We start from the raw sequence: 144,179 nt of genomic DNA, 5'->3' as shown, positions 1-144,179 counted from the left end.
GCAGCCAAAAACAAATAAATAAATTTATTTTTAAAAAAGGAATTTTGATTGTCTGTGTTCACTCTGAGTGTAAAACGTTATCATCAGCAAAGGCATTAACGAATCTCCAGGCTTTTCTACCATATTTGATTTCTGAAATATTTATAGTGATAACGGTTTACCTAGACATATTTAACCTAGGCTAGGCTGTGTGCACTTTCTACTTTGAAAAATATTCCTATGCAACTCTTACTATTGTAACACGTCAAACAAACGTAACCAAATTATTTCTAGCATCTCTCTTTTCATAAAATAAAAGCACAAACCTTTGTGCTTTTCCAGAGGCCCTCTAGGAAATCTCAAAGATGGCTTTATTATAAAAGATAGTCTGAAATTTTTAAAAAAATTCTATATAAAAAATGTCAAAGGAAATTGGGGGACTTGATTAAGATAGGATAATGGGTGCCTGAGAAACTATTTAATCGAAGTGACAGTAAAACACTTAAAAATAAGCATAGATGGGACTTCCCAGGAAGTCCAGTGGTTAGGACTTGGCACTTCCACTGCAGGGGGCATGGGTTTAATCCCTGGTTGGGGAACTAAAATCCCACATGCCACATGGTGTGGCTGAAAAAAACAAAAATAAAAATAAGCATAGAAAATAAATGTCCATCTATGAACCAGGAAGTGGTCCCTCACCAAACACAGAATCTGCCAGCACTCTGAACATGGGCTTCAGATCCAAGTCCCCAGAACTGTGAGAAATAAATTTCCATGGTTTATTAAATAATTAATTTTTTAAAAGCATAGAAATAGCATTATTGTACAGAACTTAGCTCTTTCATAAGCGAGGATCTTTGCTTTTCTTTTTCTTGAATAATCAAGTTCATAATACAGTCAATATAAAATGAAGAAAATTATTTAAGACACAGACTCTCTGCTTTGTAGGCAGATTACACATCAGGTAAACAATAAACTTTGATATCATAGGTGAAGGCAATAATTGGTGAACCAAGGAAGACAGCCCATCAGAATTGAGAAAATTTTGTTATAATTTTTAACATTTCATAGCTTTTATTGAGACTCAGGTATAATAAATCAAAGCAGATAAATTCAGTTTCAGAGTATTGGGCTTAATTATGCTCTTTCATATTCTGGAACAAACTGACGTTTTAGGACAGTAATTTCTTAGCGTATGATGTCAAAATAATACTAATATTAATACTAGGATGACATTAACATAAATATGCAGTGTGTTCATTATTCCTATCTTCAAAGCATTCAAATAACTTTTCAGTTTTTCAATTTCCAAAACATTAAGTCTTGATATTTATAACTCACAGACAAAAGTTCTTTAGGATACTCAACAAGTCCTAAAAGTATAAAGTAACTCAGAGACTAAAAAGCCTAAAGGTTGTTGCTTCAGAACAAAACTAGTCTTCCTTGAAAAGTGAAAGAACAGTGGTATTTCTCTGTCACTCTTTTTCTTGGTATAGTTTCAACCTCTTGTTTATAACCTTTAATGAAAGTGATGAGCTTCTATCTCACAGAGGAAAGCAGGGAGTGGACAGTTGAGAACTATCAGACACAAGCCTTTTTTAACAGACTAGCAGCACTCATGAATGCACATAACTTTCTGCAGCTGTATTATTATGGGCTGAATGGTTGTGTCCCGCCACCCCAATCCACATATTGAAATCCTAACCCCCAATGTGATGATGTTAGGAGATGGTACCTTTGGGAGGTGATTAGGTCATGAGGGTGGAGCCCTCATGAATGGGATTAGTGCCCTTATAAAAGAGATCCCAGAGAGCTGTCTCACCCCATCACCCATGTGAAGACATGTCACTCATGTGAGGACACAGAGGGAAAATGCCCATCTATGAGCCAGGAAGCAGGCGCTCTCCAGACACCAAATCTGCCAGCACCTTGATCCTAGGCTTCCTAGTCTCCAAAACTGTGAGAAATAAATGTTGTGTAACCCATCTAGTCCATGGTATTTTTGTTACATCAGCCTGAACAGGCTAAGACACACATACATCTCTTACATGGCCTTAAAATGGCAACAACAAAAAAAAGAATACATTGATTAATATGACCCAAAGCTATAGCTTCTCTGTAGCACAGAAAAATAAAAAGGCAAAGTATATAATGATCATCTGTTATTTATAACTCAATTTAATGTCAACCCAAGGCTGAATGGGAAACGTGAGCTGGAGGAAGACCGGTGGATAAGACGTAACAATCAAAGACAGCTTGGAGGTTCTGAATTTGGGTGGCTCCAGGGGCAGGAATGCGATGGAGAGAGATAAAGATCTCGGGGTGGTAAGCACCTTTCTCTGAAAGAGACGATTTCTGTTCGAGATGAAATGAGTTTGAGATGCCAAAACAATCAGAGGGAGATGAGCACCAAGCATTTGGCCCTGCATCCCTGGATTCACAAGATGTGTCAGGGCATTCGTTTGCGCTGGGTCTTCAGGGTAACAGATTTGTGAATTGTCCTTATTGAGGTCATGCAAATAGACGAAACAGCCAAAGAGAAATTTGTTTCAGAATTTAATTGTTACTCTGTGCATAAGCATTACTTGTTTTGTTCCTGAAATAGTGTCGCTTATAACTGTTTTGAAAGTGCAAAAGCCAAAAGAGGTTACACCATAGCACGTTCAGGCTTGAGGTCACCAACACAATTTAAAAAAAAAAAGGTTTGATGAACGCTTCAAGGAGGCTCAGAGAATTATGCCAGTCTCACCTTCCTTTTCCCTACTTGGAACTTCCTTCTGCATTGGTTTCCCTTTAGTTTGTGACTTACTTGAATTTTTAGCTCATTAATCTCTTGCTGTGCCTGACTTGACTTTTGCAATACTATTCTGGTTTACCTTGATGCCACCTTGGAAATCTAATGGGATTCTGCTTTCGCGGCTAGCTCATGGTTTTTATTCAGGAGATGATACGCCCACCTTGCCTAGGTGCCCAGAGCACAACTGCCTGGTTTTCAACTCACGGTAAATCTAGTACAGCTTGTGGCTCGGTCACCACTATCTTTTCAAAACGTTTCAGGAAATTTATAAACATTACAAAGTTATATTATGAAAACCAGTTGTATTTCTACCTTTTGCAATATACACATCAGTATTGAGGACAGTGCGTGGCACACAATAGGTGCTCAATAAATAAATGTTGAATAAATGGGTGGGATAGGTAGTTAAGTAAGTTTGAGTTATTTACTGTTAAATGGGTGGGATAGGTAGTTAGGTAAGTTTGAGTTATTTACGGAGGTGGTTCTCATCCCCGTAAGTTGCACTGTGAAATCTGAACTACTCATTATGCTGGGGGTAGAGATGGAACCATAAAATGCATGGCATTTGACCTCGAAGATAAGCCCTTGAAACACACATGAGAAAATATTCTTGGAACTCTAGACTTTTCACCTTCAGAGCTGGGTTTTGGAAAGATGATAGTGTTTTGAGTTTCAAACATATGGAGATTTAAAATTTAAGAATAATAAATGGGAGAGGGAGAGAATAGGTAAAGAGCCAAGGTATGCTTGTCCCCATCTTCAACTCGACCAAGTTTGCCCAAAGTGTGGAAGGAGTGGCTTTGGGTTGGGGGAGGAGGAGGGTCTGGTTGGAGGGAACTCTAAGGTTCTTTATGCCTCCTCGTAACTGGTCCCAGAGGAGGTTAGAAACGGTACAGTTCTGGGCTTGAACATCCGGGAGTAGAAAGGACCTACGTGTCCTGCTTCCCAAGAAAGCCCAAGGATGTGGCAAGTCCATGAAAGAAGAATCTCCACCCAGCAAAGTTCAGTGGCAGTCAAGGAGGAGTGGTGTCGTGGCATCTCTGGATAGAGAAGGTCCAGGGTGGCTGCCTAAGTCTTACTTGACTCTGACGTAGCCCAGGGGGCGTAGACTAAAATTTTCCATTCTCATTGACGGTCATCAAAATGGCAAAGGGAAGAAAGGTCGTGGAGCTGTTTGGGATGAAGATAACATGGGATGAACTTCATGAACTTGAAGTCCGTAAGTGATGGACCAGACTACGTGATGAGGTGATAGCAGGGGTACAGCCCAAATCAATGACCTGAATTGACAAGTTGCCTCTCTGTAGAGGCCAGTGGAAGAGAGAGGGTGAGAGCAGACCCGACCTCTTCCCCTGCTGTAGGAGCCCCGCTAGCCTGCCACATCATTGTACCCTGAGCCCTGAATCTGTGCTGGTGGGAAGATGCCACGTCCTGAAGGGACTGACGGTGTTAAACCTGAATGCAGGGATAAACGACTGAAGTCTTTGACTTTATTTAGCATGTATTAGATTGCCTTCTCAGCCAGCAGACAAAATGGGGACTCTATAGGGATTAAGTATTCAGAAAAATAAATTATCATTACAAACACCTGCGTTTGGGGCGCTCTCCCCTGTGCTCTTCCTAATATGTGTATTTCTTTAAGAGTGAGCCCATGTACCTACTTGGTTACCAGACGACTTACAACTCAGTAACAGAGTAGCAAGACATATTCTTAAATCTTATAAGGGTAAAACATAAAATGGTTTTGAGGTATGTGCATTTATCACTTAGAGATGCAAATACTTATAAATTGTTTCTGAATGTGCTCCTCTAGAAAGACTCGAGGAGGTTAGGAGCAAAGACAACCGATCCACAAGAGCACGAGTTGTGTTTTTAGTGTCCGGCTGAAGTGTTTGTAATACTAATGAAAGTCGAATTTCGGAAGGGACCACCTCCAACTGAAGGACAGGGAACAGGAAAGAGCTTTCTTCAGTAGCAGAAGGTCAGACGCGTTTTTATTTCCACTGAAGCTTGAAATTCAACTGTGTTTAGAAAATTTCAGCATCCCAATGTTGGAAATAAGGCAAAGCATAAAGTGTTAGATGCAAAACAAAAAAATAAGTGTTTCTGTGTTCCACTCAGCAGCCCCATCTGAGAGGAACATAAATTAGATTTACATACTGTAAATTTAAATAGTCCAATAAGGGAATACATCAGATAGAGAAGCAGTTCTCCCTTATTTTCCTATCTGCAACATGTATACATGGGCAAAATGAGGAACAAAATGCCCCATTTGGGCTTATCAAAAAGGATAGACCAAATAATAATAATATCCCAAGTTATTTACATAAGATTTCATTATAAAATTCTTTAATGACTCTTATTAAGGTAGTTGGTGGGCTTCCTAGATAATACACATTTAGCTCTTCTGTCTTTGTTTACCCTACATTTACATATTCGTTGACTTTGAAAGAAGATTGTTATATTATCAGCAGTAATATATGCTTATTGTAGAAGATTTGAAAAGAATCGGCATGATCTTGCTACCCAGACATAATGACTTCTAATATTTTGCTATATTTTCCTTAAGGGTTTTCTCTATGCACCTACACACTTATTTTCATAGTTGATATCATAGTACCTAAATAATTCTTCATCCTGTACTTTGTAAAACAAGTATTTTCTATGGTTAGGAGAAAAACTTTAACCCTTTCATTGATTGATTAATTTTCTGTCTTATGTTGTATCACAACATACTCAACTATTAATATTTTTTGAACGGTGTGTTTGTTTTCCTAGTCTAACATTATAAACAATACAAGGACTGATTTTCAGTTTTCATATAGGGCTACATTCCAGTTACCGTTCCCTGATCCACACCCTCACCTCACACGCAGTATAGGCTGCTGGAGTAACTCTAACCCCACTGGACTATGGCTTTATAAGAAAAGAAAGTGAGAGAAATCTTTCTCTCTCTCCACCACATGTGCACATAGGGAGAGGGCAGCTGTCTGCAGGCCAAGAAGAGAGCTCTTACCAGAAACGGACCTGCTGTACCTTGATCTTGGACTTCTAGTCTCTGGACCGTGAAATATAAGTTTCTGTTGTTTAAGTCACCCAGACTATGGTATTTTGTTATGGCAGGCTGAGCAGACTAACACATTTTAAAAGTTATTGATACATACTGATAAATTACTTTCCAGAAAGTTGTTGCCAATATACATTTCTCCAGCAGTATGTAAGGAGTCCTATTGCCCTGTACTCTCACTAGCACATTCAAAACATTTTTAAATTTTATTCTTTCAAGATGTATCTATGTATCAATCATCTATCTCTCTATCTATTCTTTCAAAGATTTTTTTTTTTTTTTTTTTGGCCACGCCTCAGGTCTTAAGGGATCTTATTTTCCCAACCAGGGATCAAACCCGTGCCCTTGGCAGTGAAAGAGCAGAGTCCAAACCACTGGACCTCCAGGGAATTCCCTCTTTTAAAGTTTTTTGAAGCTTGTTCTTTTAAAGTTTCATTTCATCCAAATAGACTTAGCTTCTAAGGCATTGCCCCATGGAGGTACCACTATATTTTGAAGTTCTCAGTGTTAGTAGTATTTCATAGAGGTAAAAATGGCCACTCAGGAATCCTAAAGCAAACACATACGGAAAAAAAGAAAAAAACTTTTTTAAAATTTCCATTATTTCATCATCTCCATTTTATATTCATGGAAAGGAAAAGCTAAGAACTAGGAACCTGAGATGGTTTCAAGGCAATTTGTTAATAGGATTCACAATCAAAGACCTGGGATATAGGCTTTCTTCAATATGAAGCCCTCATCTATCTTGCAATGAAAGATGTCATTTTTTTTTTTCTTTTTGGCCTTGCCGTGGGGCATGTGCGATCTTAGTTCCCCGGCCAAGAGATCAAACCCTTGCCCCTGCAGTGGAAGCACGGATTCCTAACCACTGGACCACCAGGGAAGTCCCCAAAGACGTCATTTTTGTTAGAAAACAGTAATGTAGAAAAATTGTCACATGCACAGAAACCATACTCTCCCTCAGTAACTTTTTATCATGCTCTTAAATAAAGCCCTGGCTAGCAGAGCATTCTCCTTTCCTCACTTTGCACCCTAGACTGTTTATGTTTCCTGAACGATAATTTTCTTTCCTTCGGCTTGCAATAGACATCAGTAACTTAAGAGACAGCTTGGATCTGAGAACTAAATTCCACTTTTCGTCTACTTTTATACTAAGAACATCATACCGTGCTCTGTGCAGAATGCAGATGTTCATAGCATAAATTAGTTTACTATTAAACAGTAACAGAAATTTGCCAGTTATTGCCACTGACAGTTTATCTTGAGGATAGATTCACAATGGTGTGACTTGTGTCTCAGTCACTTTTCCATTCTCCATTCTTAACTCACCTGTTCCATACAGTATTACTTTACAGTACACTGTGCACTGTTCTCCTAACTTTGCCCTGAGCTGGCAAAAGTGAGTGGAGATGAAAATATCTTTCACGTCAGTCTGTCTTGCCTCATAACATTCTCAAGCTGTTTTCCCCATTGTAGCGTTTCAAGGACAGTTCTGCCCTACTGGGTCCTCTTACAGCAGTTTGGATTTCCATGGAAGGGTTGCCTGCAGAGTTGATAATGGCACAGAGAAGAGAGAAAATTAAATTCACCTGGGTTGACCAAGTGGGCAAAAGAGAGCAATCCAAGGTCAAACAAAGGATATTTCAAGAGTCAATCTTAAGGGAATTTCATTTTATGGAAACCCCAGCCAGAAATGCCCTCAGCTCAGAAAGTTTTTCTTATGAGGTTTGAGTTTGCATCTTAATGTTATTTTTACAGCATCAGTACTGGTTTTCATTTACCATAAATAGAAACAACAATAACAACAAGCCACTGAGTTGAGGAATTGAAATGATAATTTGAGCAGAGTGATGAATGGGTAGGGTATGGAGTAAAAATGCCAGTGCTTCATATAGAAAAATGTTCTATTTCAGGAAAAAAAAAAAAAACCAAACTCTTGTGGTTCTTTAAAAAAGCCACTTCAGTGACGCTTGTTTTCTTCAATTTAGAAGTGCAGGTACAGCAATTCTAATTTCTTAACTGTCGAATGCTCTTTAAATTGAACAGAAAAAGATGTAATTAAGTGTGTAATGTACTTGGAATGAAATTAGGCTCAAATCTAATTCTTCTTCTGTGCCCACTGTAGTGTGGGAGTTGCCAGTTTTTTAACAGCCATATAGAAAAAGATGACTTTTTAATATTAGGATCTAATATAATTGAATACATGCTGGAGAATAATACTCACATAGTTTCAATGGAGACTTTTAGAAAAGACTTGTGTCTAATTCAAAGAACATTTTGATTTTTGCAGAAAGTCAGGTGGCGTTTCTCCTCTTTCTGTTGACATGCATGCCTCTGAGAGATGGGGTAACCAGGAGAGCTCAGCAATTCCACATCACGACAGTTCAGTTAAGATCCAGAGTTTTAAGTGTATTGGTGTTCCCCCAGAAAAGGGAACTTTCTCTCATAATATACAAACATGCCATAAAATAGTAACTCACGGCTTTGTCAAGACTGCCCCAAAATGGTATGTGGTCCCACACAAATTTTAGACAAATTAGAAGTTATCAAGCCCTGATCTCAAAGAAAAAGAATAACCGTGTAGTGTGGTTACTCTGTATGCTAAGTGTGTCACTTGTATTATATCATGTAATTCTCGTAACAGCCCTCTGAAATAGTTCCTATTATTATTTCCAAGTAACACATGAAGAAACTGAGACTGAGACATGTCAAACTTAATCCCCCAAAGATCCCACAGACAGTACGTGCTGGACCTGTGACCAGAATCTACATTTTGAAAAAAGCTACTTTACTCTGTTGTTCCTGATCCTACACAAAGTCTTCTTTTTAATTAATTAATTAATTAATTAATTTTTGGCTGCGTTGGGTCTTCGTTGCTGCGTGCCCGCTTTCTCTAGTTGTGGCGAGCGGGGGCTACTCTTCATTGTGGTGCGCGGGCTTCTTGCTGCAGTGGCTTCTCTTGTTGCGCAGCACGGGCTCTAGGCGCGCGGGCTTCAGTAGTTGCAGCACGTGGCTTCAGTAGTTGTGGCTCACGGGCTCTAGAGCACAGGCTCAGTAGTTGTGGTGCACGGGCTTAGTTGCTCCGCGGCATGTGGGATCTTCCCGGACCAGGGCTTGAACCCGTGTCCCCTGCATTGGCAGGTGGATTCTTAACCACTGCGCCACCAGGGAAGCCCCTGATCCTACATAAAGTCTTGTGGGCCACAGGCGGTATGCTTGGGATGGAGGATTTGGAATAAAATGTTTCTGCAACTACCATATCCTTAAAATGTTATGATAGTTTATGAACAAACTGGCTACAAATACATTTTTAGCATTGCCTGTAAAGCAGCACAGAGTACACGTTTGACATTTTGAAACCAGTACCTGCTTAAGATTTCACAATACTTGATTTTTTAACTGGTAAGTGGTCTCATTTTCCCAAATGTAGCCCTGAATGGAAGGGCCCAGGGCCTCTCATTGTCTTTGAGCTAGTTTACAACTCAGAGCTGGAGTAATGCAGATGAATTTTGTGCAGAGGAATACAAAGGATCGTCGCCCTGTAGATACCGCCCAATTTTGCCTCCATGAGTAAATTTACTTCGGCATTCCTAATTGTGTGTGTGAGACTGTGTGTGTGTGTGTCTGAATTCTTCCTTGAACCAGCTGTAACGTCTGACTTCCCCCATAATTTAATGAGTTAAATAAAATCTTTGACGTACGTTCACGTCGTATTTGTATATGACTCATGACTTCACCATTACATTTTTTTTCTTTTTTTCTTTTTTTTTTTTTTTTTGCGGTACGCGGGCCTCTCACTGTTGTGGCCTCTCCCGTTGCGGAGCACAGGCTCCGGACGCGCAGGCTCAGCGGCCATGGCTCACGCGCCCAGCCGCTCCGCGGCACGTGGGATCTTCCCGGACCGGGGCACGAACCCGTGTCCCCTGCATCGGCAGGCGGACTCTCAACCCCTGCGCCACCAGGGAAGCCCTAAATTTTTTTTTCCTTTTTTCTTTATTTCTTCCTTCTATTTGAGCATCTATTACAGGGGCCAAATCTAACCCCAATCCTGTTTTTGTATAGCCTACTAGCCAAGAATGATGTTCACGTTTTTAGCAATTTAAAAAAGAAAAAAGAAAAGTGATATTTAGGGGCATGGGAAGATTGTACAAAATTCAAATTTTAGCATCCATAAATAAAGTTTGATTGGAGCACAGCCACGCTCATTAGTTTATATATTGTCTATGGCTGCCTTCCTGCTACAACGGTTGCTCAGTTGCTACAGAGACCTGATCTAACCTTCTTGCCCTCTACCACCTTCCTTCTCGTTGCTGTATCTCGTCGCGGCTCGTTCCTGGCCGCCACCCCCGCCCCTCCCCAACCAGACTCCGAGTGACTGGAGGGATTCCGACGCCACCTTAGTTCCCTGAGTACCGTGGAGCCCTTGAGAGCCCCTTTCGGGCTGCGGGTGTGGACGAGGCTCCCAGCATCCGCTGCTGTCTGTTGCGTTCCCTTGCTCTCTCCTCCCCCAAAGAACTGTCTCTGCTTCACTGATCCTCTGCTGGCCAAACCGTTGCTGCCTGCCCGCTGCTGCCTCCTAATCCAGCCTGTAGTATTACTAAAACATTGTATTCAATTAGAATTCTTATATTTTGAACTCCATCAATTAAAAAATTGTGAAAATTTGTTTTCTCCCTGTTATAGAAGAGTTGATATTATATCCTAGATTTTGCCTTTTGGCCTGCAAAGCCTAAAATACATATCTCTAGCCCTTTAAAGAGAAAGTTTGCCTATCCCTGTTCTTTAATTGACAGGTACTATTCTAGCGCCTGGGGATACTGCGGGGACCAAGAAAGAAGTAGTTCCTGCCTCTGCAGGGCTCATATTCTTAGAAGAAAGACTGAAAGTCAGCAAATTAATATGTATGTATGTACAGGAGACTATCCTTGTTCTAGGTAATACACACCATACTTAGGGGTAAAGCGGTTTGATGTACGCAACTTGCTCTCAGATGGTTTGGATAATAACAACAATGTGTGTATCTACAGAGTTTTGAGGGGGAAAGAGCGTTACCCAAGAATTCTGTGCCCAGCTAAATTATGATTCATGTGTTAAGGCAACAATAAGCATCAAACTTGTTAAGAGACTAGATCTTAATTATTCTCACCAGAAAAAAAGAAATGATAATTATGGGATGGGACGTGACGTGAAAGAGGTGCTCGCTAAGGCTGCAATGGCAATTATGCTGCAATGTATAAATGTGCCAAATCAACATGCTACACACCTTAGACTTACACAGTAGGTGAAATATATTTCGATTTAAAAACCAGGTTTTTGGATGACCATGATGCCAAGTTAGATTTAGTATCTACTGACATCATACTCTGTTTTACAGTTGGTTCTGTGCATGGATTTCTCCTTCACTATAATTAAGTTTCTTGAGGGCAGGAACTATGCCTTGCTATAGTAGAGTACCTTGCACATGTCAGAGTAAGAACTCAATGACCATTTGTAGAATTAAATTGAATTAACGGCTGAAATCTCTTGCCAGGTGTAAGCATCTCATTGTACCTTCTTTCCTATGCTGTAGCACTATACATACATACATATATGTGTTACCTTATGGCTTTGATGGGGTTGTGGTTATTATAAATACTCATATTTAAGTTAATAGTATATAAGTTCACTTTTCTCCTAGCTAGGTACAAGAATTGCGTGTAAGAGCACCACCTGAAAACACACACACACACACACACACACACACACACACACTAAAAGAAGATATAATGGAGTTGTTGAAAGCCCTAGGAATTGGTGGTGATACTTTTAAGCTTCAAAAACCTGGACCAGGAAAGGCAAATATGTGTTCCTCATATTACTTCTTCTCATTTCCAGTGCCTTTTAGCAGACGGCTGATAGATGAGGGTCCTCTTTCTTCCCTAAGAGGATTGGTTTTAGACTCCTTAACCTGGTGTCCTATTCAGCCACTACTGAGCCATGTGAGTCAGCATGTGAATGAAAAACTGGTTGTCCATTCTTGAAACAGAGGAGAAGGTAATCGAATCTAATTTTATAAATATCATTTCTTAATTCCCTTTAGTCCTTTCTTGCCTTCTGTTTGAGTGATTTTTTCTTTCCCTTTTCCTCCCTTCTTTATTTATGAGTTAGATGTTTATCTCTACTTCTTAGTGGTATGTCAGTGGGGAATTATTGTGATGCAATGGTAGCTTCCGAGGCCACTACCAAGGGGTTAACTTGGAAAGGCTCACAGAACAAATGAAGATGCTGAAATCACACGGTTTGTTGACCCTATGTAAAGCCAATAGCAAGAGGCCAGGGAAAAGAGAGGGAGTAAGGTTAATCGTGTTCTTAGGAAAGGCTGCAATTGAGACGGAAGGACCAAGTTACCTGAATCCTGTAGAGGCAAACGTTTGTGTGTCCCGACCCCATTTTTCTGCACCAGCCTTCCCCTCTGACGTTATGCTGTGAGGACCAGCATTGAGGGTGAGCAGATAGAAGGTGTCTGGAGCCAGTTCATACTTTCTCTACCAGACTCAGGGACTGGGGTGCCTGGCTAGAGTTGTAACTCAACCCTGATAACTTGCTGAGCGTCCGTGTATTTTATCTGACTGGCTTGAGCAGAGGGCAGACGGGGCCACAGTAAATCCTCACGAATTTTTGGTGTCTTGTATGTCCCATGAATGTGCTAACCTGGTCCTCCCATCCCTTTCTGTCTGTATGTTCAGTATCAATATAGTCTATTTTCTTTACCTATAGCAACATATCTGTGTATCTGTTCATTGTTTTCTTTCTTTCATTTTCTATTACAGAATTGAATGTTCTTAAATGTTGCAACAAACACACGACAGGTGATTACAAATTTCTAACATGCATACTTGATTTTATGCTGTCCGAAATTAATCAATGATTGATGGTAGCCTCCTCTCAGAAAAACCGTAATTTAGGAACACAAAATGTTTCAACTGTAACCTCTCCTTCTTTCATGTTAGGATGTTTTAATTTTCTTGGTTAGAATGCCTTATTATTACAACCAGTACTCATTTAGTTTCCCCCAACATGTAAAATTGCACTCTCACAGACTAGGACTTTGAATTTCCATGGGAACCATTACCTTCCCTACTCAGCTGAGACTGCTGAGCAGAGGATAAGCTTGGCAACTTCCTGAGCCTTCAGAAAGTGAAAATCTCTTCAGGGTCCTAATTTGCACAGGTATTTCAGTTCAGCTTCTCATTAAGTGGCCCTAGGGCCACTTCTTCATTGGGTTAAGACCTCAGTTCCTGGGTCTTACTACTGTGATTTGAATTTCACCTTTATTTCTGCCATCTGAAGCTTTTGCTTTCTCTATTTTGAGATCAGTTTTATATTTTAACATAGTTACACTGTACCTGTCATTTCTATAAATTTGGAGTCTCATGCCACGACCGTCATTTCTAGGTAGAAAGACGATTTGGTTCCACAGGTCTTGCTAAACGAACTTCGTCCAATTTATTCAAGAGACTATCACGAAGAATCATCATCTCCCTTCTGATTCTTAGAGTTTTGGGCAACAACGTATGGATATTATTCAAATCAACTCAATAAATAATATGGTGCTAAATACTTCAGGAAACATAAAGATGACTAAGATAGTCTCTGCACTCAAGAGGCAAACATTATACAGTACAGAGATGAAGAAATGTTCATAAATAATCATAAGGCAGAAAATCTTTACGTGCTAGAGAGATGCATATCGCTTTGCAATAATGCATGCTACATTTATTATTAAACAAAATAGTAAGCTCGTTAAAAGAAGGAAAAGGGAATGGAAAGAAAGCATTTTCTTGCAGTAGTAACCGGAAGAGTTTCATGGGGGAGGTGCTAGTTGAAAAGTGTCTTGAATAATGAGTGGGATTTCTAAAAGTATCAATAATAATGGAGGGGGAAGTATTGGAAGAGAGGAAGTGAGTCTTCCAGGTTGAGAGGAAAGCATCCGTTTAGATAAGGAGATGGGAGAGTGGAGGGCATAAATAAGGAACAGCAAGTAGTGCCAGTTGCCAGGTTAGGTTGTTAGAAGACAGTATTATTAGAATGTCAAAATAAAAGAAATGAAAGTAAAGCTTGGGTCAGGATGAGGTGGGACAAGATGGGCACTAATTTTATTTAATTTAAAATTTCTTACCGTCCTATTTATCTAAAAGGAAAGGAAGATGTTGGTTTTACCTTTTAAGGATAAACTTAAGAACCAGGATCACTTAAAATTTAGTTTCAGTGTTTTCCTCTTCGCAATGTCCTGATAGCTTAGTTTCACTAGTTTCCGAGGTAAACTGAATCAGCATTTTTGTCTCTCGGGCACACAAGCTCCATCTAGTGGCCAAAGAATGTAAGCACTGGAATGAAAATCGATATAGAAAACATTTATTTTTCACTTGTTGTTTATATAATGATTAGCTAATAAAAGTGGGCCACACTCTAACTGGACAGGGAAATCAAGTTGTCTCAAACAACTTTTGTCATTTATTTAAGAGAATATTGGATCAGGTAAAAATGGATTATAGACCAAGGACTTCTTAAACATGAGACCTTTGAAAATTTCACATCAGGGACTTAACATCAAGTTGTATTTTGGAATGAACCTTAAAGCAGGACCTAGTTGAGTTTCTAGAGAGAGTCAAGAAAAGGCAAGTCCACGTAAATGAGGAAGAGGCTGAAATACTGGAGGTAACGGTATTCGACCAGAATATTCTCTTCTTCCCCGTGCCTAACTCCTACTTTGCCTTCAGATCTTAATTGAGATGTGACTTCCTCTGGACAGTGTTCCTTGACTTCTCAGGTCTGGATTAGACGAATCACTTAATGTCCTCCTAGCGACCGCCATCTCCACGATGCCGGGACCACACTGCACTGTCACTTCCCGTTTTCGTCTATAGACCTCATTACAGTTTAAACTCCTCAACAGCTGGTACCATGCTATTGGTGTTTACTTTTCTATCCGTAATGCTTAGGGTAGTACCTGCCATCTAACAGGCACCCCACACATATTATTTACAAAATCAAGGGACAGATAAATGAAGAGAATAACTGTGATAGAAATGTCCAAGGAACACATATTGAAAGTTAGTGTCGGTAAAGCTTAAACGAAAAAAGAAAATATTTTCAGGAAAATTACTAGTAGAAGAAAAACACTTTTCTTCATTGTATGTTGATTCTGCACATGAAGTCCACTTACTTATAATCTCTGGTGCTTTATCATTTTCAGAGTCCTTAGCTACTCTCTACCTTGGTGGGGGAAAAATAGTTTTTAAGATACTACTTGAAATAGTAAATACTTAAGTATTTTAAAAGTAGTTAAGCACTAAATATTTTTAAACAGGGGAAAATAGCTCATGGTGTTACTGTGGAGATTAAACAAGAGGCTGCATATGAAGCCTGGGGACCAGTGTGTAGCGCATCATATGAAGCCTGGGGACCAGTGAGTAGCGCATCATGTGTGTTTAACAGCCGGCACTTGTATTCTTTCACCACCTCATCTCATAAACTCCTTGAAGCCACCCAGAGAGTCAGAGGAGGCAGGTATTTCAAAAGTCTTTCTTTAATTTTTATTTATTTTGCGGTACGCGGGCCTCTCACTGTTGTGGCCTCTCCCGTGGCGGAGCACAGGCTCCGGACGCGCAGGCTCAGCGGCCATGGCTCACGGGCCCAGCTGCTCCGCGGCATGCGGGATCTTCCCGGATCGGGGCACGAACCCGTGTCCCCTACATCGGCAGGCGGACTCTCAACCACTGCGCCACCAGGGAAGCCCCCTCAAAAGTCTTTTTTACAAATGAGAAAACTCCTGATTATAGAGGCTATAACCATATTACGGACTTACATCAGTTATTACGTTTTTGAATCCACACTAAGTAATATTCATCGTCCCTTCTTTGTCACCATGTTGCTTACCTAGAGGGAGAGAAGAAAATAAAGGACCTTTGGATGCTACGTAATCACAGGGCCACCTTGCAGAGGATGAAACTAACTTGTAAGGGGCATATTATTTTTTTATTGCTGCTCTAACAAATTGCACAAACTTAGTGACTTAGAACAATACAAATGTATTAGCTTAGAGTCCTTGTCGGTCAGCAGTCCAACACAAAGTTCACTCTGGGATAAAACCACGGTGTTGGCAACAGGCTGCGATCCCTTCCGGAGGCTCTGGGGGAGAATCAGCGTCCTGACCTCTTCCATTCCTTCCTGCTGCTCCACAGCCAGCAGTGGTGGGCAGACCTCAGGGCACAGCCTGCTGACGACACCTTCGCCCTCCTCTTCTACTTTTAAGGGTCCTTGGGCTTACTCTGGGCCCACCCGGATGACCCGGGAGAATCTCCCTGTCTTAAGGCCAGCTGGTTAGCAAACGTAATCCTCTTTTTCCGTGTAAAGTAACATGTTCACAGGTTCCGGGGATCAGGGTGTGGATATCTTTGGGTGCACGGTGGCATTATCCTGCCTATTCCGGAGGAACAGTGAATTCTAAGGGGAATCCTGGCAAAGGGATCCCCGAAGGAAAGCAAGGAGTAGGTGATTGTGGGCATAGTGTCTTCAGATGGAAGGGTTAGAAGTATGACTGTCAGCTGCCTGAGTGGACCTAGTAACTCCTATAGATCTGGGCAGACACTACACGCTCCGCGTGCTGTTTACATGGGTACCGCTAGGACCTATAGCCTATTTTGTATTTCTGCAGTTTTCTTTCCAACTTGAACAAATGTGGGGGTTGTTATATATGTCTGTTAAATTGTATCTTTTAGGTTTTAGAGTTCAAATTGTTAAAATGAATTTTGTTTCCTGGTTCTGTCTTCAGTCATATTTCCTATGCTATGTAGGTTTTGTTTCATACTCTGATTTGACCAGAAAATGATTTCTGTATCCTAACCTATGTTACTTATGAAAGATTATCAACAAAAACTTGGCTACAGTTACCCAGCTTTGAGTCTACCTAATTATTATTATGTCAAGTCTCATCCACAAACATCATAAAGGGCCAGATTAAATGCTTTGCTGAAATTAATTTCTATCGTGACTATATAATTCCCATTTTTAATTCAAAGATTAAAAAAGAACTATAGTATATAGCATGACATCCTTAGTTTAGTGATTCTGGTTCTTAGTGACCACCAACCTCTCTTCTAAACGTTCATAAAATATATTGAATGATGGACTCTGGAGTTTTACTTTCCTGTTCTAAAGTTTTCAGTGTCTTTTAAACCTTTTTTTTTTTTTTAAAGCAGGTGATCTATTACCTTTTTCATTTTTTACAGTTTCTCTGAACTTACCAGCAATGCAGTAGGTCTTAGATTACCTATAAACAGCTGTGGGATGTCGTTTGTGCCCAGAAACATGAACTTATTTGAAACAGATAGGTGTTTGCGTACAGTCTCCTCAGCCATCTCGAGTTTCAGCTCTCTTCCTATGTTGTTTTGCCTTTACTACTTTCAAGTTCGTGTTCCTTAGTGAAGAAGGAAAGGACGCACAGATTAAGTCGTCTCTTTTTTAACCTATCTATTATTCTTTTAGGTAAATTGATAATCCTGTGCTTATAAAAAGCCATGCAGGCTTGTTTCTCTGTGCTCTCTGATACATTCTCCACTCTGGTTAAAGCATCCTCCTCCCTGTCTTTCCCTCTTGACGGTACCTGGTAACTCTAGACCTCAATGAATTCTCTGTGGTACTTTATAGTTTAACAGTGGAACGGGTATTATCTTCCATTAGATGCTCTTTAATTATTATTTTGTGATCTTAGAATAATTGTTGATTTCTTGACCTTTTTTTGGTTCCCCTGAACAGTGGGGCTTCTTGCTAAGTAAGACTACTAGGAACTCCATAGACATTTGTTGGTTGGTTGAGTTTTTAAGTATCAAATTTGGCTAGACATTCTTCAAATATTAATCTCCTTGAGTCATTTTTCCATTTGGGGAAACACAAAGAAAGAATATAATACTTGAAGTTCTTTTTAGGGTAATGAAAACAGTAGTAATAATTAGTAGTAGTAGCAGTACTAAACACCCAACAAACTAAAAGTACCTTTGGAAGTCATTCCCTTCTCCAACCTTCCACCAATTGTTAATCATTTCCCTAAGCCATTTATTAACAATCTCAGCCACATTTGAGACGGTAGTTTGGAAATCTGTTGTTAAAGACATGAGATTCTCTTTCAGCCTTGTCAGTCAAGGCTGTGTTTCTGGATTTGTCCTGCCTTATTCTAGAAAAAGGTACCAATCTGAACTTCTTTGAAGTTATACCTCATTTACACACTAAATTTAGAAAGCACATCACTCTCTTGGCACATTTTTTTAGCTTGTAGAAATGGTAAATGCTTAAAAACAATAATAAATAGTGTTTAATAGTTATAGATTTTAAAATGGTTTATGTAGTTTTCAGTGTATTGATAATCATGCAAAATAATGTACTAATTTGGCTGCAGAAAAACCATGCCCTAACAACTTAGCAATTTTGCTCTCAATTTTGGATAAAATAGCATCAGAAAGCCATGAAGTAAGGCTTTGGTCTCTAGGAAGTAAAAAAGCAACACAAATAGATTCCATTGTTTGCCAGCAGGAGGTTAGGATGTAGGTTGGCGTTTAGAGTAGCAAGCAAGAAAAATTCTCTTTTTCTACGTTAAATACTGTGAAAATTCTGGTGCGTCCTCGTTTATTTTGTTCAACTAGGCAACTTGTTACATCTCAATCTACGACCTGTATGGTCTGTGTATTCCCATGTGGTTTATTTGTCTAGAACTCTATTAATTGGTTATGGGGATTTGGGTTGCCACCATGACAACCAAGCAGTATAGCTCGTTTGCTTTTTCCTAGATACAGAAGCTTGGAAAGGAACATCTTTGCTGCAGCTGCTTATTTAGTACCAGGACCTGGTAACTATGGAAATTTAGATCGAGATTATGTGGCTAAATTGTTCACAAGGTACATGCAGTCTGCTAAGTAGCTGGCTCAAAGATACAGTAAAACATGTCATGGCCAGTTCATCCCTTTGCAGCAGTCTTTTTATTAAAAAGGTCTTATTTAGCATTCTCTCTGTTTTAGGATTCCACAAACCATATTTTCATAACTTTGTCATCCATCCATAAGAAGAATTTAATATCTTTCTTTTATTAGGTAGATTTTGTTCAGTGCATGGTGACCTTTTGGGGGGATAATAATGACAGTGTTTACATACTGTTGTACATGTGTTTTCTCATCAGCAGTGTTATCCACAGCATTTACTGTACACCATTATGATGCACAAGACCTGGAAGTTTAAATTGGTATAAGAAAAAGCTCTTAATCTCAGACTACTTACAATATGACTGAAGAGAGTATATAAGTAAAACCACGTGAACAAGATGGTAGCATGTGTGCGGTTGAGAGGAAAGTGAGATCATTTTGTCTGGGGTGATGAGGTTTTTTTTGGTTTTGGTCACGTTATACTGAAGCAAGAGCAGAAGTATAGGCAGGCTGAATGACAGAGAACATTGCAAGGATAAGAAACTCAGGAAACAAATGTCTAGAATAGTGGTAGAAATGATGCACAGACTTCTGAAGTTAAAGCAGTTGAGGCAACTAGTGAGAAGTACAATCGGAGAATTGGGGTGAATGTATATTTCAGTAACACATTTTCTCAAGTAGATTTATTTTTGACCTCCATTTATTTACATGCCCACAAATCCTAGGCCATTAATAATGCATTCTTCTGAACTTGTAACTAAAATGTCTTAGATATTCCAAAAGAGAAAAGAATACATCATGTATAGTTTTCACTACTTGCCTTCTTCAGTTTTCTGATGTAATTCCTGGAACATTCTGTCTCCCTTCCCCTGACTCTCACTGCCAGATTTTTAATCATAATGGATTCCGCTAAAGCTCTTTGAATTTCCTGTTTAATCCATATTCAGTAGGAGAAATAACACATTTCCTTGTTTTTCTGTTTTTTGTTTATTTTGGTAGAACTTAGAGTGACTGTTGGAGAGATTTGGTTTAAATTTAAGGAGCAGAAAAACTACGATAAGTAAAACAACAACAACAACAACAAAACACAATGTATACAGGATCAACGGAATTTTTAAGATCTTAAAATAGTTAAATGCCCCAAAAGTAAAAAAACTGTGCAAAGAAATGTGACCATACAGAAATCTGGAGAGTAAAAATCTGTTGTGAGCTTTTCTTCCTTTGCAATAACTCTGACCACCATTTAGGTCAATTTGGGCAATAAAACTCAAAACACCAGTTTACATTTTTAGCAAATGTAAGTGCAGTATAGAATCTCCCACAGATGCGGTATGTCTCAGGCCATTTGGAAGATTCAGGATCTGCCACATCCCAGACTCTCAGGAGGACACTTCGGAATCTGAAGCATCTTTTAATGTCCACATGTCCTAGGTCAGGGTCTGATGGCACGAAGACACTGCACCCCACACAGGGCGGCGGGAAGGAGAAGGGGCTGCGGAATGCAGACCTGGGAGGGGACCGCTTAAAAGCCGAGAGGCAGAGAAGAAAGGATTCTTAGTGGGTATGACGCAGGAGGCAGATGAGGATGGGGCGGCGGACCAAGGTCACACGCCAGGATACTGCAGACTTTGGACTCAAATCGGAGTCCCTGACTTCAAGCCCGTTGTTTCTGCCAGTGTCCCGGGGGGAGCTGGGCGAGGTCTCCACGAAGGAGGCAGATCTGAGGCGCCGGGGGCCCCGGGGACTGAGCCACGAGGCCGCGCTGCAGAGACGGGCGTCCAGGTGGACCCAGGGGTCCCGGGCCTTGGAGCGCCCGCTCGCCCCGCCCCTCGCAGCCCCGCCCTCGCAGCCCCGCCCCCTCGAGGCCCCGCCCCCAGGGTCGCTCTCCGCGCCTGCGCCGGGATGCGCCGGGCCGAGCGGCGGGAGCGCGCCCGTCTGCTGGCTGCGTCCTCGGGGTGCCCCGCCCTCAGGTGCGTCCTGCGCGGGGCGGAGCGCGGCTTCCGGCACCGCGCCCTCCCCTCTCCGCCCCTGCCCTCTCCGTCCTGCAGCGTCGGGGGCGCGCGCGCGCGGCCGCCCTCTCGGACACTGTTCCGAGCTGAGGTCCCCGCGGACTCCGCGTGTCCCGGCCGGTCGGCGCTCGGCCCGGCCCTGAGGTGACGCGGTCGCCCAGGGCTGCGGGGTGTGAGGCCCGCCGGGGTGGCTGTCACCCCTGGGAGGGGGTGAGGGGTCGAGGAGGGGCGGCCGGCGGGGGAGGGGCGGTGGGTGCGGCCGGGGGGTCTGGGGCTTGGAGTGCAGCGGCGCTCGGAGGGGGCCGAGCCGGCAGCTGGGGGCAGAAGGGTCCCCGAGGTCGGGGAAAGCGCGGTTGCGGCGTGTCCTGTGGAGGAGGATGCTGTTCGCCCCCCGGGGTGTCGGGGTGCGGATGCCGGGGTCGCCGCGGGACCCCTGCCTTGGGCTGGCCGGGGTGGTCTCCATCCTCAGGGCGCCGTTGCGGAGGGCGGAGATGTTGGGAAGGGAATTCCCTCTGAACACCTGGCCGCGAGCGCGGGTTCCCTTGGGAGCTTCGGGCTGCTCCTCGCTCTGCGCTAGGAGGAGTTCGGGAGAGATGCGCAGAGCTTGGGGCACGGTTTTGGGGGAAGTGCCCTGGTTCCCGAAACGCAAGGCTCCAGGCGTGGAAGTATTGATACTACAGCAGACGCGAAAGCTCGGGAGGCTGCCGGCGCTAATAGCTGCAGGAGGGTTGCTCCTGGGCTCCCAAGGCTTGGACAGACGTTTCTAAATAAGTCTGAAAGAATAAAGGCAGTCACGTTTACTTTCCATCGAGGACGTTGTGCAGGAACGGAAGGGGAGAAAAGGAGTGTATGTTGGACTCCCAGCCGTGAGGCAGGTTCAGTATTATCTCGTTCAGTCTTGCCAGCATCCTTTGGAGGTCGGAGGGGTCTTATTCTATTGGGCAGATGTGGAAAACGCTTCCCAAAAAAGTTAAGTCACTTATTTCGGTCCCAACTAGCCAAAAGGGCTGAGCTTCCAACCCAGGGATGCCAGACTCTAAATTCTCGTCCTTGATGCCCTATATTTTGCTTCTATCCAGAGAGCGATGTTACATATTTTTAGGGAAGACTCCGTACAAGAGAACATTATTAGGGCAGTTAGGGCTCTTGGGGGTATTTGGGTTAAAAGCTAACTAGTAAGGCATTAATCCTGGAATATGTGCTGTTTAAGTGTATTTTCCTTCAAACAGGATTCAGTATAGGGAAATCTTGCATTCAGGGTCAAAGCAAGTTTATTAATACATTAATACATTAATACATTATTAATACATTACAGGTTTATCTGAGTGTCTTTTATATTCTAGATGCTAAGCTATGTGCCAAGAATGCCAAGATGAATACGATTTGTAATCTCTGCCCTTGAGCTTGAGGAGATGATTGCATAAAAGAATTTTGTAGTATTCTCATAAATTGGAATCTTTGCTAGTGTGTGAATTAATCGTCCTAGAATAGTTGTAAGCACAAGTTTTTAGGAACCTGTTATATATAAGAAAAGGTATTGGATAACTTGTCATGTGGGTACCATTGCATTATTTTCCCATTCAGCAAGAAATACTGTCATAAAATTTAGGTTAAATCATATTGACAATTATTATTTTCTTTTATTATTATACTACCTTCAGTAAATTTTAGAACACTAGAGAAGAAGAGAACATTTATAATTTATTCCCTGTTAAGTTAAAAGGCTTGGTTTCTTTTTTGGACTGTGCTTCGCTGCTGGTGAGATCTTAGTTCCCCGACCAGGGATTGAACCTGGCCCTCAGCAGTGAGAGTGCCGAGTCCTAACCACTGGACCACCATGGAATTCCTGTAAAAGGCTTGATTTTAATAGTGCCTTTTTTTTTTTTAATTTATTTCTGGTTGTGCCAGGTCTTAGTTGAGGTAGGCGGGCTCCTTAGTTGCAGCTCACCAGCTCCTTTAGTTGGGGCACACATGCTCCTTAGTTGTGACATGCGAACTCTTAGTTGTGGTGTGCATGTGGGATCTAGTTCCCTGACCAGGGATTAAACCCGCATCCCCTGCATTGGGAGGTGGATTCTTAACCACTGTGCCACCAGGGAAGTCCCGACAGTGCTTTTGTTTTATTAGTTGAGAAGCCAGTGATGTGTGTAGCTGGGCAGGAACTTCTTTCAAGTCATCTGCCAAAGATGTTCTTAACCTCTTCTTCTAAAAAATAAATCTTAAATTAAAGGTCTCATTGATACCAGATTCCATTTAGCTTTTATCTCTCAGAGTTCTAGTGGAAACAAAATCTTCAGTTTAGACCGAAATGGCACCTTGTTGAAATGTATAACATTACCTCTGATGCGGCTGTAGGTAGGTGGATAGAAGGGGTAGTGGAACGTTTCGGAAATTTCTCCTGATGGCTTCAGTTTCTCAGTGAAGTGGGGATCAAGGTCATCATTTGAGGGCGATGCTGTGGGTGGAAGCTTTGGGGATTAGGAAAGTGAAAGGACTAGTGAAATATGGGATTGCCAGGCAATTAAACAATTATTCTTAGGTATGAAAAGTGCAGTCAAGGAAGTACGGGTACACAAAATAAAGATATCTAGTCTAATTTTGCATATAAGGTATTTGACAACCTGTTTCCAGGGCCTGTCCTAATAGTGTCATCTAGAGGGTACACCTGCCCTTTTTGCCCCAATTCACTTTGCCCGAGCCTCTGCCTCATTGCAGGTTTCCCTGTTCTTTACACAAGTCAAGCCCCTTTGGGGAGTCTAGTTCTTCCATTCTTTTTCCCTGCCTGGAATTTGCATTCCACTCTTTCCCAGACTCTTTCCCCCAGTTGCACTTACCACATTATATTAAATTTTATCTATCTGCAAAGTCAGTGACAGTGTCTAACTCCGTTTTGTATTTTTTTTAAAAAGTTTGGTGCATAAATCCCTCAGTAAATGTTTAATGACTATGCCGCTTTTCTTCTTTCTTCCTCCTTTTGTCTGTAAGGGTGGTCAGCAAGCTTTTTCTGTGAAGAGCCGCACAGTAAATGTTTTAGATTTTGTGGACCACATGGTCTCTGTCTTGATTACTGAACTCTGCCGTTGTAGCACAAAGCAGTCACAGGCGGCACAGAAACAGCTGAGCATGGCTCTGCTCCAATAACACTTTATTTCTAGACTCGAGATTTGAGTTTCCTATAATTTTTACATGTCACAAAATACCGTTATTCTTTGATTTTTCCCCCCCATTTAAAAATGTGAAAACCATTCCTAACTACTGGGCTGTACAAAACAGCCTGTGGGCTGGATTTAACCCCCTCGGGCTCCGTTACAGACCTTTGATCTATAGACTCTCAGCAAATCTGGATAAAGGAACTTGCGGTAAGATGATACTGGTTTTAGTATTACCATGGGTGGTAGAGAAGCAAAGAAGGCCGTCTTTTTGTCACGGATTTCATGGTCAAGTTCAAGATTAAGATGTAAACAGATCATGATGACACAGTATGGTAACCGCAATTACAGTTTATTTATTGGAACAAAGGAGTAATAATCAGCTCTGCTTGGGTGGATGAGAAGTCACCTCTAATAGTCGTCTGTTGGGGATACTTTCAGCTTAGATCGTTTCCAGGAATCTTTTCAAACTTGCTAAGGTGACTGACTGACCACATCTTTTGCCAGGATGGCTGTGAACATTCGGATGGCTCAATTCCTTTTTTATAGGATATAATCTTAATTTGTTCCTCTCAGAACTAAAATTAATACATTCTAGATAATTTTTTCTGACAGTTATTTCTAAAGGTCATGCACATTTTTACTGCTTTGAGAAAGGTGAAATATATTTCATAGCACATATAGTAATCAATGTTTCTTTAATACAGTAGTGAATTTCTGATACTGAATTTTGGGTTATGTAAATTCAGTCTTTAAGTCAACTATTAATGCATTAGAAAAGGAAGATGGGCTTTAGTGGGCTTTCCGTTTTCTTGCAACTTATTAGATTTAATGTGAATTATTTTTATCTAGGAAAAGTATGGATATATGGCTGTTAGCATTACTGACGCCATCCTGGGCTCTTACAGTTTATCCTGTCCTTTCACCCACCCTACCCAGGACTGAACTGTGCAGTAAGTCACTTCTCTGTTGTCAAAGCTTTGCAGTTAATAGAAACTGTTTTAATAATCGTTAGGATCAGGTGGCCTCCATGCTCTGTCAGTCCCCAAACAACGATGATGTATATTCCCGGTGCCCACGAGACTAGGTACCCAGTCATGAATTTTGACTTAGGGGTACACGTCCCGTTTCCAAGCACCTGCCTCCATACGCTAGGTTAACTCTAAAGTCGTCCCAGTGGCCCCCGCCGGTGAGGAGGGGAGTGCAGCTGCAGGTCATTTTTCCCCGATCTGGAGCCCACCCTGTGAGTAAGTTACCCTGTAATAAACGGATCCATTGATTGCGTGCAGCTGCCTGCCTCGTTTTGTTTTTCGGTCTCAAGGTGCTTTCTCAGTTCAGTGAGCACTTTTCGTTCCCTCCTTCCTCCAGCAGAAAGTTAAATGTTTAATTAAACCTTTAGTGATACTAGGTGCATAAAACTAATTATTATTTAAAGCTCTATAACAAACTTAACACATTCCCCAGATACGCTGTGGAGCGATGGAAAGACACTTTAAATATTCTTAAAAATAATTTTGTACCCATATTTCTATGTCTTTGTCATAGTTCTCGAGCAGTTAAGAATTGGCTTTGTTTAAGAGTTTTAAAGGTACTGCCTTGGTAAGACTTTGGAACTGTGTCAAGTATTGTAAGTTTTCCAAAAAGTACAATTTGTTAAACTATGCCATTAGAAGTTTTATTGCTCTTAAGTTGTGAACTTGTGCTGTCAAGGGTCATCTTCTAATAGACGTTGCAAAAGAGGTCTTACATGTGTTGTCTACTCAAAAACCTGCTTTTTTACGGTTGTCTGGTCGTCTCTATTTACAATGCCCTGGGCTTGTGTGAACTCTGTTACTTGTGAGTAAACTCCTCCTGGATGTTGACTGTATGATTCTCTTCCCACTTAACAGCCAATGTTAAATGCGGGGCAGGCCAAGCATCCTTCACTGCCTTTTGCTTTTGTCCTTTTGAATCTCACCACATAAGGCTATAACGTTTGGGATAATTCAGGGGAATTATAGTGTAGAAAGAGGAAATTTAGAGCTTCATGCTAAATATGGGTTTTCTTTTGGTCCAGGAAAAGGCACAGGACGAGTTAAACTTTTTACAGATGTCCCCTTGCTGGCCGTGCCTCGTTCCTAACTTTGCAGCCCCGCTTTCAGCTGTGCACTGGAGTCAGAAGAGCCACTTTCATGTCACCTCTGCGGGGTGGATTTCCACCTTTCTTTCAGGAAACCTCAGTGCCCTGCCCATAGGGCTTGGTTTCAGCTCAGACACCGTCTCTTTATCTTCGGCAGAGGTCTTCAGTATAGAAAACACTGCCTTCCCATATCCTTCCTCCATCCCAAATCCCCCCTCCCTACCCTGCAAAGCAGTGTGGGGCGGGGGGAGCAGAGGGGACTTTACGATCACCCCACCAGTGGGAGGTGCAGGCTTCCCTCTTTTCGTTTTCCTTCAGTCTTCTCCCAAAGGACAAACATTAATTCGCAGAGACACCGTGGTCTCAGCACTTGAAGAAGCAGCACAATGTTTCCCTCAGCACCTGTGGTTTGCAAGGAGCCTTTTACAGTAGTTAGTGCTTCACATCATGATGCAGAGCCATCCTCGCCTGATTTATTCCCCACGGCCCTTTTCAAATTGCACCTGCTTAAACTCCGTGGGTTGTGGGTGCCCAGGTGGGCAAATAGGTTCATTGTTGTCAGTTTATAAAAACCTGTCTACAGCTTTGAAGTTACTGGTTAGGTGAACATTAAACTAAAAGTTAATGAAGAATCAATGTTAAGAATGTTTCGTTTTAGTTTTCAAACACCCAAACCAGGTGTTTACTTTCTTGAAGAAAACAATAAGTCCATTGATTTTTCTTCTTGAAGATGTTTTGTTTTAATAATTTGAGTAGATGGAAGTTCAAGGTTATTGAAATTTAACATTTTTCACATGATTAGACTGGAGCTTATGAATATAAAAAACATCGGTTTGTTCAGGTGAGTCATAGCACTGATTCGTCTGGATACTTCATAACAGAGTTCATGCTTCCTGGTCAGCATTTTCTTCCCTCTGTCCTCTGGCCATCGATTCTGGGGGAATTACCTTGACTCAGTCCATTCTAACTCACTGATTTGGCACTAGCCCCAGCTAGCAAGAATTTTATTTCTATCTGTCTGTTCCATTTCCAAATTCTCTAGTAGCTTTCTCTGAATTGCTTTGTCCTTGTTTCATGAGTATGATATCCCTTGAGGATATTAGTTATACTACTTTTATAGACAGTAGTGATCAACATGTGTAATTATTTGCCATGTTCCAGGCACCATTTTCAGCTTTATGTGTATTTATTCTTTTGGTCATTCTGACAGGGACAGAGTAGGGAGACAAAGTAGGTAATTAAATAGTTAATCCCACTAGGGGATCATAAATAAAAAAGTATGGGAGACCCTGTAAGTTAACGATCACTCAAGAAAGCAGGTTTGCTTGACAACAGAACCAAGCAGCAGAAGCACGAGACATGCCCCCAAACAATGAAACGATGGTGGCGTGAGACCCACATCCTGCCCAGTGAAGTCGGCAAGTTGATGATCCTTGAGAAGGGGCTTACATGTCTGCATGCACTAAGAGCAGAGATATCGGGGAAAGGTGACATTATACCAAAACCTGAAATAATTTACAATATCATAGTATGTGTAACAGGACCGCCGTTTTGCTCATTTCCATAGCGCCATGACAATCCCAGTTGGGCCATATGGGGTCAAAAACTCCCCCGCCCACCATGTAGGAGCAGTTAATAGTGGAAGACTTGAAGAATGAAAAAGAAGGTGGTCTTTTCCCCCCTCCCCACTTTTCCTTTGCTTATAAAAATGTAGCCCGCCGAGTTCTCAGGACGGCACTCCCTTGCCTGTGGGCTTGTATCTCTCACAAGCGTCCTGTACTAACAAACTCTTCCTTCCCTCTCACTCTGCCTCTCCCAGAATTCTTTCTGCGCTGAGACAGAAGACATTCTGGCTGAGGAAAAACGATGAGGAAGAAAAATTAGAGCTCAGGGGCAAAAGGAAAACAGCATGAAAACACCTTTTGCTGCAGAAGGGATTTTGTGCTTTGGAAGAAAGGACAAAACTGAGGCTGAATGGACACTGAAGTGACTCCTTTGATTAGTCATTGTGCGTCATCGTCTGCAGAGACATTTATCTCCCTGTTACTATTACTTTAAAGCTACTTTAAAAACTACATCAGTGGTTCTCCGCTTTTTATCGGGCCCTGCACGCTCACTCCCGTTAGCGTCAGTGGAACTGGACACTTAGTAGGCAGGGAGGCACGTGGGTCTTTAAGATTTCCCTTTGTTCCTGACACACTTCACTTTGAAAACCGCTGTTTTCGGAGTTTTCTAACCATGGAGTTAAGAACACATTATACTGTAACACTGGCTGAGTCCTTTGATGTGAGAAATAGAAACTGATCTGGCCAGCTTAAGTGAAAATAAAATATACTGGGTAGATAATAGGGCATTTCACATAGTCCAAGGAAGAAGAATCAGGTTTGGGGCACAGTAGGTATCAAACCTTAGGGGAAAGCTTAGTTCCGAGAATGTATGAACTTTCTTAAATGCTTCTATTAATCTAACTGTTTCCATGAGTCCCAGTCTCTGGGTCTCTTAGTTAAAAATTCCACTCTGCCTGGAGAAAACTTAAATGCTACCGCTCAGAGGTGGCCGTGGTGATGGTAGTCGTGGTGTGTCTGGTGGGATGGCGGGGTGTGTGCACAGGTTCATGGGCTTCAGGCAAGGCTGTTAAAGACTCAACCCTGAGTTCAGGGAGCAGTTCTCAAAGGAAGGAAGAATACTGTGAGTCCATCAGCTGCTTCAGGAGGGGCCTGTTTTCTAAAAATGAGGCATCGAGCTTGCAGCGTTCGGTTGGAATGAATAATTCAGTGGCTCCCACTAAATCGATGTGTTTTGGCAGATAGCTTGAGAATGTTCTTGCTGTTAAGTTGGTTAGTGTTTCTATGTTTTGTAGTAAATCATCCTCGAATGAGTGTGATCCGTCTGTCTTTCTCTACCTTCCACCCTCCCTCCTTCCCTCCTTCCTTTCATCGGCCTAGAGGTGATCACCAGCTCATTGCAGGATCTGATATAACAGGAATGAGGCTGTTGGGAGCATTTATTTTGAGTGTATCCTCCTTTCTTGGCTGCTGCAATTTTGCTCTTTTTAATTTACTCATTTAATATTTTTACAGTATATCTAATTGTGTAATTACTTTTTTCCCCACCATATAAGGAACACATATTGATGGAAAAATTGAGAAAATAGAAAACAGCACAGAGGGAATGAAAGTTGTCTAAATCTCATCGTTAAATTTAAGAAAAAGCTCTCTCCTGCACATATAAAGAGGATGTTTATTTGCTCCAAACTTCAATTATGTATATTGCCTTTTGGGGGGTAAGACAAGCTGCCTCTAAAAAGTTGCCTGCTTTTTTATCCAGGTGGAGACGGTCAGCCAGCTTGGAACAGACTGTTCTTGTGGTAGAGGGGGTCACACCAGTGGCTGCCATCAAATAGGTTTATATAAAACAAGGAACAAATATCTCTCTGAAGAAGGCTTAGCAGGACTTTTTCGGTGTCTCCTCCAAGCTGCCCTCTCGATACCTTTCTAGATGACGGGGCTGAGCCAACTGAAGTAGGGACCACAGAGAGTGCACTCGGGAGCCCGGCCAGGCTGGCTTCTGCTTGCATATAACCTCTTTGAAGACCTGCGATGTGGCTGCAACAGAGGTCCACTCGCAGAAGGGGCCCCAGGGGCCTCCAGAGGGTCATCTTAGCCTGGAAGAGGGCTACTGGGCCTGTGATGCAGTGATTTAGGTCATACAGCTCAAAAAGTATACTGAGGTGAAATTTGTTTCCGTCACTCCAAAGTGAAACCCTGTACTCATTAAGCACTTTCTCCCCTTCTCTGGCAACTACCAGTCTGCGTTCCATTTCTGTGGATTTATGTGTTCTGGAAATTTCACATAAATGGAATCCGATTTGACCTTTTGTGTCTGGCTTCTTTCACGTAACGTAATGTTTTGGAGGTTCATCCACGTTGTAGCACGTATCAGTACTGCATTCCTCTTTATGGTAAATAGTAAATCATTGCGTGTATACACCACAATTTGTTTTTCCCTTCGTCTGTTGGTAGACATTTGGGCTGTTTCTGCCTCTTGGCAGTTATGACCCTGCGTGAACGTGCACTTGTTTGAGTCCCCATGGAGTAGTGGGATGACGTAGGAACTCTGTTTAACAGTTATGACCCTGCGTGAACGTGCACTTGTTTGAGTCCCCATGGAGTAGTGGGATCATGTAGGAACTCTGTTTCACTTTTGGAGAGCTGCCAAACTTTTCCTCAGCAGCTAAACCCCTTTGCAGTCCCGCCAGCAGTGTATGAGTACCCAGTTTAGCCACGGAGTTTCTTATGAGAAATTTGCTCTCGTTCAAAGCAGTATTCCTGTAGGTGATGCAGTGGTTATCCTCTGGCTGCTTTCAAGATTTTTCACTGTCTTTCATTTTTAGCAGTTTAATCACGATGTGTTTGAATGTGGATTTCCTTCTATTTATCCTGTTTCGGTTTCATCAAGCGTCTTGAAACTCTTAGGTGTTTCATCTCTGGCCAAATCTGGGAAGTTTTCAGCCAGTAATTCTGTAAATATGTTTTGCAGCGTTAACACACTTCTCTCTTTCTGGGTCTCTGATCGTTTGAATGTTAGACCGTTTGTTATTGTCTCACAGTTCTCTGAGGTACTGGTAATTGTTAAAACAACAACAACAAAACCCCTTTTCTCTCTTTTGTTCCGATTGAGTAGCTTCTCTTGATCTATCCAGTTGACTGACTGTTTTTCTGTTGTCTCCATTCTGCTTTTGAGCCCATTCTGTGGATCTTGTGTATTCGTTGCTGTGTTTTTCTGTTCTAGGATGACTACTTGGTGCTGCTTGATATCTTGTTTCTTTGCTGACACTTTCATTGTTTTCAAGAATGACTGTTTTCTTGCCACTGTTTGCTGGAGCACTTTTTAAGTAGCTGCCTTAAAGTCTTCGTCAGATAATTTCAAAATCTGTGTCACCTTGGCAGTGGCACCTGTGGGTAGAGTGACATTTTTCACATGCTTCATTACCGGAGTCATTTTGGGTTGTGTGAGACTGCGGGTTTTGTTTTCATCCCGTAGAGAGCATTGATGTCTTCTTTTAGCGTGCTGTCCACCTGGTTAGGTTCAGGTCTTCAGTTTCTGCCCACGTTCTCTCAACTGTGGTTCTAATTTCGGTTTAGTTTTCAGAAGCCTTTGCAGTGCAGTTTGAATCTGTCCGTGTGTGCCGCCCAGTGACCCATCCGGATCTGAGCGGTGGGTCTGTCTGTGAATTCAGTTCCTCAAGTGTTTGGTGCACAGAGTAGGATAAGATGCATGTTTACCCAGATGGGGTGTGTTAGTCCAGGAGCTAATGAACAACTTCATTGCGTTGCTTCCCTGAACTCCTCTTTTCATTTGCTCTCCCTGCTACTTTTTGATTCCCTGTGGCTTCTCTTTTCCATCTTCCAGCCGCCAAGCTAGGGTTTTCCTGCCCCACTGGGCCACGCACTTCGGCGACTGCACGTGCCGCATTCAGGGCCCTGTGTCTGGAAGGCGGCAGAGCAGAAAGCGGCGGGCTTTGTCTCCCGACCCTTGTGGAAGAAGCTCCACTCAGAAGAGTTTCGCTGGGCTCAGCTTTCATCACTGCAGTCTGACACTGCTGTAAACGGGGTTGCTTGGGGACAAGGGCACAGGAGAATGTAGAAAAGAATAAAAGACTGGGTGTTTCCCCGTTCTCCGTGAGCAGAAGACTTCCGTTTCCTACCGAGCCAGAACTAGAGAGCTTCCTCCGGAGCTTTCTCTGTGTCCCAGTGCCCACTTGCAGTGCGTTCAGTTTAGAGGACACTGGAAGAGAAAAAGTGGAATTCCGGTTCCCCCTTGCTTCACATGCTGCTATTTACTTTTCAGGATCTTCACATTGCCGTTCCGTGCATTCTGTCCGGGTAGGAGAGACAGTGTGGAGTATGCTTAACTGTCTAGCCTGAGGCTGAAACATCTGTCTGTCTTTGACATTAGAAATGGCATATACTTGACTGTGTGGTTCCAATTTCTTTTTTTCCAATCTCCTTTCTTTAGTAAACTAATCCAGAAAACATGGCTACTGCAATTCGGGAAGTTGGAGTTTGGAGACAGACCAGAACACTCCTACTGAAGAATTACCTCATTAAATGCAGGACTAAAAAAAGTAGCGTTCAGGTAAGTTAAGTGACCATTATGTCTTATTGCAGTTTATTTTGCATTAGTATGTTCCATCTTTAAAAGATGATTTGTTTTGCTGGATACATTTTTATTATAATTTTATATGCTTAGGTCCCTTTAATTTGCTTGTAAAAACTTGTTGTGTTGGCCTCAGAAAAATACCTAAATTATCCCATGTTTTCTGAATGTCAAAAATTTTAATAATGATGTCTAAATTTAGTTAATTTATAATATCAGTGCTTGATTTTGAACCTTGAGGCATGCATTTCCCGTTTCATGGAATGAAAAATAGATTCTGCAGATAACTTCATGGAACATTATTCCATAGTTTATTCCTTATCGCCGGCCATCTTTTGGACTCTGGATTGAATTGCCCATAATTACTAAAATTATATCACATATTTGTTCCCACAAGCATACATTATTATTTATTTATTTAGCATACATTACTTTAAAAGGTGAAAGAAAGAACGAACTCTGGCTAACCAGTTACTAGTGATTTTAAAGGATGGAATGGTATTGTTGATCTTCTCCTGAAGCCAGCAGAACAATTAAACAGCAAGATGAAACAATAATGAGTTCACCCCTGTTAAAGTTGACTACTGAATATAATTGAGTATAGTTTTAGTAGTAGAAACTTAGCTGTAGTTAAAGCATGAGTTTTAATTCAGACTTGAATAAAGACATTTTTATGGTGATCCCTATTACAGATGTTTGGTAAGTTACTTTGAATAAAGTCGTGTATGAGTAAATTTATTATTATAGTTTATATTAGTAATCTAAGATGTTTAAATGCTAGCTTTTATGTCATTGAAATGTATTATGGTGACGTGAATTTTAAAATATTTTAGTAAAATTGAATGTAAAGGAAAAATTCATGTGCTGTTGGGTTAGGTTCAGCACAGTAGTTCTTTTAGGATGGAATTGCGTTTATTTTTTGTACTAAAGGGAGGAGACCCAAGTTCCTCATGTTTTTTGTTAGTATTAGTTATATTCATAGAAATCTTGATGATCTTTGCTGCCATTGTTATACTTTGTAATCATTTTGTTTGTTTCCTTTGTTATAGGAAATTCTTTTTCCACTATTTTTTTTATTTTGGTTAGTATTAATAAGCATGATGCATCCGAATAAGATCTATGAAGAAGTGCCTGACATGGAACTTAACCCCATGGACAAATCTGTCCTCTCTAACCTAGTTCTTGGATTTACACCAGTGACTAATATTACAAGAGACATCATGCACAAGGTTTCTACCGATCACCTTCCTAACGGTATTGTGAGTTTACATGTGTATTCTGTCTCTTGCAGAAAGCCTCTTCAGTATTTTGCCATTTGCTTTATTGAGTAAATACCATTCTTAACATTTAGATATATGTCCTTTCACCAAAACATAGTTTTATAGAAATACTAACATCATGTAATTCTGCTGCCTTATGATTCTTGTGAAACTTTAATTTGTAGTCTTGGTAATAGGAAGCATATTTTATGTTTTAATATTTTATATTTAATTCATAGACCATTTATAAAATAGCATATTTGTATAGTATAAAAGATTTGAAGGAATATTTCATTTTGATTCTGACTCACGTAACTATTAAGAAACTAGGAATACATAAAGACAGTAATGCTGATGCCAGGATGATTGATTTAATGAAATGCTGAATTGTAGAAAATAAGAAAATAACCTGTTATCTTCCATCATATAGGACTGTTAGTTGTAATTGACTTTAGTGTGTGTCACGCATTATTGGATAATGTGGCACTAAACAGAAGATGTTGATACAACCACGAGGCAAATAGCTTTCTCCCCAGTGGTTTCTCTCTGGTGTATTACTGTTTAATATTTTCATCTTACTAGTATAGAATACATTTGTTGGTTTATCATATTAAGCATAAGCAGCATGATAGCCATAAGAATTTAGCATGTCAGCTAAGAAGAACTCATCAGAAATGTTGAGAATGAAATTCATTGGTAATTCTGAGTAGGACAAAAGTATATATGCTAAAGAAATCCAAGTCAGTGTGTATTAACTTAGATGCCAGAATAGTAGAAATGTATGTAGATTTTTTTTTTTTAAGTTCTGTCTTTTTAATGGCAGAACTCTGAACGTGAGACTGTACATACATACATGGTAACTTAACTGGTAGGATGTTGAATTAACACCCTCTTTCTTCAGATCAATCCTGGAGTTCCATGTACACCTTCAAGGTCTGGAAAATCATGAGAATTAACATTTAAGTAATACTTTATAATTTACAAAGCATTTTCATGTCTGTAACTACATTCGATATTAACAACCCCTTGTGATCAGCTAGGTACCGTGGGTGAGGATACTAAAGTTCAGGGAACTAAATTGCTTACCTGTTCTCACACAGCTAATAAGTAGTAAAGTTAAGTACTGATCCTACGTGTTTTTTCCCATTTCATGACATGTTCTGAGCCTCCTGTAGTGAAGACTGCTTGATTGTAAATAAGACTTCAAGAAAATGTTGAAAAATTAAGATTATGGTATGAAAAGAGCTTAATGATGATTACAGTATTTTTTCATGTATCTTCTAGGAAAGGAACAAGCAGTATTGGGTTTAAATGGCAATTTTTATTCAAAGACGAGTGTGTCATAGTTACTAACATACACATTTAGTTTCTGAGGAAGGATTACGGAATTTTCTTCGTAAGAAGGAATATTTGAAAATCAAATATCCACTCATTTATCAAGGAGTCGTTTGTATGGTTTTACTTTGACGTAGATAAGTGGCCTACATATATTGCATATAAAGCATATGATCTATTTTATTACGTTAATAACTTATGTGTTACATGACACATACATAATTTATGTCATCAAATGACAGCTAAGAAATAGTGTCTGTAAAATTGCACTATTTTAATATTCATTTTTTAGTTTCTTTTTAGAAGAGCTGTATTCATTTTCTAAGAAGTTAGAGCATCAGACAAGTGCTTATGAAATATTACATTCATCAAATATAATGTTAAACTTGGTGTATTGTATTACAATAAACTATTCAAATTTGTGAGCTAACTAAATTGTTATAATATTTTATAGTCATAATTACCGAAGAATATACAAGTGAAAAAGAATTGCTAGCATCCAGTCTTTCTAAGCCCAGCAACTTTGTAGGTGTGGTTTTCAAAGACTTCATGTCCTATGAACTCCGTTTTTTTCCTGATATGATTCCAGTGTCTTCTGTTTATATGGATTCAAGAGGTAAATGGCCCTAAAAAATCAATGAAAATGAATTAAATTCCCATTTTTGCTGCTCCTATAGTTCATATGCAAAATTTGATGGTGTCCACCATTGGCATTTTAAATAATAGTTATTCAGGTAAGAAGACTGTCAACTGTAGCATAAAAATATATGTGTATTTATCTGTCTACATCTATATACATAATATGAAGTATAATTTATGTAACATCCACCTTAATTTTAATACATTTATATTGTTTACAGTAACAAAACAGAATTTTATCTTGAATTGTATGACATTCTAAGTCTGTTCTTTTCTCCATGTAATTGTTTTCATATGTGGTATGGCGCGTACCTTTAAAATCTCAGGGTCTTCCACCAATAAACCTTATTAGTTTTATGTTGGAAACATGGAAAACAGCCTTCAATGCCTAAACCTCTGAAAAGATAATTATCAACCACAAACATTTCTTGACTAATATTAAAGTCACTGTTAAGTACTGTGTTTGTGACTTGATTCCGCAAAGCCCTTACAGAATTTTTCTTTTTTTCTGTGCTGTTCACCTGAACTTGCCATTGCGTCTGGAAGATCTTTAAAGCTGATAAGTCATTGTAGAATGGCTTGCCTTAAAACAGAAAACTGATTTATTTTAAATAACTGTGTTTACCGTTAATTTCTTTCTTTCCATTTGTATTCATTTACGATTCAGTATCCTAACACATGTAACTCTTCAATTTCAAAACTTTGAAGTAAACAATAAGGAACGTGATAGATTTTGTTTGCCTTTGGAGGGCCATTGCTTATTTTCTTTGGTCCTGTAGAGATTGATTAATTATATTACTTTGGTAACCCCATGTGTGCTGCTTTTAAAGAAAACACTTGTATATTGCAGAATCTTACGTCTCACCTTTTTTTCTCCGTAGCTGGCTGTTCAAAATCATGTGAGGCTGTTCAGTACTGGTCCTCAGGGTTCACAGTTTTACAGGCCTCGATAGATACTGCCATTATACAGGTAAATACGAAAAAGGAAGAAAATAGAGTCAAACTGTGTTTTACCAATCATCCCTGAAGTCTTTACCACAGGATTTCATTTGACTGCTGTCAAATGTACAAAATACATAACTTAATACAACTCCTTTATGGAAAGAGATAAGGGAGAAGTCATACTCTCTGACTTAATTTTTTTGAAACCCACCTTATTTGATGGTTTCTAAGCATGTGATTCAGCATTCTGTATACCAGTATTATCATATCTGTGTTGACTGTAGATAATATTTATGAAAGGTCTACATTTGCAGACCTTTTCCCTTGAATAAGAATAACTTAGTTTAAAGAAGGTGAGTATCTTTATCTTAATCACAGTGGTAGCTTTTATTTCTTATTTAACAAACATTTATCACTTGTTTGCCAAACATTATTTCCAAAAAGTTATGTACTAAGACCAACCCGTTTAATCTTTAACACCCCTATGTTAAAGGGTGCTGTTATTGTCTGCATTTTGTATGTGCACCTGAAGCACAGGAAGGTTATAAGTGACTTTCCAAAACTCAGTTAATTAGTGGCAAAGCTAATTCAGACTATCGCCTTTGGGCCCCCAGTTCTGTATTTTAATACTGTACTGCCACTAAGATTGTGTATAAATGTTGTTGCATTTACATTCTAAAGACATGCTTAGGCCTGATCCAGTGTTTCACATTTTAGCAGAAATGAACAGGAGACCTTGAACAGGAGACCTGTCTCTGTTAGTTGTTAGACTGCTATGTAGTAAAATGACTACAAAAATAATGCTTTACTTGACTGCGTTGTTGTTAGGACCATATGAGATGATGTATATAGAATTATCTTATAAACTCTCACAACATGGTATAAATGTACTGTAGATACAGTATTCAGTAACACAGAAGATTAAGGTAATGACAGTGAAATATAGGGCATATCACATTGACAGTGTTAAAAGTACTTACTTGTGTTTTGGCTAAAGACCTTAGCTGTCCACAACCCAGACCATACTAGATGAACAGGTAGAGCAGATCTCATTTTAGCCATTCATTTGAATGTTAAGTAGAAGTGTATCAGATGGCATAACTAGTTTTATTGTTCTCTCTATATGCGTGCTGCATATATAGATTTTAAAACACTAGAAGGACTTACTATCTAAAAGAACATTTTAAAAAGAGTCATTCTTTCATCGTACTAGTGATCATTCCTTAATTCCTCAGTTTTATAAATGCATGTTTTTATTAAGATGCATATAATTGTCAGCTAAAGATGACAATGTACAGTTTTATTTTCTTTGACAAATTATTTAATAAAAATTTATATACTTCCGAACTTCAGACTTTAAACTTTATGACATGCCTCCAGAATGAGTAAAAGCAGTTTTCTATAGGTATCATGATGCAGGGGTCAATCACTTTATTTCTGGTGTGTAGCTTTTTGAGGATGGTGTTTGTACGAGGTTATTGATTAAATTTGCGGGTATAACTGTCACATTATTTTAGGGGCTACTATCAGAACTAAATTAATTGAATGTATTTACATTTTCTAATTACAGCTGAAGACCAATGTTTCTTTTTGGAAGAAGCTGGAGCCAACTAAGGCTGTCCTTATGGGGGAAACTGCTGTTGTGGAAATAGATACCTTTCCCCGAGGAGTAATTTTAATATACCTAGTTATAGCATTTTCACCTTTCGGATACTTTTTGGCAATTCATATCGTAGCGGAAAAAGAGAAGAAGTTAAAAGAGTTTTTAAAGATAATGGGACTGCATGACACTGCCTTTTGGTATGTTATTAAAACTTTGTTATTCAGTGTGATTAATAATTGTGTAAGTATACAAATCTTCAGAATTGTAATTTTGTTGTTCACCTGACTTGATGAGGTGCTGATGCTGTTTTCTCACAGTTATTGCCTTTGTCTTGGAGTTTTTTGAGACCAATCAAAATGCTTCAGCAATTGATTGGCTTGTTTTAACATAAAGGAGGTGAGCTTTGGAAAGCTCATGTGGATATTATATATTTAAATTTTATTTAATATTTTGTTTGAGTTGATGAGGTGTGCTCCATGTATTTCAGTGTATATTTCAGGGTATAGAAAATAGGAGATTTGGGGAAGTTAGACATGAATTGCCTGTTACAGTCCTCCTCAGGTATCATAGCATATACATGTTATTAAAAGGTAATCAAAATGACAGAAGTTTGTGTATGTAGTATATGGGCTTTCTTTCCCCTGGAGAAAGTTATTTTTGTGAACTTTTTAAGATTATAATATGCAAGTAATTTCTAGAGAAACAAGTTCACAAATGAGCACATTAGCATTTTTATACAATGATAATTTTATAGAGGCATGCATTTTTATAAATAATTCTAGGTGTATTTTTCGTACTTTTTCCACTATGTAATAACAACATTATTTTGACCTCTTTTTTGGGGGGGAAGTTAATACTGTTGCATGTGAGTTATTATTGTAGACCATTTTATTCCATTTAGCTCAATGCAACAGTTAACTAAAACACTTTATGTAATGGGGTCATTCTGCATGACATAGCATCTTTGCGCAGTTTTTTTCTCCTGTCGTTTTACTAGTGATTGGTTTTTGAGATGCATTGGTTATTAAAGTATTCTGTGAGGAAACAGTAGCTGGAAGAATGTAGGCAAATCAGTTTCTCAGTGCCTCAGTTTTGCCTCTGTAAAATAATGGTTTTAGTTTTGGTAGTTCAGATCTTTTAGCCCTATTTTGGTGATTTTATGATAGCATACATTAAATTATCTGCTAACTTGAAAAATGAAAATAAAATGAAACTAAATGCTGTGGTGATTTCACTGAGCTCTGATTTTGAGGAGAAATGTTGAGTCCTGTAGTGAATCCGTTGTTGATCTTCCTGATCTCACATTGTGTTCCTGTAGTAATTATGTTGTCGATTAGCAAGGCAACCTCTACTGTCTAAAGTACCGAAAGCCATCAGTTTGTTGCATGTACCATAAAGAAAATTGTCAGTCATTAAACTCTTTCGTATTTTAAGAAAATCAGAAGTATTGTGCATTGTTGAACTTTTGAGGGTTTTAGATTTAAATTAATCATGAATTGCTATAAATCTGTACAGTTGTTTTTTGGACTCTTGGAAAGATAGTCACCATTTTATCTCTGTGTCAGATGATACTTTTACTGACAACTTAACCAATGCAGTTGTGTTTTTAATTACATAGGAGAGCTTTAATTTTCAATAGATGAGCATACAAAGAAATGAAGAGATTGGCTTAATTTTAAGAATAAAATGGCTAAAATAAAGCTGAAGTTTTGTTTAAAATGTTTCTGTTTTTTTTTTTAATTGTTAAAGCCTATATCTTTAGCCATAAATGTATCTGTGTTCCCATTGCAGGCTCTCCTGGGTCCTTCTGTATACAAGTTTGATTTTTCTCATGTCCCTTCTCATGGCAGTCATTGCAACAGCTTCTTCTTTATTTCCTCAAAGTAGCTGCTTTGTGATATTTCTACTTTTTTTCCTGTATGGCTTATCATCTGTAAGTACTTTCATTTGAAATGGGAATAAAGAACTGTCAAAATATTTGATTAATAAAGTCTTACTGTTTGGTTTACTTACAGTCGATTTCCCATGAAAGACAAGATTGTTACTAGGCTACTGATACATGAGTTGTATCATTGTGCCTCCATATTTTTAGAAAAGTTACAGAATATTCTCAAGTTTTAATTTAACTTGTTTTCATATGAGGTATTCCACATACAGTTCCTTTGTGTCTGTCTTTCACTCTCTTCATTTAATTGTGCTTATTATACACCATTAAGATTGTCTGGTACTAGACATTTTATTCCTTTGTTTTTATGAGATCCTGACTGTTTCAAGTTAATTTATGTTACAGGATGATGTCGTGTAAAGATATATCTTTGTAAATGTAGCTCTTTGACAGTGTTGATTTCCATTGGGTAGTTTGGTTAAATGTGGGATGTCCATGACAAGCTTTTGTTTTAAGTGGTCCCAGTTTCCATTCTGATTGGCTTATGTGCCCATGCTGTATCCGTTGTTAAATATTTTGACTATCACCCCTGCTCTTTTTTTTTTAACATTTATTTATTTATTTATTTTTGGCTGCGTTGGGTCTTCGTTGCTGCACACGGGCTTTCTCTAGTTGTGGTGAGCGGGGGCTACTCTTTGTTGCGGTACGCGGGCTTCTCATTGCGGTGGCTTCTCTTGTTGCGGAGCACGGGCCCTAGGTGTGCGGGCCTCAGTAGCTGTGGTGTGTGGGCTCTGGAGCGTAGGCTCAGTAGTTGTGGCGCATGGGCTTAGCTGCTCCGCAGCATGTGGGATCTTCCCGGACCAGGGCTCGACCCCGTGTCCCTTGCATTGGCAGGGGGACTCCTAACCATTGCGCCACCAGGGAAGTCCCATTCCTGCTGTTTAACATGATAATTTACAAATAACTGATATGCTCCTCTATATAATTGTCTGGTTTTTAACTGGCTCTGTTTCTTGTCAACACGTGAAGTTGAAAAGGTGGGCTCTGTGTAAAAGCTTGTTGACATACTGTTTTGTTCATATTTGTCCGTATCTAACTGCGGAAACACACGGTGGTTTATGGTTTCTACAGTGCTGAGATGATCATGTTTGCCTATTACATAGATATACTGCAGTTTTTAATATTTGTTGGTTTAAATTTTTAATGTAGAGCACTATTTGTATGAAAATTAAATATCTCACCATGGCCTTTAGAAATTAATTGTATTTTAATGAATGTATTTTCTAATGAAAATAACTTGTTCTTTCACAAGGAAAATTTAATTTTGTTTTCATACCAGTGTATATGAACAATGCTTTAACCTTAATATTTATATCTTACAGGTATTTTTTGCTTTAATGCTGACGCCTCTTTTTAAAAAATCAAAACATGTGGGAATAGTTGAATTTTTAGTCACTGTGGCTCTTGGATTTGTTGGCCTTTTGATAGTCCTCGTGGAAAGTTTTCCCAAATCTTTAGTGTGGCTTCTAAGTCCCTTCTGTCAGTGTACTTTTTTGATTGGTATTGCACAGGTAGGTAATATACATATCTTGCTTTCACTAAATATTTTCTTTTCTCTCCACTGCCATGCGGCATATTATACTACCATGCATACTGCCCTTAGTTTGCAAAAAAAATTATTTAAAATTTTCAACATGAAAAAGGAATGATATTTGAATATTGGAGTACATTTTATATTGGTTTCATTTATATTTTCTCCATTTTTAAAGTTTTTTATTTATATGACCTGTTTATAAATAAGTTCTCCACTTCTCACTTTAGTGTATCTCAATAATCTGTTTCACCGCAGTAACTCAGTTTGTTAGAAGTCATGGGTTTATGAGTCAGGCAATCTAGATTGCTCTGTGGCCTGGATTTATCGCTCCCTGTTGTAAATTTATCTCAATGTGCACCTGGGAGAAAATTGTGTGTGAAGCAGAACAAATTTTTCCTGACTGTAGTAGTGAAAGTAGTACCTTGTGGATTTTATAGGTCCAACATTCATGAGATTATCTTTCCCTAAATAGTACTTAGATTTATAAATTTGATTTTTATTTGTCTTTACGGGGCACTCAGGTTCTAAGGGGAAAATTCTTATAAGAAACTGCTTTATGTATTAGAACACAAATTTGGTTAATGTGTAAAGAAAAAATGTAATTACTTAATACAAGAGATTATTCATGTTGGCTGGATAGACTTCTTATTTGTGAGACTTTGCTTGTTTATGAATATTGAGTTAAACGAATTTTAATTATTTGAGACCTAAGAGCTGTTATTACATGTTTTGAGAGTCCACTGAGTCCCCTTAGGAAGGGAGAATTATAGATTCATAGGTTTTTGTTGAGTGGGAGGGACTTTGAATGTCATTTAATTCACCTTCATTTCACAGATGAGGAGAGTGAAGTCCAGAATAGCATAATTAAAATTTATTTACTTAATGGCAGGGCTGAGACCTAAACGAGGCCTCAGTCTCTATTGCTTTCCTTCTGCTCTATCACCTATATCTACTATGAATAATTTAATAGCTGTGTTAATTAATTATAGCACCTTCTCCCTTTTCAGTGTTGAAAGGTGCTGACCATAAGTTTATCCTCTAATACTTAATTTGTCTGACTTCTCTGTGGACCATAACCCTTTTGTTTGCATTAGTTTTTATTTTATTTGATAATCATAGCATTAGAATTACTGCACATGCCCCAAGAATAGGTGTATACTGGTTTTAGAAGCACAGCATTGAAAACATGGTTGAAAGGGGTTGCTGTAGTAAGCTCACGGTTTGGTCAAGTTTGTTGTTTTCTTTATAAACTCATGTTACCAGTTTGGTGGAGACTGTTTAATCTGTTCAAAGGCCCAGTTTACTGACTCTGGATATTATGAGAAGCTCTAAATAGTGTTAGCTATTTTATAAAATGATAAAATATGTTATCATTTTTACATAATAAAGTTGGTGTTTCTGTTTTTCAGGTCATGCATTTAGAAGATTTTAATGAAGGTGCTCTATTTTCTAATTTGACTGAAGGGCCGTATCCTCTGATTATTACTATTATCATGCTGGCCCTTAACAGCATATTCTATGTCCTTCTGGCTGTCTATCTTGATCAAGTCATTCCAGGTATGCAGGTAGTTATTGGATTTTACGGTAAAGATATTTAGGTTTCTTTGCCCACATAAGGTTAACTTAATTAAAAAATTTTTCTTCTAAGTCCTATTCACTGTTACAGCTTTTAATTTAATTTTAAATAAGTATATTTCGTACCTTATTCATTAACTGCTAGTGAATGTATAAGGAGATTGTGGGTGAAAAGAGATCCGTTTGTTTTGAAAACCTTCAGTCCCTAATTGAACTCCTTAACTCAGTCCTTCCCCACGTCCATCGTTTCGGCTACAGTGTTTTGTTATTTCACCCGATAAGCTCCGACACCAGGAGCAACCTGGTGACCCCTCCCATTCCCCACATCCCTCATCCTGTACCGATAGCAAACTTGTGCGGATTCAAAACATTACCAAATATCCAACACCCCCTTTCCTTTTCCCCCTGAGTTCCTCATTCATTTTGTCTGTGTGCCAGACCTGCAGTCCTATATGGAAAGACAGGTGTGGCTTTTAAAACTTGAGTTACTTCGAATCAAATAAGCTAACAGTTCCTTCTCGGTAGCGCAGGCCACAGGCCAGGTGCTCGGTAGCCACGCCTGGCTGTTAGTCACCACACTGCAGAGCTCAGATGAGGACGTTTCTGTAGTTGCAGGAAGGCATGGTGGGCTCTGCTAGTCTAGACCGCCGTGGCAGCTCCCATCTAACTGCCTACCTCACGTCTGTCTAAGAACCTCACCGTTCCCTCTAATCAAGCTAATCTCCTGCTCAGACACCTTGCAGGGTGGGCACAGCCTGGTGAATCAAGTGGAAACTTGTTATATGTTAATTTCCTCCACGCTGCTTTTATGTATTTAGTCACTTCTTAGCCACTGTGCCCCTCTGTTGTATTTTACATCCATCCACACGGTCCTGTTTATCTATTTAAACACATCTGCAGTGTATCCGTTACATTATTTTTAGCTACCCATAACAGAGAACCTCTTTAGTTGTCTTAAACAAGAAGGAAATCAAGCGTTTTATTTAAAGTCCAAAGATAGGATGGACCCCAGGTCAGTTGACGTGCTCAGCTGTGTCATCAGGGACCCACTTTCTCCGAGTTCCTGCCTCTTGGTCTCAATCTGGCAGGTTTGCTCTCCTCCTGGCTGCACGGGGTTGTGCTTCTTTGTTCCCGTCCAGAGGGAGAGGGAGAGGTTGCCTTTCCCCCAGTAAACCCTTCGCTCCTGTCTGGTTGGCACCTGCTTGTGGCTGCAGTGGTAGCAGCCACCAGAGCCTGCCAGGGGCTCATTAGGTCCACTGGCATCTCTCTGTAGTTGGGATCAGAGCCCTTTGAAACATGCGCTCGTCTAGAGGAGGGGTGGACGTTAGAAAGGACGGGAAGGGTCGCTTCCTTGGGGAGAAAGGGAGAAAATACGTACATGCTGTGTGGGCAGTCAGAGCTAAGTCTCCTGTGTCGGTCCTGGTGGCTGTGTTTTTCTCCTAGTTCTAAAAAGTCTTCTTTATGAACAATATCAACTTTTCTGAATACCGTCTGTTTTCAAACACTAAGCTGATACTCATTCAAGCCTTCAGGCTATCCAGATGTAAACTTTTCCTCTTCTGAACTCTTATTAGCACTGTGCGTGGCACGCCTCATGCTGTACGTTGTGTTTCAGCCGTTTAGTATGTACATGTAGTCATAACGATGTAAGTTTCTGTAGGGCAGAAAATGTACTTTGCTTACATTTACGTTCCCTAGACTCTCAGCAACTCTGAAACTATTTCTGGACAAGAGTTATTGGTCAGTAAAACTTTTATTTTTCACACACTATCTATTTAGTATTTTATGTCTAAACTTTAGATCTAGGTTGTCTTAGGTTTCACAGACTGCCTTTATGATTTAATAACTAGTTTTCAGAAATAACTTGTTAGGATAACTCAGGTTTGTTTTTTTATTTCAGGAGAATTTGGTTTACGGAGATCATCGTTTTATTTTTTGAAGCCATCATATTGGTCAAAGAGCAGAAGAAATTATAAGGAGTTATCGGAGGGCAATGTTAGTGGGAGTATTAGTTTTAGTGAAACTGTTGAGCCTGTTTCTTCAGAATTTATAGGAAAAGAAGCCATAAGGTATGATTTAATCTTTGGCAGTTTAGGTCTAAGAACTGCTCATGGAACATGCCACATTTAAATCCTATCTTTTACATAATGCATGTAAGTATGGTATCTTTGAAGATTTGGTGCACATTCCATGCTTTTTTAAGAACCAGTATTAAGGGCTAATTCTCTTTTAAGTTTTTATTTTCTTTGCGGCCATTTAGAATAAGGTTGCTGCTAGGTTTGAAATTTTATGTTTGAATAGAAATTTTTAAAAGTAATAAAACCTAGTATTTATAAAATTAAGCTATTTTAAAGTTTCCTCATTATGTAGATTAAAACAGAATAAACATTAACTTTCTATTTTTATTCAGGCTACATTGTCTGAGATATACACCACACTAAACTGTGCTCTGTTGATTTCATAGACCCTTAGAAATTGTGACATAATTAACTTGTCACATCAACTTAATTTCTGAGGATGAAGGAAATTCATTACTGTTCCTTCTAGTTCAGTCAAAACCAAATTAAAAAAATAATGAGACCGAGAAAAGAAATAAAAGTGCAAGAAAAATTGGAGTATAATTTGTGTTTTTTAAATTTAAGAAAAATGTCTAAAAGCAAGGGAGAGTTAGATATTTAAGATGCAGTCAGTGGGCTGGCGGTCTGCCTTCGTAAGAGTAAAATTTAAACTGGTGAATAAGACCATTCATTCCTTCAAAAATTATGTAAAACATTTAAAGTGGAAGGAGAGAATCACTTCACATTTATAGACAAGTGCTGATGTGAAATAGCACTCGGTTTTTAATCTCCCTTAACTGATAAACAAGTATTGATTAATTACAAACAGAAAAGAATCCAATGTGAAATAAGAAATCTATAAATTGCTTGAGTCAAATGTTTCAGTTTCTTTTTAGAAGTTGGCTTATCATGAAAACTGAATGAATAACACTTAAAATGGAGAGGAATACTATACTTTTCTCTTGTAGTTTCTTTCAAATACTTTTATTATTATTGTCAGATTTCCTTGGTTTATTGTTTTAGTAGGAAGATACTTTATTATTATTCCCGTTAAATATGACAGCTTTGATTAAAAATATTATACATGGAAACACGTACTTATAGATTGCTTTAAATCCTTATAAAGTAGAAAATGGTGTTTTTCAGAATCAGTGGTATTCAGAAGACATACAGAAAGAAAGGTGAAAATGTGGAGGCTTTGAGAAGTAAGTAGCTTTCCTAGCGTTCAGTCCATAGCATTAAAGTACAAATGGAAAAACAACGTACGTAGCTTGTGGGAAATTTAAATTCTTTACCACAATTTTCTCTCTTTCCTTTAGGGATACTTCCATTTATTTATGTGACTAACGGTCATAATAAAACTTAGCATCAAAGTAGTAAAAGAAAAAAGTAATATCTATCGAGATGAAAAATAGTCAACTCCTTGAACAAATCTGTGTCCTTTTTCATTTTATTATTAGCATGTGTATACATGTTAGTTCCTTTTTTTTTTTTTTCCTTTTGTCCTAACACAGGGTTTCTCAGCCTTGGCACTATTGACGTTTTGGGTCTGATAGTTCTTTGTCACGGGGAGCTGTCCTGACAGTTGTGGCGTGTTTAGCAATGTGTCCGTCAGGGTTCTTCAGAATCGTTAGAATATATATACACACATATACACAGAGAGTGAGAGCACTGTGGGGAGGGGCGGGCGGGAAGGGGGGAAGATGATTTTTGAGGAATTGGTCCACACGACTGGGGCTTGACAAGTCTGAAATCTGTAGGGCGGGGCTGGCAGGCTGGGCACTCAGGCAGGAGTTGAAGCTGCGTCTGGCCTGCAGGTCTTGGGATGCTGTCAGCGTGAGATCACCTTCATCAGATCGGGGGTTACAGTTATTTGAAGCTGGGTTTTCAGCCCCCTTTCTGCTGTCTCCTTTCAGACACTGACACATCCATTTGGTGATATTCATTCTACTTTACTCCTGTTTAAATTGAACTTTTAAAGCATTTACTTAGCCTTTTCCAAGCTATTGGTTAATTTCTGGTTTTTTGCCAGTAGATTTAACATGCCTCTAAGTACCCTTGGGAACAAATTTTTGTTTGTCCTTTTGTTTTAATTCCCTTGGAAGTTCCCCAAAGCGGGTACACAGAAATCCCTCCCCCCGCCATGTTTTGTGCCCCCTCTAAATCGGTTAGTGTAATAAAAAAAGAAAAAGCTTATTTTGTATCATTTTTCTTATTGTTCATACCATTGACTATAACAAAGAATTATTATTGTGTTATAATATTAAATATTATGTTATTAAATATGCCGGTAACTTTAAATCTGTCTTTAAATTTATTGACTTCTTTCAAGGTTGCTCAAGTATTGTGTATTGTCTTACATGGCTCAACAGAAATAAGAATCACATTTGAGACTTCTCCTTTTTCCCTGAACTAGATTTATCCTTTGACATATTTGAGGGTCAGATTACTGCGTTACTTGGCCACAGTGGAACAGGAAAGAGTACATTGATGAATATTCTTTGTGGACTGTGCCCACCTTCGGATGGTGAGTTTTTTGACTTAAAGAGAAAAATCCCTTACTTTGTTTTATTAGGGTTATTAGCTAAGGTACCATGGTAATTATTTATCCTTGTGATATGTACCAATTGATTTTTGTCACTGATTTGGGATCAACTTCTGTGTCTGTAAAGATATTTTTCTTTTTTTTTTGATTACACACATCTGTTTTCTCTTCAATGGAAAATAAAAGTGACTCAGTCATATTTAATAAGGAGGATCTACTTTTGTGCCTGTTTTAGCAGATATTTTACTTGTGTTTTTGTTTACTGTTCATTTTCAAGGAAGGATAAATCAGTAATTAATTGGAAATTAAATGAGGCCCATAGACATTTTGGTTGAGAAAATAAAGACTTCTAAGTATCCAACAGTAGTTCAAAAGGAAAGAATGACGAGTGTCAGTACAATCTCCTAAAATAGATTTGTAAGAGCAATCCTCAAACGTATAATTGTTACATGTGACTGCCCTGTAGGTGAGAATTCAGTACAGCAGCTCCATTTTTCCACAGTAACCAAATAGAGTGGCAGAACAATAAATATTTTAACTTCCGTGTACTGATTCTGCATCTTTTTTTTTTTTTTTTTTTTTTTGCGGTACGCGGGCCTCTCACTGCTATGGCCTTTCCCGTCGCGGAGCACAGGCTCCGGACGCGCAGGCTCAGCGGCCATGGCTCACGGGCCCAGCCGCTCTGCGGCTTGTGGGATCTTCCCGGACCGGGGCACGAACCCGTGTCTCCTGCATCGGCAGGCAGACTCTCAACCACTGCGCCACCAGGGAAGCCCTGATTCTGCATCTTTTTAGATGTAGTTTCACTTCTAAAATTAGTTTGATTTTGTTGCTTATCTCTGTGTCACTCTTTGAGGGTAATTATAATACCTTTCATCATATAAGGATTTATTATTTCTGTTACAATTCTCCGTACATTAGCACACTGGTTTAATAGTTCTTCAGTAAAGGGGGATATATTAGCGTTCAGTTAATAGAAGGAAAAAGCTTGGATTTAGATTAAGTGATTTCTCAAGGCCACACAGCTGGTTAGGGGTAAATTTTAAGTTCTTTGTTCTCTTTACTGTTGCATAATGCCTGGAAATGAGGGAAAATTGTTCCTGGAGTATTAGTTAATGCACCGATAGATAATTTTGTTTAGTATTAAACTTATGGTTCTTTGCTCTTTCCACTCTGTAATATGCCCTGAAAATGAAGGAAAATGAGATTGGAATATACGTGGCAGCAAATCACCAGTATGATGGTGATTTCCACCAGTATGGAAATGAGGGTGCGTTGTGTCCTCCAAATTTATATTGACTCTTATTTTATGTCTGTTACATACAAATAACTAAATTATTAGTATATACTAAAACATATATACTTTTTGATTCTTAATATATTTAACGTAAATACATATCTTTTGCTTTTAGGGTTTGCATCTGTATATGGACACAGAGTCTCAGAAATAGATGAAATGTTTGAAGCAAGAAAAATGATTGGCATTTGTCCACAGTTAGATATACACTTTGATGTTTTGACAGTAGAAGAAAATTTATCCATTTTGGCTTCAATCAAAGGAGTACCAGCCAATAATATAATACAAGAAGTATGTTATTTATATAGAAATCTTTACTTTTATTTGCTGTAAATTAGTAACCTTGTGCAATAACTTCTGTAATAAAAATATGCTTGAAAATCTAAATATAAAACCTGTTCTGAGCCAGTAAACAGAAAGTCATTATAAAGAATTAGAACTTGGAGCAAAAGTTTTAGCACATAGAAAATAGTCCTTGTTTCATCTGGAGGATTCTAGTCACTCAATATAGATGTTTCTTTTCTTTTCTTTTCGCCTCCACCCCCTTCCCCTGCCACACAGACACACACGGAGCCTTTGCACTGATCCTCTCCCACCACCCAGGGGTCACAAAAGTACAGCAGACCTTCCCATCAGGAATCCTTTTAGCTATTATTTCAAAATTATACATGGATATATGTCAAAATTTAGTTCTGGACTAAAAGAACATTTTAAAAGTTGACATTAAAATTAGAACACTTAAAAACTCATATTGATAATTATGTAAATGATGTGATTTTAAAAACGTTTATTGACACTTTACTTTCATAGGTGCAGAAGGTTTTACTGGATTTAGACATGCAGGCTATCAAAGATAATCAGGCCAGAAAGTTAAGTGGTGGCCAGAAAAGAAAACTGTCTGTAGGAATCGCTGTTCTTGGGGATCCAAAGGTAAGCAGATATAGTGTCATTGATGAGATCATTTTAAACTATGTTGAATTAAAAAGTGGTTGTAGAAAGATACACATACACACATTGTATAAATTTTAAACATACATAAAATACTATATGTTATTATGGATGTAATTATAGTAATAAGATTTTAAAACTGAAGTCAGAAAGATATGCAGCATCTTTAATTTAGTGGCCATCTCTCGGAAGGGGAATGGATAGGACTGACTTTCTTTATACCTGCAGAGTTTTATTTCTCTGAGAGAAGATCTGAAGTAAAATAACATTTGTTGAAGTTCAGTGGTGGCTATAAAAGTATTGTTATGTTTATTATTCTCTTCAGTTTTCTATACATTTGTAATGGTTATAATAAAAATTTAAAAGTAAGAACAAAATCAAATGAGCAGTTCTGTTTTTCACTGTTCTGTTGATTTGATTTTTTGGTCTGTTTTGTGCTCTTCCCTGTCTGGCAGAAGCAGAGAACCAGCTGGTCACTGCTTTGCACAGTGTTAGAAAGCTGCCAGGTGCACACCTGTGGCCGGGAGCCCCCTGGGTGCCCACCATCCTGCCACATGCCCTGCTGCTGTAGCTTGTGGAGGACTGTGGTTCAGGCTTTGTGTCAATTTATCTTCCTCCCAATCCCCACCACCATATTTTCAAAATTAAAAATAGTCTTAAAATAAATTTCTTTCCCTGAACTAATACAGAGCATAATTCTCTAACGAGCAGTTGTTACATCTACAAAACTTAATTGTTCAGGTAAAAGCGAAATACTCAGTGTTTTGTTTTTTAGTTTGTCTATCTGATTGTTATTATACTTATGTCTTATACATTACAGACATTTGTATTTTAAAATTAAACCAAAGAAGGTATTCATATGCCAAACCGATAGTTTTTTAAATTTATGCTAACTCATATATGAGTGGAAAACTCAGACCTAATACATTTCTGATTGGATAGAGTAACTTTAAGTGGGGAAGGTTTGCAGGGTCTGCATGAATTTTATATATTTTAGTTTTCCTGAGGATTCCCTGCCTTGCCCACCCGTTTGCACACAGGTACTGTTGCTGGATGAACCGACAGCTGGAATGGACCCTTGTTCGCGTCATATTGTTTGGAATCTTCTTAAATACAGAAAAGCTAATCGGGTGACAGTGTTTAGTACTCATTTCATGGATGAAGCTGACATTCTTGCTGGTGAGATTTTTACTTTATTTTTAAAGGTTAAGGTCATGGGGCCAAATGGGAGATTAGACATAGAAATGCTAAATTCTGAGGAATAAATAAAGAAGCTGTGCGTTCTTTGTTTCTGTTGCTTTCTTGTCGTTTGTACATTTGGCTATCAAGGAAGTTGTGAAAGCACTTCTGTTAGTAACCTTATAGGAAGAGTTCGAGACATTTGGAGCATGTTAGGAAAGTAGACTGTAGACTTACGCTGCCTGGGTGGAACCCCTGGCTTTGTCACTTAATAGCCACGTGAAACGTGGGCAAACTGTACATGTTCTTATTGCCTTCCTGTTCTCATCGAAAAAGCAGGTGATGATAATCTATACCTTCCTCATAAGGCTGTTGTGATAATTTAATGAGCTCATACACTGGTGTCTCATAGGTTAATCCAGAAAATATAAATGCCAATTATTAATGCTGTTACTAACTCTGAAATTGAAACGCAAATCTCTTTTTGCAGATCGGAAAGCTGTCATATCACAAGGAATGTTAAAATGTGTTGGTTCTTCAATTTTTCTCAAAAGTAAATGGGGGATTGGCTACCGCCTGAGGTATCATTCATTCTTTACTGCCTTGTTCCTTATTATATTCTTGAGCTATTGTTACTGTGTTTAAGCTTTGCCATGATGTGCTTCGGCCATTTTTGTATGGCACTAACTTTAACTTAAAGCATTCAGAATTTACTTCTGGCTGTTGACTGAGTAATCATAAAAAATTATCGTTTTTGGTTTTCTCTAGCATGTATATTGACAGATGCTGTGCCACGGAATCTCTTTCTTCTCTGGTTAAACAACATATACCTGCAGCTACTTTATTACAACAGAGTGACCAGCAGCTTGTGTATAGCTTGCCTTTCAAGGACATGGACAAATTTTCGGGTATTCCTTACTTTCAGTTTCTTGACTGCTGAACCAGGTTCTTGCATTGGGGATGAGTTTTCTTAATTTACTTGGTTTATTTTTCTATATAATATTTACGTGCTCACAGGTCGCCAGAGTTAATATTCCGTTTCTGCTTTATTTTGCTTTTGAAAATCAGAAATGCTGTAAGCTAACATTTCTTTTTTTTAAAAACGGCATGCAAGAAACTCCAACTAGTGTGTTAACTTACGTAAATAATTGTTTTATTGTCAAGAAAGAAAGAAATTGTTCCCTTTTTTTGTTCTGGGAATAAGAATATAAATATACATATACACAAATATATACATACGTACACACACAAATGTGTATACACACACACACACACACACAGTTGTTTGTATAAGTCCTAAGCTCTTTTCCAGTTTCATGATTTCATAATGAATTACATTATTATACGGTAAACCCTTGAATTATTTGTGACATTTAGTTTTCTACTTTTTGATGAGGAACTCAAACTCAGTGTCCTTTATCTGTTGACAGATGACTTAATAAACAAAAGGATATTTCTTACTCTTGAAGAAACGTTATGCAGAATTCCCATAGCATTCCTATAATTAGATAGAAATTTTCTATGCGGTTTTCTATGGTTTCCTTTTGAGAATAAGGAATCATTAATTAACTGAATTGAAGTACATGTGTCAACGTAATGTACTCTGCCCATCACTCTGTCTATAAAATATTTCTTAGTTTTAATTTATATTATGATGCATGTCTAATAGATATATATTTCCCTGAACAAACATTCCTTGGGGTCCTTAGCAATTTCTAAGAATGTTGACGGGGTCCTGAGACCAAACAGTTTGAGAACACTGTGCCGGCCCAGTAAATTCAGTCATATGCTATTTTAAAACGACATTTTAGAAGAACTCATGGTAGTGTGCTTAATGACACAACGCTCTTTCATTTTTCTCCTTTAGGTTTATTTGCTGTTCTAGACACTCATTCAGATTTGGGTGTTATTTCTTATGGTGTTTCCATGACGACTTTGGAAGATGTATTCTTAAAGCTAGAAGTTGAAGCGGAAATTGACCAAGCAGGTAAAAACAAAGCTAACGGCACATTTTAGGCAGTGAGCCAGACAGATAGTGATCAAGACAAATAATTGTAGAAGCATGTGGAATTTGTATTTTGGGGAAGCAAGGGTAGAAATAAACAGGTAAATAGATATTTACAGAGAGTGATAGGAGTCATGAAGGGATTAGTGGGGCGGTCTCAGGAGGCAGATAGCTTAGATGGCATCTCAGGGGGGACTGGGGATATTTAAAGTGAGGCCTGAACGGCAAGAAAAGTGAGATTTCATCGCAGAGCCTTCCAGGTGAAGGGACTCGCTACTGCACAGGTGTTGGTTGAGGGATGGGTTGGATGTTTCTGATGACGAAGAAAGGCCGCCGTGGAGAGCCAAGGAGAGGGTAGCATGTAGTGGGCTCAGAGCTGGAGGTCAGGGGCCACATCATATTTAGTCTTTGAACATGTTTAGTCTGGAAAAACATTTTGTTTGTTTTCTTAGTGTGATATGAAGCTACCAGACAGTTTGAAAGCAAAGGGATAGCGTGATCTGATTTGCATTTTTAAAAACTGCGTTCCGGTTGTTGAATGATGAGTGGATTTAAGGGAAGTGTGGAAGCAGAAGAGCAGCTAGGAAGCTATTGCAGTTCGTCTTAGTTTGAACTAGGATGGTTGTGACAATAGGGAAACATGCGCAGCGCGGGCTTCTCCCAGAGGCGCTGCTGGTGACTTGCAGATGATGGCTTAGCGCTAGGGGTTGAGGAACGGGAGGTCAAGAACAGTGTCCAAGTTTTTGGCTTGAGAACTGGAAATGGAATTGCCCTTTCCTGAGAAACGGGGAGCAGCAGGTTTGTGGAATGAAGGACTCCAGGTGTGAATTTTGGTTATACTGTTGAGAGGTTTAGTAGACATCCCAGTGGAGATGATGCCTGTGGGCTGTTTGATTCACACACTTGGAGCTAAAGGAGGGCGTTGGGCTCAAGATACAAACGCTGGATCCGCCTGTGTACCGATGGCCCTGTGGGACTGGATGAGGTGATTCGGTGGCGAGCGCAGACGCAGTGGAGGGAAGCCCCGAGGGTGAGCAGTGAAGGGCCAGGGAGGGCTGACCAGGAAGGCACCAGTAGCGCCCTTTCTGTCTTCACGAAAGAAGATGCAGGAGCTGGGGCAGCATGGTGTTTGAGGCAAGAGCGAGTGGGCAGTTCTCTGCTGACTGCTGTGAAGAGGAAGATGGCGGCACAGAAGGGGGGTTTGGTAGCTTAGCAGAAGGGGAATGTGGAAGGGTGGGAGCCGGTCTTGACCTTGACGCGAGTGATTTCAGTGGTGCGGTCGAGATCCGTGAGGTTTAAGCTGAGAATGGGTTGAAGGGTAGCGAGACTGGTGTGGTGCTGGGTCCTGAGAGTGAAGGAAAAAGGATGTTTCTCTCAAACGTGGAGGAAGAAAGGTGAGCTTACGATGAGGACGTAGGGGCGGATTGCAGCTAGAGAAGGAAAGTTCACGTGAAAATGTTGGAGCAGTTGGAGCGATAGCAAGATCTTAAATTTGGGCATCCGTCAGTTTGATGAAACTGAGTGGAGATAAAGGTATGGGAATGGAAGGAATGAAGGGAGCTAGAGGTCAGGATGTGGAATGCGTTAACAGTGCATATGTCCGTAATACTGAGGATGGCGGAGGGAGCTAGATGGAGAAGGTGCTTGTGTGTGTGTTGCTCAGTACTTTGAGGCGTACGAAGTAGTTTCTAGAAACATCTGGGAAGTGGGAATGAAAATCAGAAGGGTGAGCTCTGTTCAGGTATTATTCACTTTTCCCTATAGTACCTTTAAGCCCATTATGCAAAATAAATTTACCTCTAACATCAGCTTGCTTTCAGTTTGGTCGATTTTAATTGTTTTATTTTTTAAAGATTAGTATATATCAAATTCTGTAGAAGGCCAGTTGGAGCTCACTGAGTACTATGATTGTGATATGCAGTATTTCAGGACCTGCTTTTAGTTTGATTAGTCGCTGTGTCAGGGGAAGACAGGGACTGGACTTGTCCATCTACTGAGTCATCCGTTCAGACTGTTGAGTTGGTAAGATGCCAAGACAGCCAGCTTGTACCTAAATATTATTTTATACATTATTCTGCTCCACTCTTAAAATTTTTAATGTTTACTCATTTCTTAAACTTAGCCTAAGTCCTTCTTCATACCGAAACCAGTTTTCATCTCTTTTTATTATTTTTCATCTCTTTTAAGTCAAATCACTGTTGTGAAAATAACGTATCTTGATTTCTATCCCCATCCAGTAGTTTTGTCAGGTTTTGGTCTAATGGAATCAATCATATAGCATGTCTCTTTTGCTTATATTTATTCTGGTTTCTTTGACTTAATGTAATGTTTGTAAGATCAAGCGACTATGGTTATACAATAGTTTGTTCACGTTCATTGTTTTACGCTATTCTGTTACAGGAATATTTCATGACTTATTCTTTCACCTGTTGATAGAGCATGTGGTTCTTTCCAGCATGTGGCTATTGCACAGGGTACTAGCTAAGGATATTCTTGTACATGTGTTTCAGTGAGCCTCTGTACATAATTCTGTTGGATTTATACCTGAGAGAGAATGTCCTGGGTCATAAACTGTGCACATGTTCAGTTTCGATAACATTGCCAAAGTATACGACTGTCCCCTTTGTCCTGTATCACTGCCAGGTGTGTGCTGCTTTGACATTTACATGCTTCAGAAAGGTTTTCATCTTTTTAAGGAAGATAACGTAAGTTTCTATCGTTTTGTTTTGGCAAATAGATTATAGTGTATTTACTCAGCGGCCACCAGAGGAAGAAGTGCATTCAAAACCCTTTGATGAAATGGAGCAGAGCTTGCTTATTCTTTCTGAAACCAAGGCTTCTCTGGTGAGCACCATGAGTGTTTGGAAACAGCAGGTGTTTAAAATTGCAAAGTTTCACTTCCTTACCTTGAAACGTGAGAGCAAATCAGTGAGATCAGTGTAAGTATAACCGCTCTTCCGTCTGATGAGTTTTCTTAAGGATACAAACTAGATTTACCATCTTAGTCTTTAAAATGTAGACATATGTAAATAATCTGTGTAGTTTTGAGAGATTAAAATGGTAATTTCACAATGTCAGAGAAAAAAATTACACCTCTGGTGATTTCATTGGATATCATTAGAGCCTTAACTCTTTTTTAAAACTAGCATTTTTTTGGTCTCATCTATAAAATGAGGGAGTGACAAATAATTTTCTCTAATTGTGTAATTTTTGAATTACTGTCATTGCATTTAAATTTTATTTTGCATTTACATTTTTCACAATTGTTTTGCCTCTGTTACTAATATTTATGACCATTTTTTGGTAAACAGCAGGATAAAACCTTTATCAAGGTGAAGAAACGAAAATGTAAAGAAGGGCTTATAGCGGGTAGAACTGGGATCAAAATGACGTCTCTTCCACTTAGCCGTGTCTCTGTCAGTTAGGTTCCCATGGGCTGCTAGACGCTGAATTATTTAGAAGTAACGTTAAGTACTTTTATACACCACGCTGTCTTGTTAGATCCAGAATGGCGGTAGAAATAAAACTTAATAATCAAGAATAAGAGGGGCTTCCCTGGTGGCGCAGTGGTTGAGAGTCCGCCTGCCGATGCAGGGGACACGGGTTTGTGCCCCGGTCTGGGAAGATCCCACATGCTGCGGAGCGGCTGGGCCCGTGAGCCATGGCCGCTGGGCCTGCGCGTCCGAAGCCTGTGCTCCGCAGCGGGAGAGGCCACAACAGTGAGAGGCCCGCGTTCCAAAAAAAAAAAAAAAAAAATATATATATATATATATATATAAAGAATAAGAGTTTTGTTATATGTTTGAAATATGCTGAATTCATTTGCTTTTTGCCCAGACTTATTCAATATCAAAGAAATGTCAATCATATATCTGATTTATTCCTGTGTCAGCATTAGTGAGAGAAAAACCTTTGTTTAAATCAGCATGTGTCCGTTTATTTAATTGAATACTACTCTCATAAAATACTCCCTGAAAAGCAATAAAAGAATCTCGGCTCCGGCTGCCATAACAACAGCAGAAGTTTATCTTCTGGCTTGAGCAGCAGAAGTTTATTTTCCCACAGTTCCCGAGACTGGGAGTGAGGTCAGGGTCCACATGGTCGGGTCCTGTTGAGGACTTCTCCTGGCTTGCAGCTGGGCAACCCCCCCCCCCCGCCCCCTCGCTGTGTGTGCACACAGAGAAAGAGCCACCAGAGAGCAAGCTCTCTGGTGCCTCTTCTTCTCAGGGCACCAATCCCGTCATGAGGCCATGCCCTCGTGACCCCATCTGACCCTGATGACCTCCCGGAGGACTCATCTTCAGATGCCATCGCTTTGGGGCGTAGGGCTTCTGTGTATAAATTTGGGAGGAGGGCGACAGACATTCAGCCTGCTACAAGAAGTGTTCCGTGGTCAAATCTGTATTGACCATGCATGTAGAAAATATTATAACTTACATTTCCTCTCTTAAAGATTTGTCCATTAGCATATAAAAACACATGAGCCGTTCTATGCTAAAGAAATTATTTCAACTTTGTTTAACTTGGAGTTTCCAAATATTTTTTAATCATGAATTTTGTTTTTAACCTAAAACACCCACTAACTTATTATGGAACTAGAGTTCAACGCGGTATGCTTCTGGCAGTGCTGATATAGGTCTACTTACAACAATTTAAGAATGACTTAAAATTATAGGGTTTCTGAAAATTATAAAATGCTGATGTGTGATAACCTAAGCTCTCTCTACCCACTGTTGTGACACCTGCCACACACACTGCAGAGATTTTTTGCAGGCTGAGATGAAAAGTTACCTGTCTCTGGTCTTCCCTGGTGGTGCAGTGGTTGAGAGTCTGCCTGCCGATGCAGGGGACGCGGGTTCATGCCCCGGTCCGGGAAGATCCCACGTGCCGTGGAGCGGCTGGGCCCGTGAGCCATGGCCGCTGAGCCTGCGTGTCTGGAGCCTGTGCTCTGCAACGGGAGAGGCCACAACAGTGAGAGGCCCGCGTACCGCAAAAAAAAAAAAAAAAAAAAGTTACCTGTCTCTCAGGTGGAAGGGCATTTTGAGTGGTTTATAGTAGAATTATGTGCTGGGCCAGCTGCACATTATGGTCCTTATAACTCACTGTAGAGGAGAAATGGAAATTGATGTGGTTAGGATGACATTTCAAAGATACCAGTCATCTGAAGTTTTCACTGTATTTTTATTTTCTTCACTGTATCTAAAATATTTTTGTATCATATATTTTCTAAAATATTTGGAGAGTACATAGGATAGAGGTAGGGCAGGAAATAGTTCCTTCAGGAGAATAAAGATATAAATGTGACATAATGTGTATTTTTTTTTCAAGTTATAACTACAGGTTTACATGCCCTATAAAAATGTCAGGGTGGCTCTGATCTAAAATATACTTTTATAACTTTTAATTTTATTATTGAATATTGGCTTTCTTTCCAATATTGTCATGAGACCATTTTGGAGAGTCGAATTTCTACTCCCAAGTGGGAATTTTTCAAGTTTTTTTTTTTTCCTTTTCTTTTCTTTCTTTTTTTTTTTTTTCTTTTTTAAATGAGTACCTTTTAACTGTCATGTGAAGGAAGATTGTTTTGTAGATTTATATATTAATGTGCCTTGAACTGTGTATTTTTTTTCCTTTCAGGTTGCTTCTGCTTTTAATTTTTTTCGCAGTTCAGATTTTTATGTTTCTGGTGCATCACTCTTTTAAAAATGCTGTTGTTCCTATCAAACTTGTTCCAGACTTATACTTCCTAAAGCCTGGAGATAAACCTCATAAATACAGAACAAGTCTGCTTCTTCAAAATTCTACCGGTGAGAGTATGTGCAGGTTTGTGAATGTGTGTTGGTGGGGCCTGGGGTGAGAGGTAGGTACAGGCCAGAGATTTGGATTTTAGAAATATATATATGTTAAAGGCGTGGTCTGTGCGCAGGAACCTAAATTACGTAAAACTCCTCACTGATGCTGAGTAATATGTTACAGGAATGAAATTTTGGTTTAAGTGTAGATGACAGTTTTTAAAATATTCTGATTTATACTGTATATAATCATAAAATTTCCATTTTTAAGAGTAGCGACATTATCCTCAGAGCAGCGTGTTTCATCTCAAAGTTTATGATGCGCAAAATAAACTTCAGAAGTTGAAAAACCCTCTTTAGAAAGAGTTACGGCATGTAATATTTATGCAGTTATATATCTAAATAGAAGTGTTTAAACAATTTTTAAGGACTATCTGAAAAACTAGAACTAAGGACAATTGTCTTAGAAATCTCTATGATCAAATACATTAAATCTGTAATGGATATTTTCGGACTTGCTATTGATTCTTTTTATTACATAATTAAATCCAATATGAAAGAAATTTTAAAACATATGGCTTTGCGCAAACCTCAGAATAAATTTTTAAAAACCTGATATAGGACTTCGATTTTCAAAACATTAACACCTAATTCAGAATTTGACGTGAATTCGATGTTTCTACACCGTCTCCCATCTGTGTGGATAGTTTATCGTCCCGAGGTTCTTGAAGAGGAAAGTGAGCTGCTCTGTAGTTTACAGTAAAGCAGACGCAGCTTCCTTTGCTTATCTTGCTGAACTGTGTTGGAAAGTTGCATTTCGTACACCCTTTCTACACGCACAAATTCTTTGGAGTTTAACATTTCCCAACACTTCACCTGTATTCTAGTATCTTTCCTTTTTGATTCACTATTAACTGAAAAGCTTTGCCCGGTGTTAAAATAATAGTGATAGTTAGGGACAGTTACAGATGGCCGTTACAATCATCGCTCTTCAATTCTAGCTCTCTGTTTTTATTCTTTTGGAGGAAGAAGGTATTTAGTGATAGAAAACACTCTTGAATAGAAAACGTTATGTTTCTCAATTTATTGCTCCCAGTAGAATTCTTATTTTGGTTTTAATGCACGTTTCACATTGCTGAAAGATAGTACTACATGGAGCCTTACACTCTGATATTGTGACTTTTTTTGTGTGTTTGGGGAATTGTACATTATCTCAAGTATTTCTGCTTGGTGTTCACTCTCACTGATCTGCAGAAATTATAGTATTTTCAAAGTTTTGTCCCATCTGTTAATTTTAAGTATTTCTAGTGTTGCTTACATCCGTCTGTCTTTCTATCTGTCTATCTCACATTTTCCTAGACCTTGTTGTTGGTCCTAAAGGCACATTTCCTTTAGTGTTCAGTGGTCTCTGTGTGTATGTATTGGGTGGTCTCTTATCCTCCTGGCAAAGCTTTCTGTTATCACAGGTGATACAGTTCCTTCAGTTATAATAGAGCCCTCTTCTCGCGAGGACAGAGCCTCTCTGGCATCTGGAAATGAGAGATCACTTAAGGCACTAGGTTGGGAGTAGATGTCCTATCACTAGAAGCACCCTTCTTTCTGACACTCAGGTTTGTTGCTGAGTCTGAGCCACTGGCCGTGCTGCTCAGTTACTGCTAGTGTTTTCCTTTGTTTGGTTTTGATTTCTCTCCAAGCCACACTTGTCCGTCCTTGAATCCTGGCTTTTGTGATGGACAGAGAAGTGTTTCCACTCATCAGGCATGTTGGTATAGATTTAGACCTCGGACAGGATTCCGACTCTCCCCCTTAGCTCCAGGCTATTTAGAGAATATAGATGGAGACCTGGTTATGGGTTTTACTATTTTAAAGTAGTAACGCAGTTGACATTTATACTGTTTGTCTGTTCAAATCATGCAGCAATCCTCCAGGGAGTGATGCCACGTAACTCCACACCCTGGCTCCCACCTCTCTGAGCGTGGCACGTTACCTTGTTATATAAAATTGCCAGATAGATTTGTATTCTTACTGTTTGACCAGATCTCACATATTATAGGTACACTCTGAATGCGAGTAATATCAGTAGCAGCGGCAGCAGCTGAAATTGGCGCAGTAGCTGTGTGTCAGGCTCTGTTCTGAGGTCTGCGTGTCTGGACCTGGATTTGAATTCATGCTGACTGGTCCCAGAGCCAATGTTCTTAATCGTGTCTTAGCTAATGGAGAGAAAATACTTCTTCAAAAAGAGAGCTCTGGGCTTCCCTGGTGGCGCAGTGGTTGAGAGCCCGCCTGCCGATGCAGGGGACACGGGTTCGTGCCCCGGTCCGGGAGGATCCCATGTGCGGCGGAACGGCTGGGCCCGTGAGCCATGGCCACTGAGCCTGTGCGTCTGGAGCCTGTGCTCCGCAACGGGAGAGGCCGCAACAGTGAGAGGCCCGCGTACCGCAAAAAAAAAAAAAAAAAAAAAGAGAGCTCTAAATGTTACTAAAAGCCTGTGTCTGTTTCTCATTTAAACTGATTCTTTGTTATTTGCTTATCTTCTAATACCAGACTCAGATATCAGTGATCTTCTTAGGTTTTTCACCACCCAGAACATAATGGTGACAATGTTTAATGACAGTGACTACGTGTCTGCCGCTCCGCACAGCGCAGCTTTAAATGTGATGCAGTCAGAAAAGGTAAGAGTCGTGTGTGGGATTAAGCGATTTCCTCTAAAATCAGTTGTTTGCTGATTTGACCTTATTAGTTGGAAATTAAAATTTACTTTTGGAAATAGCTGGCTGTGTTTACTTAGAATATATTTTATGCCCCGATGGAGGACCAATAAATAAAGCTCTGAAGAATTTAATTATTTTTATGTCATTTTTTTGTTTAAAATATCAAAATATCTAGATTCCAAACCAGGTTATTTTTATCTATCATTGAGTATTATTTCTATGATTTGTTGAACCCGTTTTCAGTACAGTTAGTGAGAGTTAACTTAGCTGGTGAGAGAAGCTTGGTACATAGCCATCGTATAGTCATTTATATTTCTGTATACTGTATAATAACTCTATTTTTTTGAATTGTAGGACTATGTTTTTACTGCTGTTTTCAACGGTACTATGGTTTATTCTTTACCTGTATTGATGAATATCATTAGCAACTACTATCTTTATCATTCAAATGTGACAGAAAGCATCCAGATCTGGAATACCCCATTCGTTCAAGTAAGCAAACCTAAAAATAGGTGTGCGTGTGTGCGTGTGTGCATAAAACAACTATTAAGAGCCAAGTGATAATAACCGATGAAATCTGTAGAAGTTCATCTTGTGACATCTCCTAGTCTTAAAACTTGAGCTGGGGATGGTTCACATCCTGGGTTTAGGAGTCTGTGGTATGAGTTCGCTTCATGGTCAAGGAGATTCTGTCTTGGTACTGATATTTTTGTAAAGCATGAGTAGTTTTTATATTAGAGAAGAAAAATTTAGACAATTAAAAATGAATATTGTTCATCGGAAATCTACATGCTGGGTATTGAACCTTGAGAAGTCACCCAGTCATTTTTCCTCTAGGACAGACTGTTGGATTATAGATACGAAAAGCCACTTAAGTCTCCAGGAAAACAGTCAACATTTTTCTCTGAATACTAGTATTGTTTTCCATATGCTGAAAAATAAATGGACAGATATCTTTCGGTAATAGCATTTTCTGCTTTCTGTTGCCATACTGCTTTTCAAAAGCTTTACTGAGATGTACTTCAAACACCATCTGATTCACCCATATGAATGTACAATTCAGTGGTTTTTATTATGTTCATAGAGTTTTGCAACTCTATGTTAAAAGACGTGACATACTCTATCACTCTTGCTTTTGTGAGGCATCGTATTTCTTACATTTTGGGGGTAAAGCGGTACATAGTAGTATCAGTCACCAATTTTGAGAATATAGGCAGAAGAGAGATTTTGGCTTCGTTTTGGTGGAATGGAGATATTGATTTCAGCTTTGAGCCTGTGGAGAGATTGGTTATCCTGGTGGCATTTGAAGGTATGAATCTGGAGAGATTTCTGGGCAGGAAATAAATATTTGTGATAAATATTTATTGTGATAAATAAATATTGTGTCAGCATTGCGTAGGTGATATAGAAATCATCATCGAAGTTGTAGATCATCCCTTGTGATTTTTGTTTCTGTTGTTGTGAAATATTTCAATCCTACAGAAAGTAAACAACTGTGTATATAGTACCCACATATTTCAAATGTTAGTATCTTGTTTTTCTTATTTATTAAAACGTTAAAGACACAGGTGAAACCTCCAGTGCGTCCCTCCCCAGTCTTCTTTCCTCCACAGTTCAAAATGTTTAATTCCTGTGCACATCTTTATGGTGTTACCACATTTGTGTGTATCTGTAACTATTACAAAAGATCTTGCTTCTTAACATTTTCCATCAAACACTGACATACAACCATACCGTTGTTTAAAACCAGAGGGAAAGAGTGAGACTTTTTAAAGTTCCCTATTCACAGATATAATCTTGTTCATGTTCCACACTTTTTCCCCTTCAATGATGAGATCTGTGTAATTGAGTCCAGCTGTCATCTCATTCATCTCCACTTCTTGTGCTACTCAGCTTAGACATTTGTTGGTTCTGTCTGGGTCTTCCACTGTAAGGTACCAGAGTTTGGGACAAATTCGACAACGTCATATGGCATGAATTAAGGAACTGGCTTTATTGCTAGAAACTCGGGAGGCCGGGGCCGACAGAATGCAGCCTCTTTCCACATCATCCCGTGGCATGGAGAGTGGTTCTGGGTAGTTTGCATTTGGGGCACCAGCTGTTTACTAGGTTGTCTGGGAGCATTTTCTGTCCGCACCTGGATCCACAGGCCTATTGGAGTTACGGTCCCCCCTGCTGGGAATAAGCAGCTCCTGGCTCCGTAGGAAGCTGAGCTCGGGTATGACTTTTCCCAGTGGAGAAAAGGGGGGTTCCTAGATCCCAGCTGGCTTGTAGTCCAGTCCAGGTACCGGTGAAGGCATCAGGGTCATTCTGAGAGAGCCACGTTCGTTGCCTGCGTAGAACCACTGGGAGACAGGTTAACTGTGCTTCACGGACAGTATAATTTTTAACTAAATGGTGAACCTTAATTAATATGCTGTATTATTCTGTGTACTTCCGTAAGAAAATGGAAGGACAGTAATTTGCTCAGGATCCTATAGCTACTTAATATGTCAAACTGGTACCATAGCCCGCTGACTCTGCCACCTGTTGCTTCATGTCGACTGCTGTCTAGGGTAGGTATCCTAACATGTTTCTTCGGGGGTTTTGATAGTCTTTCAGAAAGTAGTAACATGATATAAAGTGATTCCCAGTTCTATTTCTTATTCTGTGGTTGTCTTTCAGGGAATTACAGACATAGTTTTTAAAATCGAGCTGTATTTTCAAGCAGCTTTACTTGGGGTTATTGTTACCGCGATGCCACCTTACTTTGCCATGGAGAATGCAGAGAATCATAAGGTAATGACTCAGTTAAAAAATTACAGGTGCAGTTGACTAATAAGAAATCTTAGACAAAAAGTTAGCCTACCTTGTGTGAGTGCAAGACTTCTGTGCAATTATTATTTCAAGAAGTAAATGGAGTATAAATACGTTTATTACGGTAATAGTAGTAACTCTCACTTATTATTTGAGGACCCGTCATGTGCTGGGTCGTATTCCGTGGTGTGGATCTGGATTGTTTCCAGTTTTAACTATTATGAATTAAGATCCTATGGGCATTTGCTCTAGCTTTTTGTGTGAATGTAAGTTTTCATTTCTCCGGGATAAATGCCCGAGAGTATACTTGCTGTGTCGTATGGTGATTGCATGTTTAGTTTTATAAGAAATTGTTGAGCTGCTCTTCAGGGTGGATGAGCCATCTTGCATTCCTACCAGCAATGTGTGAATGACAAAAGCATGGATTATCCAAAATCATCACGTTTGACGTGGTCTATGTTTTTATACTTATATTGAAATTTATATTTTCCCTCTTCTAATTCATTGAACACGAAAATTGTCCATTTTTTAAATCATTTCTCTTCTTTGTCTTAACTAATATTTATAGCCCACTCTTCTCTTACCTCCTCTATGGCTAGCTCTTTCTTATAACACATTTAATTATTATGAACAGATGTTTCATAGATGACAAAAATCAACTGAATAAGATTGTTAGGTGTTTGGATTTATGAAAGATTCTTAAAATTTCAAATTAAATAACGAGAGGGTTAGGAAAACAATGATCATTTAAGTTTACTGTTTGTACACTTGCAAATGCTATTCTCTTGTGGTGATAAGAAACAGCTAACATTTTTTTATACACAGGAGTGTGTAAAAGGCTTTCCAATGCATCACAAGTACTTAAGCTGAAAGCCCTGTGTAAATCAGCAGGTACTTGGCCATTTATTAGTGTTTTCATGAAAGGTCAATATTTAACAGTGAGAAACCTGTTTTTCTCTCTATTTCCACAGAATTTCCAAAGCAGTTATGTTTTGGCCGCTTACTGTTTGCACAGCTATAACCCCCATGACACCTTTTACTTTATTTTAGTTTTGTGTTTCTTAGCAGCACTGCTGTATCCTGATGCTGAAAAAGTTTGTTGAAATGTTTACACCTCAGAAACAATGAGCCAGATTACAGGCTAGATAGAATTTCTATTTAGCTGTAGGAGGGCTTTTATTACCTGTAGACAGAATGTGACCTTTTTTGTTGATGTAAAATTAAAAGTTCTACGATCATTTGCTAGAGTTTTTCGTTTGCAAGATGTTTAAAATGACAATCAGTTTTTGCCTTTTTCTTTTTTTAGATCAAAGCTTACACTCAACTTAAACTTTCGGGTCTTCTGCCTTCTGCATACTGGATTGGACAGGCTCTTGTTGACGTCCCCTTATTCACTGTGGTTCTTACTTTGATGTTAGGCAGTTTATTTTCATTTCATCATGGATTATATTTTTATGCTGTCAAGTTCCTTTCTGTGGTAAGTTAACATCAGTTGTATTCGTGCTATTTATAAATAAAATGTTATTTTAAAAAGCTAGATCTTTATAAATGTGATAATTGTCTGATTGAGTAATGGTGACGTTCCAGAAAACAGAACCGACATCTGTTTAATTCTTGTGTACGATACCTATCATCAATGCAGTTTATATTGCCCTGAGTGGTTTTTAAAAACAATAACTTTACCATTATGAACTAATTCCTTGAAACTGAGGTGGTCTTTCATGTACACTGCCTACTTGTATGTAATCAGGAATACTTAAACAGTCCTTCCTTTAAACGTCTTCTTGTCTCTGTGCCCAAAAATAATTTCACAGAGAAGAAGCTCTTTTATTCCATAATTTAAAGTATGGCTTCAAATACTAAGGAAGAGTGTGATTTGTATTCATATTCATATTCGTATGTCAATGACTGACACTAGATCCTTTCCTATGAATTATATTAGAAAAAAGCGAAAACAGAGCTTGGTAGGTTGGGGTTGCTGAAAGTCCGCTTAGGAGCTTTGCCAGAGGCCATCCTGACCTTACAGATTAATTTCCACCTTATAACTTAATAAACGTCTTTCTTAAAAATTTACAAAGTGCATTAAATGCTGTACAGTAAAAGGAAGCTAATAGTTGATGGAGATGATACAGCCGTAACCAGCTATGCTTGCTTTTCATAATAACATGGTAAGAGACAGTATTTTACTTGGCATAAAAAAAGAGCTACAAATAGTATTTAGTTTAAATGGCTTATTCAAGATTGTGTTAGCAGTTAAAAACATGAGCTTTATTGATTTAGGAGAAACTCCTCAAGGAACTACAGTTTCCGTTTTTTTGGAGCAATTTGCTGAGCAATAAAACTTGAAGAGTAATTATTCCCTAACGATTTAGTGTGACTGGTATTTTACATCATATGTACGGTTAGCTACTCATATTTTTAAATAAAAATACCCATTTCTGTCTTCCAGGTTTTTTGCCTTATTGGTTATGTTCCATCAGTTATTCTGTTTACCTATATTACTTCTTTCACTTTTAAAAACATTGTAAATACCAAAGAATTTTGGTCATTTATCTATTCTGTGGTAAGTCACATTTTATATTATTTTGTCTCAGCTTTTCCTAGCGCGTTATTTGAAAGTCATGAACTCTTTTCACGGTTGTACTGAAAGGATTACTGTGTCTTTTCTAAGTGCAGAGCTTAGCTAGCTAGCAGCGTCTGTCAGTGTGTATATTCATCTTCAGCCCCGTCCACTCCATGAAGGGATGATATTTTGTTGCATTTAACAGCTAGCATGACAAGGATGCCAGCTACAAAAAACTGGTATTAGCGCTCTGACACTTTCTGGCTAAGTATCTGCTGGGGTTCCAGGTTTTATTAGAAGATTAAAGACATAGTTAATGCTGAGGCACCCAGTAAGTTTGTTTGAAATTGCTAAACATCTTTTCACTTGTTTTCTCATTTTTTTCTTTAGACAGCATTGGTTTGCATTGCAGTCACCGAAATAACTTATTTTATGGGATATACAGTTGCAGTTATTCTTCATTATGCTTTGTGCATAGCCGTTCCAATCTATCCGCTCCTAGGTTGCCTGATTTGTTTCATAAAGGTAGGTCTGTTAGGTGTTCTAGTATTTTTTAAAAAGGGTAAATAATTACTGCCTAATCTTTGGGATCTTAGCTCTTGTACTGAAGTAGTAAAAAAAAAAAATGTTGACTGCTAGTACTTGATTTAAATATTATTAATGTAGCAGTAAATGTAAAATTACTGTGGAATCGTTTCAAGCATGTTTCTAAACTGCAGATTCTCAAAGGAGAAGGACTGTGTTCATTACATGGTCTTTCATGCCCAAAACAATGTACATAAATTAGAAGTATTATCTGACTGCAGTCCATATGTGTTGGACTGGGGAGTTTGGGGGGAGTTTTTCAAGTGTACTGTACTGTACAGGGATGAGGAGCGATTTTTTTTCAAGAAAAAAATAGAGGAACAAATTAATTTTATTAAGCCTGGTTAATTGAAAACAATTTCTGTGGTTAGAAAAAAAATTAAGTGATGAATTAATTTAGGACGATTGCTGATTAATTCTACTGACACACCTCCTTACCTCTCTCCCTTCCCTTTTTTTGGCTTAAGTTTATAATTTATACCTGCTCTGATAGGCATATTTTGGGGTGAGGAAGATTTTAATCTAACTACAAAACATGGCTATAAATATTAACAGGTAGCTAATTTATAAAGAAGACGTGTTTGCTGTTAAATACATGTTTTTCGTTTTAATTGAACGTTTCTACACGTCGCAGCTAAAAGAAAATTGGTTCCTCTGCGCACAGCGCTTCTGACACCAAACGTGTGGGTTTTCCCTGACATTCAGCAGTTCTGACACTGACCAGAGTTAGCGCAGACCCCACGGGTTCAGGGCTCAGTCCTGCAGGCAGCCCCCCGCTTCAGATTCCAGTCACGGGTCGTGGGTCCCCAGGCCACCCACGTTCTGTCTGACTTGGACCCCTTGCAGGGGGTCAGTACTTTGCTCTAGAATTGGCTGGCAGGGCCCAGAAAGGTCCCAAGGGCAGAGCTCCTGTCCCTGTGCAGTTTGGAGAGAGTCGTCCTCCCAGCATGTTAGAGGCTTTGTGGAGGTCCCATGACCTGGGCAGGATGAACTAATCAGTCTCCACGCTCTTCTCCCCTCCCTGGTGGTGGCACCTGGGGCCGGAAGTTCCAGCCCTCTAGTCTGGCTGGTCCTCTGTCAGTCAGCCTCCATCCTCCTCTGAGAGTCCCCTCATTAGCATAGACTCAGCTGAGGTTGAGAGGGGCTTGTTTTATACAATGAGAGACACTCCTGTCCCCTCTGTCACTCAGGAAATTCCAAGGGTTTTAGAAGTTCTGTGCCAGGAACTGTGGTCAAACACCACATTTCATTATATCACAGTATCACAACCACATATAAATTTTCAAAACGTTTTGTCTTAGATTTCTTGGAAGAATATGCAAAAAAAAGAGGACACCTACAACCCATGGGATCGTCTTTTGGTGGCTGTTATATCGGTAAGAAATAGCTGTGTTAGCATGTTACCTTATGAGTGGTTTGGTCATATGGTTTTAACTCTCTTTTTAGTTTTTATTCCATTGCATAAAAATGAAGGTGCATAAGAAGTCAAGTGTGTTAGTTAATGCTAGCTAATATGCATTTCACTTACTGAATACATCCACTTTAATGTACTTGTTTTTTTCACGTCGTTAATTCTATTTAATGATAATTCTGGCTTCCATAGAAGCAAAAACAAAGCTTGTTTAAAATTATAATTTATGAAGCTGACAACAGATGAACTTTACAGAGGTAGAAAAGTATGTGAAGGGTCATTTTACTAAAAATCAACCTTGGTTTGTATTAACATTTATTCTTTTTTTTTTAACATCTTTATTGGAGTATAATTGCTTTACAGTGTCAAGTTAGTGTCTGCTGTATAACAGAATGAATCAGCTATATGTACACGTATATCCCCATATCTCCTCCTCCCTCTTGCATCTCCCTCCCTCCCTCCCTATCCCACCCCTCTAGGTGGTCACAAAGCACCGAGCTGATCTCCCTGTGCCATGCGGCTGCTTCCCACTAGCTATCTAGTTTACGTTTGGTAGTGTATGTATGTCCATCCATTAACATTTATTCTTAACTCATTGTATGACATGCAAAAAAAAATTGTGATGAGGTTTTTCAGTGATGGAAAGGAACCTGATGTATGTGGTTTTGGTTCTGTTGGTACACGGGGAAAAAAAAAAACCCAAAATAATTCAGTCACGAGCTGTAACCTGTTTTCCTTTTAGCCTTACCTGCAGTGTGTGCTGTGGATTTTCCTCTTACAGTACTACGAGAAAAAATATGGAGGCAGATCATTAAGGAAGGATCCCTTTTTCAGGTCAGTTTTTTAAATTTCAGGTTTAATTTTTTAAAATTCTAATTTTTCTTTTTTACTGTATTGACAGAGTTGTGCAGCCATCACCATAATCTGATTGCAGGTCGTTTCCATCACCCCCAAAAAGAAACCTTGTGTCTGCTGGGCACGTCCTTCCCCCGCTCAGCTGGCCCCCAGCCCTGTGTAACCACTGACCTACCTTCTGTCTCCATAGATCTGCGTACCTTACACATTCCTTTAAATGGAATTATGCAAGGTGGGGTCTTTTCTTGTCTGGCTTCTTTTACTTGGGCATAACGTTCTGGAAGTTCATCCACGTTGTAGCATGTGGCAGTACCTCATTACCTTTTTGTTTGTTTTTGCTGAGTAATATTACATTGTAAGGATATACCACACTTGATCTATTCATCGGTTGGTTGGCATTTGAGCTGTTGCCACTTTTTGGCTACCGTGAGTCATGCTACGATGCACATTTGGGTGCAAGTATTTGTGTGGACGTATCTTTTCATTTCTCTGGGGAGGATACCTAGGAGTGGAGTTGATGGGTCATTGTGGTAGCTTTATGTTTAACCTCTTCAAGAACTGCCAGACTGTTTTCCACAGTGACTGCACCATTTTACTCCTAGGAACGGATGAGGGTTCTGTTTTCTTCACGTTGTTGCCCATACGTGTTATTGTCGTTTTGATGTTAGCTGTTCTCGTGGGTGCACATTAGTGTCTCATTATGGTTTTTATTTGCACTTCCCTGATGATTCATGATGTGGAGTGTCTTTTCATGTGCTTATTGTTCATTTTTGTATCTACTTCGGAGACATGTCAATCTGAATCCTTTGCCCATTTAAAAAATTGGGTTGTCTTTATATTATTGAATTTTGAGTTTTTTTTAATATATTCTGGTTACAATCTCTTATCAGATATATTTTAAAATATTTTCTCCAAGTCTGTGCATTTTTTTTCAAAGGATGTTTTAAATTTGTAGAAGAGTTATTTCTTGAAATATGGCCATTGGCACCAAATTGGTTCTGAATTCCTTTTTTATATTTCTCACGTATTTGTTTATTTGCTGAATATTCACATTCTGGAGAAAACTGGAAAGTATTGGAAAACGTATAGTGGTTATTCACTAGCCACTGGACCCGCCCCTCATCCATTGAGGCAGAGTGTCTGGCTCTCCTTCTGTGTCTTTGCCTTTATTCCTGCTCTCGTTTTGGGGGAGATTTCAGCATCCACACAGGTAACCCTTCCAACATCGTGACCCCTCAGTTTCTGATTTTCTCCAAGCCAGTGACTTTTGTCTCTGTTCCCCTTCACCCTCTGTTTGCATCAGAGCCATTGATGATGCTACATACTCATCCCGTAGAAACTCAGCTCTGTTTTAACGCTGTTTGGCAGCCCTATGCCTTTACCTACTCAGCAGCTTCCTATCTTTTTCTTTTTCTTTTTTTATTTACTTATTTATTTTTTGGCTGAGTTGGGTCTTCGTTGCTGTGTGTGGGTTTTCCCTAGTGTGGCGAGCAGGGGCTACTCTTTGTTGTGGTGCGCGGGCTTCTTATTGTGGTGGCTTCTCTTTGTTGCGGAGCATGGGCTCTAGGCACACGGGCTGCAGTAGTTGTGACTCGCGGGCTCTAGAGCACAGGCTCAGTAATTGTGGCACACGGGCTTAGTTGCTCCGCGGCATGTGGGATCTTCCCGGACCAAGGCTCGAACCCATGTTCCCTGCATTGGCAGGCGGATTCTTAACCACTGCGCCACCAGGGAAGTCCCCTCCTATGTTTTTCTTTTCCATAGTTCTCGCAGGCCTTCTTTGTATCCCTCAGATTCTCAGAGTCGCCTCAGCTCACCTCACTTCTTACTTCTCAGTGGGTGATCGTGCCATCTGTCTCAGGAAACAGAAGCACCGGATTATAAATTATAAAATGTGTACACACTTGTCCACATCTTTCGTCACTTTTGCTTTTTCCCAGCCCCAGAGGAAGGTGTCCCCCTTGTTATCCAAGTCTTCCTGTGTTCTGTCTGCTTAAGGATGTTGCTCAGTCAGCTCTCTCTTTCTGTGTCTTTCCCTTTTGGATCTTATTAGGGTATATTTCCCTTTGGGAGGGGGTCGCCTTCCTCCCATATAAAACAAAGTACTCATCAATCGCATTGAAACCTGAGTCCCTCTCTAGCTCTTATCCCCTCTTTCCTTTTTTCTTTTTGATCATATGTATATTTTTTATTTTTTTAGCGTTTTTATTGGAGTATAATTGCTTTACAGTGGTGTGTTAGTTTCTGCTGTATAACAGCGTGAATCAGTTATACATATACATATATCCCCATATCTCTTCCCTCTTGTATCTCCCTCCCTCCCACCCTCCCTATCCCACCCTTCTAACTGGTCACAAAGCACTGAGCTGATCTCCCTGTGCTATGTGACTGCTTCCCACTAGCTATCTGTTTTACATTTGGTAGTGTGTATATGTCTGTGCCACTCTCTCACTTCGTCCCAGCTTACCCTTCCCCCTCCCTGTGTCCTCAAGTCCATTCTCTAGTAGGTCTGCGTCATTATTCCTGTCCTGCCCCTAGGTTCTTCATGACATTTCTTTTCTTTCTTTCTTAGATTCCATATATATGTGTTAGCATACGGTATTTGTTTTTCTCTTTCTGACTTACTTCACTCTGTATGACAGACTCTAGATCCATCCACCTCTCTACAAATAACTCAATTTCGTTTCTTTTTATGGCTGAGTAATATTCCATTGTATATACATGCCACATCTTCTTTATCCATTCATCTGTCGATGGACACTTATGTTGCTTCCATGTCCTGGCTATTGTAAATAGAGCTGCAATGAACATTGTGGTACATGACTCCCTTTGAATTATGGTTTTCTCAGGATATATGCCCAGTAGTGGGATTGCTGGGTCATATGGTAGTTCTATTTTTAGTTTTTTAAGGAACCTCCATACTGTTCTCCATAGTGGCTGTATCAATTTACATTCCCACCAACAGTGTATGAGAGTTCCCTTTTCTCCACACTCTCTCCAGCATTTGTTGTTTGCAGATTTTTTGATGATGGCCATTCTGACCGGTGTGAGATGATATCGCATTGTAGTTTTGATTTGCACATTTCTCTGATGATTAATGATGTTCAGCATTCTTTTATGTGTTTGTTGGCAATCTGTATATCTTTTTTGGAGAAATGTCTGTTTAGGTCTTCTGCCCATTTTTGGATTGGGTTGTTTGTTTTTTTGATATTGAGCTGCATGAGCTGCTTGTAAATTTTGGAGATTAATCGTTTGTCAGTTGCTTCATGCAAATAATTTCTCCCATTCTGAGGGCTGTCTTTTCGTCTTGTTTATGGTTTCCTTTGCTGTGCAAATGCTTTGAAGTTTCATTAGGTCCCATTTGTTTATTTCTGTTTTTATTTCCCTTTCTCTAGGAGGTGGGTCAAAAAGGATCTTGCTGTGATTTATGTCATGGAGTGTTCTGCCTATATTTTCCTCTAAGACTTTGATAGTGTCTGGCCTTACATTTAGGTCTTTAATCCATTTTGAGTTTATTTTTGTGTATGATGTTAGGGAGTGTTCTAATTTCATTCTTTTACATGTAGCTGTCCAGTTTTCCCAGCACCACTTATTGAAGAGGCTGTCTTTTCTCCATTGTATATGGGCAGAACACTCCCAAACTCGTTCTACGAGGCCACCATCACCCTGATACCAAAACCAGACAAAGATGTCACAAAAAAAGAAAACTACAGGCCAATATCACTGATGAACATAGAGGCAAAATCCTCAGCAAAATACTAGCAAACAGAATCTGACAGCACATTAAAAGGATCATACACCATGATCAAGTGGGGTTTATCCCAGGAATGCAAGGATTTTCAATATATGCAAATCAATCAATGTGATACACCGTATTAACAAATTGAAGGAGAAAAACCATATGATCATCTCAATAGATACAGAGAAAGCTTTTGACAAAATTCAACACCCATTTATGATAAAAAAAACCCTCCAGAAAGTAGGCATAGAGGGAACTTACCTCAACATGATAAAGGCCATATATGACAAACCCACAGCCAACATTGTCCTCAATGGTGAAAAACTGAAACCGTTTCCACTAAGATCAGGAACCAGACAAGGCTGCCCACTTTCACCACTATTATTCAACGTAGTTTTGGAAGTTTTAGCCACAGCAATCAGAGAAGAAAAAGAAATAAAAGGAATCCAAATCAGAAAAGAAGAAGTTAAGCTGTCACTCTTTGCAGATGACATGATACTATACATAGAGAATCCTAAAGACACTACCAGAAAACTACTAGAGCTAATCAATGAATTTGGTAAAGTAGCAGGATACAAAATTAATGCACAGAAGTCTCTTGCATTCCTATACACTAATGATGAAAAATCTGAAAATGAAATTAAGAAAACACTCCCGTTTACCACTGCAACAAAAAGAATAAAGTATCTAGGGCTTCCCTGGTGGCGCAGTGGTTGAGAGTCCGCCTGCCGATGCAGGGGACACGGGTTCGTGCCCCGGTCTGGGAAGATCCCACATGCTGCAGAGCGGCTGGGCCTGTGAGCCATGGCCGCTGAGCCTGCGTGTCCGGAGCCTGTGCTCCGCAACGGGAGAGGCCACAACAGTGAGAGGCCCGCGTACCACAAAAAAAAAAAAAAAAAGAATAAAGTACCTAGGAATAAACCTGCCTAAGGAGACAAAAGACCTGTATGCAGAAAATTATAAGACACTGATGAAAGAAATTAAAGATGATACAGACAGATGGAGAGATATACCATGTTCTTGGATTGGAAGAATCAACATTGTGAAAATGACTATACTACCCAAAGCAATCTACAGATTCAGTGCAATCCCTATCAAACTACCACTGGCATCTTTCACAGAGCTAGAACAAAAAATTTCACAATTTGTATGGACACACAAAAGACCCCGAATAGCCAAAGCAATCTTGAGAAAGAAAAACAGAGCTGGAGGAGTCAGTCTCCCAGACTTCAGACTATACTACAAAGCTACAGTAATCAAGACAGTATGGTACTGGCACAAAAACAGAAATATAGATCAATGGAACAGGATAGAAAGCCCAGAGATAAACCCACATACATATGGTCACCTTATCTTTGATAAAGGAGGCAAGAATATACAATGGAGAAAAGACAGTCTCTTTCCTTTTATAGCCAGAAAGCTTCCACCTCCGGTTTGTCACCTCCTTTCTCATGTCCCATTCACTCCCTAACTCCTGCCATCTGGCTCCTGCCCTCACCTCTTGGCTGCTCCTGTTTGTGGTAAGGTAAACTAACGGCTCCTCTCTGTCTGGTAAAGTAGGCTCACCCTCTTTAACTGATCTACAGCCTTAAATGTGACTGACTTCTTCCCTTAAACTTTTCTCCTCTTTCTTTCTTTTTTTTTTCCCATAATGTCAACTTCTATTTGCCTCTTTACCTCTCTTAATAGTACTTCAGAATTTCCTTTGGAAGCGCTCTTTCCTCTGCCCACCTTTATGGTGTTGCTGCGGATGCTGACTTCAGCCTCTCTGTCCACGCTGCCTGGGTCATCTCATGTACACCCAAGACGTAAATTCTTTGAGAGCAGGGTCTGTGTTGGGTTTTTTTAAATCTTTTTTATCTTTCTGTGAACTAGTGCTTGACACATACTGGTTATAAATAATTGTTGAATAAATGAATGAATTTAGATAATATCATCCAAATGATGTCAGTGAGTGAAAAATAGCTCTGTAATTTCTACCTTTAAGAGATAACTGATCTCCGACAACAGATCTCATGTTGCTATATTTTTTTCAGTCTTTTCTCTATGTAGTGCTTCAATTTCTTACCATTTTAATTATTTGAAAATCTATTTATACTTTCAGGACCCTTACAACAAAGTCCAAAAGTAAGAAGTTTCCAGAACCACCAAACAATGAGGATGAAGATGAAGATGTCAGAGCTGAAAGGGTGAAGGTCAAAGAATTGCTGAGCTGCCAGCGCCACGAGGAGGTAACTCAGTCTCTCGTGCTGAGCCGCGTGCGGTGAGCAGTGAGCAGCCCCTCTGCACAGGGTTAGCCTCGAAAATTGTCCCCTTATATGAATCGATTGCCAGGAAGTTTGTCTTTGAAAAAATATGTTTGTCCACTTTCTTTTGAACAAGCCATTATTCCCGTCATAGATGGATAGTTATCTAGGCAGTGCCCCTTATTAGCAAATATAGTTCTTACGACACGGCCATGAGCTGTGTACGGCCTGTCATTGAATGATGGATATCTGAGTTATAACTCTTTTTCAAATCCTATTTCCCTTATTAGAAGCCAGCCATTATGGTCAACAATTTGCATAAAGAATATGAAGACAAGAAAGATTTTCTTCCTACAAGAAAAATAAAGAAAGTGGCAAATAAATATGTCTCCTTCTGTGTGAAAAAAGGCTGGTATTTAATTATTTTTTCTTGAATAACTTTTCTGGAAGAGTAATTTTCATTCTTTAGTTTGATTTACATATGACAATTTTTCTTTTAATTCCTTTAGGAGAGATCTTGGGACTATTGGGTCCAAATGGTGCAGGCAAAAGTACGATTATTAATATTGTGGTTGGTGATATAGAACCAACTTCAGGCCAGGTATGGTATAATGGTGTGGGATATATTGAATATGATTTATATTTTTAATTAAAATAAATTTCTTAGTGACAAATGGGATTTTTATGCTCAGATTTCATGTTTTTAATATTAACTTTTTAGGATAGCTTAATCAAATTATGATCTTTTTGGTTATCTGTGAGAATAATGTACATAGTCAAATTTGCATGCACACATGCAGAACACACACATGTACAGTATTTCTGCTTTTATGCTGATTACAAGCATGGGTGATTTGTCCACTGACTTAATAGAAGCCCGTTGTATTAACTTCAGGAAATAGAGGAGCTAACCTTGACCTTGCTGTCAGCTAGCCTTCGATCACACCAGCCACGCTGGCTCATTCTTTGCTGGAAAATGCCGGGCACACTTCACTCTTCTTTTACCTTAGGTTTTCCTTATGTTGGCTATTCCTTACCCCACAGAAAACCAGATGAGCAAATTCACATGTTCCCTTGGCTCAGAAAACGCCTTTCCGTGGGGCCCCCTGATCCTCCTGGTTAAAACGGGCCTTGCCTTCCCACCCAACCCTGCATCCCCGGCCACCTTTCCTAGCCATGTCACTCATCTCTGACGCAGCCATGTGTGTCGCTTCTTCATCAGAAAAGGGTGAGAATCTGACCTGCTGTGACCCTGACTTTAGGAAGTCAGGAGTTTGGAAGGAGTTTGAATTAACCCACTTGCCACTTCCTTTACCATGTAAGTTAAGCAAAAATAGTCATTACACTTGGTTTATATTTCTGCAGGTATTTCTAAGAGACTATTCTTCAGACCCAGCTGGAGATGATGATTCCGTACAGTGTATGGGCTACTGTCCTCAGATAAACCCACTGTGGCCGGAGATTACATTACAGGAACATTTTGAAATTTATGGAGCTGTGAAAGGAATGAGTGCCAGTGACATGAAAGAGGTCATAATTCGGTAAAATAATTGTCTTTAGAGCCCTTTTGTTACCTGGAGAAAGGTTCACATGCCACGGCTTTAAAATTTCATAACAGGCATTTCCGTGGATCATAATTTTCATAGAAGAAGGTCATTAATTTTTCATATATTCTTTACCAAATTATGACAGCCATGAAAATGAAAAGGAAACATTTTTATTTATAAATACAGAATGAATGTACCTATAAATGTCATGAAACCTATTTTAAAGTGAACCTTTTAATCAAGATATTAATTTATTTAAAGTGAGCTTCAACAGAGTAATTGTTCTAGGAAAAAAACAGTGTCCGTGATCACTTTATATTTGTATTTATGTGCATCATGGTACACTCATTTTGTATTGTGTATTTTGCAGAATAACAAATGCACTTGATCTAAAAGAACATCTCCAGAAAACGGTAAAGAAACTACCTGCAGGAATCAAGCGAAAGGTACTTTTATTAAACGACAAGCGTGTGTACAGTCTGGTGCCTGGTAGACTTTCTTTTTTCTTTTCTTTTCTTCTTTCACATTCTATTTTTTTTTAACATCTGGATTGGAGTATAATTGCTTTACATTGTTGTGTTAGTTGCGGCTGTATAACAAAGTGAATCAGCTATTCGTATATATATATCCCCATATCCCCTCCCTCTTGCGTCTCCCTCCCACCTTCCCTATCCCACCCCTCTAGGTGGTCACAAAGCACCGAGCTGATCTCCCTGTGCTATGCGGCTGCTTCCCACTAGCTATCTATTTTACATTTGGTAGTGTATATATGTCCATGCCACTCTCTCACTTTGTCCCAGCTTACCCTTCCCCCTCCCCTTGTCCTCAAGTCCATTGTCTACGTCTGCATCTTTATTCCTGTCCTGCGCCTACGTTCTTCAGAACATTTTTTTTTTTTTGATTCCATATATATGTGTTAGCATACGGTATTTGTTTTTCTTTCTGACTTACTTCACTCTGTATGACAGACTCTAGGTCCACCTGATAGAGTTTCTTATAGCCTCCCCACGCTCCGTTTTCTTTCCGTCCAGCTGTGTTTTGCTCTGAGTATGCTGGGGAACCCTCCCGTTACTCTGCTAGACGAGCCATCCACAGGTATGGACCCTAAAGCCAAACAGCACATGTGGTAAGTATGACGTCAGGGACGCTTGAGACCCATTGTGCTGTGGCATCATCACGGGTGGTTTTGTGTTAGTCACATACATGTATCGATTAAAAATCCTGCACAAAAGGAGAAATCGTAATTAAAAATTTCTCGAGATCCCCTTAAACTTTTTAAACCTGATCATATTTTTCATCAGCTGTTAACAGTATATTATGTGTGCCAGGACAAAAATGAGAGTACTGTTGTCTGAATAGTTTTTTAAAGGCTTTTTTTCCTGTATAAAGTAACATATGTAAGTAAACATCTCATAACAGTATTGTCCTAAATGTCCATTGGAACTCTCTTTCTAGGCACTCATCATTGTTTGAGCAACTCTTTGAGCCTAGGTTTCCATGTCTATAAAATGTGAGGTTTGGTTCAGACGCATGTTAAGTTTTCTTTATGACTCTGTGGCTATTTTTGTTATAACGTGAAAAGCCATCGGTTTCTGTAATCGGTTGGTTAGCATACTTTTAACCCATAGAAACGCTTGAAATCGTGAACTTTCTTTCCATTTGACAAGCTTTCAAAAATAAGGTAAAATGAGTTGGGATAGAAGAATCACAGTTGGGCAGAATATACTAATTATAGCAATGATATTTGATAAATTTAAATTAACCAAATAGTTGGATTTTTAAAACTCAGGTATTTTCATGAACTTTTCAGGTGCCACCTTCCCTTCTTTTCGTTTTATTTATATTTTGTAGGAGAGCAATTAGAGCTGCGTTTAAGAACAAAACGCGGGCAGCTATCCTGGCCACTCATTGCATGGAGGAGGTGGAGGCTGTCTGTGACCGAGTGGCTATCCTGGTGTCTGGGCAGCTAAGGTGGCTGTTTGCCGCGGAGGGGGGAGGCGCGCAGGGCGGAGCACGCGTCTGGATTTGGAACGCCGTCATTTCAGAAACTTATAATAATACACATTAGCTTAAATGTTAAAAAATGCTCCCTTGTTTTATCAGCTTTCTGTAGAATCACTTGGAAGTATGTTACTTTCTTCCAAAACTTGGCCAGCCACTCTGCGTTTGGAATTGGCTTAATTATTCAACAACTGAGAGTGTTATTTTCAGGCATGATATTTGCTATTTTTAAAAATTGGTAGGCATTGTATGGGATTGTAACCCAGCGTATAAAATAAATATACGAGTTCATACTCATATAGGTAAGCGATGGAGTAAGTAAATAAATGTGGGAGTAGAGACACATCTCTTTACAGAAAGATGCCAGATTGTGTAGTATCTCCCAAGTATCGCCTGGACTTAAAGCCAGTCTGTATTCTAAAGTATGGGAAGGGGTGGATAGTAACTTTACAGCAGAGAAATGGGACAAATACCACCCTAAGCAGGCAGGGCCACGTGGTCATCACATGCCCCCTGGGACGTGATGAGAAAGTACTTCAGCTCTGTGTTCTTTGCTCCAAAAACCCACACCTCAGTCTAATCATGAGAAAAACATCAGACTACCCCAAATTGAGGGACATCCTACAAAAACAGTTCTCAAAACTGTCCAAGTCATGACCAAGACCAAGAAGGATAGAATAAGAAAGTGTCCCCGAGCAGTGGAGACTGAGGAGGTGTGGCCACACAGCACAGTGGGATCCTGGGTGGACTCTGGGGCAGAAGGAGGACATTAGTGGAGAAACCGGTGAAGTCCAAGTAAAGGCAGTAAACTCAGTAATAATATACCAGCGTTGGTTTCTCAATTTTGACAAATGTGTCACGGTAATACAAGATGACAGTATTAGGGAAACTGAAGTTGGGGGAGGGGTATATGAAAACTCTGTATTATCTCTTATATTTTCACCTTTTATATAAATTGACAAGTATTCTAATGTGGGAATTTTATTTAAATCATTCTTAAGTGAGAAATTATCTTCAAAACTGTCAGGTTATCTTATATCTGTACTTCCTTTTAAAAATTACTACAGATGTATTGGGACAGTCCAACATCTAAAGAGTAAATTTGGAAAAGGATACTTTTTGGAAATCAAATTAAAGGACTGGATAGAAAACGTAGAAGTAGACCGTCTTCAAAGAGAAATTCAGCATATTTTCCCAAATGCAAGCCGTCAGGAAAGGTAAAGATTTAAAAAATTTAGTTACATTTCTTTGTACAGCAATAATCATAAAAATTGGTTATTGTATTAAGGATTAATGAAAAAATATAGTATAACCAATATTGGACTAATGTAGTTTGACGAATGGAGTTTTATGAAGCTGACTCATTTTTAATGTTAGATCTTTCAACATGTAATAGTATTTAAAGTTTTTAAAGTTCTTATCCGGGAGTAATGAGAGAGTTATTTTATTGTGCATGGAAATATTTTAAGATTTCAAATAATTTTTGTCTAAATAAGTATCAAAATAAGTTATTGGAGTTTTATTTTGAACTTTCAAAGCTTCAGAATGCATAGTAGTTATTTTGAATTTACCTGTATTTTATCTTTGCTTTCAGTTTTTCTTCTATTTTGGCTTATAAAATTCCTAAGGAAGATGTTCAATCCCTTTCACAATCTTTTTCTAAGCTGGAAGAAGGTAAGTAATATTTGAAAAACATTGTGAGGTAGCTTTCGAATTATTAAAGAATTTTATTAAAAAGTTTAGAAGTTGGGACTCAAGTTTACTGTAGAAACTATGGTAAGTAAGAAGATGACCTTTTACTAATTTAATCTAAGCTGTAGGTAAATACTCACACGCTAGGGATTTTGTAGATTAACTGTATTGTAGCGTAAACCTTTCACTCTGGACATCACCGCGGTTTTTCACGTTGCATCTCTGAGAAAGTTCGTCTTAATTAGCCCTCACCAGTTCAGTCCAGAAGTGGGAGCACTGAATTTCGTGAATCCTTACTTCGTATTAGACCAGAGAGGTAGCAATGGTAGCAAGACACCAGTGGCAGGCAGAGAAGGGAGAGGAAAATTCATAGTGCAAGAGGGTAGGCATTCCTAAATCTAAACTTTAAAGAAGTTTATTGGATCTTGGCATTTAAGAAATAAATGTTAGGTGGGATAAAGATACCTCACCAGCAGAGAGAGGCAGTCTCCTGGGTGGGGCACGTATTCACGTACAGGTTATTTTACGGCATTTGTAAACTACGAAACTTCCTGGTGCTTTCTTTTTAAAAGAAAAAAAAAAAGTGTTACTTCATTAAATATACGTTTTTTGGTTTATTGGCTGCGCCTCGCGGCTTGTGGGATCTTAGTTCCCCGACCAGGGATTGAACCCGTGCCCTCCACAGTGAGAGCACAGAGTCCTAACCACTGGACCACCAGGGAAGTCCCTCCTACTGTTTTCTTTATGATTAAAGAGAACATTTGAAGTAATTAGGGAGAATTAAAGGAATGAATAGAAAACCAGAAATTTGATATTGGGCCAGAATGCAAACGGACCTAAAATAAGTACAGAAAAGCATGTGGACACATGACCCATGAGATCCAGAACCTAGTGTAAGAAGTCCAGAGTGGACTGGACTGGGACTGGGGGATGGGAGAGACAGAGCAGGAGCGGAAGACACGTGAAAACAGGAGGAATGAGGGAGAAGAGGAAAGGAGGGGCAAGAGGGGCTGCTTGGAAAAGGAGAGTAAGGCAAGTCCGTCCTGTGAAATATGTTGCACTTAGGGCCGCAGAGAATTGGGCGGCTGGGAGAGAAAGGAAGCAGATAGAGGAAAGTGACCTGTGTTGGCAGCTTTAAATCGAAATGAGTTGATTATAGAGATTAAAACAACAACAACAACAAAACCAGATTGTTAGCCACTCAGTAGTTATTGCCATTTTATTACTTGAAAATATGAATAAGTGAAATATTATTTTTATATTTTAACAGCTAAACATACTTTTGCCATTGAAGAATACAGCTTTTCTCAAGCGACATTGGAACAGGTACTATAAAGTTAAATTTTAAAAGTTCTTCTGTAGAAGAAAGTGTCCAGTATCTAATTGTTTAGGTATATATTGGACAGGGAAGGAGATTGTGAGCCGGAGACCAATCGCTATAGAATATTCCTAAACTTTGTAAATAACAACTTGAACTTCTCCACCTGCTTATTTTGAATAGCTCAGTATTTTTTCTTCAGTTGGAAGAAAATGAGTCATGATGGGGGTATTTCATATTAGCACATCTGAAATTACATTGCTTAAATATTTATAAATATTTTTATGATGCTACTTTAATATATTAATCAAAAAATAAATAATCTATTAATCCTCTAAAGTAACATTCATCTTTTTGTGGGATTAGTGGAGATTATTCTGTTTAAATATATTAATGGCAGTATATCTCTTGATACTTGAATTGTTAATGTAATTAGGTATTGCCTTATGCTATTGCTGATTTAGTTAAAATTTTTGTAAGATAATTGCACAGCAGCATATTGTATTCATTAATTTATTTTCATTTAGGTTTTTATAGAACTCACTAAAGAACAAGAGGAAGAAGATAACACTTGTGGTACTTCGAACAGCACACTTTGGTGGGAAAGGACACAGGAAGACAGAGTAGTATTTTGAATTTGTGTTGCTCAGTCTGCTTACTGCATTTGTTTCTTTTTCACTTTATTTTAACTTTGGTTTAAACGTTTATTGCTTGAACGGTAATTGGAGAACCATGAAAGCACGTGGGATTTTCCTGACTTCGTTAATTGAAATGCTGTTGGTTGTGTGTTTTGCTTTTCTTCAAATAAAACTTGTGTATAATGCATTGAAACTGCACGTTTGTATCCGAAGTATACTGCACTGTAGTCTGTATGTGAAGTTGAACATGTACTTTTTCACTTTTCAGAAGCAGTGCTTGTGATTTTATGATTTGAAGAAATAGTGATAGAATCATCTTATTTTGAACAGTTATCTTTTAAGTTTATACCATCTTGTTACATAAGTATGTAATACCCCAATCTAAATAAAAAACGAATACATAAATAACACATAGAACAGAGACATAAAGCAAAAGTTTGCTTCTCCTTTTTAATTTCTAAAAGAAACTGAATGGAAGTTGGCGTCCTAAAAGCCTGAACACTGGACAGTCTCAGTGCACATAGAGGTCTGCAGGAAGTGACATTCACTGGGTGGCATCATCAGCCAGAATAACTGGAAGGAGACCTCGTTCTGTTAGTGATTTTAGACACAAGTAACTCAGGTACGGTGCTCTCGTCACAGTTCTTTTGCTTACGGTAAAATTCAGAGGTGTTTCCATTATTGTGGAAGACTATGTGTAGAATCTTACTATGTAATAGTCTGATTCTTTGACTGCTTGTGGCTAGAATGACAGACATCTATAAAGCTACCAGAATTAAGCCATACCTCCACCCCTCGTGGAAGATAGAAATTTTTTTGTCATCTTCCTTCCAAAGGACACATTTTCTTTTATTCTAGAAATAAACTGTATTATTTGAATCTCTCTCTCCTTTATAGAGTTTTAACTGTATCACCGTGTAGATTTATTTAGTAACTCATCTCATATTCACTTTGGAACGTGGTGGACTGTAAATAAGCTTTTGGGCCTTAAAGTAAGGATAAGTAAACTATACATAATTCTCTTTAATAAGAAGCCAGAATTTCACTCTCTGACAGAGTTGAAGTAAGATTATGGTTAAGACAGTCTTAGAAATATTTCCTTGTAGAGCCCACGTGTGGACTATAGATATAATATAAATCCGACTAGTGGACATTATATTTCAACCAGATGAGTGAAAGTTATTAACCTTGTGAAAACAAATGTATTAGGGGTGAAGGGTCTGAAAGCACAGCAGCCACAGCAGAAGGATTTGGTGCTGAGCTCCTGTAAAGATCCAAACCCTTTAGTGAAGCTATTAACTAACGTAGGTGAAACTCAAGTTTTTGCGTCCCGTGTAATAAGACAGCTGTGCTTTTAGGCTCTAGCAGCTGATGTACAATAGTGTACCTTTCTCAGCCTCGGTACAAGGTACATGACTGGTACCCTCCTCTGTTGCTTTGGCCACATTGCTAACAGTGCAGGTACGTTAAGTGCCGTCTCAGAGGTCTGTCTTCTAACTAATCTAAATGAGCTGTTTTACACAGCCTCTGGTCGGATTCCACAGCCTGCAGCGAAGTTACCTCTCCTCGTAGGATTCAGTGGCCTAGTGCGTTTAATCTTTTATTATCAGGGCACTTGCCTCAGGATACCTACCTTTTGGTTCTTCACCTGAGAATCTCGCTTTTCCATCTTTAGTAAAAGTTGTAACTTTTACACTACAGTACTACACGATGAAGACAAGTAGGAAACCTTGGAAAGAAAATCTTTACCTTTGTAGATAAATTAGTAAATAGCACATTGTATTTTCTAAGCAAGTCATTGCTAACCAGTGCCGTAAAGAGATATCTTTTAGTGTCTGATATTCATGTAAATACCCAGGGTTTCTTTTTTTTTGGGGGGGGGGGTGTTTTTGTAGCTCTGCTGACCAATCATAATCACGTTTCCTATCTATTAAGTTCATTCAGTTACTTCACTATTATTGTGCTCTTGTAAGCATTTTTTTAAAAAGACTTTTTTTTAAAGTTTTTACATACTTAGAGTGAATATATTTTGGTCATGAATTAAATTATTTTAATTTAATTAAAATTAAAATGTAGGAGTGTTCTGTTCCCATTTTTTCACAGTAAGAGAATTTTTTCTATTCAGAAGTATAATTTAACTACTACTTAGGAAAACAAGGGTAAGTGGGGTGGGAAGAAAAGGACACAGCAGGTCAAATATGAAATTTATCTTTATTGACAGTGTACAGTTCAAAATGTCTTAAATTATAATCTCAAAACGTTTTTTCTGTACCAGTACAAATAAATATAAATACATATATTAGGAAAAATTAGAAAAAGCCACATCACCTGCCTTATATTTTCCATCCACGATCAAATCTTAAAAGTGAACACCCGGACTTCACAGAGCGACTGTGGTTCGTGACTAATAATGCAAACATCTGTCTGCAGCGTCAGGAATGAGGCCTGAAAAACACAATGATGCGCGTCCTTTACATTTCTCTTTGTGAGCTCTTAATCTTTCTTCCAGTTTGTTCTCAGTAAAAGGCCGGGGGTTTTCTTTAAAGCCTTTTTTTCCTTTAAATTGGCCCAAACTATCTAAAACCAATATTTTTATCATTAAAATGTTTTTAGAGTAATTTTATTCAACAGACATCTTAGTGATCAAGTTTCAAGCAATGGGTTCTTTGGATAGGACAATAACTATCCCCTTTGGCCATGTAAGATCTTACAGTCTAGTAGAAAGAGGTTAGATACTTTGTACTTATATAATATGACAGATGCTTTGCTAGTGGTAATAACGATATTTTATTGGGGCACAATTCTGTTTAGGGTAAGTGTTGTCATGCTTTTATTGTTCTGTTGGTCACACAACATTTTCTCCTAAATGTGCTCTGAATTTGAGGAAAAATCATGCTGTATTTTTATGTAACATAAATACACATTAATTTTTTTTAATAGAAATGCTTACCCCTCATGTACTTTTAATATTCCTAACATTGATTTTTCATTTTCTTTCCTGAAAGAACATGGTACATAAAATGAAAGAATCTATTCTCAGGTGAATAATTTTTATATCAGCTATTCTTATAAGGTAAAAGTTTACTTATTTTTCATTCATAATGTGTTATATGTAAGTAATTATGCTGCCATTTAAGAAAAATAAATATGATTATGTTATTAGTAATAAGCTTTAAGAACTGAAAACTTAAGACAACCCTTCATTTTGTATGAAATGGATTCTTTGTTATTTAGCGTCGATAAACGAATAATGAGTGTCTCATATTAAAAATGAAGAAAAAACCTGGCACTAGAATTGTTAGTAATTTATTTTTAGTATCTGTGGGGTTTTTACAAGAATGTTCAAGGGGGAACATTGACAGTTACTTGTGTTTAAATTCATATTCATATTTTAATCTTAAACTAGATATGCTTTAGATCTTTGTATCTCAAATCTATTTTGTGAAAATATAAAGCAATCATTTTTACTTACATTTTATTACATTTAACAAATTAAATTTTTCCCAAATATTTAATACATATTTATCATTTTCCTTAGAATGTTTGAATAAATTGATTCTCTTAACACTTAGGTAAGATTTTAAATTTAACGAACCAATTTTTCTCAAGTACCTAAAGCAGCTCTTGCAAATCTAATTCATCAGATTAAGCAAATTAATAATTTTAAGCACCTTAAAAATAGCATACTCAAAACTACATGATTAGAAAGCTTGCTACCACACTTGCATAAATACAGAATTCCAAAAAAAATCAGTAATTTAAAGTAATATTTTTTATTGGAATATAATTGCTTTACAATGTTGTGTTAGTTTCTGCTGTACAACCATATGAATCAGCTATATGTATACATATGTCCCCTCCCTCTGGGACCTCCCTCCCCCCTCCCCCCTTCCCACCCATCTAGGTCATCACAGAGCACCAAGCTGAGCCCCCTGTGCTCTACAGCAGGTTCCCACCAGCTATCTGTTTTACACATGGTAGTGTATATATGTCAATCCCAATCTCCCAATTCATCCCATGTCTACACACAGACCTTCCCAGGGTCACAACAGTTGCCAATAAAAGGGCCATCTCAGGTCACCGAAGTTCACCTCTTGATAACTTGAGACTAAGAGGTGGGTGATGCTGTGAGGTTGCCCAGGTAAAGACTGGAACTGCTCAAGGGCGTAATTACAGTAAATGCTAACATAAGCATAAAACCCGCATCTACCCTCGAAGAGTCAGCTGGCAACTGTTCAGGTGACTGCTTTTTTATGAGCTTCTGGCTGTGACTTAACAGTTTCAGGTTTTTGCAACCCAGTGCTTTTTCCTAAGACAGGATATCACTTAAGTTTTATTGTCAGGTTGCATCTAAATTCGTGGTAATAGGATTTTCCAAGTTCTGTGTTGTAACTATAGTGTAACCTCCTTAGTTGAAGACTGGCTAAATGAATCCCTCACTTGGGTTGCAATTTTATTTCCCTTTTATTTGTAATTCTTCTATGTCTCATTAACCACAATACTGTAGTCATTTTATTAACAGTGTGATATCATTATTGTTCTGCATCACATTATCTAATTCTTATTGTAGGAAAAGGTATTGAATGCTAATTCTCTTGTTTATGTATTGGCTCGTAATTTCTTTGGCCACATTATACTGTAGACATTATTAAGTAATTATTATGTAATTGATACTTGTTTTCCATTGACTACATCCAAACACGTCAAAAGTATGTGAAATCAAGTCTGTGACTGAATGAGATCAAAAGTGTTCTCGGTCCAGCTTTATAAATTGATAAACCTTTAATTCTAATGTCAACTATATTCCTTAATTTTTAAAGGCATTTTTGCTTTAATTTTTTTTGTTTATAAATTTATTTATTTTTGGCTGTGTTGGGTCTCCGTTGCTGTGCACAGGCTTTCTGTAGTTGCGGCGAGCGGGGGCTACTGTTTGTTGCAGTGCGCGGGCTTCTCATTGCAGTGGCTTCTCTTGTTGCAGAGCACGGGCTCTAGGTGCACGGGCTTCAGTAGTCGTGGCACGTAGGCTCAGTAGTTGTGGCTACTGGCTCAGTAGTCGTGGCACGTAGGCTCAGTAGTTGTGGCTCCTGGCTCAGTAGTTGTGGTGCATGGGCTTAGTTGCTCCGCGGCATGTGGGATCTTCCCGGACCAGGGCTCAAACCTGTGTCCCCTGCATCGGCAGACAGATTCTTAACCACTGCGCCACCAGGGAAGTCCCTGCTTTAATTTTTAATGAATAGACAATATACACAACATGATTCAAAATTTAAAAGTAAAAAGTAAAGACTAAAAAAGTAAGACATCCTTGCTCTTCTGCTCTTTAAGGAAAGAATAAATCTTCCTACAAACTAAAAAATGGAAGTTCTGGTCTTCAAATATATGCAAGTCTAGGTTTTATCTGGCTGGTTAAAGAAATACAACTTTAAAAGGGTGGTTGTAACCACTAAGTATGCATGCTTCAGAATTTACCTTCCCCAAACCAAGGCATGAGGCAGTCCTTGAGAACTGTGACGGTGCCCAAAATCTTTAAGGTTTAAACGAAGATTGCTTTTCCTGTATCATTCGTGTGTTCACAAATATTTTATTGCATGCCTCTTTTGAATCAGCACTTAAAAACACTGGGGATACGTAGCTGAAATAAAAAATCTCTGCCCTCACTGAACTTTCAATATAGCAGAATGAGACAAACTACTAAAAAATATGTATGTGTATAATGCATTAGATGCTGAGAAAAGAAGATAAGGAATGTTGGAGTGGAGTGGATGTTGCAGGTGAGTGATGGTAACACCACACTGAGACGGCGAGCTGGGGAGTGAGCAGTGTAGACAGAGGGACGGCAAGTGCCAAGGCCCCGAGGCAGAGTGTGTGGCTTGTTTGAGAGCAACAGGACTTGTGAGGCTTGAGTGGACCGATCAAGCTGGGGGCACTAGTAAAAGATGGGCTCAGAGAGAGACCCCAAGGGGCTGTGATGGACATTGTGTGGACTTCGTGTGCGACCAGAAGTCATGGGAGGGCTTTGAGTAGAGGAGGGACATCATCTGATATATTTGAACAGGAGCAACTTAGCTGCTGTGTTGAACGTAAAAGGGATGCAGTGGTGGGGAGGGGAAGGGGGAGAAAGAAAGACCTGGTAGGAGGCAACTGCATCTGATTAGGCAAGAGGTTAAGATGAGTTGAATCAGGAAGTGGTGAGAAATGGTTGGATTCTCAACGTTTTGAAGGTAGAGCTAGGATGGCGCAGTGGGAAAGAGAGTCACCGGCCCCAAGTTTTCTTTTGTCTGAGTTACTGGAAGGGTGGAATTGTCCTCAGTTATTATCTCTTTGACCTCATCTTCTATTAACGTCAGATGGGATGAAGAGCATGAAAGTTCAGGTTTAAGGATGTGGGGGAAAGATTGGGAATAAGTTTTCAAGTTTGAGATGCTCATTAGACGTCCGAGTGGAGAGGTCCAGTAGGTAAAGGAAATGAACATCTGAAGCAGTGTTGGTTTCGGCACCAGCTCCTAAGCTGAGAATCACAGTGGCGTAAAAAGTGCAGAATGTCTTAGCAGTAGTAAAATGGGTAACGTTCAGGTACGACGCCGGAAGTCAAGGATCCCATCCAGAGAAAGGCAATTCTGAGAACACATTTGAGACCCAGTGTTCTCATGTCTGCAATGTTCTGGGCTTTCTGTCTGCAGTCCCTGAATTTATGATCAGAATAGACACACTTGGGAGTTGGCATAACCTGCTTTGTCAGATGTCCCCTCGGGAGAAAATATCCCTCTTTGAGAACACCGATTTAATGCATAGATTTGAGTTGAAAATAGATTCATTCACCCAAAGGTTTCCGTGGAAAAGTTATCTTTAACACATTTCTGTGGTTTTTAGCACACACAGGTAGTGTTCCATATTCTGCTCAAGGGCGGTGGTTCTGGTTCTGGTCCACTTGGATTGAGGTAGAAGACACATCTCTTAAATTCTGATTTTTAAAATATAGATGTTGTATCAGAGTTCGATAGAATCCGTCTGCAAACTTATTCTGAAGGTCTTTGTGTACATATTGGAAGGCTTCTCTTAGTGCTGTTTTGAGTTCATCTTGGATTATCTTTTGGTTATTTTGTGACCTACCTTCTTCTTACATGTCAAGTTATTTTTCTGCTCCTCTTAAGCCCTTTCTTAATGAGGTTCCCAATTGGGGACTGTTCGTTTGGGGGCGGGGGTCACTATTTAGAAGCCTTCATTATGAATATTAGAAATGTGTGCCCGAGATAAACATAACCGTCTATACAGAACCACACGTCTGTATATCTTTGCTTACATCTTGAAGTTCAAGGTAAGAACCTTAAAAAAGTCCTACTGGCTCTATTTGACTTACAGTCATTTAAATCAACACATGTATTGTTACTGCAAGATGCAAACCCCAGGATCTTGTCTTGGGCTTCCTGGATATTCTCGTGCAGTAGGAGACACAAGGCCTATCCAGCAGACTACTGAGCAAATAAAATTGAGGACTGAATTGTATTAAAAAGCCACTGCAAGTTTCTCGGTCATTTTAGCGTAATTGAAAGTCAAAAGAAATTAGAATAACAGCTTACAGTTTAAATTCAAAGCTGGAGGAGAATGAATCTCACACTGGAAATGTGGCAATGCCAGGGAGTTTTTTATTCAAAAACGTTTTATCTCAGACTTCATAATTAAGGTCCAGTCTCCCCCCGCCCCCCGACCACCACCGCAGAGATATTTAGACGCACAGTTTCCAATCCTGCCAGATGTGAACGCAACACAGTACAGGCTGCAAGTGCCTCGTGAAGACACGGCAAAATGGGAAGCCTCTGGCCACCAGATGGCAGCAGAGGGCTGTGCTGCAGGGGCCCCGTCCCCATCCAGAAAGGGGTGGATGGAGGCAGCGCAAGCCGTGGCCCAAGAGCCCAAGCTGGAGCCAGCAAGTCAGCCTGGGAAGCCGGAGCCTAAACCCCACGGAGCAGAAGGGTCATCCTTGTGCTAGTTCATTTGGGAAATAGGAGACAGCAAGGTTCAGAATGTCAGAACAAAGAACACGTGATGAGCGAGCCAGAGAAGTCCCCGCAGGACAGCCAGAGGTTAGAAAGGACCGGAGCTGTGTGCAGCAAGCGCTTGAGCCTGGGCTTTAAACCATCAGTGTTAAATGTCTCCTTTGGTCCCTTTAAGGAGCCACAAAAAGTAAACCTTTCAGGGACTCTCGAAAAGACAGGCAAGGAATCCTGTTATCTCTCATCCCGAAAGTCGATGTTATTGGCAGCCGGGATGATGGGGAGACGGATGGGCAGAGACGGGACCACAAAACCTCCAGGAAACAGGTTCTCCGGGAGCCACTGGCAATAAAGATACAATCACAGTCTGAGTTTTACTGCTCCCCCTAATAGGAAGACTAGTGATACCCACACATGTGAGAAAACTCAGTTTATCTTCTTCCCGTATCAATGAGGACTTAAGAATGTCCATGATCATGTTCAGGCGGGAGAAAGCATCAAGATGAGTCAAAAGTGCCATTTTATTGGACTATTTTAAAAGCAGACTCGATGTATAACAACTAAGATTTAGAAAGAGTGATTGCTGACATTTATCAAGGGCTCACTCTGTGCAGGGCATTGTTCCATTGTTCTATGCACTTCTGTAGGCTCGTGCTTCCCTGCCAGACGCATCAGAATCAGCTGGGGATTTGTTAGACGTGTGAATGCTCAGATCCTCCCCAGATCTACGGGATCAGAGACCCCAGGAGTGGGATCCAGCCATCTGTGTTTTAACAAACCGTCCTGGTGATTCTGATGCGGCTCAAGTCTGAGAACCACTGGTGTTGACTATCGCCTTTAATCCTTACCTCAACCCCGAGAAAGAAGGACGTTTATTTTCACCTTCCACTCTACAGCTGGAAACTCTGAGGCCAGAGAAGTGAAGTGATTTACCCAGTGACCCTGAGTTCCTAAGTGGCTGAGCTGGGATTTGAACCCAGGCAGTGTAACATCAGGGCTTATATTCTCCATCCCTTCCTGCCATAAAGTGACACTTAGCCCTGTCATGGCATCTGGCTTCTGTCTTGCGATACTTGCAGAATACTGAATTCACTAGTGGGAGCCCCATGCGTGACAGGCAGACCTCTCAGGGGTGTTCACGCGCTCCCACACACAGGTGGGGTGCACGTCGCCAAAGGTGGCCAGTGGTGGCTGAAGTCCCACCATGTGTCTTGTCTTCCTGCCAAGTCAGCTGAGGATCATCAGTCAGCAGTGGTGGGTTGTGAAATGCACAGTAAAACGAGAGTCAGCACTAGCTACAGCGGCGATTTTCAGGCTTGAATGTACCCAAATTGCCTGCTTCGAGAAGATCCTGATTCAGGGGAAACCAGAGGGATCTGGACAAAAGTTGTCAAAGGCCTGAAGAAGGAAACCGTTCTCTGGAGGTTTTAGCAACTTCCCCTGGGAGGCTCCTGAAAATTAATTCTACCTGACTTAGATGCCGTTCGCTCACTTCAGTAAGCCACATTTGTGAAGAATCCGTAATCAGAAGATTCTTTTACCAAGTTAAAGAAATCTTACATCGCTCTGAGGTGTTGGAGTGCCTGGGGCCGCCCAGGCTGGACTGAAATTCAGTCACAAGCTTTGTAGTGGGTCAGTCTGTCAATGATTAAATTCATTTTCTTTTGTTCTTAAATTGCTACATTGGGCCAGACACTAGCTTAGGAGCTGGGGAAACGGAGGCTAACGATACGGAGTCTTGACTTTACAGGGCTTAGAGTGTTTGGGGGAGTTACACAGAAGTAACTGGTGTATTCCTTATCCATTTTTGCATAATAAATCATCCCCAAATGTAGCATCTTAAAACAATGTACATCAATCAACTCACAGTTTCTCTAGGTCAGAAATCTGAGCGTAGCTGAGCTGTGTGCTTTTAAAATTAATGAGCAAACGGAGAAGAAAAGGCAATTTGGAGGAAGCGGAGACTATAGAAGGAAATACCAACTACGAAAGATACAATTGACACAGCACCGTAAAGAGAAACAGGATATTATAAAAGAGTCAGAGGGTGAGACTTCATCAGGAACAATCGGCTTTGTCCCAGGAATTCAACTTCAGAGAATCGTGAGAATTGCTAGAAAACAGAAATCGTAAAACAATCTATGCAGATTAACGTTTGGTTTAGAAAATTCCGAAGTTTTCCAATCAGAATAAACAGAGCTCCGCAGAGCTCAAAACTAACGTGCAAAATGAACCCTGCTCCTCCAGGCCAGCAACAATTAATTAGAAAATGTTAAAAAATAGATCCTATCGCGTTTGTAACAGAAACTCTGTGCTACGTAGAAACGCATCTTGCAAAAGACACGGAAGACTTTGAGGGCAAGACATGTGACTTTTCTTGAAAGATGTAAAAGTGACCCAAATACACGAGTTTCATCACGTTGCGGGGAGGGTGGGATTCACGGTGATGCAGAAGTGAATTCTCTTAAACGTCAGCTGTGAGGGCCAACAGCCGCTAGGGTGTGTGGGGGGGGAAGGTCACGGGGAGGACGTGACCTCTGGTTGACCCGCGAGCCGCCCCGCCCCTCCCCCACTCTAGAGGGTGCCTTCTGCCCGCGGGCCCCACCCGGCGGGACTCCCAAGCGTGCGGCCCTGCGAGCGAACAGAACGCGTGGTGTGTCGTTGAGGCCGTGAGGACGCGACTGAGGCCCCTGCCCAGGCCTGGAAGACTCTGGCAGCAGAGGCCCTGCCCCTTGCCCCTTCGCCGCCCCGCGCGTGCCTGCCCCGCGCTCTGGTGATTCTCGAATATTCCAGACCCTCGACCAGCAAAAGGTTACGACTCCCCCCCCAGAGGCTCAGCGGCTGGCTTTCTACTGAGATTGGGCCTCTGACTCGGGGGAGGACGGATGGGCCGATCGTCTCTGGACGTTTCCGTGAAGCCAAGACGGAGGGTGCTGAGCTGCCCCACCCCCGGGGGCTTGGGTTTGCAGGGGAGACGGTAGGTGCACCTGCCGGGAGCAAAGGGTCAGACCTCGGGCCCAGGACCCAGAGGGAGGAAGAAGGCTAAGGAGACGATTGAGAAAAGAGAGCTGGGAAAGGGGGCCTCCTGCACGGTTGGTGGGGATGCAGACGGGTGCAGCCGCTGTGGACACCAGCGTGGAGGCCCTTAGAAACTAAAGACAGAGCCGCCGTGTGATCGTGCAGTGCCACTCCCGGGCGTACCTCTGGAGAAGACTCTAATTCGAAAAGATGCGCGCACCCCAGTGTTCATGGCGAGCGGTCCTGTTCGCAGTAGCCAAGACGTGGAAGCCGCCTGAGTGTCCATCGACAGAGGACTGGATCAAGAAGGTGTGCATACATGCGGCGGAATACTGCTCAGCCGTAAAGAAAAATGTAATATTGCCATTTGTAGCAACGTGGGTGGACCTAGAGAGTATATACTTAGGGCAGTAAGTCAGAGAAAGACAAATGTTATATGATGTCACCTACATGTGGAATCTAAAAATTAACACAAGTGAATCTATATACAAAACAGAAACAGACTCACAGGCGTAGAAAACAAACTTATGATTACCGAAGGGAGAAGGCGGGGGGAGAGGGATAAATTAGGAATATGAGCTGTTGGTTTGTTTGTTTGGATGAGTGGTTTGTGGGCTCTTAGTTCCCCAACCAGGATGGAACCCAGGCCCTCGGCAGTGAAAGTACCAAGTCCCAGCCACTGGGCCGCGAGGGAACTCCCAGCAGTACGGGATTAACAGATATACATTACTACTTGTAAACTAGATAAGCAACAAGAATTTACTGTAGAGCACAGGGAACTATATTCAATGTCTTGTAATAACCTATAATGGAAAAGAATCAGAAAAAAATATATATATAAAATGGAATCACTTTGCTGTACATCTGACACTGACACAATATTGTAAACCAACTATACTTCAACTAAAAAAAGAAATATAAAAAAATTAGATATCTGAGACATGTACTGAGGGGGGCTGGGTTAACGTCACGTAGCATGGTCACGCGTAAATCCAAGTTTGGAGGATGTAAGCGTTGCGACCTGTAGCAGTGCTGCACCGTCATCAATGCACAGAGGCCTGGAACAGGAAAGGTTGGCTCCTGTTATAAACGTGGAACAGAGGCCTGTGGACTTTTTGTCACCTGTCCAAGGTACATAGCTAGTGAGCGACAGCTAGGAATGTAGGCCTCAGACTCCTAACCCTGTAACCGCTTCACTGCACCATATTGGAGATTACAATCCTTAAAGTTACAGAAGTAGAAAAATTATCCTTTCAGTTTAGTTACTAAGAAAGTGTGTGTGTATTACGATATCATTTTAGTTGTTTTTTCCACCCATTAAAATAAATGTTGTCAATAATGTCTGGGATTGGAGCTAGGTTAAATATTTGGTGTTTTCCTGTTCATGGACTTTTACTTCAAGCAACGAGTGGGAAAACAAGAAGAGAAATGTGACTCGCAACAGGGAGGCAGTGCAATTAAAGTCAAAGAAAACATTTATTTCCATATTCTTTTTTTTTTTTTTTTTTTTTGTGGTACGCGGGCCTCTCACTGTTGTGGCCTTTCCCGTTGCGGAGCACAGGCTCCGGACGTGCAGGCTCAGCGGCCATGGCTCACGGGGCCAGCCGCTCCGTGGCATGTGGGATCTTCCCAGACCGGGGCACGAACTCGCGTCCCCTGCATCGGCAGGTGGACTGTCAACCACTGAGCCACCAGGGAAGCCCTATCTCCATATTCTTAATGAAAATGGCGATCACCTGAATAGTCTCTGAGTGCTTCACCCTCTCTCCTTCACTTTCATGAGTGGTTATTAACTTGTGTACACATCCCAAGAAATGTATAGATTACAGTTAAAATCGTGTAAGCAGATTTTCAGGGTTGATAAACAGGGGTTATTTAAATTCTGAGAACGTCCAGCATTTGTAGCTAAAAGAAAAATATTCTGCCCATCTAGTCTAAACTCTTAAGCTATTTAAATGAATGTTAGATATCGTTTTTCTTAGCATAATTTTCACAGTGGTAGTTAAGCGTGAGTGGGTTTGGAGTCCAGACACTGCTCTGGACTCACGTATTGGCTCTGCCTCTATTTGAGCATCTGCAAATTACTTTGACTTTCAGTCTTGCATTTCGAATCTGTGAACTGTGTACAAATATAGTACCAACTTCACAGCTTTGCTTTGAGGGTAAATAAAATAATTCATTTTAAACCCTTAGCATACCTTCTAGCACATAGGAATCAGCCAATACAAAGAACCACTTCACTGAAGTGCAGTGAAGTCTTCGGTAAAGTTTTCTCGTGTAAATTACTGTGATTTCTGAGATCCTCACTTTCTTTCTCTGTTCAACGTCCTTTCCTCTGAATCTGCTCTTTCTTGTCGTGGCTGTTGAATTTTTAATCATTCACAGTTAATATAGACTTACTCAGAACTGGGGGTTTTGTTTCTCCCTTTTTGAATCTGATCACTTTTTTGCATATGCCAGAAAGGTAGAGTAATAAACAAACACCACGTGACACACACTTAGGGACCAAGCCACAGCTGCACCCTTCCTGTGGCACAATTGGACTAGAAGAAAGACCTGGGAAGCAAACAACTTACCAAGTAAAGAATGTGTTTGGCAGGCTTGTTACACACAGACCATGGCCTGTTTTCAGAAGCCAAACTGAATGCAAACAGCTTTAAAAGAGGCAAGCATTTGTGAAAAAGTCCTTGAAGGATTCTTAACTGTTCTTCTGCACAAAAAGAAACCAGTGAATCAAAGGTGCTTCTCAGGTCCTCACTCCTATTTTCCTGACAGTAAGTCAAACTTGTTTTTACCTTTTACTCTGTATAAGGTAATTAAGGCGCAAAGGACATAGCCAGTGCCAAGCATCTTGACTGATGTTGTTAAATTATCAGATTGTTCTGATACTTCTCAATTATTCTGTATTTTATATTGTAGACCTAATGAGTGATTTAATTTTTTAAACTCAGTAAAATCGTATTTTAGCATGAGAGTAAAATGGAAGAGAGACTCAGAAGTGTGTGTAAATATACTTAACATTGTTGAGTGTCAGATTTACACTTCTCAGGTTGGCCGTCTGAGAATTTGCAGAGTTTAACTTCTTGGGAATGGGTTTGCGTTAGGACAAGTTGCTTCTCCCTTAGACACTTTCTCACGTTAGAATTTAGAGGTGATTTTGGTATTTGGTAGCTTTAGCTTTTTATCAAAAAAAAAAGAAAGGAAATCCAGCAAGTTTTCTAAACATTGTAATTTGCATATAACATCAACATTTTTCGAATGCGTTTAAGTCACCAGAGCTGTGATACCAAATGATCATCTCCGGAATTTTAAATTGAAAACACAGAAGGATTCCCTGTTACCCATCATGATTCTACGCGTATCGTATACTCCAATCATACTAGCTAACCAATGTTTCTGGTTTTCATCTGTATGTATCTGACATACTTACTTCTTAAAGGGAGACCCATGAGTTTAAAGAGGAGAAATGAGTTCTTTGGGATTCTAAGGATGACTGTAAAGTGATTCAGCTTTCCTTTACTTCTGTTATAACTTTAAAAAAAAAAACTAAGTCAAGGGCAAAGTCTGTTTTGGATTCTAAACATTACTAACATCTTATTCTCTGATTTACTTTATTTATTTATTTAGAAGTTTTTACTGGAGTATAGCTGCTTTACGATGTTGTGTTAGTTATTTACTCTAGGTTGTTGTAATGTCAAGATGTGGCAGAAAACTTTACTTTTGAGACAAGACACACCCTAGCCCTCATCTAGCTCATAACCAAAGCCTGGAGAGAAAGGCCCACAGGCAGGGTATTTTACATTCATTAATATTTTATACTCTTTAAAAACTACTGAATGTGTGTTACTGTAATGTCAAATAAGGCATTCATCGAGGGCATCCGGGAGTATGTTTTCAAAGTGTTCAGAAGCTATTTTGGGTAACTGGATTTATTTTTTATTTTTAGTTTTTGCTCTTTTTCTTGCCCGGTTGTTGCTGTGTGATATTTACTGTCTCTTCTCTTGATGAACAGGACAAAATGATTAAAAAAGAGAGGCACGTGTGTCAACAAACTCAGGCCCTTCTGTCTAAGAATTTTCTTAAAAAATGGAGAATGAAAAAAGAGAGCTTATTGGTATGGTTCACAATATATATTTTACCATATTTAGTGAATGAAAATCCATCATTTCATAGTATGCCATTTTTATTGCTTTTTGATGTTCACGCATTCTATGGGCTAGTTGATTTGGGGTTGTAAACATAATATTTTGCAAATGTTGCAGAATAGGATAATATTTATGTCAAAAGGTAAAATTAACTAATGGGCTCATATGTCAGTTCCTGAAAAACAAAGTAAGTAACATTTTATTGAATAGAGCTAGCCATTCTCCAAATAAGTAATCCACTTGAATCTGTGGAGTGATTCAGACTTACCCTGGGCAAACTTCAGTAGTAGGAAAAAAAGAAATTTAAAAAAGCCAGGCAAAATGAAATAGATTTTAATGGTTGGATCATAGCACTCAACTGGGGACGTTTTGATAAGATTCTGTTAATTGGTGGGGCTGGGGGAAAAAATTATGAGCAACAGTAGAGAACTTTGGGGGTATCTGTTTTGAAGACTATACTTTTACACACATAAGAGTGGTTTCAGGATCCAGATCACTGACTGTCAGCATCTCTGTGCTCTCTTTAGTTTCTAGTATAAGGACGTGCACATCAGCACAAAGAGGTTTGCTGTATGTTCCCATGAGGTCTATCTGGGGCCACCTTGGCCACAAAGAGGCTGTGTTCTGTTGAAAAAGAGCCAATAACATTTCTTTTTTCTATTAAAAAAATTTTTTTATTTAAAAAAAATTTTTTTTTAATTTTATACTGAAGTATAGTTGATTTACAATGTTGTGTCAGTTTCAAGTGTACAGCAAAGTGATTCAGTTATACGTAGACATATATTTATTCTTTTTCAAATTCTTTTCCCATTTAGGTTGCCAATAACATTTGGATGGGAGCTAGCAGAGTTCACGCCATCCTTAGCTCCTAAAGCAATTCACTTCTAATATTTTAGTGGCTGTGTTGATAAAGGGTACACTTACAGGGATCACCCAACGTAACCTTTAAAAAAACTTATTAATAATGTTTAAAATCTCAAAATGCAGAAATGCTAGTCCAATGAACTCACATCCTATCCTGTTCACCCACCTGCTAACATCCTGCCATGTTGGCTTCCTCTCCCCATCTCCCCTCAACTCCCCTCTTAAACTATATGACACTGGACTGCTAAAGCCTTCAGCTGGCATCTATGAAAATTAAGGGCATATTCTCCTTCATGACCGCTAGTACACTTTATAAAGTTAGCAGTAATTGCATAGCATCATCGAATTCTGTGTCCAAATTCAGTTTCCTAAAATTGCCCCCAAACGTCTCTTAAAGTTGGTTTGTTCAAGCGAGGCACCAACCAGACCCAAGCTGTTCTCTTGTTGAATACCCACGTTCTGTATTTACCTGATCGCTTCTGCATTCTGTGATTTAACTCATTCCTTTCCCATCTACGTTTCTTATTTATTTTTTATTAAAGCAATTTTTTAAATTGAAGTATAGTTGATTTACAACCACCTACATTTCTTGCAAACAGAATTTAGATCAAAAACTTGGATTTTGGCTTCAGGTTAAACCCTTTGGACAAGAATATCTCCTATGGGATGCTATGTAATTATATTACATCAATATGAGGGCATACAATCAGCAGTGGTTCTACTATTAGGGGAGCTGTATTTCTAGATTAAGATCAATAGACATTTTTGATATTATCTCAAAGTTGTATGTTTTTTGAAATGGTGTTTTCTTTAAATGATAGACAGTAACTGGGAAAGGAAGAAAGTTGGAGGGTGAAATGACGCCACGCTCAGTGACAATACTTTCTGTCTTAAAATGTGTTTGACTGTTTCTCACTGCTCTGGACCACATGATAACTTGGCTCATTTTTCTTCTTTCATGTGCTGGAGGAGTGGACCACGGTGCTGCTTCTGGGGCTCTCTTTGTGCTTCTTTTCGGTGCTCTTCAAAGCTACTCATTTTCATGCACAGCCTCTTCAAGTCCTGGGATGCGTGGATAAGTTTAATGCCTTTGATCTGGTGGTGGTGGCCTACACGGAGCCTAATGGATAAGATGGCTTTGGCTTCGTTTATGAAAGGCGTGTTGTTCAGTGACCCGCGTTTCACTATCATGCAACGTATTCATGTTTAAACTGAAGTTTGTTTTGCAAATTGAGTTTATTTACCCAGCCTGTGGGTTAGTGGTTTTCAACTGGCTGCAGGATCCTCATTTCATACGTGGTGGAGGGGTTGCTGTGGACCTACAAGTAAGGGTGCCTCTCGAAGGGAAATAGATTTAACGGGGGGCTTTTTAAAGAGCACCCACACCTTCCACCCTCTCGTCCTGGAAATCTGTGGTGTTGTGAGTCATTATTATTGTGCGTATGTTGCATGCCCCGAAAAGTAAGGTTGGAGCAGGAAAACAAGGTTGGACCCTATGCTAGATGACTGCACACTTTACCCCTGGCCACTCTGCCCCGTTCTTTTTTTCTTCATTGCAGCTTCCGGAACCCTGACTTCGGCACGCCTCGCTTACCCACGCTGGTTACGGGCTCTCCTGCCCAGTGTGGATTCTGCCCAGACCTGGCGCTCCGTGCATTCTCCGTGTGGTCCCTGACCTCATCTCTTTGTAACTCCGGAAGCATTTACACGAGCCTCGGGGACTAGTCTCTGCTGCACGCAGCAAGCCATCTGTGCTTCCAGCCCCCAGTCTCAGGGCTCATCGGACTCTCTCCTTTTCTTATAGAAACACCCAATGCCAGCTACCAGGCCAGCCCGGCCTGGTCACAGCGCCTCTTTCACCGTCTCGTTCTGTATCCTTCTAACTCTTGCTGTTCTGACCTTGACAGGATTTGTATAACCTCTAGAGAAAAATCAGTGAAATTTGCATTGGCCTCATAAAAGTTCCACGGCCTTTTACTCTATGTTGGGAAGGCTGAGTAGTTTTGAAAGATGCAGCCGCCCTATGAAAATGAGTATCTGTTTCTTCTTCACGTAGACATCACCCTGCATGGAATTTAAACACTGTGCTAAAAGGAATAAAAGTGTTAGGACATAAAACATGCAAATATAAAAAAGTACTAAAGAGGAGGCCATAAATTGGACTTCGTAAAGTATTAGCGGACTTATTAACCACCTGTTGGGCGGATTGCTTCTGCAGATTGTAAACTCATTCATTATAAATGTTGTGTGAGCTTAATTCTTAAGTTAGTGTCCTTGACTCCAAAAACTCTCTGTGGGTTCTAACTTTACTTCTGATTTTTGTACTCTGGTTCTTTGCATGCAATTTATTTCTACTGGCATACTGTTTTCACATGAGAGAAATCAGTTTCTAATCTTGGCAGGGAAAAACCCCACCAAATTCTCAAGTATTTTTATTGGTTATTTAAAATACTTTTTCTTTCTAATTTTAAAATTATTTTAATTACCAAAGTAATAGCCAGCCTAAAAAGGTTAAGCAATATAAACTTGTATGAAGCAAACGATGAGAGCTTTTGCCCTCGTCCTAGCCACCATTCCCTTCTCTATAAATTTGTGTGTATCTTTTCTGGATAGTAGGCACACAAGCATACACATGGTCACATATATAGACGTATATTACTCTATGCACATAGGCACACAAACTCAGTAAACTATTTACTTAAATGGGGATTACGATTACGCTAAAAAATATGCTGCCAGTTGGTTTTTTAAAAACAATACAGTTGACCCTTGAACAACAGGGGGTTTAGGGGAGCCCACCCTCCAGGAAGTCGAAAATCCAAGCAATTTATAGTCGGCCCCCTGTATCTGTGTTTCCTCAGCATCTGAGGTTCCTCCACCCACCTTTCTGCCTCCTCAGATTCAACCGATTCCTGGGTAGTGTAGTAATGCAGTTACTTTTGGAAAAAAAATGCACATATAAGGGGACCGTGCAGTTGAAACCTCCACTGTTGAGGGTCAATGGTGTATCACTCACATCTTCTCACGTATTCACACTGAACTTAAAACGATAGGAAAGACTTTCAGCCCTTAACTTAGAGGGACCTCTTTGGGGTAGTATATAACACCAATAATTTTATGGGAACCCTAAACAGTTGCAACTTGGTTTTGTGTCCTCTAGTAATAAGTTTATATGATTAATTATATTTTTTTACACATGGCAGGAAGAACAATCGTTGGGACTCCTGATGAAGAAACCATGGACATAGTACTTGCAAAAAACTACTCGGAAATGGTGGGAATTGTGTTTAATGATCCTCATATTGGCTGAAGTTTAGCTGGGGACATAGAATCCCAGTCATGAGAGAACACTTTGAATACTCAGGTAACTACATGAGAATTGATTCCAATCTTTTTTGCTACTTCATCGAATCCCCCATTGGGAATGACTGATAGAAAAATTAATAAAATCAAGAAAGGAAGTAATACACTTTTTGCTCCTGAACTTAATGGTAAGTTTTTGTTACAGAATGAGTCTCACTACCGTGGCAAGCACTTAATAATATTCTTCTTTCTTCCAGTTTTGCAGAGTGCTTTAGAAATGCTCTAGATTGTGTAACCATGGATTTGGAGCAGACATTTGGATGTTTCACTTCAGAGCCAAAGTTAGTGTTTTAATTCCATTAATTGATTCCAGTGCATAATGATGGGAATGTTTTTCTTCCTCTTTAAAGAACATTGTTGGGCTATGCGTGATGAAATTTTTTGTTCCTTGACAACATACTGGCAAAGAGGGTTTGTGGCTTTTCAAACCACAATTAATGCTGCAAGTATAGAAGTAACTGCCTATTTTAAATCTTCTGTATCCTTTCCCTCACTTGTATCTCTCCCTCCTCTTCCACCCTCTACCCCTACACTCTTAGGAGATGATACTTTGCCTCTCATTCTCAGAAGAAATAGAACCTGTAGGATGGGAACACTCCCCAACTTTCCAACACAAACCCTGACAAACTATGGCCGTACTCCTCTCTACACCCACCCTTTTCCTCAGTTCAAAGGCTGGAAACATTATCCCTTTAACACTATCAGGAAAGTTGCACAACGGATTTTCCCTTCTGTGTCATCTTTCTTCAACTTCCCCCTTTCAACTAGATACTTCTCTTCAGTATTTAAAATGAACAGTTTCTTCCCTTATTACCAAAACCTTCTCTCATCCATGTTTCCTCCTCAAGCAAATACTCTCCTTCCCTGTAACATCTCCACTTCTTGGAAGGATTGCCTTCACTTAAGGCTCGACTCAACTCATTATAATTTCTATTCCCACCACACGACCAAAATGAATTTTTCTGAGGTCAGTAACAGCTCTCATGTCAATCAACAATTTTCCTTCCTTGTCTTACTTGATCTCTTAACTTAAACATCAGCATTCGCCTGGCTTTCTTTCACTTTTCTAGCCATTCCTTCTCAGTCTTCTTGCAATCTTAGCCATCATTACACTCCCACCTCTTTCAGTCTGTAGTTCCACAAGGTTCTATCCAACGCATATTTCTCCACCCTATATACTTTCTCTACACAGTGTCATCCATTTACATAAATTTAATTACAGTTTACATGCTGGTAACTCCAAGAACCCTGCTTCAACTTGTCGACCAGCAGACTTTTCCTGTAAAGGACCAGATAGCAAATATTCTAGGCTCTGGGGGCCAGACGGTCTCTGTTGCAAATACTCAGCTCTGCTGTTGTAATGTGAAAGCAGCCATAAACCAATGTGCGTGACTGGTTCCAATAAAACTTTATTTGCAAACACGGGTGGCGGACGAGGTTTGTTCTACTGTAGTCCCAAGTAGCTGTTTACTTTGATGCCCCATAAGCAATTCAAACCAGTATGTTCCAAACTGAATGTGGGTGTTTTTCTCTAAATGTGACTGAGTCTTTAAAATTTTTTTCTCTATCTCAGTGAATGCCAAAGCCATGCACTTAACTGGGGAATTATCAGAGATCACTTCCTCTGCTTCACCCATCACATCCCGTCTCTCATCCAGCCCTGTTAATTCTAAGCTCAAATCTCCGTACTTCTCTTCAGCTCTGCCACCAGCACTTGTCCAAGACATTAGCATCTCTTGCCTGAACTGTGAGAGTGGTTTATTCCTCCAGCCTCATCTATCTATCTATCTAACACATCATATTTTAAAAAATTTTTTAAACATTTAAAATTAATTTTTTATTGGAGTATAGTTACTTTACAATGTTGTGTTACTTTCTGCTATACAGCAAAGTGAATCAGTTATATGTATACATATATTCCCTCTTTTGTGGATTTCCTTCCCATTTAGGGAAGCACTGAGCACTGAGTAGAGTTCCCTGTGCTATACAGTAGGTTCTCGTTAGTTATCTATTTTATATATAGTAGTGGATATATGTCAGTCCCAAGCTCCCAATTTGTCCCACCTCTCCTTCCCCCCTTGGTAACCATAAGTTTGTTCTCTACATCTGTGACTCTATTTCTGCTTTGCAAATAAGTTCATCTGTACCATTTTTCTAGATTCCACATGTAAGCAATATTATATGATATTTGTTTTTCTCTTTCTGACTTACTTCACTGTGTATGACTATCTCTAGGTCCATCCACATCTCTGCAAATGTCACCATTTCATTCCTTTTTATGAATCTCACCATATTTTTAAAAAGCTGATAGAAATATGTAAATGCTTCTATATGAAAATGGAAAGAAACAAAATATGGTTTTCTTGTGTATTTCTTCTACAGTTAACATAATGCATTTGTTTGTTAACAACCCAATTTAGGTCACAACAAATCGTTCTGTGATGGAAGAGTTGACATCAGTTATTGGAATAAATATGAGGACACTCCCTTTCATTTCTAAGGAAGAAACTACAAATGAATGCTTTATTTTTATTTGTGTCGTTTATTTCTCCCCTTTTGTATACATCATTAAACATTACAAAGGAATGAAAAAATTTAAGATGACAGTGACGGGTCTCCCAGAGTCGGCCTTCTGGTAAGTTACCTGTGTATTACACATTAATACATGGGGAAACTCATTAGGTTATAAAGAAATGAGATGCGTTCACGAGTTGTTTTTGCATGTGTTCAATTTAATGACCTCACTTGTTTACGATTTTATTTTTTTTCTAAATTAATTTATTTGTTTATTTTGGCTGCACTGCGTGGCACGTGGGATCTTAGATCCCTGACCAGGGAGCGAACCTGTGCCCCCTGCAGTGGAGGCGTGGAGTCGAAACCACCGGACTGCTGGGGAAGCCCCCTGTATTAGATTTTAATAGCAGTAGAAAATAAGTAAGGATTGTGCTTATGCTTCCCTGAGTTGAAGGGAAAAAAAAATGTGATGCATGTATCAGTTAGCAGCATAAAGTTTTCCTGATACAGAACTGTCCAAGGTAGCAGGGTTTGCGCTGGCTAGAGATTTTTAAAATTCAGTTAATATTGCATTAGTTACTGGGGAGGGTGTTTGCATAAATATGCTCTTTACCCCTCTTTCTCTTCAAAGACAAGAAATAGAGATTTTAAAAATAAGCAATATTGGGGCTTCCCTGGTGGCGCAGTGGTTGAGAGTCCGCCTGCCGAGGCAGGGGACGCGGGTTCGTGGCCCGGTCCGGGAAGATCCCACGTGCCGCGGAGCGGCCGGGCCCGTGAGCCATGGCCGCTGAGCCTGCGCGTCCGGAGCCTGTGCTCCGCAACAGGAGAGGCCACAACAGTGAGAGGCCCGCGTACCGCAAAAAAAAAATTCCCTGAATGTACATAAACTTCAAGATAAGTTATCCCATCACCTAAAAGTATTCCTTCCAATGGAACAATAATTATTGCCACCATTTTCTAAATTATTTTTATTGAAGTATAGTTGGTTTACAATGTTGTGCTAATTTCTGCTGTACAGCAAAGTGACTCAGTTAGACACATATGTACATTATTTTTAAAGATTCTTTCCCATTATGGTTTATCCCAGGAGATTGGACGTAGTTCCCTGTGTTATATAGTAGGACCTTGTTCTCCATTCTAAATGTAATAGTTTGCATCTACCGACCCCAAACTCCCAGTCCATCCCTCTCCCTCCCGCCTCCCCCTTGGCAACTACAAGTCTGTTCTCTCTGTCTGTGGGTCTGTTTCTGTTTCATAGATAAGTTCATTTGTGTCATATTTTAAAGCATATTTTATTTTACTTATTATTTTTAAATTTTATTTATTTATTTTTATTTTTAGCCGTGTCAGGTCTTAGTTGTGACACACGGGCTCTTCATTGCAGCGCACGGGCTTCTCTCTAGTTGTGGCGTGCAGGCTCAGTAGGTGCGGCGTGCGGGCTTAGTCGCTCGTGGCATATGGGATCTTAGTTCCCAGACCAGGGATCGAACCTGTGTCCCCTGCATTGGAAGGCGGATTCTCTACCACTGGACCACCAGGGAAGTCCCTGTGTCATATTTTAGATTCCACATATAAGTGATATCAAATGGTATTTGCCTTTCTCTGAGTTACTTCACTTAGTATGATAATCTCTAGGTCCATTCATGTTGCTGCAGATGGCATTATTTCATTCTTGTTACGGCTGAGTAATATGCCATTGTATGTATGTGCCACACCCCCTTTATCCAGTCCTCTGTCAGTGGACATTTAGGTTGCTTCCATGTCTTGACTGCCATCATTTTTAAATTATTTCAGGCAATCAATTAAATAAGCATCATAAGTAAAGGATACCTTAGGTGGTGATAAGTATGAAGAGAAAACAGGAGGCAGAGAAAGGGGGATTGAGAATGAGGAGTGAAGAGAGGGTGAATCGCCCTTTTAAATAGAGTGGTTAGAGCACCAAGTGAGATCTGGGCCAAGACTTGAAGATGGTGAGGAAATTAACCGCAAGCAGGACTCTTCCAGGCAGGAGAAGCAAGAGTGGGGGAAGGATGTTGTCATGGGACCATGCCGGGCATATGCAAGGAACAAAAGACACAGCTGGGGGGCTGCAATGGACGGAGCAATGGAGAGAAGCAGGAGCCATGGTCAGGGACGATGCAGGAGGAGGGGTGGCTGTAAGGGCTTAGACTTGGGCTTGGAGAGGGGAGGGGTGGAGAGTCACAGGAGAGTTTGAGCCCTAACTCAAGCTAGCACATGTTTTGAAAGGGACCCTCTCACTGTGGTGTGAGCAGTAAACTGTAAGTCTCAAGGGTGGAAAACTGGACTCCTTTGATATCCGAGCAAAAATAGTTTGAAACAGACAGTAACCAGAGACTCAGAGATTGCCTGATATCGATGGGAGAGAAGAAAAGTATTCCCCACCCTATTCCCCGGCAAATTCTATCTTTATAGTCAACCTGTGGCAACATATGGACATGTACTGACCTCATCATCCTACTCTGACCTCCCCACCTTGAGCCAGATGAGCGCCCTTGAGAACTTCTTGCCTGTATGCCAGGGTCCAGGCAACTTATAAAATCTATAAAGTGTTCCTACATCCAGACGACCTCTCCAAGCTCTGCCTTCCACTCTTGACTTTGGACTCTGTCTTTTATTTCTCAGCTGCACTTCCCTTCTCATCCTTGTCCTTTGGGATCAATGACCAAGTTGGACTACCTGCCCCGCTTTCTATTTTGGTTTCTTCATAAGATACCCTGTTCCCTTCCTTTTCAACACACATACCGTGAGCCATCACAAACAACACTTTGCTCCCTGGCAACAAACAAAGGTAGGTATTTGGGTGAAAGGGACGTGGATTTATTTGGAGTAGGAATAATAATGAAACTAAGATTCTCTTTCCCAATGTGCTGGTAGTAGACCAAGCAAAGCCAGAGGGATTCCTGGAGCAGAGAAGGATATCTGAAGCCTATAAACTGAGAGGGTGGGTTCCCAAAATTTGGGAACAACATATTACTTTCTCAAATTTTCTCCTGGGTCCCGGAAAAATGGTCGGTGAGGCGGAGTGCCCTAAGAGATGAAACTCCATCATCAGAAATCAAGTCAACGGAGAGCACCGTTAAGGCTAGGAATATGGAAATGTGGAAGAGAGACAACATCTTCCAATGTTCTATAGCAGCAGCCCAAGTAAATGTTAAATTCTGTGTTCCTGTGTTTGGGACTTATCGTATTTTCCAGATATGGATGCAAAATATGAATATACCCTCTGAGTCAGAGCAAAAGAAATTTCTGTGTGTTAACAGCTTCTAAACATGGCAGGATTTTAACTGAGTTCTTATACTGGCCAGTCTTGGTTCCTGATTCGAAGAAGTAATTAACCTTAATGCTAGGTATTGATGCTAGGAAGTCAATTACCCCTACATGTACCATTAGTACAAGAAGTCTCAGGGCTGACAGCTTTATTTCACTTCCTGCCTCTGTAGCTAGTAGCTATTCCTCCCTAGTAAAGAGAGAATGAAAAGAAAGGTGCCTCTGACTCCATGCTGTTATTTATACCAACAAAAAAATTTCCTTTGAAACTTTCTTTAGAACACTGTGAAATGTCTGCAACTTTCCCAGAAAGCACATGAGATTCTGTTACCAATTTTTTCAAAACCGAAAACAATTTAACAAGAAAAATCCCTCAAAGCATCATTAAGATGTCATTTCAGGTCATTAATAAAAGGCTGTTCTTTTCCCAGCTTGCATTACGTTTTGGAACTGATGGAGCACCTGTCTGTATTTTTTCCTTTTATTTGCCAAGCTAAATTTTCAAAGGATGCCACCTTCTGGTTTGAGTTGTTAAATATCCGTGGACTTCCACTTTGGGATGCTTCTAGAAGTTTCCTATGCATTGTCCCTGCACTAATAGAGAAATGTTTGCTTTCTACTTCCCGCCATCTGGGTGGCATCAAATGTCTCAAATCTTCTGAGAACCTGACCCAAGCTTCTTGACAAGCGCGCGCGGGAAATGCGTTCCTACAGGGTGAGCATTGCAGAAGTGTAATGCTTGCAGATTTGAAGGCGCTTTTAAGCGTCAACATTATGTCCTACAAATACAGTTAGTCTCCACACCAGGGACACTGTGCTGCCCTGTAGTGCTGTTTCCTCTCAAAGGAACGAAGAGTCCACACACCGTGTATTTTCCAGCTCTCGTACATATTCAAAATGGCATCAACCCTGGAATCCGAAGCTTATTCCAACACAATATACTGTAATTTCTCTTATTTATTTGAGTCACTAAATCATTTATCATGTCAAATTTTCTTTTGCAGCTTTTTTTAATTGAAGTACAGTTGATTCACAATGTTGTGTTCATTTCTGCTGTACAGCAAAGTGATTCAGTTATACATGTATTTATACATTCTTTTTAAAATATTTTCTTCCATTACGGTTTATCACAGGATACTGAATATAGTTCTCTGTGCTCTACAGTAGGACCTTGGTGTTTATCCATTCCGCGTATAATAGCTCACATCTGCTAACCCAGCCTTCCACTCCATCCCTCCCCCAACCCCTCCTCCGTATCACGTCAAGTTTTAAAGTCCTGTCTTACTCTTCTGAGGGCAATGTACACTTAAATCCAAACGAAAGTGTGCCAGACCCACCCTGACAAAATAGTTTTATGTCAGAGTGACCCTCCTGATGACATAACCGTTACAAAACTTGAGGGAAATTATTCAAAAGCAATGGAGAACAACCCAAGCGTGCAAAACCTGGATAGAATATAATCCTTAAAAAAAGGGACACACGCTAGGCAAGCTCCATTATGTACCCAGCTTTTCTCCTAAGGGGAATTTCCAGTACTTACCAATTCCGGGAATAGAGCCTAAGTGGAAGGTAGCAGTCATACTGAATTCAGGAGACAGAGCCCAGAGTTCATGGCTTTCATAGCGGCTGGAAATTAATCCTAGAAAGGAGGGAACCACAAAATGTGAGCCCCAAGTTCTACACACACGTTTCCCTGGAATATTAATAGTTGGTGTATACCTGAACCGCTTCAGTGTAGGCTGGAACTCCAAGAAATCTAGTGGAAGGGAGCAGAAGGGGGTGAAATTGCTCACAGAGATTTCAGAAGCTGCCTTATACTTGCAAAGTCTGCCAAGTTAGAGGGCTTTTCTGTTGAAAAACAGAAAGGCAAAACTTAAGTAGACAAGCCCTTACACAGCTCATGGTCAAGGGGGCACTGCTGGGTCTCTGCTGCCAAAAAAAACTTAACCCATCTGGAAGGAAAACCAGAGCCCCTATAACTTATCATTCAGCCAATGATAAAAAGGGAGTCAGTTGACTATCAGCTAAGAAAGACAGCCAACAAGAGAACTGGAACCTCAAGAGTTTCAGATACTGAAGTTGGCAGGTGAGGACCTTAATGTCCACCCTGAACCGAAAAAGAAAAGAAAGAATAGACAAGCAAGAGGAATGGATAAAGAAGATGTGGTGTATATGTAATGGAATATTACTCAGCCATAAAAAAGAATGCCATAATGCCATCTGAAGCAACATGGCTGGACCTAGAGATTGTCATACTGAGTGAAGTAAGTCAGAGAAAGACAAATATCATATGATATCACTTATATGCAGAAACCAAAAAAAAAATTGTACAAATGAACTTATTTACAAAACAGAAATAGAGTCACAGATGTAGAAAACAAACTTACGGGGATTTCCCTCGTGGTGCAGTGGTTAAGGCTCCGCACTCCCAATGCAGGTGGCCTGGGCTCGATCCCTGGTCAGGGAACTAGATCCCGCATGCTGCAACTAAATAAATAAATAAATATTAAAAGGAAAACAATCTTATGGTTACCGGGGGGAAGGGGGGAGGGGTAAATTGGGAGATTGGGATTGACATATACACACTACTATATATAAAATAGATAACTAATAACGACCTACCGTATAGCACAGAGAATTCTACTCAGTACTCTGTAATGACCTATATGGGAAAAGAATCTAAAAAAGAGGGGCTATATATATATGTATAACTGATTCACTGTGCTGTACAGCAGAAACTAACACAACATTGTAAATCAACTCTACTCCAATAAAAATTAGAAAAAAGAACAGATAAACAAATAGCAATTTATATAGAGAACTAGAATTTTTTGATCAAATGAATATTTTATAAATAAAAATATAATATCTGAAATTAGTAACTCATTGCATAGGCTTGTGAAAGGAAAATCAAAACAGAGTCTGTATTGCAAAAAGAGCTCTCTGAACGGAGCCCGGAGGCTCTGGAGGTAGTGAGACTCATGCATGTCTCAGCCCAGATGGAATCTGAATTATGACCATTTATTGTCTTAACGTAGGACCCAGAACATCTGCATAATGTTCCAGAAACTCAAGATACTTATTGGACCCTTACCCTAAATAACTCATGGTCGCCTGTCCCTTAAGGATAAATATTTCCTTTCTTGTGTCAGAGTCGATCACAATTCTCACCAGACAGTTTTAAATGCATTGTGACTTTTACCTTTATAAGCCACTTTGTCTTTCCTGAAATCCTCTTTCAGTTTTACCTGAGTCTGTGTCTCTCGAATTGCAATTCCTAAGACCCTAAATAAAGTTCTTTGTTCTTTGCAACCTTGATACTGATTATTATTCAGCAGGCTTAACAACAGATGAGACATAGCAGAAAACAGGATTAGTAAACTCACAGACGAGTCATCAGAAAATATCCAAACTAAAGCACAAAGAGAAAAAAAGAAAGGAAAGCTGGGACAGAGCACAAGAAATACGTGTGATGTAGTCAAAAGGTTTAACATACATGCAGTTGGAATTCCCAGAAGGCAAGGACAGACTGAATGGGGCAGAAGCTGTATCAGAAAAAAGACAAGCAGAGAACTTTCCCCAACTGATGAAAGTATCAAACTACATTTCCAAGACCCTCCGGAAGCGAAAGCAGCATAAATATGATGTAAACACATCTACATTTAAATGAAGTTATAGACATTTAAATGAAGTTCTACTTTTTATTATGACAAAAATAACTGTTACGAACATTCTCTTACACATATTTCTGCACAAACAGGAGTAATTTGTTTGTGGAGGAGAGAATGATTAATAAATGGTACAGGAAAAATGGAAAGCGTTCCATTTCAAAGATTTGGGGGAAAGGAAATATTGATCTTTACCTCACATGTTTCAGAAATGAAAGCCCTAAATTGATTACAAACCTATCCACAAAAACCCCACGAATTATTAAAATATTTAGGAGAAAACCTAACATTTTGATCATGTTCCAGACAGAGCTCCACCACCACCTTCCACCTTAAAGTCACACTGGCCTTAAAGTCTCTGGCACATTTCGAGCCCTAGAAAATGTCACACGGGGAGTGGGAAACCTACCTCTGGCGGGGGTCACTCCAGGGAAGCTGACAGAGTGGGTGATCAACCAACCAGGACTGCCCCAAACCGGATGTTCCCAGGACTTAGGACGTCACGTTTTGAAAGTGGAAAAGTCCCAGGCACACAGGACAAATCTGTCCTGACGCAGTCAACGGGGAGTGTCCCAGTGTCCCAGGGTCCCATTTCTGGTCATTCTCTCATCCTTGTCAAACATATTTCCACCTTTGAATATGAATTCTGCTAGTCATTTACCCTTTCCTTCCGCAAGCGTTAAAATCCTCCGACCCGAACACAGGACCGAACTAGGATTCTGACTGAGATGGGTGGGGATGAGTGTCTCTACTTAACCAGCTGCTGTGTAGACCTCATTCCGTCAAGTGTGGACGAAGCATCTCTTGCCAACGTTGTTGGCCCTCGTTGCTGTCTGAGAGGCAGCTTTTGAAAAGCTGGCTGTTGACCTGCGTTCCAGAGGGCCGACCCCATGGTTCAGTTCCCTCACATAAGAGGCATAACTTTCCATCTCAATTCTGCCATGAGCAGTGCAGCCTGCAGCCTCGAGCTGCCGGTAAGCCCTCATCCTGAAGGCAAGCTTTTGGGAGCCAAGATGGCGCCGGCCCAGCTTCCTTCCTTGGTGCCCCTGCACATGACCCACAGAAACAGCATATTTGACACAAAAGGGATGCGAGTGCAGCTGCCCCCCATCGCTCGTCTTTACTAAAGATTCTCTCTTGAGGACCCTCTTTCATTCTCGGCTTTAATGCGGGGAGGGGACAAGAGAAGCTCCTCTCCACAAACCCTACATTTCTCACCTGGCCGATGACAGCATCCTTCCTCGTCTCCTTGAGAGAGGGGGTTCAGTGGTAGGGCTGGTTCTGCTGTCTATTTGGATTCTTGGGGGCAGTTTAGGGTATTTATGGGTTCACTTTTTTTTTTTTTTTCGGTACGCGGGCCTCTCACTGCCGTGGCCCCTCCCGTTGCGGAGCACAGGTTCCGGACGCGCAGGCTCAGCGGCCATGGCTCACGGGCCCAGCCGCTCCGCGGCATGCGGGATCCTCCCGGACCGGGGCACGAACCCGTGTCCTCTGCATCGGTAGGCGGACTCTCAACAACTGCGCCACCAGGGAAGCCCGCTGTTCTATTCTTTGAAGTCTTACTGAGGAGGGTGAGTCATTGCACATTTTGCAAATAAGGAAACTAAAGGTCAAAGAGGGAAAGTCGTTAGCTCATGAGTGCATGAGCTTGAGATGAAGAGACGGCTGGCTGGCTCCAAGGTCTGGGATCCTTCGACTATGTGTTTTGAAAAAATAAAGGGGAGGGAAGGAGGGAAGGAAGGGAGGGAGGGAGGGAGGGAGGAAAGGAGGGAAGGAAGGAGGGAAGGAAGGAAAGGAAAAGAAAGAAAAGAAAAGAAAAAGCAAAGTCTATATGCCTGCGTATTTTGCCCTGGCTTGGATGATATAAGAATCCCAAAAGAACGTGGACTGGGCAAGGACCGTCACCCGCTGGCCACACGCACTCTGCGGGAGGTGGTGGTAGATCTCCATCCCCGGGCAGGGCTGTGGAGGTCTCTGCCTCACGCACTGACATTCATGGCCCAGGACGCATGAGAGCCATGAGACGGGTACCAGTGTCCCCTCTAGACACCTGGACAACCTTCCAAACACGGAGACGAAGCTTAACCCAGCCTAGCCTGCCTGCTCAGTCCTTCAGACGACTTTTAAGTTCCACAGGACCGTGCTCACAAGCCGAGGTGGCCTTCACCTTCTCCAGCTTCTGTCCGGCTTGGTCTCCTGCCATCCGGGCACAGGCAGCTGCTGAATGTTGGCAGGGACCTCTGCGCTTTTCCAGGGTGCTGCAGGGGAGCAGACACGGGGCTGGGTCATCACCCGAGTCCTGCACAGATGAAGCTCAGCTGGTAGACAGTTCATGGCTCATTGGAACAATTCCTTTTCTGTAGTTGTTTGATTGGTAAATACTTAATGGGGTTTCTGGTCACCAGTATTTGCTTACACAAGGCCAAACATCGTCCTTTGTCAAGGGCAGAATAAAAGAAGAGAGCACTTTATAAACGAGAGAGTAAGTTGAATACCTAAGGAATTAGTGCTTAAGAGGTCAGGCCCTCACTTCAGACTCCCTGGCCTGCTCATTTCCTCCCTGTGCAATTGGGTCAAGTTCCCGTGGCGGCCCAGCCTCAGTTTCCTTGTGAGTCACAGATGATGAGTCCCTGCCTTCTAACTCAGTCACAGTGATTCAGTGAGATAAGGGCCAGAAAGCCTGTTGTTAAGCATGTATTTGGCCCCCAGTGAGCACTCAGTAAACGTCTCCAGAAGCCACCTTCACTACCCACTGGAAGAACAATTCATGGCAATTCAGACAATTGAAGCTTTTACCCTGGAAACATCATTAGCACGGACATACCGCAAAGACGTCACTGCTCACCAGCTGCCTCGGATGTATCTTTTTCGTTGTCAGGTGCTTTTAATTCGTTTTGATTTCATTGAATAAATCTATTAGAGTTAAATGGAGGAAAACAGTCCGAAAAAGGGAGGAAAGCATTTCAAGCTGTATTTCATCAGGTGGACAAGTTATAAACATTAAACTTGGCTGCATGTGTCTTGAGAGCAGTGAATTGTAGCACAGGATCTAAAATTCCAAAGCATAAAAGAAACTTATATGAAGATAACCTGACGACCTGTGACTGATGTATTAAAAAAAATGATAGTTGGGGTCAAAGATCTAATCTGATCTGCATAGAACAGATCTTGGGCTTTGTTTTTCAGACAGGCTGGAAAGGGGATTTGGGCACTACAAGTGCTCCAGGGGGAACGAAATGCTGGTTGGTAAAACGGAAATTCAGATTCGCTTCCTCTCGGTGATAGTCCGGGTGTCTGTTTACATTTTTATCTATGAGCGTCCTATTTCTAAATAATGTGCTCCATGCTCAGAGCACGCTTCTTCTTCAGTAACCTCACCTGTTGGAAGAGGGTGAGGGGGTGAATGTGCATTTTAGCCCAAAGTGCTACTGTGTTGATCCTCCACTGGAGAAGACCGGAACTGTTATTCCTGCTGCTTTACGCCCCAAGTGGCAGGGGCGACCTCTCGCCTCCATGTTGGCATCCAGGACCAGAGGCTGTCTTACAGTACCTCGAATAAAGATAACGAATAACTTGAAAAAGAAGAGATACGTGTATATGTATAACTGAATCACTTTGCTGTACACCTGAAACTTACACGACACTATAAATCAACTACAGTCCAATATAAAATTTTAAAATTATTAAAAGAGATAACGAACACTTATTTCACAGCGGTGGTTTCCTGAAGCTGCAATTCTGAGTCTTCTACCAGGAACCCAGAACTGTAATCAGAATAAATCCCACTCCGATGTTTGTTGTCTTTCAACCCCTTGCAGTGAACAAACAAGTGAGTGGGATAAATAGGGTGGAAAAAAGTCTCCGCGCCAAACGGACAAGTTCTCAGAGTGACAGGGGCTTCCTTTGCTTTATCTGAAAAACATCTCTGGCCCCTCATTCTATTGCATCCTCTCCATCCAGTGTTTCAAGCCAGTGTGCTCACGGGCTGCTCACGAGAGGCTGGCCGCAGGTGTCCTGGACGCTGTCCTACGGCGATACGTTTGCTCGAGTGCCACTGGACACTGGCACACAAGGCCACACAAACACAGCCTCGGCTTTCTCCCCACCAAGGGAACAAGCCGTCCCTTCTCAGAGGAGGTTTCATCCTTAGGACCGGCATTGGGTGACAGACGGGCAGTCTTCATTACATGGAAACCCAACTCCTGTCACCCCGACGGGTGACACAACATTCCATTCCAGACTGTCGACATGGGCCGGGACAATCCACACTTGTTTCATACGAAACACAGTGACTCCAAGCAACAAATAACCCCTGAACCTAATTCAAAGGATCTGTCTGTGTGGGACTTTTTGGCCCAAACCTCAGGGTCAAGGGGGTTTCACATTTTAAATGTTCTCCAATGGCAATTCTTTTGCCAAGAGAGGTGAAGGGAGCCTGTCACAATTATTGATCCTAATTCAACCTTTGGACACTTAATAGTCATCAAATCTAAAAGGGGAGAGATGGTTCCAAAAAGGAGGCACCTCGTGAAAGCACTACAGAACCTGGCTTTTCATTAGGGGATGAAAAAAAAAAAAAGTGTATCCATTGCCCAGTAGGAATAAAAACTCTCCACGCTTCTCATTTTAATCTTTGAATCACCTTTGTGGAGAGCGTGGAATTTTTAGCATATCAGGGGGTCTGGTTTGTCTCATATATTTGAGTCTATGGCATACAGGGAAAAAAAGAGAGACACTCTGTAAAGGAAATTGAACCTCCCTGAAACGGGCCCTGAACTGACCCTGTCATCACATTATCCATTTTCAGACCCAGAACTCAATGTTGCAAGATCCCTGGAAGCAAAATTCCATTAACCAAGTGCTGTTACAGCCAAATTCTCCTCCTGCCTAAAAGCTGTCTCCACCTTAGTCAATGCCCCCCGCCAAAGGGACATAATCTGAAGCCTCAGAACTTTATATAGAAGAGCTATATGGTCATTTAAGAGTCTCTCAGGGTTTGTTAGAATGCGATTCTCTCCCTCACAGCTGGCATTCGAATCACGGCTCCAGCTACACATAATCGCAACTGGAATTAAGTAGGCAGTTTCCTGATTTGGAAACTGTATAATTGCCAAGACTTTACTGGGCCTTTTCCAACACGAAAGTATAAGACAAGAGTACATTCTATGATATTCACATGCAAAAGAATGAAACTGAACCCCTACTTCATACCATATACAAAAATTAACTCAAAATGGATCCAAAAAGTAAATGTAAGAGTGAAAACTATAAAACTCTTTAAAAGGAACATAGACGCACTTCTTAGTGACCTCGAATTAGGCAACAATTTCTTAGATATTACACCAAAACACAAGCAAACAAGGAAAAATGGATAAATTGGACTTCAAAATTAAAAATATTTGTGTGTCAAAAGACACTATCAAGAAAGGAAAACGATAACCCACAGAGTAGGAGAAAATTTCTGCAACTCGAACATGGCCAGGATCAGTACACAAAACATATATTTTAAAAATCTTGCACTCAACCTAAAAAGATAAATAACTCCATTTAAAAATAGGAAAAGATTTGAATAGACATTTCTCTAAACAAGATAAACAGATGGCTTACAATCACATAAAAAGATGCTCAACATTATTAGGTATTAGGGAAATGCAAATTAAAACCACAACGAGATACCACTTTATACCCACTAGGACGTCTGCAATTAAAAAGGAAAAAAAAGAGGAAAGAAAAATACAAAATAACAAGTGTTGGTGATGATGTGGAGACACTGGAACCCTCATACATTCCTGGTCAGAAAGCAAATGGTTTAGCGTTGAGGGAGTTTGTTATTTCCTCAAAAATGTTACACATACCATAGGACCCAGTAATTCCACTCCCAGGAGTAGAGATTTGAAAATGTATGTTCAAACCAAACCTCGAACACAAATGTGCATAATAGCATTATTTATAATAGCCAAAAAGTGCGAAAAAGCAAACGTCCATCAACTGGATAAACAAAATGTGGCATGTCTATGAAATGGAATATTTTTTAGCCATAAAAAGGAATGAAGTACTGATACATGCTATAACATGGATGATCCTTGAACACATTATGCTAAGTGAAAGAATCCATTTATAATCATTTATAAATGATTCCATTTATAAGACATGTTCAGAATAGGCAAGCCCCTAGAGGCAGAAAGTAGACTAGTGGTTGCCGGGGAAAGGTGGGGGAAGAGACGAAGGTAGACTTAAAAGTGACGGCTAGGGCTTCCCTGGTGGCGCAGTGGTTTGGAGTCTGCCTGCCGATGCAGTGGACGCGGGTTCGTGCCCCGGTCCGGGAAGATTCCACATGACGCGGGGCGGCTGGGCCCGTGAGCCATGGCCGCTGAGCCTGCGCGTCCGGAGCCTGTGCTCCGCAACGGGAGAGGCCACGGCAGTGAGAGGCCCGCGTACCGCAAAAAAAAAAGTGACGGCTAAGAGGTACAGGGTTTCCTTCGGGGGTGATGGAAATGTTCTGGAATTACACAGTGATAATGGTACATTTTGAATTTACTAAAACCCACTGAAATGTGCACTTAAAAATGGTGACTGTGGTGTTACATGAATTATATCTTAATTCTTTTAATTGCAAAAAATTTTTTAAAACACATAGAACAGTAGTGATCAGTAACTCTCCAGACCAGGGGGCACCAACTGCAATGGCGCATAAATAGACAGCAACAGAAAGCACCAGAAAATCCAGAACCAGACCAGGGGAAGAGGAGAATTTTTTACAGGATATGATGCCATTTCAGGTCAGTAAGGAAAATACAGATTATTCAATAATTAGTGGATCATTCAATAATTAGTGTTGGGGCAAAGTTTAGCCATCCGGAAAAAAAATAACAATAAGGCTAATTCACGCCCCATAGCTTATACCAAAATCAGTTACGTTAAAGATTTCAATGTAAATAACAAAATTTCTTAAAATAGAGCATTCCATAAATGACTACTTCTATTTTACTTTATTTTTTTACAGACAATATTGTGTTTAGGTATGTTTTTAATTTTTTATTTATTTAGTTTTACATTTTTTGGCCACGTGGCATGCAGGATCTTAGTTCCCCAGCCAGGGATCAAACCCGCGCCCCCTGCAGTGGAAGCGCAGAGTCTTAACCACTGGACCGCCAGGGAAGTCCCTACCTCTCTTTTGTAATTCTAGGATCAATTCACACTATCACATATTTTTTTAATTCTCACTCCATATTTACTTTTATTGCTATTATTAAACATTTCGTTTCCTTTGTAACACAGGTTCTTATGCTGATATGTGATTGAGTGTTTTTTAGTATCGTGGCAGTTAAAGGACAAACAAAAAACGATGACAAACTACAGTGCTGCTTAGAAGCAAATGATCAGCTGAATATACCATCGTGCCTTCAAGTTGTTTGGGTTTCAGCAATCTGTTTCTGCTCTAATGAAGTGGTTTGCAACTGGGAGGGATTTTGTCCCCTGGGGAACATTTGGAAATGTCCAGAAATATTTTTTCTTATCACCACTTGGGGAAGGGCGGTGCTGCTGGCATCTAGTATATAGAGGCCACTGACACCCCTAAACAGAACAGCCACCACACCGAAGAATTAGCCAAGTCAGAACAGCAATACGTCCACTGTGGAGGAGCGCTGGTCTAATGATAGGATGACACTTATGTTCTTGACAGGAAACCTGTTTCCAGGGAGCTCAGACCCCAGGCATTAGAATTCAGGGTGCCACTATCTCTTTCTTTGATGCGTCCTCTCTTTTTATTTATTGAGAACCTGTTTTGTGTTAGGTACTGCGCTAAAGTGTAATATTGAATTTAATCTTCAAAAGGACCCTATCCTATAGACCACCCTATTGTATGAGTTTGCTGTTTTGTGTTCAGAATGAGGACATCCAAGCTTGGGAAGCCTAGGTGACTTACCAGAGGTCACTGACTATAGAGCGTCAGAGGTGGGACCGGAAGTAAAGCAGTCTGGTCCCAGGGTCCATGTAATAACCTCCATGCTTTACCATCTCGTAAAGTCCTGAGTGTGCTCCGTGGGTCCAACTGCACGTCACTGACTTCTCGGGTGAAAGATCAGGCAAGATCGTGGTCAAGTAACTGAGGCTGTTTAGGAAAGACTCAGGGACCAGGCTGCCCAATTTTGAGGGGGGGCACCTGGAAGCTCCTCTCTACTAAGTGGAGTGTTAAGTTCGAGATTAGACTCAGGAACTCGGTAGGGTTCCTGGCATAGAGCCCCCGACCGTGGTTTAGGAGCAGGGAGACCTGGGGCCAGCACCGTGTGAATGCTCAAGAAATAAACCTTTCATATCAGCAGATGGGCAGAACTGGCCTCTGGTCCTGGAAGGGTCAGGGACTGAGTCTGTGGTCTCGGGACTAGGACACGGTAGGCAGGGGTGAAGCCCTGGGAAACTGAGAGATCCGCCCTACACAGACTAAGTCTCCCGAAGTGCATTGCTCCAGCTGCCTCTTATTCCTGTAAGACAGATCACAGGACTACAAGATCCTGCCTGGTGGGATCCCTGAAGGGAGAAGCAGAGTAAAACAACAGAGTTCGCCACAGCAAAGGTGATGCAGGCTGGAACGGAAACTCCACTTATCCTTTGGCATGACTCTGGGTCAGGTGTATGAGTTAAAAATGTCATGAGTGTTGGGGAGTGTGGGATCCCCGGGGCTTGGAGCTTGGGTGGTCACAGCCCCACCTTCTGCAGAGGGACCAAAGCAGAGTTTCTGGGGTGGAAGGAACACTTCCCTCAGCTCAGGTGGCTTCCCCCAAAGAGGTGGCTTCCTTGACTAAGTTGGCCAGACTTAAAGGACAGAGCCTCCACGGCTGGGCGAGAACTCCGTGAATGTGCTTTAGGTATCTGAGGCACTAAAAATCTTCAGAGAGGGGGCAAGGCTTATACTGACCTTTATGATTATTGTTGTAATAGAAAATCCTGAGGCCTCATTTAATATCTGCCTCTCAGACACAGATTACAAGAAGGAAAGAGACATTTTCAGCCTCTTTCATTTTTGCTGAAGAATTTTGCAAATAGCATATGTCTAAGAATGAAGTCAAGGTTGGAAACCAATGTACGCACAGCAAAGAAACCATAAACAAAATGCACAGACAGCCTATATAATGGGAGAAAAGATTTGCAAATGATGCCACCAACAAGGGAATAATTTCCAAAATATACAAACAGCTCGATATCAAAAAGCCAACAACCCAATCCAAAAATGGGCAGAAGAGCTAAATAGACATTTCTCCAAAGAAGACATACAGATGGCCAACAGGCACATGAAAACCTGCTCAACATCATTAATCATTAGAGAAATGCAAAGCAAGACGACGAGGTACCACCTCAAGACAGACGGAACAGCCATCATTGAAAAGTCTATAAATAACAAATGCTGGAGAGGGTGTGGAGAAAAGGGAACCCTCCTGCACTGCTGCTGGGAACGTAAATTGGTGCAGCCACTACGGAAAACAGTATGGAGCGTTCTCAAAAAACTAAAAACAGAGTTGCCGTATGATCCAGCAATCCCACTCCTAGGCATATATCCAGAAAAAATGAAAACTCTAATTCGAAAAGATACATACACCCCAATGTTCACAGCAGCACTATTTACAATAGCCAAGATATGGAAGCAACCTAAGTGTCCATCAACGGATGAATGGATGAAGAAGATGTGGTACCTACACACAATGGAATATTACTCAGCCATAAAAAAGAACGAAATAATGCCATTTGCAGCAACATGGATGGACCCAGAGATTGTCATACTGCGTGAAGCGAGTCAGAAAGAGACAGACAAATACCATATCCTATCACTTACATGTAGAATCTTTAAAAAAATGATACAAATGAACTGATTTACAAAACAGAAACAGACTCACAGACTTAGAAAACAAACTTATGGTTACCAGAGGGGAAAGAGGGGAGAGGGATAAATTAGGAGTTTGGGCTTAACCTACACACACTACAATGTATAAAATAGATCATCAACAAGGACCTACTGTATAGCACAGGGAACTATAGTCAATATCTTGTAATAACCTATAATGGAAAAGAATCTGAAAAAGAATATGTATATATAACTGAATATATATATATATATATAACTGAATCACTTTGCTGTACACCTGAAACTAACATAACATTGTAAATCAACTATACTTCAATTTAAAAAAATAAAATTAAAAGCAAAAAAAGATTGGAAAACAGTGGGTTGAACAATGTTGTATTGGCTTCTTGACAGTACATTACAAATCTCCCAGAAGCGCATATAACAGACAAGTCTTTTGTGGAGAATCTAATTTGATAAAGTTCCGTGGAACACATTTGTAGGGAACATTAGTTAAGTTGAAAACAATACCAGCATCATCAGCATCAATTTCTCTTAAAGTCTTTACTTTCTAGGCTCCTTTCAGCCTAAAATGGACAAACTCCTCTAGGGACTGATTCCCTTCGATCATGATAAAAAATGTTCCCTGGTGTAATTAAAGCACTTTAAGCCACACTTTCTTCTTCTTCATTGGTAGAAACAGAGTAGAACACGTCAACGCCTTCCTGTATTTGAAACAGGCTCTACAGCCTTTTCCACCCACGTGATTTTTCTAGCAAACAAAAAACAAACACATGGCTTTCATGCATCTAAGGTAAGGAGAAACCCAACCAATCCACTGCATGTGTAATAAAAGTAATATGTTGAGACTGTACACATGGCAGTGATACAAGTAGATGGGACCATAGAAAAAGTGCCAAGATTAGGATCCAGGAAAGTAGCGTGACTTGAAGAGAGAAGAATTTGCTGAGCTTATAAATAGGACCTGAAACTAAAGTACGTTATCTGAGCACATCGTAGACTCTTAATAAATAAAATAAATAAGGAAGGAATGACCAACTGTAGACATTAAGGAATAAACTTCCGGGGAGGCTTGCATTCCACACACGTCAGCAACAGGACTTCTTTAAAAAGCATACGTGTTGGAGCTTCCTGGTAATGGTAGCAGCAACATTTTTAGCAGGACAGAGAAATTTGATATGCATTGTTTCATTTGTTTGCTCAACCATCCAGTAAAGGAGGAAAAGAAGGCATAATTATTCCCATGTGGTTGATTCATTATTTTACCAATTAAACAGCTACCCTGTGCCGGGACCTGAGCAAGCCCTAGGGGTTCAGTGGTGAACAGAGCGGCCCTGGCCTCTGTCCCCACAGAGCACTGTCTAAGGCGGACGGCAGACGTCCAGCAAATGAAGAATAACACGCCTCAGAACGGTTACAACGGGTACAAAAGAGGCCTACAAGTCAGGAAACCGTATTCCAAAGGGATTAAACGGTTTAACGGGTCAAACGATAGCTGGTTTGGTTGTGGGAATGTAACGCAGAACCCATATCCTCTTACCCTGGACAGAACCCTAGACTGATCAGGAAAGCAATCACACCCACTGTTCTCTAGCCTGGTCGCACCACCGTGGGCACCTTTTTTAAAGAGGAACTTTGACAAAAGATGACCTTAAGAGAGAGTCAACAGGATAGAGGTCGCAAGCCACGTCTTTTAGGGAACAGTTAGAACACTGGGTCTGTTTAGCCTTAAGAAATGCCAGGACATGCTCTTAACACTCAAGTATTTGAAGAGTTCTCATGTGGAAGAGTGAGGAGATGGAGAGCACAGGATGGACCCAAGCGCCCTGGAAGGCACATGTGTCTGTAGACGTTCAAAGAAGACGCTCAGATGGCAGAGCGAGAAGACAGGAGCCCTGAGGGGTCACCACGTGCACTTTGAGAGATGCAAGAGCACGGTAGTTCAGGGTATGAACTCGTTTAGGCAGACTCAGTTGTGAGTAAGTCCCCTGCCATGAACACCTCCACTTACTAGCTTTGTTTTCTTGGACAAGTTATTTAATCTTTCTGGGTGTCAGCTCCCTTCCCCGCAATGGGAGATGCTAACGGCATCTGTCTCAGGTGCTAGGTGTACGGTTCAGTAAGGTAAGCCGTATATACCACCTGTTTCATTCAGTGCCTGGCACATGAAGCCATGGGTAAATACCAATGAAATAAATGAACATTCATTTAATAAGTGGACTGTGAATGAGAAAAGTACTCAATAAGCTGTCCTAGGAGGAGTAGTCATGGCAACAGCCCAACTGAGACAACAACCTCACCAGTGGGTCCACGGGTGAACCGGAAACATGAGTGAACGTACTAGCCACCTTCGTGAGGTCCACATATAGACGGAGTTTCTACTGTCTACTAAAGAGAGCGATTGCTGTGCGGGGTAAAGCTTGGACAAAATGTTCTCAAAACTCCTTTCCAATTCTTAAATTCCGTGAGAATAAGAATTGTCAAATGGTCTGATTCTAGAAGCCAGGAAGTTTCTATTTCTTCGGGGCAGCAAGAAAGGTCATGGAACTGGAATCATGAAGCTCTTTCTAAAAGAGGAATGAAAAGTTTCTTCTTCCCATCTGTACCCCAACTTGTTCCTTACAACATAAAAATGCTTTGTTTCTGTACCTTTCTCTAAAAGAATATGGGAAATTGTCTTTAAAATTCCCAGAATGGGCTTCCCTGGTGGTGCAGTGGTTGAGAGTCCGCCTGCTGAAGCAGGGGACACGGGTTCGTGCCCCGGTCCGGGAAGATCCCACGTGCCGCGGAGCGGCTGGGCCCGTGAGCCATGGCCGCTGAGCCTGCGCGTCCGGAGCCTGTGCTCTGTAACGGGAGAGGCCACAACAGTGAGAGGCCCGCGTACCGCAAAAAAAAAATTCCCAGAATGTACATATGAGATTTCTTTTGTCTGCTTTTTTCCCCCAGGCCCTCCCAAAGAAACATCCAAGGACAGCAAGAATCTTCAGGATATGAATTATGGCCTTTTACGATATTTGGTCTTCTTCCAATTCTGCTTTGTATCTTTGACCTCAATGTGAACAACAGAAACGCGCTGCTTCTACTGAAATGAGGAAATAGGCTTTCGGATTATGCCATCTTCTGGTCAAATGTGGACACCACCTTGGCAGGTGCCTTACTTGCTTTTAGCGTGGCGCCGAGTCCATGCCATCAGGGTAGCAGGACAGGAAAGGTCCACCTCCCCAGAATTTAAACGGGGCCTCTTGGGAGGGGGCAGCTTGGACTACATTCACATTAAACCATGGGACAGTTTGAAAAGGTCAATGTTTATTTCTTTGGAAGCACCTCTCTCCACTGAAGAGCAATTACTCATTATGCTGTCCTGTAGGTTTACCCTCGGGAAAGGGGGCTCGAACCAGGGCCTTTCTAAAATGCTCTTAGCTGCCAGCATCATCAGATGTATAAGCCACTTGGTTTTTACTTGTCTGAACACACTTAAAACTACTTCTGTGACTCTGATGAACAGAGATTGAGAGAAAGAGGGAGAGAGGGAACCAGGATTTCAAATCCCCCATCTGCTTATTATGACCGAAGGTTCACCGAGGCTACATGTGAAGGAGTCGCTGGAGAGAAACCTCATTGTTTATCAACACAGGCTTTGGGTCCAAGCGCCTGTGTGGACCACTTTCTACATATAAGCCCCCAGGACTCCATTTGTGCCTCTGCCCTGAGCCCAAAAGACAGAACATGGAACGACCTCCCTGACTCACATCTTTTGTTTTAATAAATTTATTATTTATTTAGTTTTGGTTGCGCTGGGTCTTCGTTGCTACACGCGGGCTTTCTCTAGTTGCGGCGAGCGGGGGCTACTCTTCATTGCAGTGCGTGAGCTTCTCATTGCGGTGGCTTCTCTTGTTGCAGAGCACAGGCTTTAGGTGTGCAGGCTCAGTAGTTGTGGCTCACGGGCTCTAGAGCACATGGGCTCAGTAGTTGTGGCGCACGGGCTTAGTTGCTACGTTGTGGCGCACGGGCTTAGTTGCTCCGTGGCATGTGGGATCTTCCCGGACCAGGGCTCGAACCCGTGTCCCCTGCATTGGCAGGCGGATTCGTAGCCACTGCGCCACCAGGGAAGCCCTCACATCTTAATCTAAGCCAAAATCTGGGTGAAAAGAGGCAAGAAAAAATCAACCCAGGTTCAAAAGTCACCAAAATAACAAACTTTCTTCCTGGAGCTCAAAAAAATCTGGATGAAACCATCCATTCCAGCCTTCCCAGGGTGGAACAGAGCAGGAAGAAGGCCGGTGTACACAGGACGGAGACACGCCCACATCCGCCAGGTTCTCAAGCTTCGTGGGAGACCAACGTCTTCAGGAGCTGAGCCTGAGACTCTTGAGTCCTAAGACGCCGCATGAAGGGCTCCAATCCTTCAGCAGCAGCCTCAGTGTAGCTTTGGATGCTGGGATGCCCTGAAAACTCCTGTTCAGCAACTCTCTGGATAAAAGAGGAAAGGAGAACAGGACCCCTGAATATTCTTCATTCTTAAGGGACCAGCAGCCTTTACCAGAACAATATTCATCAGCACTTTGGGAATCTGAAATAGGTTGGACTTGTCATGCACACTTACAGCTGCTGCTGAAACGTGATGTCTTTCAGGTAACTGAAACGTCCCATCTGGTGGTTTCCGTTCTAGACACAGAAAGCTGATATGAAAGACACGCTTCCAGGGACTTCCCTGGTGGCGCAGTGGTTAAGAATCCGCCTGCCAGTGCAGGGGACACGGGTTCGATCCCTTGTCCGGAAAGGTCCCACATGCCGTGGAGCAACTAAGCCCATGCACCACAACTACTGAGCCTGTGCTCCACAACAAGGGAAGCCACCGCAACGAGAAGTCGCCGCAATGAGAAGCCCGCGCACTGCAACAAAGAGTAGCCCCTGCTCGCCACAACTAGAGAAAGCCTGTACACAGCAACGAAGACCCAGCACAGCCAAAAAAAAAAATTATAAAAAAAAAGGACATGTTTCCATACGTGACTAGGATTTTTTGAGAAAAACATCAGTATTTCAAATAACGACAGGAAAATAGCAGTATGAATTAGTTATTCTAGATGAAACACATCAAGTTAGTTTTTAAACTAAAAATAGAGTTGCCGTATGATCCTGCAATCCCACTCCTGGGCATATATCTGGAGAAAACCATAATCGGAAAAGATCCATGCAACCCAATATTTACTGCAGCACTACTTACAATAGCCAAGACATGGAAGCAACCTAAATGTCCATTGACCAATGAATGGATAAAGAATGTGTGGTACAGATATACAATGGAATATTACTCAGCCATAAAAAAGAATGAAATAGTACCATTTACAGCAACATGGATGGACCTAGAGGTTATCATACTAAGTGAAGTAAGTCAGAAAGAGAAAGACAAATATCATATGATTATCACTTATATGTGGAATCTAAAATATGACACAAATGAACTTATTTACAAAACACAAACAGACTCATAGAGAACAGACTTGTGGCTGCCAAGGGGGAGGAGGGATGGGGGAGGGAAGGAGTGGGAGTTTGGGGTTAGCAGATGCAAACTATTATATACAGGAAGGTCCTACTCTGTAGCACAGGGAACTATATTCAGTATCCTGTGATAAACCATAATGGAAAAGAAAATGAAAAAGAGTGTGTATATGTATAACTGAATCACTTTGCTGTACAGTAGAAATGAGCACAACATTGTAAATCAACTATACTTCAATAAAATAAATATATTTTAAAATTTTTTTAAAAAATAAAATACAAGGGCTTCCCTGGTGGCGCAGTGGCTGAATGTCCGCCTGCCGATGCAGGGGACACGGGTTCGTGCCCCGGTCCGGGAGGATCCCACATGCCGCGGAGCAGCTGGGCCCGTGAGCCATGGCTGCTGAGCCTGCGCGTCCGGAGCCTGTGCTCTGCGGCGGAAGAGGCCACAGCAGTGAGAGGCCCGCGTACCACAAAAAAAATAATAAATAAATAAAATAAAATACAAGATTTAAAGGAAACAAAAAAATAGATGTTTTTTAAAGGAGCATGACATCAAGACACATTCATACATAAGCTTAAATATGTACCCGATTTGTCACAAGGTAAATCCTTGAACTTTGTCTGATTGCTGTTTAACAAAATTTTATATGAAAACCTCATTTTGAGCTGTTTTTTTCAGGAATAGATAGCTACCAGGAGAACTTGGTCTTAAGGTACAGCCTGAAGTAATACAGTCTTTCCCAAAGTATGTTCCTTGGGACACCCGTCCTTCAAGACACCTGGCAAAAAAGGTGTCTGTCCTCCGACAAGTTGGGGGAATACTCTGTTTTATATTTGCCTTCTAGGAGAGGTAAAATGCATACGAGCTTATGAAGGATCTGAGACATTTGGAAGTAAGTAAAGATTTCAGCAGATTCAGTTTGCTTCACGTCAAAAGTTTCAAACTTCATGGGCCAAAGAATATTTACGTAGAGGACCATCTAACAAGGAACCCTCAGGAACTAGCATTCTAAAGAACACAACACAGGAAACATTGCTCATAAAGAAGTAGGTATGTGAGGGTTTTGTTGCTGTCGATGATAATTTCCCAGAACCAGGAGCGATGGGCCTTAACCCGGACCCAGTGCATGGTTGCTATGTGACAACGTAAAGAGCTCCATGACTTGAGAGCAGAGAGGGGAGACGGAATCAGTAGGTCCTTGAGTTCTGAGGACCCATCCTTACCATCCTACTAAGCTTTGCCCATAATCAGTATCTGAGTTCCAGGAAATGAGAGCACAATGGTAGCTACGACAACAACAAAATCAGCTTCCCCATAAACCATTTAGGAAGTGAATCAACCCACTGGTATCGGAAGAGCTGGATTCTAACCTGAGCATTTTAATATTCTGTCTCCACTCAACCTGGTAGAATTCCTGCTGTATCAATCACCCCTCCCCCCAGAACTGGATCTTTATTTCTTCTCTGTAGTGAGAATGCATGGGCTCTTTCAGCCTTAAAAATTCGTAGCACAAACAGTAAAAAAGAAATTCATCATGTTCTCCTGTTTGATGCCTTCCTAGAACTTTAAATTTGAAAGGAACTTCTTTGTATGTTTTCCATACTAAACATAACTACTTTAAATATTTCTCGGTCACTGTTGTGGGATATTGCGTTTCCCGGTTTGGAAGAGAGGGAAAGGGAGAATTATGTGCCGTAATCATCGTCTGGGGATTTGCAGATGGGTTTCTTTGGCTGAATTCTGCGGAGGGTTAAGCAGATCTTGGAGAAATGCAATTTGCTTTGCCCTCGAGAGTAGTAAATTATAAACTCGCTACATTTCCCTTTCCACTTGACCTTCATCTTCCACAGAGAATTCTTCTGCAAGGATTTGGTTCCCTTTATTTTGCTACTTTAAGCAAAAAAATAAAGGGGGGGGGGATTAAGCACCTCTCTCCTCCTTCTGGGTTTTTGAAGCACTTACAATTCCACTAAAAGTCATCACAGACCCTTGCGGAGACTTACTTGTCATACGCTGTTGGGAGCGGAGATACCATCCCCTCTCTCCTGAGCAGCTCAATCTAAAGTGTCGTCTAGGGACTTCCCTGGTGGTCCAGTGGGTAAGACTCCATGCTCCCAATGCAGGGGGCCCGGGTTCGATCCCTGGTCAGGGAACTAGATCCCACATGCCGCAACTAGGACTTCGCGTGTGGTAACTAAGACCCCGGGCAACCAAATAAATAAATAAATAACTATTCAAGTGTCGTCTACCAGATGCAAGTGCCCATTTCAATACAAGTCAGAGAGAAATTTCACTTCAGGTTTCACGCAAGCATGCTGGACCTGGTCTTGCCGATCCGTTTCCACTCTGCTATGGGAAAATCTATCCGCAATGAAGGAGATGTCCATGGTTGCTTCTGCCCATGCTGACCAAAAGGGCAGGTGATTTCTGGTCATCAGTTGCTACTAGCCTGCAGTGTGACAAAGTCAGAAATTTGAGGGGTGGAAGTGAAAAGGCCAAGTTGAAATTCAATGACCTTATCTTGGACTCCCTACAAAGAAGACCCATTGCCACCTCCAACTCAGTAAGCCTTGTCATGCTGTGTAGTTAAGGTACTTTTAGACTTTCCCAAAGAAGTTGCTGCCGGTCTGATCACGTCCCCACCTGTGTCCAGGAACTTGGGCAACTCCAAATATCTTACAGGGTAGATACGCTCATTGAACCTATGACAGCTTTGCTGGCCTATTTCTTCATCTAGCTATGACTACAGTGAAAAGAAAAGTCTCAGGGGACTTAGACCCAGGGTGTTTGGAGTGCTCAGAAGTACTGTTTGCTTTTCTCTTTAGGATTCTGAAAAAAAAACACCCAGGATCTGAAAGTTGAATGGGCTCTGGAACAACGTTCCCCCAAGTAAATTTTCCACCTTATTCCCCCTAAAATGTCTACTCTCCAAGAGCTCCAAAAGGGTCCGTCTCAGCTACCAGGCTCTAAGTACTGGGACCACCAGAGTTCCTTCTCAGGAAGGTCTTCTCCTTCGGACTTGAAATCTAAGCCTTTGCTGGCTTCAGGTATGAGGCAGGCATCTCACAGAGGGTGAAAGAATTCTCATCCAGGAATGGGCCAGCACACTTCTTTACCTGAAATGGAGATTGTGGTAGTCGCTTGGCCTTATGAGAATTTGAAGTCCCAACTCTCACTATGAAAATCCCCCTGCTGCTTCCTACAGGTTACTTTCTTTTCCCACCACACCCCTGCTCTCACACCGTCTCCATCTTTTCTTAATGTACCACCCTCAACTCTAGCCCAGGGAAGCTAAAGAAACCAATTCTAGCAATACTCAAGTGTATCACCGATGGGTTCTCCTTTCCAGCGGACGTTTGTGGTCAATACAGAGCGCTAAGGTTTTCCTAGTTTCTGCCCTCCATAGATGGAGCTACGTTGCCTAATTAACACGTGTGAAATGTTGAAAACATTTTAGGCAAGGAGAAACACTGGGGGAAATGAATCTCAGCGTTTAATAGGTGATGATTGACAAGCAAAGAACGTCTTTTTTAAAGGAAGTGCTCATTCTTTTTCTCCTTTGACATTGAGGTTAAAATAGCCGGTGGGCAATCTTGTCTCTACCATTGCATTCAATCCTCAAACAATCTTGTAAGGAAACCAACGTATGCATTTAAGGAACTTGCCCAGGGCCTCCTGGCCCGTCAGCTGCGAAGGACAATGCCGTGTGACTCCAAGTCCTGCTTTTCTCAGTGTCACTTCACCTCCCAGACAGGTCGCTACATAGAGCCACGTGTGAGGCGCAATGCGAACAGCGGCAGCTGTGCTTTTGCAGTCCTGCTTCTAAGTTAGATCATATAATTTGCAGTTGATAAAAATAGCTCTACAACAAGTCTTTTTACCTCTACTCTCCTTCAAGCCATTGATATAACCCCTTTCAAATTAATCTTACTACAGCATAAGTCCGTGCTTCCCGCAAGCCATCACATTAAGGTCAAACCACTTGACCTCAAACCATGAAGCCCTCTACCTCCTGGCATAACCTTATCATTCCTGGCATTGCTTTGCAACCCCCCCACTAAGGGAAATGGGAATATTCTCATTCCCTAAGCATGTGGTTATGCCCTTTCCAGCTTTGAGCAAATGCCCTACACTGACAGAAGTAGCCTCTTCTTTTCCCTCTTCCCAATGTTCACTGCAGCACTATTTACAGTAGCCAAGACATGGAAACAACCTAAATGTCCACTGACAGATGAATGGATAAAGAAGAGGTGGTACATATATACAATGGAATATTACTCAGCCATAAAAAATAATGAAATAATGCCATTTGCAGCAACATGGACGCAACTAGAGATGATCACACAAAGAGAAGTAAGTCAGACAGAGAAAGACAAATACCAAATGATATCACTTATACGTGGAATCTAAAATATGACACAAATGAACTATCTAAGAAACAGACACAGAGAATAGACTCGTGGTTGCCAAGCAGAAGGGAGTGGGAGTTTGGGGGTTAGTAGATGCAAACTATTATATATAGAATAGATAAACAACAAGGTCCTACTGTGTAGCACAGGGAACTATACTCAACGTCCTGTGATAAACCATAATGGAAAAGAATATAAAAAAGAATGTATATATATGTATAACTGAATCACTTTGTTGTCCAGCAGAAAGTAACACAGCATTGTAAATCAACTATACTTCAATAAAATTCTTTAAAAAAAAGAATGACTTCAAATGCCAAGGGTCCACCCTTGTGATTCCCAGGATCCTGGAGTCAGACTCCATTCACCCCAGCTCTGCCACTTCCTAGCTGGGTGACCTTGGACAAGTCACTTAACCTCTCTGTGTTTCATTGTCCTCAACTATAACATAAACATAATATTAATACCTTCCTCGAAGAGTTGATGTGAGAATTAAGTTAGTATGACACTTAAAACAGTATCTGACAAATAGTAAATGCTCTCTAAAGTGAACTGTTATCAAAAGTTTCATCATCATCAAAAAAAACGTTTCACCATCTGTATCATCATCACTTCTTGCTCAAAATTTCTTTAGATCTTTTAGTATATTTGCTGAAAATATATCTATTATATAGTGTGGGGTTTTCTTTAAATATTTTATGTTTTTGTCCTATCTCTCATAGCAAATGTTGTATCTGTTTTTTCTATAACCTACAGAAGTTCAAAGAGAATAAGCCAGGCTAAGGCAGAATCTACTAACAGAACCATTTTCTTGGTTTCTCCCACTATGGGCAGCAGAATCTTGACTCAAATGATGCTATAAACTCTTTTATTGAGCTGACATTTCTCAGCACATATTTCGTGCTGGGAACTGTGCTAAAGACCCTACTTATACCTTCTTATTCAATGACTACAATAACCTTATGAGTTATTATACCCATTTTATAGATAAGAAAACTGAGTCTCAGGGAAGTAGGCTGCAGTCAGACAAAAAAGCATCACCAACAATTAAGGCACCTACGTAAGTTCCCTTGCGGTTATAGGCACGAATAGTACCATTGATGCTGACAGGCCATCCTTGAGTTCTCCCGTGAACTCCTGACTCACTAGCGACTAGGGAGACCCCTTGCCCGAGAACCTCTGTTCTAGAATCTTCTTTTCCTTATGTTGCCTCTCCTTATACTCACTCCCTTGGTAATTTTACCTAAGCTCATGGTTTTAAATGTCATCGATATACTGACATCGCCCCAATTTTTATCTCCAAATCAGGCCTTTTCTCCCAAACTCCAGACGTACATAGCAAACTGCCTTCTCGAGATCTCCGACTCACAGTTAAAAGCTAAACTTCTGAGTTTGCTCCCTCAAACTTGCTCCAAACACACTCTTGCCCATTTCCACTAAAGGAAGCTCCATCCTTCAGGACCTTTGTCTCAAGATCCTCGTACTCAGCTCTGCTTTGTCTCTCATCCCCCATATTCAGTGTTTCAGAGACACAGGTGGCTTCCCCTTCGACGGCTCCCCATCTCCCTCGGGGTAAAAGGCAAAGTTCCCCTTACAACGGTCTATAGACCCTATACAGTCAGACCCTAATACCTCCTTGGCCTTAAACCCTACAAATTTCTCCCCATCCCTAATCACTCAGTTCCTCCATTCCAGCCTCCCTGATGTCACATCAGGCACTGTCTTACCTCAGGGCCTTTGCACACACTGTTCTCTGCACCTGGAAAACTCTTCCCCCGAATGTCTCATGGTTTGTCGTCTCACCTCCTCAGGTCTTTGCCCAAATGCCGTCTTCTTAAAGAGTCCTGCCCTGTCCACCCTACTGAGCATTGCAACCTTATCCCTCCCCCTGACCTGTGCTATTTTCCCCACAGACCTCATCACCTTGTCATACAATAATTTTCTTACTTATAATGCTCACGGTTGGCCTCCTCCTGCTATAACATAAGTTCCACAAGGCAGGTGCTCACTTAATACTGAATGAATCAACTAGTAGAGCTGAGATTCAATCCGGGCCTTCTGAGTTCCCTTCCACCAGAGGAGAGCTACACAGCCCCTCTGATGCAAGCTTAGGCTAAAAATGAATATCCAGTAGCTAATATTCCTGGGTACCACCATCACCCACCCACTGACTGTCTTTGCTGAGAACATCACAACTTACTGATTTCTCGCCCGGGATGACCTGGCTCGTACTAGGGTATATTCGGTAGAGAACGTAAACAGGCAAACATTTGTTTGCCTCATGGTGACATGAGCAGAGTCAGAGGCTGGAGAGAAGGCAAGAGGCCAGACAGGGACAAGCCACCGGGACAGCCCAGCTTGCTAGAAGCCGCACGAAAGAGCACTTCAAACGTGGGTCTGGCTTGATTCAGCCTGTTCTTTGCTGTCGAGAACTGGCTCGGGGATCTGATCAGTTTTTGTATTAGGGTAAATCCAAGTCGCGAGAGCGGACGTCATTGACCAGGAGCCCCAAACTGTTGATGGAAATCAAAATGGCAATTTCGAATGTAAGACTTCCAATGGGTGCTGAGACTTCCGAGGGCCTCGGGCAATCAGCCCCCTGGGCTCCCTCTCCGAACTGCTTTCCAGTAGGGGCTGCAGTACTCGCGTACCACTCAGGGTGGCGCTCTTGCTCTACTCAAAAGAGCCACGCTTCCCTGTGGCAGGCCCGGCCTCAAGGGCTTTTCAAGTCAGACCGCCCGACAGCCCAGTGACTCAGCACTGGGAGAGGGGAAGCATACAGTTTGGACACCGGATACGGCTACACGCCCAACGTACACTAGCTTGCTATCACCACCAACACAAAAAATTACTTTTGGAGGTACCCTGTCTTGGGAGTCCCATGTCTTTGGTATAGGATTTAGGGGTCTCCAAGCAGATACCACTTGGGCACTCCCATAAAAGCCCTAGGCTAATAGAAAAGGACGGTGTCATATTGGTTGAAGGTTGGCTGGGCCATTTTGCCCTGTTTCCGGCTGCAACAGGAGACAGGCCACCTGCTCATTGTTCTAGGTTTTCTTTCTTTTCCGGTTTTCAGGGCTGTCTCTGGGGGGAGGTGAGCCACTACAGCCCCAGCACACAGGGTGGGAATCACCCTGACCCCAGGGCGGGACTCACCCTGACCCCAGGGCGTCAGCTGCCCGCAGTTCTGGCGGAACAGACTCCGTGCCTGCTGGGCAAACCCCTCAGTTAATCCCGCTGGCGGTGAGGACCACACCCTGTTATTAGCCCGTGTACTCGACCACAGGGCTCAAAACATTTTAACAGCGTGGGCTTGTTTAATCCTTGTGATTTTTCGTAAGTCTGTAAAGCCCTTAGTTTTCAAATTTCTGCTTTGTGTATGGGGAAACGACCAGATAGGCCAAGTGACCCTGCAAAGGTCATCCAGGGATTCAGAATTAGAATCATGGACCCTTGACCTTCAATTAGGGGTGCTGACTTTTCTAAATCTCTGCCACAAAGAACCTCTTTCTCCCCCCGACCCCAGCCTCATCCCCATACCCCACCAATAATCCTATCCTTGTATATAAGGCATTGGTTTGGTTCTTTTCTAGAGTATACACATTCACACAAGTACACAAATCCATGCCTGTTTCTGCAGCTTTAAGCCATGTGCCAATGATATTCTGTTACTGGTATAACCCAAAAGCAAGGAGAAGTGTCACCTACCTTTTACGTTGAAACCTGACTTTTGAAATGTATACAGTCTCCCTCTTAGACATACACAGTTCAGGACAGCAGATGAAAAGCCCTGAGAAATCATGTAGAAAAGAAATGGTTTAACTCATTTAACCACATATTTTCCAAACTTCCTTAAACATAGATGATTTTCCCCCACAGTACCCCTCTGTTGACATCATTGCGATCATATTCCTTGAAATACCCTTTTGGAAATGCTGTATAAAATTATAATCTCTTTGTAGCCTAGGGTTGGGTGTGTAGGCAATGACCTCCACTCGTAGTCTACTTTGCTATGCTGGGGAATTCCAGAGTTCACAGAATTAGTCTTCTTAGAGACAGTGAGATTTTTGTGGCATCCCACAGCATCCTGATGGTTGACCAAAGCCAAGTACCATGGAAGTTCTCCAAGCTTGAGATTATGGAACAGAAAGCAGATCAAGGCCACTCTCTCCTCCTTCTGACGGGCCCCATCCCGTCCCTTCCAAAGCACCAGACATCTCCACTCAAGGCCACCCTGAGCTCCCTCCTGCTGTCCCACTGTTGGCATCAGTGGGGACCTCCCATTTCCAGCCCTTTGGAAGTGTGTCCTTCAGTCCCTTGAAAGCTTGATGACCAGGGTGGTCCTAAAACACCACTCAGTTCTTCATCTCTCTCCAAAACAAAGCCATAACCCCGAGGCAGTAATTCTTTTCTCTACAATGATAAAAGCTTCCACTTTCTTCTAGGAACATACTTCTCATCCCTTTTATTTGTCCAGAAGAGCGGGTAGCTTTGCCCTATAACTGAAGTTCCTACACACCCCTGGTAGCCTTTCCTAGTCAGAGGAGCTAAGAAAAAGCACATACTTAGTCTGAAGTCTTTGGGGGAACAAAGACCTTACGGCAATGACCCTACGTGCCGCCATTTGTTGTTGAACGTAATGTTAGTTTTCCAACTCTGCAGAAGTGTCCTGGATCATCTCAGAAAAATATACTGACCTAGAAGGAATTGAAATGCTGCGCTAGGGTGATCAGCCCATGCCGGGCCGTTCTCTCTAACTTCCTCCTGAGCTTTGGGACCAACGAAAAGATTTGTCTTCACTTTATGGCTTTTGCAGACATTGGTATCAGGATAATCTTAGTTCTTCTTTAAACAATTACAAGCGCTAAGCTTAGAAGGGCAAGGAAACCTGATAGAATCAGCCCTTTTCTGTGGATCAGATATATTCTTTTAAGAGCCAACCAATCCCCCAAACTCACACACACCCCCACGGGGAAAAAAGAAAAAGTCATATCACTTACAGGACTAGTAACTTCTACGTCTAGAGACATTCAGGATAACTGCCTGAGTGCGACACGTACATTAACCAGATGAATTCCCTCAGCGTTGCATTGGTGGCTGGCAATGCTGTCCCTTTACGTGTTTAAGTCAAGCCTTGCAAAGGGCACATTCCTGTTTTAACAAGTATTTTTAAGCTGCAGTTACATATCATCACCCAAACTCATACCAGGCACCGTGTCAGGTGTTTGTGACCAAAGAAAGTTGATAATTTATGGCAAATGGATGGACAGAGGGACGATGTTTCTAACTTTGACATCTTGTCAGGAAGGAGGGGAGGAAGGACGGAAGGAAGGAAGGAGGGAAGGAGGGTTTTTTTGTTTGTTTTTTAAAACATCTTTATTGGAGTATAATTGCTTCACAATGGTGTGTTAGTTTCTGCTGTGTAACAAAGTGAATCAGTCTGACCATACTCTTTCAACCAGCCCGTAACACCCTTCTACTGCAAAGGCAATCCAAGAAATGTAGAGATTATGGGGGTGTTTTTCTTCTCTTCAAGGTTGCTAAAACTTGACTTTACCCAGATATAGTTTTTGTTGTTGTTTTTTGTTTTGTGTGTGTGTGTGTTGTTTTTTTTTAAGAAATGAAAAGGGTCCAAAAACTTACCATATGCCCTTTGTAACCTGCTAAACCCCACTAAAACCCTGGCATTGTCACGATTTTCATCGGGGATGATCACTGCACCCTCTCAAAGAGTTTTTGAGAGGATGTGACGAGAAAATCCACGTGAGGTGCTTTGTACAGTGCCCAGAACCCAGCAAAAACTTGATCAATGATAAACGATTATGGAGGTTTCTTTTAAAAAATCTTTATCAGTTAGTTGTGATTCTTTGATCCTGTGCCCTTCGCTGTCTTCAAAACGTCCTATTGGCTTGCGTTCATTTTCAGACCTTTTTACTTCTCTTTAAGGGCATTTGGGTACAGAACATGGTTAAGAAATGGAACCAGGATCTCTTCTGCCCTGGAGCCATGTTCCAATTAACTGTCTGACTGCGCTGGTGTTAGGAGGGTGAGTCAGGGTGATGAGCAATGGACCTGGGAATCCTGGCACTAGCTCTGTCCAGGGTCTGCTGCTGTTTGTATAAATAGCTATGGTCTCCAGGTGATGCGCTAAGGCACTACACCCTAAAATATGGAGTTGCAGGGTTTTCTCTGTGAAGGGAAAACAGCCAAAAGAAAACATCTTACTCTCTCTTCACTGCGGGAAGAACACCAGGCATATTCCATGGACAGCCAGAGCCGGTGAAAGCAAAGCCTTCTCACTGCATCCCTGGAATAGCTGAGAATCTGCCCTTGAATTTCATAGATGGTGATTCCCAGAATGTCTGTGCAACGTCCCTGGAGAAGGGCTGCTGGGTGACTGACCAAGCTGTCCAGGGCCATCAGTCCCTCCCAGAGAAGCTCAGCTTCTCCCCTTGGAGAGTAAAGCACAGTAACACAAGGATATGTGGATGGACAACTGGCCTTTTTTTTTTCTTTCTTTCTTTTTGCGGTACCCGGGCCTCTCACTGTTGTGGTCTCTCCCGTTGCGGAGCACAGGCTCCGGACGCACAGGCTCAGCGGCCATGGCTCACGGGCCCAGCCGCTCCACGGCATGTGGGAATCCTCCCGGACCGGGGCACGAACCCACGTCCCCTGCATCGGCAGGCGGACTCTCAACCACTGCGCCACCAGGGAAGCCCTTGTTATTTTAAATGTGGTTCTCTTTAAGATAGTAAAGCACCTTCTTTGTTTCATTTCATGCTCTTCGCCATGACTTTAACGTTGTCTGACACCAAGATGAAGAGTCAGACTTTAACTTATATTTGCCTGCCATGACCTTTCCCACTCTTTAAGTTCAACCTCTGTGAGTCACTTTGTTTTAAGTGTGTCTCTTTTCTCACTTATAGTTGGGCTTTGCTTCGTAATCCCGTCATATTGTGGAAATGATGGTACTCAGCCCCCTTACAGTTACTGACATGCTAACCTTAACTTGCTTCCTCTGTGATGAATGTCTGGGCTTTTACACATGCCTTCTGAGGGCAGAGATGCAACTACAGAAGAGACACTCCAGCAAAGACTTAGAAAAGCTTGTGGTCAAGATGACCACATTGATAGCACTTCATATGTTTAATCCTCCTTGGGATGTATAACTTTTGATACATTCACTACTTAAAAGATCATCCTCATTTTATTTACAGTTACAAAGATTTCCTTGAGAGAAAACCTTTGAAGAAAACAAGGCATGCTTCCCTTTCTGCATTCTCTTTGCAGTGCTCAAAGGAGCATAAAGCCAGTTAGGCTGGTGGAGTTTTATACTTCCCAGCCCCCTCCTTCCACAGCTGCCAGCTGTCCAACAGCTGGCCCTAATTTCAAGAAGTGGAGGGGCTTCCCTGGTGGCGCAGTGGTTGAGAGTCCGCCTGCCAATGCAGGGGACACAGGTTCGAGCCCTGGTCCGGGAAGATCCCACATGCCGCAGAGCAACTAAGCCCGTGCGCCGCAACTACTGAGCCTGCGCTCTAGAGCCCGCGAGCCACAACTACTGAGCCCGAGTGCCACAACTACTGAAGCCCGTGTGCCACAACTACTGAAGCCCACGTGCCTAGAGCCCGTGCTCCGCAGCAAGAGAAGCCACCGCAGTGAGAAGCCCGCGCACCACAGTGAAGAGTAGTCCCCCCTCGCCGCAACTAGAGAAAGCCCACACGCAGCAACAAGACCCAACACAGCCAAAAATAAACTTAAAAAATAAATAAAAATTAAAAAAAAATATATATATATATATATATATGAAGTGGAGAGCTCAGGCCTGTGACATTGAGAGCTCAGTCTGCTGCCCAAAGCAATTGGAAAAACCTGCTCTGGTTTTGCAATCCTGCAACTGGAGCTTCCAAAGATCAGAAAGGAAGCATGAGAAAATTCCCTCCTTATCACAGGCCTTCTGCTTCTCGGTTCTAAACAGGGAAGATGAATACGGGAGACGTGGGTCATACCTGGGTCGGAGTTCCTCTCCTATCCCTTGAACCCTGAATTCACGTCCTTCCTCCCTGTGCTTTCCAAACCCCACGTTTAGACTGAGAGAGGCAGGAATAAAGGGGGCAGCAGCTGCCAGGAAATGTTGAGAAGGAACAGAACGGCAGGGCATCCCTTTGGCAGGCTGTTGATGGGATAACGGACTCCTCAGCTGCACTTCCAGGCACCTGGGATGGAAACGGCACCTCCTCTTCCACTGAAACGGAAGGGCTCAGAGGGAAGGACCCAGGGCTGTGATTTCTCAGCCTTGAAGACCAGCTGCTCTCAGACAGCACCACACAGTGAGGCAGCCAGCCCAGTTACTTGGGTCTCCAGTAGGTCCCCTATTAGACTCTTCACAGACAGGAAGCCAGGGATTCCAGTTTAAGTTTCTCAAAAGCCCTTCCCTGGACCCTAAGAAGCGAATGATGAGCAGAGTAGGAGATTGGAAGTCAGACTTAGACTTGGATACTGCCTCTGCCACTGAGCCTCTATGAGACCTGGAATTGTGCTCCTAAGAACGAAATGAGATATGCACAGAATACCTATTACACCGCTGTCTTAGTCAGTGTTCTCCAGAGAGAGAGAGAGAGAGAGAGAGAGAGAGAGAGAGAGAGAGAGACTGATTTATTTGAAGCAATTGGAGGCACTTATGGAGGCTTGCAAGTCCGAAATCTGATGGGGGAGGGCAGCAGGCTAGAGACTCAGGAAAGAGGTGCAGTTCAAGTCCACAGGCAGCGTGCTGGCGGAAATCCGTCTTCTCCGGGGATGTCAGCCTTTTGTTCTCATAAGGTCTTCAGCTGATTAGATGAGGCCCACCCACACCATGCAGAGCAATCTGCTGTATTCACACTCCCCCAGTTTAAATGTAAATCTCACGCCCAGCAACAGCCTCGCAGGAACACCCAGAATAAGGTTTGATGAAATATCTTGGCACCGTAGCCCAGCCAAGTTGCTACGTAAGATTAACCATCACACACTAGAGATCCAATCAACACAGTTCCCTCCCCCTCATTTCCCTGATTCCTGAGCCACTAACTCCTGTTCCTCCCACCTCTCTTATCCTTTTTCTCTGCCCTGGGCCCTTTGGTCACTGCTGAGTGAAGATCCTCTCCCAGAATGCTTGTCATGGGATCTTCTGCGTGTGTTTCCCGTTACCATCTGCCACTCTCCAGGCGGTCCTTCACCGCCAGCCTGGGCGCCCAGCAAATGCTGACCACACTTCAGGCCACCCATCTGACATCACCTGCGGCCCCTCCCTCCACGGTGTTTATCTCCTTCAAAGGAAATTAGGGTGAATGCAAGAAAGAATAGTCATGAGCAAGAAACAGCAAAGACTGCATTGAACATCTTCTAGACAGTCCCCCTTTTCACATATCTCCGAGCTCCATTTCTCTTCTATTTGGCTTCCTGGTGCTTTTGCTACTGAGAAAACGGAACACACAACCCTCCCTCCTGGTCTCTTCTCCTCTGCTCCTCTCCCCTCTTTTGGCCAAGTCAGTGGAGCTTCTTTTGCAGAGCTCTTCAGGCAGTTTTTCGAAACAGCTGTGGAGTGAATGGAGGTTTGCTCTATGCCGTAAGTGGCCCACTGACCAATTAACAACAACAAAACAAGGATTTGGTCGAAGGAAAAAATGTTTCTCAAAACTAGAAAACGTGCAAAGGTTTGTACGTGCAGATTAATAGATCTCTAAGAGATAAATATGATGGCCATATTTATAATCTGTAGAACCGGAGAAGCATCCCTTCTTGAAAGCACGATGATACAGAGCCCTACATTGGGACGGTCCTAAAGATAATGAAGGCCTGAGAAGCATAGACACACACGCAATGGAGCTTGAGAACATTTAGAAAACACCTTAAAATACCAAACGACGCATAAATGAAAGAATGCAGAGTGAGAAGCATGACCAGATTGGGTCAACACCCTGAAAGAGGACAGAAGCACCGCCCCCCTTCTCCAGATACCTAATTCCCACCCAAACTGACATCACCAGGTCAAATTCCTCCTCAGCTCTCCAAGACTTCCCAGAGGTCTCCAACCTGCACGGCATCGCTTCCTTCTCCAAACTCTTAGAGAAACGTGTTGTCATAACCTTCGTCTGGCCCTGGGTTGTGCGATCCAGTGAATCGGTACCACTTTGCTTTGCTGTGGATTCACTCTTCCACACTTGTATGTCTGTGTTTATCATTGGATGCCGCATCCTGGAGGGCTGTGTACACGACTTACTGCTCAGAGAACACAACACAGCGACTGAAATCACTCCACTAATACGACTTGATTCGTTAAGATGTGTCATATTTCACCCACATCATCAGCAGACAACCACAGACCACCCACTTCATCACTCAGCCCAGATCCTAATAAAAATCATCCCATTAGCAGCTGCCAGTGACTGAGTGCTTGTTCTGAGCAAAGTTATATTTTAACCCACTTCATACTTAGCACTTAATGCATTTAATGTTTAGAAACAGCTCCATGACGTAAGCACTTTTATTATCCCCATTTTGCAGGTGGAGAAACCGAGGCACAGTGAACCCAGGTCTATAGCCAATAAGCGACAGAGCCAGTTTTTGAATCCAGATTAATCGTCTCCAGAGTCAGGATCCTTACCTGCTATGTTATATTTAGAAACAATGTCTTCGGGAACTCTTCCAGAACTATTCTATGCACCTGGCACATAGAAATATACAAATCAATGTGCATATTTGGATAACTTGGTTCTGCACTCTATACAGAATGAGGTCTGAACACCTCCATCTTCCATCCAGAGCTTTCAGTATTTTCCCCAACTTAGCGTGGAGCCCTCCCAGCATCTTTCTTCCCACACTGGACAACTCATAGGACCCCGTACACTTCCAACGCTTTCCTCCTTCTGCCACTTTGCCCAGATCTTTTCACTGCTGGGTGACCCGTGCACACCACAGTTCTCGGTCCAAGTTGTGCCTACCTTTCAAGACCCAGCTTAGATCTGTCCTAGCCAACAACTTCAGCCATTCTTTCTTTCCTCATCAGAACGCATTTCCCTCTCCCCGTAAAAGATGGTATCTGTGATCATGTCACCATGAATGATGTGCGTTCAGAGAAGCTTCCTTGCGTTGGCGAGAAAGGCATGGGGTCAGAGCCGGTAAGCTGGCTGACACACATACGCTGCCTCCCAGCTTCCTTACGGTTCAGCTGGAATGAAGCAACCACTTCTTGTACGGGCCCTCGGGGGGGTGTGAGGTATGTGCACCAGAAGGGGAAAAAAAGTTGAAAACTACAAAGTTTCACACTTATAAATAATGCTAGAAACATGATGAGGGGGTATTATAAAAATAACTCTGAATCCACTCGAACTTATTTTTATTTATTTATTTTTAAGTCTTTAGCACTTCACTTTATTTATTTATTTATTTATTTACGTTTGGCTGTGCTGGGTCTTCATTGCTGCGTGCGGGCTTTCTCTAGTTGCAGCGAGCGGGGGCTACTCTTCGTTGCAGTGCACGGTCTTCTCCTTGCGGTGGCTTCTCTTGTGGAGCACGGGCTCGAGGCACGTGGACTTCAGTAGTTGTGGCTCGCGGGCTCAGTAGTTGTGGCTCGTGGGTTCTAGAGCACAGGCTCAGTAGCTGTGGCGCACGGGCTTAGTTGCTCTGCAGCATGTGGGATCTTCCCAGACCAGGGCTCGAACCCATGTCCCCTGCATTGGCAGGTGGATTCTTAACCACTGGGCCAGCAGGGAAGTCCCAAACTTATTTTTAAAAAATAAGTCATCCTCACTCAGTATTTTATTAGTAGTAACAAATTACTGATGACACATTTCACAACTAACGGTACCCAACAGAGAGTGTTAACAGCAAGGCTGGAAATGCTCCTCTCATGCCTCCTCTGACTCGAAAGGCTCTGGAAGACCCAGGCTGCATCTCAGTCACTTAAAGAGCCTAGCTCTGTGTTACGAGCATAGGAGGAACTTATTATCCGTGAATGGCATTGACCTGGACTGCCTTGACCAGACGTCATCGAAGGTTTGGTCAGGCCAGCTCCCAGAGCAGAAGGCAGGACATACAGAGAAACTGGATGGTGGGTAAAGAAGCATTTCCCACACCCCCTTGGGGCACGATGACCTGTTAGCAGACACTCAGGATAGCAGATGCTGGAGAGGAGACCCATCCCCGGCCTTCAAAGAGGGCGCACAGGAGGCAAGACCAACATACATGTAATCAGCATAAACACGAAGAGAAAAATACAGTAATTCCAAGAGCATGTTGACGGGGGACAATTAATGGGTTACGGTGGGAGAAATGAACCACAAGATCACTGGTGAGAGCGGACACTGGCTGTTGTGTGTCTGATTCACCCAGTCATTAGTACCCAGAGCAGAAAGCAGTCTGGATACGGCGTCCCAGCGCACGTTCTCCACAGGGCGGGGTGGGGGGATTGGGGGGGCCGTGGCTGGGATCTCAGAGTCCTGCTCCAGGCTTCCCAGAGCTCATTTTGGAGGGTGGGGCTGTCAGAATCCCCCCGTCCACTCTGCAAGGGTAACCTACCACCTCTGGGCACTCAGACTAG

The 144,179-nt window shown here is 41.0% G+C and overlaps 1 protein-coding gene and 2 long non-coding RNA genes across 5 annotated transcripts; 2 read left to right on the top strand and 1 right to left on the bottom strand.

Annotated features, from left to right (window-relative positions):
* Positions 1 to 31,780: 31,780 nt before the first annotated feature.
* On the top strand, positions 31,781 to 83,182 carry ABCA5 (ATP binding cassette subfamily A member 5). 2 transcript variants are annotated; one of them, XM_059998404.1, is made up of 39 exons: positions 31,781 to 31,955; positions 32,089 to 32,208; positions 33,279 to 33,483; positions 35,278 to 35,439; positions 36,344 to 36,432; positions 37,975 to 38,204; positions 39,799 to 39,940; positions 41,275 to 41,463; positions 42,896 to 43,043; positions 44,962 to 45,130; positions 46,265 to 46,323; positions 47,535 to 47,645; positions 49,076 to 49,251; positions 49,771 to 49,890; positions 50,949 to 51,087; positions 51,578 to 51,668; positions 51,856 to 51,995; positions 52,955 to 53,074; positions 55,830 to 56,031; positions 58,730 to 58,899; positions 61,429 to 61,556; positions 61,950 to 62,087; positions 64,260 to 64,373; positions 65,698 to 65,868; positions 66,841 to 66,954; positions 67,345 to 67,479; positions 68,841 to 68,915; positions 69,693 to 69,784; positions 75,649 to 75,775; positions 76,081 to 76,198; positions 76,300 to 76,391; positions 77,156 to 77,331; positions 77,708 to 77,783; positions 78,369 to 78,463; positions 79,189 to 79,308; positions 80,406 to 80,555; positions 80,933 to 81,012; positions 82,301 to 82,356; positions 82,876 to 83,182. In XM_059998404.1, the coding sequence occupies exons 2-39, from the start codon at positions 32,107 to 32,109 to the stop codon at positions 82,981 to 82,983; spliced, it is 4,929 nt and encodes a 1,642-aa protein (XP_059854387.1). In that variant the 5' UTR covers positions 31,781 to 31,955; positions 32,089 to 32,106; the 3' UTR covers positions 82,984 to 83,182. The 2 variants fall into 2 exon arrangements, with proteins under 2 accessions (XP_059854387.1, XP_059854386.1); XM_059998403.1 differs by having other exon boundaries at positions 31,781 to 32,208.
* A 19,095-nt stretch (positions 83,183 to 102,277) lies between these two features.
* On the top strand, positions 102,278 to 104,921 carry LOC132414556 (uncharacterized). The gene is made up of 3 exons (XR_011246266.1): positions 102,278 to 102,365; positions 102,562 to 102,645; positions 104,785 to 104,921. It is a non-coding gene; the product is annotated as an uncharacterized lncRNA (long non-coding RNA).
* Positions 104,922 to 109,544: 4,623 nt separating this feature from the next.
* On the bottom strand, positions 109,545 to 112,331 carry LOC132414341 (uncharacterized). 2 transcript variants are annotated; one of them, XR_009516934.1, is made up of 4 exons: positions 112,244 to 112,331; positions 110,554 to 110,653; positions 109,886 to 110,014; positions 109,545 to 109,805 (listed from the first exon to the last, which is right to left on the bottom strand). It is a non-coding gene; the product is annotated as an uncharacterized lncRNA (long non-coding RNA). The 2 variants fall into 2 exon arrangements; XR_009516933.1 differs by lacking the exon at positions 109,886 to 110,014.
* Positions 112,332 to 144,179: the final 31,848 nt, after the last annotated feature.

The sequence above is a fragment of the Delphinus delphis genome, chromosome 19 (genome assembly GCF_949987515.2).
Source record: "Delphinus delphis chromosome 19, mDelDel1.2, whole genome shotgun sequence".
Taxonomy (NCBI): domain Eukaryota; kingdom Metazoa; phylum Chordata; class Mammalia; order Artiodactyla; family Delphinidae; genus Delphinus; species Delphinus delphis.
Note: the sequence above shows the minus strand (reverse complement) of the source record. Positions and strands in the feature narration are given on the sequence as shown.

Bases quoted from the DNA above. Each gene is read 5' to 3' on its own strand.
- ABCA5 (XM_059998404.1), top strand. From the start codon at position 32,107: ATGGCTACTGCAATTCGGGAAGTTGGAGTTTGGAGACAGACCAGAACA. The intron at 51,088-51,577 runs GTGAGATTTTTA...CTCTTTTTGCAG, and splicing joins TGAAGCTGACATTCTTGCTG to ATCGGAAAGCTGTCATATCA. The intron at 61,557-61,949 runs GTAAGAGTCGTG...TTTGAATTGTAG, and splicing joins ATGTGATGCAGTCAGAAAAG to GACTATGTTTTTACTGCTGT.